Genomic DNA, 136010 nt, shown 5'->3' on the forward strand with positions numbered 1-136010 from the left:
CACTTATTCAGCAAATAGCAGAACAGAGGAACAATGAAAGAGAAATGGGCTTCCGTCATGTTTGGAAGAAGAGAAGCCTTAGGATTTGGGTAACAGCCTGTACTCTGAAGACTGAATTCTACCTGGCTAATATTATTCACTTGTTTACAAAACAGAAATGTCTAAGCCTTTATTTAGTTGGTATATTAGTTTCCTATTGCTGCTGAAACAAATTACCACAAATTTATTGGCTTAAAATGTATTATATTACAGTTCTGGAGGTAAGAACTTCAAAATCAACTTCACTGGGCTAACATCAAGGTGGTGGCGGGCCTGTGTTCCTTCTGGAAGGCCTAGGGGAGAATCCATTTCCTTGCTTTTTCCAGCTATTGGCTGCCTGCGTTCCTTGGTTTGTGGCCCCTTCCTCCATCTTCAAGCCAGCAGCATAGCATCTTCCGATCTCTCTCTGACTATGACTAGTGCTTTCACCATCACATTTTCTTCTCTCCTTCAGCTTCCAGTGTCACATAGCTTCTGTGACTCTGGTCTTCCTGTTTCCCTTTTACATGAACCCTTGTGATTACATTGGTTCCACCTGGATAATCCAGGCTACTCTCCCCATCTCAAGATCCATAACACATTTTAACCATATCTGCAAAGCACTTTTTGTCGTGTAATGCAGAATACTTACAGATTCCATGGATTAGGACAAGGACATCTTTGGAGGGCCATTACTCAGTCTATGACGGTTGAACACATGGATAATACAGATAGACATTTTGATTTATGAAAAACTCCATACTTATTTTACTGGGGAATATAAAGTCTCCATTAAAAAATCAGAAGGAACGATGTGTAAAAGTTCTGTAGCAGCATAATTAGCCCACAAAAACCTTGTTGAAAAGAGCAATTAGTTCCCGAGGAATCCAATAAAGTGGGAACATACTATCCTCTAAGGGGATATTCATCTGTAGCTAGTCCCAATCTCTACTTTGTTTTTAATTTATAGAGATAGTTGAACTACATTTCCCATATTTTTCTCATCCTTAACGTACCGTGCTCTGCCACTAAAAGCTTCTTTATGGTATGGTTTCATTGAGGGGGACTAATTGATCATATCAATGGATAACAGTAAAACATTTGGAGTTGCAGTTATATAACATGTGGTGAATGACCTTGAAAGTCTTAAAATAAAAATATTATTCTAGTCTCTTTCATATATACACATATATATGTATATATATGCATATATATGTATTATTTTTGATGGCCTGAACATCTAAATGTTGATGTTTGCCAGATATTTTTTAGTTCATTCTTTTTATTAGCCAAGTGCCTCTACGAAGGCAATGCTGTCAGTGAACAGTCCTATAGTGAGACACTCCAAGTCTCACAGTTCAAGGGTGCTGGCTTTTAGGACCAGCTATCACTTGGTCAGGAGGAACAGTATAACTATAGTATGGGGGTTAAATGTGGTTTTGTCGATTTTTAGCTACTGATTTTAAATTTATGTTTAAGAGAATCATTATGTGGACTTCTTGACCTAAAATGTTTGAAAAAAGACATTTATGTAGATCGCAGGGTACACCGGAGCCATCATAAGGAGGCTGCATGGAGCAATGGCATTTTTACAAGCATTTAGAATTATTTACACTTAAAGATTTACAAATGAGAAAATTCACTATTAGAACCAATTCACTATTACAACCAACAATTCAAAATTCACTGATACTCTCTCTAGAATATATATTGAAGATAAATCTTAGTTGTCTTCTACACTTAGAAATAAATATTTTTTTCTCTTTTTTCCTTGCTCTTCTTTTTCTTTCTCTTGTTCCTTTTTATATAATATTCAATCTACATATCTTAATTCAAAGGGTGTCTAAACTAAGAGTTTCAACTTTCTGTGTAATGAAATAATAAGATGGGAACATACTTTATTAATAAGTACAGGTCCTTCTAACATTCTCATAACATCCACCAGAAATATTCTTTCCTGTTTTTCGAAACAAAACAAAACCACACTCGTAGATACAGAGAACAGATGGGTGGTTGCCAGAGGAGAGGGAGTTTGGGGGTAGGTGAAATGGGTGAAGGGGGTCAAGAGGTAAAAACTTCCAATTATCAAATAAATAAGTTGTGGGGATGTAATGTACAGCATGGTGACTATAGTCGATAATATTGTATTGCATATTTGAAAGTTGTTGAGAATGAATCTTAAAAAGTTCTCATCACACACACACATACACAAAAGAAATATTCTTTCCTATCATAAAGATCTAAGTGTTACCTACCACTCTGTCTCACTCTCATTGCTATTGTGGGCCCTCAATCACTTCTGCAAAGTGTCCCCAACTACTCTCTTACCTCTGCTAAAGTGTCCCCAACAGCTGTGGCAGTTTCTAGGAGCTGTTTTTAAAGATCCCTGCATAGTTGATCTGGGCCATATCAGAAATGCAAACTTTTTATTTTTTTCCTCTTCCTCTTCAATGATGTTGCCCATGAAATGGCAGGAGTCTGAGACACTACCTCCCCTGCAACTTCTTCCCTGTAAGTGCTACATGTGGTTGACAGTCTCCTTAAATCATCCCCTGTCCACGGGACACTGCACAGCTTCCCTGCTCAACAGAAGGCAGGTTTCCTTGGTACTCTGTCACAGTGGTTCCTGAGCTGCATTGCCTTGGGATGCCAAAATCTCTCAGAGATTTTGTGGGAAATTTCTTCTTTCTGCTTCCTGCCATAATCCTTCTCTTGCTAGGACTCAGACATGAATCCATATGGTTTGGGCAAAGAGGGGACCATTTATCGGAGACCATCATTCTGAACTCTGTCCTCAAACTTCTCTTTCCCTTCTAGACCTATGTAAAGCATTCAGCACAAAACTTGGCACAGTAAATGTTCAGGAAATATTAGCCATTACTCTCATTTGACAAAAGTCTCTCCTTCTAGTAATTTACATTCCTTAGAGTTCCATAATTAGAATAATTATTCTACATAAGCCTAAATTTACCTTTTGAAGCTTTCTTTCTGTAAATTATTCCTTGCCATGCAGTCATGAAGTTAAACAGTCAGAAGACCCTGCACTGCATCTCTTTGTGGACACTGCTAGATTAATGAAATGTGGAGTCAGCCCCTGAATGCTTTTATGAGTCCCCAGATGCCCCTGGAGTAGGTCAGCCTCTGGCCAACAGCCAGTGAGGAACAGTGGCTGACTAACAATCACGTGACTGAGCTTAGTGCTGGATTTTCCAGCCTCAGTGGAGCTTCGAGATATCTGCAGCCCTGACCAACCAGCTTGGCTGAAACCTCAAAGACTTTGAGCTCCAGGTAGGCTCTCCGGGATTCCTGACCCTCAGAAACTGTGCGAGATAATAAATGTTTTAAGCTGCTATGTTTTGGGGTAATTTGTTAAGCAGCGGTAGGTAATGAATGCACTCCTCACTCTCTTTTACCCTGCCTTTTAGTTCCTCTTCCACTGTCACTATATATCAATGTATTTAATTTGTTTATTTTGGGTTTTGGTGAGAGCAAGTGTTTTTCTCTCTGGGTTGCCTTTGAGTCCTCTGTGCCTGGAAGAGTGTTTGGAATGTAATAGGTAGTCAATAAACATTGAATGAGTAATGAGAGTCTAAAATTCTTGTAAAAGGTGAAACTGTTTCAATTTCATTTATTGTTTTTAAATCAGTATACAATGGTCTAATTTTATAGCCATGTCTGCTTGTAGTAGACACCTTTGTGGAATGTTTGCCTGCTCACTAAAATACCCTTAACTGTAGCAGAGGGTCCCTGTCTATAAGGTACAGTATGACCCCTAGTGCTTGTTACTGATGATTGGACAACTGCTGACAACCAGACACAAGATGAGGCAATCAGAAAGTCTCCCCTGAGTATTTAGAATTAAAAATCAAGAGCCTGAGAAAAAAGATCCTCTGTGTGTGGCTGTCCCTGTGTATCAATTAGGACAGGCTACATTGTAAGAACACCAAAAGTAACAACAGAGGTTTCTTTCTTTCTCCAAAGTATTCGTCACAGGATGGTCAATAGGCTTTATGTAGCAGCAGCTACTGAAGGACACAGGCTCTTGGGACAGACATCATTCAAATGTTGCCATCACCTCACCAGGAAAAAGTGAAGTTTTGGAGCATCTCACACAAGAAATCAACTGCTCAGCTGGAAGTTACACAGCATTCTCCTCACAACTCATTGGCCAGAATTACTCACATCCCCTTGGTCCCTCCCTTCCTCCACTCCCCATCCCTGAACTATAAGGGAAATGTGATCCTAATAAGTGCCTAGAAGGTAGAAAGTAGAAACTATATGAACAGCAAATAATATGGAGATAATAATACAGACTGGCCAAAGGTCTGGAAAGATAGATTTAAAAAAAAATGGAACCCCTTTGGTTAACTTTTCTGGCACAGTCTTATTTAATGAAATCAGAGACACAAATCACTTGAGCAATGCACCATAAATGCATATGCAAGAATTGAAAGAACTGCTGCATTTGAACCACACTCATCGGAATTTTGCACACATTGAGCTGTGCATTAGTAACAAGGGACAACACCTTGAACATACCATGTAATGTCACTGCAATGTAATCATTCACTTATTTTGTGCATTTGTCTATGTTTCCAGACTCTCTGGTCACACGTTAATACTGACTTCATTGGGGTTGCTGTGAGGATTAAAAATGAGTTGATTCATTACAAGCTCTTAGCACAGTGAGTGGCATCTTCTAAACTCATTGCGTTAACTATTATATTTAGGAAGTTAAGTGAAAGCAGGGAAGGTAATAAAGAGGTACCAGTCAACTTCCAACAACTGGTTGGAAGGTGGTGCCTATAAGAGGTACCAGTCAACTTCCAACAACTGGTTGGAAGGTGGTGCCTATCACTGACATGTTGAACGAAAAAGCATCAAGTCTTCTCCTCTATGTGTGGGGGAGATTACTGATTTGCCAGTTTACTAGTCCGCTTCGACCCCTGGCTATAAAACTACTTTGTTTTCTCTATTGCATTTTTGAACAGATATATGCCGCTCACCTATTACGTGCCAGGTGCTGAAGATGCCAACAGTTCGCAAGATGAATATGACCTTTGTCTTCATGGAGTTCGGATGTGGTAAGCTCGAAATACCTCTGGAATCGGCATTTTCAGCATTTTGCTAAAGGGCCGAGTAGCAGAGGCTGGGCATATTAATGCTAATAAACAGGGCAACTGAGAACCAACTTGCCTGTGAATGTGGGGAAAGGAAGGGAAGAGATGCAACCAGTAACGTATGAAGGGAAACATGGGCATGGGGGAGAACTGGAGAAAGGGAAGCTGAAGTGTATCAAGGATGACTAAAATAAAAGGCGGATGAAATTCATATGAAAGGGAAGAGAAAGTTTCAGCGTAGCGACAGCTTCCCAGCGGTCTCGTTGGATCTGGGCCACAGGGCCTAACCCAGGGTGAAGAACCTTCCAAACCCCAACACACCACGTCTGGTAAAGGAACCAGTTCCCGGGAGCGGCGAGCGGCGCGCGGCGCGGCGCGGCGCTGTGACGTCAGAGGGAGGCGGGACTTCCCGTCCCGGTGACGCCTAACCAAGACGGCCACGGTAGAGCCAGCTGCTTTCTAGGCTGACAGGTGAGGACCTGCCTCCCACGCTCGGGGTGACTTTGTAGGAGAAAGGACGGCTGGGCAGGCACGCGGGAGCTGGAACCCTTCATCTCTGTGGCTCCTCGCAGAGCCCGTGCTGTCCTTAGCCTAACGGCTGCGACCGCTCGGGGGTTCGGGGCCACTTTGGCCGGGAGCCCCTTTGGCTGCTTGCCCAGCGGGAACGTACCATTTGTTCTGCTAACTGTAGCCCGCCTGTGGAGAGTCTTATGGCGGGTCCTCTGGGGGGTAAGGTCCAGGACGTTGGGCGACTGGCAGGGCAGAAATGACTAAAAGTGACTAGAGTCTGGGCCGGGGACTCCAAAGGTCTGAGTTCTTGTACCAACCAAGCCTGTAGCCCTGGGCAAGTCACTCTCTTCCCTCCCTGGGTCTCAGTTTCCAACCTTGTCCATTAACGGGCTCTTTTGATTTGGAATCGAGTTTCTCATCAGGATCAACTTCCTCCCCCACGCCTCTCCCAAATTTGTTACACCAGGTATCCTTGAGAACTGACTCTTGCACCAATTTCTGAACTTGACACTCCCCTAGCCAGTTATTTGAGGTTCACTCTAGCTGCTGTAATATTTCTCCGTGGCGCCAAGGTCAAAACGGCGCTTGCTCCCTTGAATTTGGAGTGCAGCATTTTGGAGAAACAATTGCGGGCCTTGTTGCCTCTACTGAGTGCCATGCATCATGGTATTTTTCAGAAATAGTCTGTCTCATTTTTTCTCATGTATAAAATGGGGTACATTAGTAGCCACTTGATAAGATTATTTTATTAACTGAGATAATTCATACAACACTTGGAACAGTGCTTTATGTGTAATAAGCACTTAGTAAACATCAACTCTTAAAGAATGACCCGTACACTGACTTTCACAGCTCTCTTGAAGTTTTTTGCAGCAGACACCTAGTGCTCATGCTGCTTTTCATCCACACATAGGCCTTACTGTAAACTGTCACCCTTGGTTTTTTTTTATTTTTCTACACGAGACAGGTTGCATAATTCCTTTAAGATGCATCCAAGTTGTTGAGTGTGTCAATAGTTTGTTCCTTTTTATCGCTGAGTAGTATTCTATGGTATGGTTGTACCACAGTTGGTTTTACCATTCGCTTGTTGAAGGACATTTGCGTAGTATCCACTTATGGGCTGTTACAAATAGAACTGCTGTGAATCTTTGCTTGAAGGTTTTTCTGTGAATATGTTTTCATTTCTCTAGGAAAAATGCCCAATAGTACAATTATTGTGTCATAGGGTGTGCATTTAGTTAATTCATGTGATCATATGTTTTTTCTTTAGCATCTTGATATGGTGGACTCACTGATTGATTTTTGAATGTTGAGTATACATGGAATAGATCCCACATAATTCTTCTTATACATTGCTAGATTCTATTTGTTAATATTTTGTTAAGGTATAGATATGAGAGGTATTGGTGTGTAGTTGTGTTTTGGGGGTTTATTTGGTTTGTTTCTTTGTTTGTTTTTTGGCCACACCGCATGGCTTGTGAGATCTTAGTTCCCCGACCAGGGACCAGGGATTGAACCAGGCACAGGCAGTGAAAGTGCCAAGTCCTAACCACTGGACTGCCAGGAAATTCCCATGTAGTTTTCTTTTTTTGTACTGTCTTTGTCCAGTTTTGGTATCAGGGCAATAGTATTCTGTAGGGTCTTTAGTGATAACCCCTGTTTCATTCCTGATGTTAGTGATTTGCATCTTCTCTCTTTTTCAGTGGTGGTTTATTGATTTTATTGATCTTTCTCAAAGAACTAGCACTTTAATTTTTCTGTTTTCAATTTTATTGATTTTTGCTCCATCATTTTCTTCTGCTTGCTTTAGGTTTAATCTGCTATTCTTTTTTCTACTTTCTTGATTATTAATTTGAGACCTTTTCTTGTTTCTAATGCTAGCATATAGTGCTATAAATTTCCCTCTCAGCATTGCTTTTGTTGCATCTCACAAATTTTGGTGTATTGTCTTTTCATTTTCATTGAGTTCTGTGTATTCTTAAAATTTCCTTTGCAACTTCCTGTTTGACCCATGGATTATTTAGAAGTGTGCTCTTTGGTTTCCAAGTATTTGGAGATTTACCTGTTGTCTTTTCTGTTACTGATTTCTAGTTTTATTCCATAATGGTCAGAAACATAAGCTGTATGATTTTAATTCTTTTAAATTTACGTTTGTTTTATGGCTCATGATGAGGTGTATCTTGGTGAATGTTCCATGGGCACTTGAATGTGTATTCTGCTGTTGTTGGATGTCAATTGCATGTCAATTATATCCTGTTGGTTGATGGTATTGTTAGGCTCTTCCATATATTATTGATTGTCTGTCTAGTAGATGTTTCCATTGCTAAAACTTTCCAACTATAATTGTGGAATTTTCTGTTTCTCCATTTAGCTCTATTGGTATTTGATTTTTGTATTTTGAATGTCTGTTGTTCAGTGCATATATATTTAGGATGTCTTCTTGGTGGATTAATCTTATCATTATGAAATGTCCTTGTTCAGTAATTTTCTTTGCTTTAAAGTCTACTTTATCTGCTGGTTGCATAGCCATTGTTGCTTTTGTAAAATAATAATATTAGCGTGATATATCTTTTCCCATTCTTTTATTTGCAACCTACCAATGTCATTATGTTTGAAGTGAGTTTCTTTTAGGCAACATATAGTTAGGTCATGTTTCTTTTTAAATCCATTCTACCAGTCTCTGCCTTTTAACCAGTATAATTAGACAATTTGTATTTAAAATAATCATTGATATGTTAAGGCTTAATTCAGGCATTTTATTATTTATTGTTGTTGTTGGTTTCCTCTGTTATCATTTTTCTGTTTCTCTTTTCTTGCCTCCTTGTAGGTTACTTAAATGCTTTTTAGAATTTTATTTGACTTATTTACATTCTTGAGTATAGCTCTTAGTATACTTCTTTTTTTCATGGTTGCCCTAGGTATGACAGTATATATACATAACATCACACAGCCTACTTTCGTATTGACATTTTACTGCCTTAAGTGAAGTGTAGAAAACTCACTTACATTTACATCTTTTTACCCTTTTCATTTTTTAAATATAATTATCAGATTTCCTCTACATACACTGAATACCACATTAAACTTTTGCTTGAACCATGAAATATTATTGAAGAAGCTAATGACGAGAAACATAATCCATTATATTTACCACTGCTTTTACCTATTCCATTGTTCTTTTTTATCTGAAGTTAAACCTTATTCACTTATTCCTTTCTGTTTGGAGAACTTCCTTTAAGAGATCTTACTTGAGAGGTAGATACGTTAGTGACAAATTCCTTTAGTTTTTCTTCATTTGAGAATATCTTTATTTCTCCTTCATTCTTGATGGACAGTAAGGATAGTTTTTTCTGGTAAGGAATTTGAGGTTGAGAGTTACTTTCCTTCCGCACTTGAAAAACGTTCGCCACTTCTTCCTAGCCTCCTTGGTTTCTGATGAGAAATCTGCTGACAGTCAAATTATTGTTCGCCTGTAGGTAATATGTCATTTCTCTCTGGCTGCTTTTTAGATTTTTTTCTTTGTTTTTAGTTTTCTGAAGTTTGACTATGATATGCTTTGTATTGTATTTCTTTGGTTTTATCCTATTTGGGGTTAACTCAGCTTCTTGAATCTGTAGGTTTTATGTGTTTTGCCAAATTAAAGAGGTTTTTTATAACATTTTCAGCCCCATACTCTTTCTTCTATTTCCCTGGGAATCTGGTTATACAAACGTTGGGCCATTTGTTATTTTCCTACCAGTCCCTGAGATCCTGCTCATTTTTTTAAAAGTCTGTTTTTGTCTTGTTTAGATTTAGTAAATTCTATTGATGTGTCTACAAGTTCACTGATCCTGTTCTGTCAATTTAACTCTACTAGTGAACCCATCCACCAAGTTTTTAGAAATGTATTATATTTTTCAATTCTATAATTACATTTGGTTCTTACTTTTATAAAGTATTTTATTGTTTAAGGATAATTACTTTGAATATCCCTGTAATTTCTGAGCAAAATTAATGATAGCTGTGGATTATTTGTGCATATAAACTAATCATCTTACTCAAGATTTTAATCTTCTCAGCAGAATTATTGCTTTAATTAGCAGAAGAAAAGTGAACACATGTAATTTTTCTCTCCTTGTTTCAGTTAATTTCTTATCAGAAACCTAATAAAAGGGAAATGGGGAAGGAAATGAAGAAGGAAATTTAGGCCCTGGTAAATGGCAAATTGTAGTATCCCACTAGCAGGTGGAGTGGGAATTTTGGAATTCTAGAAAAAAGAAACCAAGAAGGAAAAATGAAATGAAAAATTTACATTTGCTTACTAAAACTTTTAAAGGAGTTTTGTGATATAGTTCCAGATTCAGAAAGCTCCCTCCTTTCCCCCTTTTTCCCTTGAATAACATTGACGATTTTAAGTACAACAGGTAACTTTCACTGGCCATACTTGAGATTTAGGTAATGTTGATTCTTGGTTTTATTTGTTCGATTTCTACCCTTACCAAATAATTAAAAATTAATCATGGACCCAATTGCCAGATTCATTGACATTATAGCACTGTGATTAAGAACGTATTTCCCAGTAAGTATGAAAATTTAATATATGAAAAGGTGGGGAAAAGATGGTTTTTAAAAATTAAATAGGATTAGCACAAGTAGCTCTCTATTGTAAGAAAAAGAAAATTGAATTCTTATATAGATGGCTTAAAAGTTAAAATGTAAAAACTAGAATAATAAAAATTACAATAAACATCTAGGAAGCTATATGTTAAATATAGGAGTCCAGAAAAGGGTTAGTATCAGCAATATACGAAGTTGTCTCACAAACCAATAAGAAAATGATAACCCACTTAGAAGTCAGGCAAAGGATATGAATAGACAATTCACAGAAAAGGAAGTCCAGAAGGCCAGCAAACATGAAACGATATTCAAGTATACTAGAAGTGAGAGCAATACAAATTAAAGAGTGAGATATTTTATACCCAAAGACTACAAGAATTAAAAGTAATGGTACCGCTTACTGATGATAGGATTGTAGTGTTTCCATTCCCCTCATCTTTAGCATCAGAATCCAAGTCATCTTTGTCACTTTCCCTTCCCTGGATTCCCTTACAGAATTATTACCAAGACTTCAGTCTCTCATTCACTCCTTTCCCACTCTTGCCCTTATTTCTTGCTTAGGTTATTTTGATAGCTTCCAAACTCTAGTGAAATCTTGTGTTTTCTCTGTCTTTCACAATCTTCTTAGTAATATAATTTGAAAGCGTCTGCAGAACTAAAATCTTTGTTTAACCTATTTTGACAGATTGTGTTTTCCAAAGTTGGCCACAACAATAACTCCCATACCACATACTATTCATATGATATGATACTTCCCTTATTTAGAGAGGTCCATTTTGCTCCCCTTGCATATAGGTGAGCTTGTGGCTAACATGCAAGTAATGCTGTGTGACTTCTGAGACTAGGTCTTAAAAGGTGATGCAGTTTCAGTCTGTTCCTCTTGAGACAATTGCTCTTGGAACCCAGTTCTCATGCTCTGAACAAGCCCAAAATAGTCCATGTGGAGAGACCATACAGAGTGGACATGTATAGATATTCCTGGCCAGCAACCTATCTGAAAGCAGCATCAGTCATCAGACTTGTGAATAAAGATACTTCCAGAGGACTCTCACTTCCAGAGGACTCTCACTTCCAGAAGACTCTTGCCCCCAGTGAACATATCACACCCACCAGTGACCACAGGAGAAGCAAATAATAATAAAGATAAATAAAAGAAATAATAAAATTAAAAACCATAGTACAGCCCTCGTTGAGAGCAGTGGGAGAGGAGGGGCTGCCCTGAGTGTGGTCCTTGCCTGGATTTTGACACAGCAACTTTCTGTAGTGAGCACTTTGTATGAATTGTGGACTTCCTTTTCTCAAGTTGTGGGTATTTATTCTGTAATCTGTCTAGAGCACACATTGAAATCCAACTTCTAATAAACATAATGGTGCAATCCCCCCCGCCGCCCACAGTAAAAAGTCTCCTCAGCTAAGGCCCCAGATATTACAGATTAGAGATAGGCTATTCTTGCTATGCCCTTTCTTAATTCCTGACCCACAGAATCCATGAGTATAATAAAATGGTTGTTTTAAGCCACCAAGTTTTGGAATAATGCAGCAGGCATAACTAGAACACCCATATAATGTATATAATCTTGGTGTTTGTGACTAATGACAGCTATCTTTCTTCCTATCCAATCTATATATATTTATTTCTCTTCTGTGTCTTATTACATTGGTAGAGACCTCAAGTACACTGTAGAATAGAAGTGTTGACAGCAGACTTCCTTGTCTTGATGTCAAACTCAGAGGTACCTTTAGTATTTCACCCTTAGTAAAATATCTACTGTAGGTTTTGTTGTTGTTGTTTTTGCTGTAGGTTTTTTATAGATTCTTAGATTCTGTAAAAGATAATCCCTCTATTTCTTCTTTTTTAAGAGTTTTTCGTGGCTGTATTTTATTTTATCAAGTGTATTTTCTGTTGGTTGAGATGATTATATATCTTTCTCCTTTATTCTACTAATGTGTTACATTGATTACATTTTGAATGTTTAAACAACCTTGCATTTCTGATCTATACACAATTTGGTTGTCGTGTGTACCCTTTATGTATCACTGAATTTGGTCTCCTAATATTTTGAATAGAGTTTTTGCATCTATGTTTCTGAGAGAGGTTGTCCCATATGTTTCCTTTCTTATAATGCCCTTGTCAGGTATTATACCAAGGGTTTACTGGCCTCATAAAATGAGTTGATAAATGGGCACTCTTTTTCTGTTCTCTGGCCAACTCTGTAAGATTGGTATTATTTCTTCCTTAAATGTTGACTCTCATCTGGACTAGGAGTTATGAATTCAATGTCTGCTGGATATAGGACTATAAAGATGTTTCTAGCCTTTTTGTGTTTGTTTCAGAATTTGCCCACATCAAATTTATTGGCATAAAGTTCCTCATAATATTCTTTTATTATCTTTTTAATGTCCATAAAATCTGGAGTGATATCTTCTCTTCACTTCTTATATTGGTTATTTGTGCCCTTTTCCTTAATGTGTCTTCTCAGGGATTTGTTTATTTATTTATAGGTCTTTTCAAAGAGCAAACTTTTGGCTTTGTTAATCTTTTCAAATGTAAACTTTCTTTTCCTATCCCATTAATTTCTATTTTTTGTTATTTTACTTTTTCTATTTTATTTATTTGGATTCATTTAGTTTTTCTAACTCCCTAAGATAGATAGTTAGATCCTTGATTTCCAGCCTTTTTTTCCTACTAGTTTAGAAAATATTTTAGAAAGTATTTTAAGACTTTAAATTTTCTTGCATTCATGCCTTTGTCTGTATCCTATACATTTTGATATATCATATTTCATTATTTGTTTCATTATTCTATGCTAAATTGCATTGTGATTTCTTCTTTCCCTCATCAGTTATTTAGAAGTATATTGCTTAATTTCCAAAAATTGGCAGATTTTCTTATTATTTTTGTTATTTATTTTTGGCTTAATTCCACTGTGGTTAGAGAACATCCTCTATATTATTTCAGTTCTTTGAAATTTGTTGAGTCTTGCTGTATGGCCAAGTATGTGGTCAGTTTTGGTAAATGTTCCATGTACACTTGAAAAGGATATGCATTTTGCACTTATTTGGTGTAGAGTTCTATATATGTCAGTTATGTTGATTATGTTAACATAAATATTAATTATGTCAATCAAAATTTATATATTTTTGTTGATTTTTTTCTGTGCTCATTCTATCATTCTAAGAGGTGTGTTAGAATCTTTCACTATGCTTGTGGATTTGTCTATTTCTCTTTTTACTTATGTCCCCATACAATGTTGTTACAATATTATTGACCATATTTCTTATGCTGCATATTACATCCCTGTGACTTATTTATTATATAACCGGAGGTTTGTACCTCTTAATCCCCTTCACCTATTTCACCCACCTTCCTACCCACTTCAGGATCAAACTTAATTTTAATGTTTTTTTTTTTTTTTTTTTTTTGCGGTACGCGGTCCTCTCACTGTTGTGGCCTCTCCCGTTGCGGAGCACAGGCTCCGGACGCGCAGGCTCAGTGGCCATGGCTCACGGGCCCAGCCGCTCCGCGGCATGTGGGATCTTCCCAGACCGGGGCACGAACCCGTGTCGCCTGCATTGGCAGGCGGACTCTCAACCACTGCGCCACCAGGGAAGCCCTAATGTACATTTTAAACTAAAAAAGCCTCTCTAATTTAAAACAACTCCTAGACTCACTTCTATTATATACCAAACATTTAATATACTACAGAGATCACCAGCGTGTCAAAGTTTGCTACCAGCCTAATTAAAAAAAAAAAAACTTGGAATAAAGCTTCCGCTGCCAATTTTGTATGTATTTGTACTTCTTATATTGTGTTTTGATAACAATTACAAATTTTGTATCTCTTCCCTGGGCCTTTAAAAATTTAATGCTCACTTGTCTAGTCACTAAATACTTTACAAGTAGGTTTAGTACTATGCCCAGGAATACCACTAATTAATTGCCAAAGTGCAGTACATGCAGAGTGTACGCTCTGCTTTGTGTAACTGTGGGACAATAACACGGGTCACAATTTATATTTGATAATAATATATATAAAATTTTTGTCATTTGAAGAAGTTTCAGCAGCTTCTTATCTGCCTTATATACATGATAAATAATACAAGTTATTTATAGATTTTGTTTGTGCTTTAACTTTGAAAGAAAAGTATCTTACTATCTCTTTTTCAAATGTAATGTAGTTTCATTGAAGACTACCTGGACATTGCAACGAGTTCTTTAAAAAATTTTTTTATCATGTGCAGTTCTTACATGATGGATAAAGTAGAATTCTGAGTAGCCAAAATAAAATGCAGACATTACTTGGATGCTAAAGCTGAGTGAGGGACTCATTTATAGTGGTCAAATGCTGCTTTTCAGTTTTGTGTATAGGTTTGTATAAGATTTAATTGGAAAAAAAATCTTTTCTAAAAGAAGTTAGAAACCCATTAATATAAGCAGATGAACACCTATGCTTAGCTGAGTAAGGATTGCCTAAGTTGTACAGATTATATCTACACTGTACACATGGTTTTTATCCAGGCTAAGTCTTGCTGCTTATCAAAACTGATCATTAAAATTGCTTGTAGGTGGCAGCTGAAGGCGGGGCCATCAGCCTTTAATAATATATATTAGAACACATTGTCCTGTCTTAACCTGCCTCCTGTTGGCAGCATTGAATTACCTTGGGTTCTTAGGTAAGGAAGAAAGTAAAGCTTTTCTTTACTTTTTTTATTTGGCTGTGTGAGATTCAGAAACATAAGAATGAAGTAAAATAAAAAGATGCTTTACAAATACATACATTAACTCAGTGTTTCTCAGCTGTATTTTACTTGAAGTGTTTTAGAGTTGTTGCTTTTTTGTTTTCTAATTTTCATAGACTGTTTAAGTTTCATATCTACTTGCATTCTCATTAACTTTGTGGCTAATCAAACTCCTAAGATGTCATTTACTTTGAAGTTAAGTATTTATGAGTTGAATACAGTTAATAACTTCGGATTCTCTTGTGGTGCAGATCTTAAATTTAGCCAGTGTTCTCTCTGTCAGTGCTCTAATTTAATACTGTGTATAACAGTTAAATCTAATATTGTTTCTAACACTTTACAAATGTCATAAGACCTTTATAAATATACTGTATTTTGTGATAGTTTCAAAGATTGGGCTACAGTGACATTTATAAATGAACTAAAAATCAATCCACAAGAAAAGGTGAGATGATACTTTTATTTATTTAGTCAGTCAGTATATTTTTAATATAATTTTGAAAGGAGTCCCCACTTTTTAAGTGAAAAGTTTTCATTCCAGATATTTTTCCAGCCTTGGCACTGTTGACCTTTTGGGCTAGTGATTCTTTGTTGTGGGCGCTGTCCTGTGCAGTGTAGGATGCTTAGCCGCATCCCTGGCCTCTACTCACTAGATGCTGGTAGTAATACCTCCCCTGATACCAAGTTGTGACATTGAAAACTATTTTTATTTATTGCCATATGTCTTCGGGGAGCAAAATTGTCTCTGGTTGGAAGTCACTGCTCTAGAGAGACCTCACAGCCTGAGCACGGGGGTGAGGGGACAAGTGCTCCAGAAATCTTCTGAGAGGGTACATTGAAACCAGGGCAGAAATCCTTCTTCCTGCAGGGTCTCTCTTTCAGCACACTCTTCAAGGTTAACATCATATCAGTTGGCAGAGGAAAAATATTTAAAAGACCCAGATCCATTTTTCCAGAGAAGGCAATGAAGGATGAATTTGGAGGCAATAAATTGATAAGTTGCACAAGGGGGAAAGCATTCCAGAAGCAGTGGCAGAGTAAAACCATTAGCAAAGGTATAGGAGCAGAAAAGCATGAAGACACTGAGGAAATGCAGGGACAAGATAGACCAGAGGACAAGCTTGGCATAAAGTGGAAAGAGGAGAAAAAGCTTTAGGGGTACTTATAATCTAGACTCTAGAGGGCTCTGAATGAAAGGAGGATAGCTGAAGAGGAGGATAGAAAGAACAATGAAAGTTTGGGACATGGTCGTATTGATAGACACAGGGAAGGCAGAGGAGGAGGGGTAATATAAATAATTTGGGACTGCATTTTTGCACATATATTGATTATTCAGAAAATTGTTCATGATGTTATCTCATATTCTGTTTTCTTCCACCTATCCATTTCATAATTTAATGGTATAATGCTTTAATAATGTATAAAAATATACTTACAGAATTTGGGATGAGAGGATTAATAGAGGAGAAAACTCAGAGCTCATCAAGGAGTTCACTGTCCCTCTTTACAGTTCTATCTGAGAGAGTACAAGGGCAGCCATAGCCTCTGTATTTTTTCACCAGGTGAAGGTAGGGGGACTTCTCTCACTGGTAGAGCATATAGCTATATAAGAATTCCAGCAGAGGGAAAGTGGAAGTTAGCCATGGATATTGTCAATTTAGACTGGAGAGGAGAGTGGTGGGAGTTTTGTTTTGATTCACACTCCTCTATAGTCTTTAATTTCACCAAAGACATGCCCCTCTTTCTCTCTTCTCTTGTGGTTTAATTTTTTTTTCAATCCTGTAATCTAGAATAGCTGAATAGTCATATATCTCTCATATCTCTTTGTGACATTTCCTTCTAGGTATATTGAATTTTGTCTTTTTTATTCTCGAATATTGTCTTTGGCTCAAAGTTTTATATTTTAGTGACTCTTCATATTGTTCTTCTTGCCTTATTTAGAAATGGACTCAGAAATCAAGGAAGAAATTCCTGTGCACGAGGAATTCATTCTATGTTGTGGAATTGAAACCCAGGTTCTAAAGTGTGGGCCCTGGACTGACCTCACTAGCGATCAAATTGCCAACAGGCCTAAGCTGCTTATTTTCATTATTCCTGGTAAGTTTAAAAATCTGGATGAGAAGACTGTACACAGATACTTGTAACTATTTCTGATTTTAAGAGAATTTGATAAATATAAAAATCCTTATAGAAGGAAATACACTCAAACCATTGATAACAACCACCCTTGATACTTTAGTGGCTGGACGTTTTCTTTGTTATCTATGCACTAATAGTATATATATTATATACATTTTTTAAATCACAATGTATACCATAAGTAGTTTTATAATCTGCTTTTTAAAATTTCTTAACAATATTTAGAATAATTAGAACTTTATCAAATAATATTTTTTGATAGTTTTTAAAATAATTTTTACTGTCTCATTTCAAGATGATTATAAGATTATGGTAGAACATTTATTTATTCTGGGATTTGTCAACTGGGTCATTTGTGATTTATGCTGGATCAGTATCAATAGAATGTTAGGGGAAGATGCTTGATTGTAGGTATTCGAAGCAGTTTTTAAAAATATGAGCTTGAAAAGTATGTGTGTGTGTGTGTATATATATATATATATATATATGTATATATATCAGCCTAAAGGTTGAAAATGAAACTGTTAATATGTATCATATTATATCATCTCATGTACACAGCTAGGCCTATGGGGTATTATGGTTTCTTTTCTTGTACATTTTTGTTTGTTTTCCCTGGATTAATGGTTGTCCCTTTTATTTGCTTAGTTTTCTATGTTTCAATTGGTAATTTATCCTAAAATTATTCTCCAGAAGTGAAAAAAACTTCTCATTTTTTGAGTAATAGGGTTTCTGTTTTGTTTTGTTTTGTTTTGGGGGGGCTGTCCCTCCCAGAACTCTGTGTTCTTCGGCTCCAGTCCAGACTGGTTGCTCTCTAGGCTTCTTACACAGGCCATCCTGGGGACTCCTTTCGCTTTTCTCCTGGTTGGATTCCTTGTTTCCTGGATCCCGTATTTTTTTTTTTTCTGGGTTTATTCCCTTGTTTTTGGTGGAGCATACCTTCTAGGAGCTTCCTGAGAAGAGGTGAATGGGAAGTGATCTTTCACAGTTCTAGCATGTCAGAAAATGTCTTAGAGTTCTAGGTTGGAGATCGTGGTTTCCTTAGAATTTAGAGGGCATGTTCATTGTTTTCCAGGGTTCAGACTGTTTTTGAGAAGTCTTGATATTATTCTGATTTTTTATCTTTTGTATGTGAAGCTCCCCCCCTCCCCCAGCAAAAAAATATTTTAGATCTTTTCTTTGTTCTAAGATTCTGAAATTTTATAGTCAGGCACCTTGGTATGGCTGTTTTTCATACATTGGATTTTGGTGGACCTTTTTAAGCCAGAAACTTCACTTCAGTTCTCAGAGCTCTGTGTTCTTTCTTTTTTATAGTCTTCTGTTTCGTGTGTTTTGTGGGTGCATTATCTTTTTTTTTTGGCTTCCTGCATTGTTAGAGTTTTTGCTGCATTCCTTTTTCTGTTTCTATTAGTGTTTGTTTTTCCTCAAATGTTTGATAATCCTTGACTACCCTTTCATTTTGAAGAGGAAGATGTAAAAAATTTATTGGAAGCTTGTATTCAGGGGTGGGGCTTGTCCACAGGTATGCCTAGGGTGACCAGCCATCCTAGTCTGAGGGGTGTTCCAGGACACATGACTTTCGGTACTAAAACCATGACAACAGATAGGCAAAACGGAGTGGTTGGTTACCTTAGGTAATCCTCACCTTAAGGTGATTGGGTAGGGACCCAGCATTTCATTGGAGGATTTCCAGCTTTCAGTATCTGTAGCTGTTTCTTGGATTGTTCAGTTTTCCAGGAAGGAATCTTCCAAGTATCCTGTTTGAGGAATGGAAGCCTGTCTGCTAATGTTCAGAGCTGAACAAGGGAGAGGAGGTTGGAGTTTCAGTGTTTCTTCTCAGTATAGTGCTTTCTCAGTATAGTGCTTTTGTTCTCAACTGGGCTAAGACTTCTGATCCAGAATCTCTTTGGTTTAACCTGTTCTGAAAATAAACTTCCAGTGTTCTGCCATGATGTAACAGTGTTTTTGGAAAGCAGCCTGTCAGCATCTATTAAAATTAAAAATACAGGGACTTCCCTGGTGGCACAGTGGTTAAGAATCCACCTGCCAGTGCAGGGGACACAGGTTCGATCCTTGGTCCAGGAAGATCCCACATGCCGCAGAGCAACTAAGCCTGTGTGCCACAGCCACTGAGCCCGCATTCCACAACTACTGAAGCCCACGCGCCTAGAGCCTGTGCTCTGCAACAAGAGAAGCCACCACAATGAGAAACCCGTGCACCGCAATGAAGAGTAGCCCCCGCTCACCACAGCTAGAGAAAGCCCATGCGCAGCAACGAAGACCCAATGCAGCCAAAAATAAATAAATAAATTTATTTTTTTAAAGAAAACATATGCTCTGCCAATAGTGAGGGAGAGTTTGAAATTCTAGGCATGATAAGTGCTATTAGATGAAGCCGAGATTTGGAGGCAATGGTAGAGTGTGGGATTGAGAAAATAATTAGAAACATCTTGGACTGGAGAAGGAATATCTTTCTGAGGCTAGAATGGAGGTGACGTTGGTTACTGAAATGGAGAAGTGTGAAGGTGTGTCAGAGGAAATAAAGTAGTTCCTGCCTCCTGACCTCTGTTTTCTCTGTTAGTTAAGAGTTGAGGTGATCTGTGGAGAGTAAGGATGGCAGAGGGTGGATTGGGGCCTTAAGGAAATTGGTCAGCATTGAAAATAGCAGATATGCAGGATGAAAGGAATTATTGACCAAAAACAAGTAGATAGATTTTGAGCAGGGCTGTGATCAAATAGCAGGTATATTGGGAGTGAAGTCTAAAAGGGTCAAAGATTGAGCTGGAGAAGCGCTATCAGAGTTAGGATGCTTTGGATGTAAACCATTTCTGGGTAATGAAAAGACATAGGCCTGTCATTGTTAAAGTTGTTGTCAGGATCAGCAGCATCACCTACGAACTTGTTACAAATGCAAGTTTTGGGACCCTATCCCAGATCTTGTGAACCAGAAACTCTGGGGGTGGGGCATCTGGGTTTTAAGAAGCCCTCTAGTGGATTTTGATATGCACACCACTGATCCAGGCTGTGGCTACTGGAATTCGTTGCTTAAATTGGATATAGGTGAAGTTCTTTGAATTTGATGGAGATAATGAATTATGGGACAAAGGTGTTGGCTCAGTCAGGCCTCCCAGATTTTGAAATCACCTAACTTATGGAATGGCAAGTGAAACTGACATTTAAGGGTCAAGGTTTTCAGGGAATGTGTGAGAATGACTAGAAAGTTGATAGATGGAAGCAGATGGCTTCAATCTTAGAGGAGGAGAGCTTGTTAACAGTAGGATGAACTATAAGTGGAGCAAACAGCCCACTCTATACTTCCCCAGTCAGAGGTGTTTTCACTCACTCATTGGTATTAGGTGCTAGGAGTGGTGTGTTGCAAAAGCCTTTGCTCTCATTGAGGTATATGAAGTGTTAGAGAATAGTGAGGTCTCTTCTGCAGGGCCTTGAAAGGAAGAGAGTCTATCATAGCGGAGAGCCAAGTTTAAGATATGATGAAGAGATAGAAGGAGCATTCATTGAAGACACTGAGGAGAAAGGGAAGTTTAAAACACTTGTTTTTTGTTTTTGTTTTTGTTTTTTTTTGCAGTACGCGGGCCTCTCTCTGTTGTGGCCTCTCCCGTTGTGGAGTAAAGGCTCTGGACGCGCAGGCTCAGCGGCCATGGCTCATGGGCCCAGCCACTCCGTGGCATGTGGGATCTTCCCGGACCGGGGCATGAACCCGCGTCCCCTGCATCGGCAGGCAGACTCTCAACCACTGCGCCACCAGGGAAGCCCCAACACTTGTTTTTTAATAGTGTCATTGTTTTATAGTGGCTTTGACATTTTCAGATCATTTTGTTTCCTGGTGTTCTTTTATGTTTGCCCTTCTATTCTCCTTGCTGCCCTTGGCCCGTTTCTGTGGGCTTTGTGCAAGCTGTAGGCTCTTGCTGCTCTTTAGTTTGTGGAATTCAAAATTGTATTTTATTTGGGGAGCTAGTACTTCTATATTGTGGGGAAAATTAGGATGACAGTATTTCAAAGATTGTTAAACCACTATAGACCTCATGTTTAGTCCATCTCTGATAGACTGACGTAAAATTTTATTTTAAATCACTTTTTCTTTTTAACGTCTTTATTGGAGTATAATTACTTTACAATGGTGTGTTAGTTTCTGCTTTATAACAAAGTGAATCAGTTATACATATACATATGTTCCCATATCTCCTCCCTCTTGTGTCTCCCTCCCTCCCACCCTCCCTATCCCACCCCTCTAGGTGGTCACAAAGCACCAAGCTGATCTCCCTATGTTATGCAGCTGCTTCCAACTAGCTATCTGTTTTACATTTGGTAGTATATATAAGTCCATGCCACTCTCTCACTTCGTCCCAGCTTACCCTTCTCCCTCCCCATGTCCTCAAGTCCATTCTCTACATCTGTTTCTTTATTCCTGTCCTGTCCCTAGGTTCTTCATAAACTTTTTTTTTTTAGATTGCATATATATGTGATAGCATGCAGTATTTTTCTTTTTCTGACTTCACTCTGTATGACAGATTCTAGGTCCATCCACTTCACTACAAATAACTCAATTTTGTTTCTTTTTATGGCTGAGTAATATTCTGTTGTTTATATGTGCCACATTTTCTTTATCCATTCATCTGTTGATGGACACTTAGGTTGCTTCCATGTCCTGGCTATTGTAAATAGAGCTGCAGTGAACATTGTGGTACATGACTCTTTTTGAATTATGGTTTTCTCAGGGTATATGCCCAGTAGTGGGATTGCTGGGTCACATGATAGTTCTATTTTTAGTTTTTTTAAGGAAGCTCCATATTGTTCTCCATAGTGGCTGTATCAATTTACGTTCCCACCAACAGTGCAAGAGGGTTCCTTTTTCTCCACACCCTCTCCAGCATTTATTGTTTGTAGATTTTTTTTAACATCTTTATTGGAGTATAATTGCTTTACAATGGTATGTTAGTTTCTGCTTTATAACATAGTGAATCAGCTATACATTTACATATACTCCCATATCTCCTCCCTCTTGCATCTCCCTCCCACCCTCCCTATCCCACCCCTCTAGGTGGTCACAAAGCACCAATCTGATCTCCCTGTGTTACACGGCTGCTCCCCACTAGCTATCTATTGTACATTTGGTAGTATATATAAGTCCATGACACCCTCTCACTTCGTCCCGGCTTACTCTTCTCCCTCCCCATGTCCTCAAGTCCATTCTCTACATCTGCGTCTTTATTCCTGTCCTGCCCGTAGGTTCTTCATAACCATTTTTTTTTTAAGATTCCATATATATGTTAGCATACGGTATTTGTTTTTCTCTTTCTGACTTACTTCACTCTGTATGACAGACTCTAGGTCCATCCACCTCACTACAAATAACTCAATTTCGTTTCTTTTTATGGCTGAGTAATATTCCATTGTATATATGTGCCACATCTTCTTTCCATTCATCTGTCGATGGATGCTTAGGTTGCTTCCATGTCCTGGCTATTGTAAATAGAGCTGTAATGAACATTGTGGTACATGACTCTTTGAACTATGGTTTTCTCAGGGTATATGCCCAGTAGTGGGATTGCTGGGTCATATGGTAGTTCTATTTTTAGTTTTCTAAGGAACCTCCATACTGTTCTCCATAGTGGCTGTATCAATTTATATTCCCACCAACAGTGCAGGAGGGTTCCCTTTTCTCCACACCCTCTCCAGCATTTATTGTTTGTAGATTTTTTGATGATGGCCATTCTGACCAGTGTGACGTGATTCCTCACTGTAGTTTTGATTTTTATTTCTCTAATGATTAGTGATGTTGAGCATCCTTTCATGTGTTTGTTGGCTATCTGTGTATCTTCTTTGGAGAAATATCTATTTAGGTCTTCTGCCCATTTTTGGATTGGGTTGTTTGTTTTTTTGATATTGAACTGCATGAGCTGCTTGTAAATCACTTTGCTTATACACATAGCAAAATTAGTTCATCACTTTTAAGTTAGTAATGATAATGAGGAATTATTTATTGGAAGCCACAGATTGAGGAGGTTTTAATTTAGTTTCATCTTTTCCAATGAACTTTTATTGTAGAATTTCTGCTAATAGCATCCTTGGACTTCCTTTAAGTAGTGAAATAAGCAAAGGGAGGCAGTATGAGAACTCACTATAGAACATATTGAATCATTATAATTCTCAAGTGGTCATATGGGGTTAATGGAATCATGTGGCATGTCTTGTATTGTGAGTACAGTGATTGGAGATGGAGCAGACAAGGCTCCATGGAGAAGCCCAAAGTTCTGTCCACATGACAACCTTCTCTAGATGCCATGCCACATTAACTTGATATATGGAGGTTTTGTCCCATACAAGATTAACTAGAAGGCATAAGTCTACAATTGCAATGTTAAGTAGTTAAGGGTTTACTGGCAGTCAGGGTCTAGAGATGATCACCACAGCCTCTGTTATACATTGCTTAGGCATTTCACTATGTGTATGTTCAACCCTGTGTTTATAACACCTTTTGATATCCTTTGATAAAATGTATAACTTGCATTTCTGTATTGGAATGCTTTTGAACATCTTTACACCTGGAGGTAGATATATATATACATACATATATATCTGATTTTAGTTGTATAAACAAGACCCTTTTAATTTTCTCTGTGATCTCCTAACCAGGAAGTTTAGTTCATGGTTCATGTTGGATCTCCATGTTAGTGGCCAATGTGGACTTTCTTCAGGAGCCAAGCCCTTTATTACTTGAGGGCCTTTGCACCTATTCTTCCATCCTAGTATTCTTCTCCCTCAAATCTTTACATGGTGGATTTCTTCTCATCTTTTGAGTTATAGCTAAATGCCACCTCCTCAGACATTTTTCTCAGGCCATCCTAATCTTGTCCCTTCTCTATCATATGATCCTGTTTATCTCCTTCATAGAAATTATCACAGTCTTGAACTATCTTATTTACCTACTTAGTTATGTGTATATATTCTCCTACTAGAATATAAATTACAAAAAAATAACTAAAAGAATACAGTAAGTCCCCTACATACGAACGAGTTCTGTTCTGAGAGCACGTTCATTAAGTCCAATTTGTTTTTAAGTCCAACAAAGTTAGCCTAGATACCCAACTAACACAGTTGGCTATATGGTACTAAACTGTAATAGGTTTATAATACTTTTCACACAAATAATACATAAAAAACAAACACACAAAAAAGAAAACAGTTTTAATCTTACAGTACAATACCTTGAAAAATACAGTAATACAGTACAACAGCTGGCATACAGGGACACGTTCGCATCTTTGAAAGTTCGCAACTTGGAGGTTCATGTGTAGGGGACTTACTGTATACAAAAGAAGCTATATTACTGAATGGAATAAATGGACATGGAGTAGTTGGCATTATCATTTACTTCATGGTGATAAAATAGTAAATCAGAAAGTTTAAGGGGATTTGCTTAAGATCTTACAGTCATTAAGGGAAAGAACTCAGACTTAAACCCGGAGATAGAGAGAAAAAGTTGTTTTTTAGCAGTTCCATTATCTAGTACTCATTCATTCTGGTTTTATGTATCCTGTCATTGCAACCATTGTGTCTAAATCATGTAGTTGTTATCTTTGGATTCTCCTTAAAGTTAAACCAGTTTAACACTCTCTACATCCTAAACGTACAGAATGCTACATGTTAAATCTATTCAACTTAAAAAATTAAAAATTAAAAATGTAATAATAATTATAGTAATAATAGCAATGATAGTAGTAATGATAGTAATAATAATAATGGCTGTCCACTCATTATCCTTGGTGATAATGTCAGCTACTTTATAGCGCTGTTGTAAGATTAACTAAAACAAGGTATGCAGAAGATCCTAGACTAGGTAATTTTATGTTCTTTTTAAAATTCAGTATTATTTACTTTTTATGTTCTTTCAGTCTTCAGATATTTATTGAGCACTTATCATTTGTATGATAACACTGGTAACACCTTTGGCAAGTTATTTAACCTCCCTACCTCAGTTTCCTCACCCATAAAATGGATATAATAATAGTACTACCTCATGTGAGGACTGAATGAGTTAATATATGTAAAACACTTAAATACTGCCTGGCATGTAATAGGTTATAGTACTTAAAAGTGTTATTATTTTCTAGTCCTATGAAGAAAACTTATAAATCTTTACTGAGAGACATAAAATATTTGAGTATGAGACATGACATATTCCTAAAAGGTTATACTCAGTAATGTGGAAAATATCAAATATTTCTAAACTTATGTATAAATGAGATAAAATTTCAATCAGAATTCCAAAGAAATTTTTAAAAATTGAAACTGTTGAAAATAATTCTAAGGGCCTACCAGTTACTGAAACATTAAAAAACAAACAAACAAACAAAAAACCACAATGTAGTAATCAAGACAATATGATGCTGGCAGAGAAGAAAAGGAAAAAATAAGTGGAATTATTTGGAATCAGAATTAGCAAACAAATGTAAGAATTCAGTATTGGATCAGAGGACATTTCAAATCCATGCAGAAAGAATGGGTAATATAATAGATGCTCTTGGGACACTTGGCTATTCACTTGAAAAGAAGCTGGATTACTGCTTTGTACTTTACACTCAAGAATATTCCAACCATACTGAAGATTTAAATATAAAACATGAAACAGTGTCATCACATCCACCATTGATGTTACAGTAACTCTGTGCTGATACACACCCTGTTTCCCTTCTTTCTCCTCTAACTTAATGAGCTGACCAAAGAACACATTACTGTATTTGAGGAAGTCTTCACCTATTTAACAAAGATGACACTAGCACCATCACAAAAAGGAATTTGGAACTTGAGTCACTAGGTCAGACTGCAACAGAAGCAAAGTAACAATAGGGGTGATAAGGCCTTCATATATTACCATCATGGCTAGACACTGATGACAAGTTTGAAGAGCTAACATTTATACAGCAAGCAGTGTATTGAGCAATGTTTAAGTATTTTACATATATTAGTTCACTTAGTTCTCACATGAGGTAGTATGATTATTATCCTCATTTTATGGACAAGGAAACCAAAGCCTGAGAGGTTAAATAACTTGCCAAAGGTCACACAGTTGGTAAGTGGCAAGGTAAGAAAACCATCCCAGGCGGTCTGGCTCCAGAGTCTATGCCCTTAACCACTTTGCTACATTGCTTATCTAGGAAACTAAAAGATATAGACAATGAAGAAGAAATCAGTAAAATTTGACAAGGATGGCAGAGGTTACATCAGTACAGCAAAACCCTGTCATGTAATTGCAAAGAGGAGAAAACCTAGCAGCATGAAGAAATAGATAAATTGATTGGAGAAATAGATATTGAATGAAATGGACTAGTATTTATGAAGGTGTTGTACAGATGATGATTGTAAGATGAAAACACCATTTCACTCTTTTCCCCCAAAGATGTGTCAGATTGACTATTTTTAAAAAAGATCACTTATTCATTCTGTCTCTGTATAGCAAACCCACCTCAAAAATACCTTCTGTACATACACAAGAAAAATCTACATGTATTAGTTGGTGGTCTTTTCCCCCAAAGATCAAACTATACATCTCTACAATATAAGTACTTGTGATAAATGACCAGAAAACAGTTAGTAGATTCCGTAAAGTTGTCTTTGTGAACGATTCTGACACTGATTGGTTTTTGTGCAGCTTGGTAACTGATCATAGTCAAATCTTGAAGGGGCTGACAGGCAGTATTAATGATTTTAGACAATGTGAAACGACTGGAAGGTGTTTAAGTAGGGTACTGCTCTGATTCAATTTGAGGTTTGGAGATATCTCTCTGGGTACCCTGAAGAATGGATTCCCAGGGGACAAGAGTAGATAGAAGACCTGTTAGGAGGCTGTTGTAGGAAACCCAGTGGGAAGTGATAACACTAATGGAGAGAATTGGACAAAGTTGAGATGTATTTTGGAAGCAGAGTTGACAGGACTTATTGATGAATTGGATGTGAAGAACAGGAAGGAACCAAGAATGACTCCTGCTGTTAGGACTTGAGTATTTGATTTATGATTGGTGCTTCCACTTATTAAGATGAGGAACATGGAGGAAGAATTTATTTGAAGCAGTTGGAGAACAAAGCAGGAGCAGAAATTTTCTAAATGATAATTCCCAGACTTAAGGTATAAAGCATATTAAAATTGAGTTGTATGGGTAAATGTTACTACGTTTGTATAGTAACATTTAGGGAAGTATAAGGAGAAATAGATCTTTCTTTTTCAGTCAGCACATTGTCTTATGTGAGTTTATTGCTTTGGTTAATCTAAAAGTCTGCTTCTTTTCTTAGGTAACCCAGGTTTTTCTGCCTTTTATGTGCCTTTTGCAAAGGCTTTGTATTCTTCAACAAAAAGACGCTTTCCAGTTTGGGTTATCAGTCATGCTGGGCATGCCTTGGCCCCCAAAGACAAGAAGATTCTTACAACCTCAGATGGTATGTGTTTGTTAACATCTGCTTTCCTTTACAGTGAGTGGGTGTTCATATTTCTAGAAAGCCTGCTAAGGTTAAGAGTTATACCAGTGGAAACCTCCACTTGTGGCATTGGGCCCATGATGCCACATTCTGGTAATTTTAGGATTTGGGGGGTCATTTTAATCATTCTGCAGGTAATTTTCTTTAAAAGTTTGGGCAGATCAAGCAGTTTGTCTAGGACTTGCCATCTGTATTTACCTACTAGTAACCAACTATATGTTTATCGATCATGTACTATAGTTCCAGAGTTGTATTAAGAGGAACAGTGAAGTAGTATAAGACGACGTGCTCCTTAGCCACGGTTCCTACTCTAAAGAAGCTCTCATTCTCATCTTTAGAGAGTGATTAAGTGATAAACTCTGGCCTGCTGATTATGTGGATACTTAAGGAGTAAACAAAGGAGAGAGTAAAAGAGTTTTAACAGCTGAGTAGAATTTGGAATTGAGGGGTGGAGGTGGGTGCCTTCTGTATAATAGGCAGAAGGATTAGCATAGCAGGAAGAGAGATTCAGTAGGTACTTGAGTGCTAGGCAGGGTCAGATTGGGAGGAACCTTGAAAGCTGAAGGGAGAACTAGGACTTTACATGGTAAATTTCTGGAAGCCTTTAAATGGAGGAAGTAGTACCACAGAGTTGCAAATTACCTGCTTCTAATTCATGAGTATTCTAGCATGTTCACTCTTCTAAAAAAAAAGTGAGATGAGAAGAAAAAAGAAAAACATAATTTCTGTGTGGGCATTCCCTAAGGGTTCCACTTTGTTAATCTGAGGTGGGAGAGAGGTGGCTATGGCTTCATTGCCTAGTTTGCCCCTGGTTCTGGTATGCCTCTCCTATGATATGAGCATCTTCTTGTACTTATTGAGCATCTAATGATAGGGAAAACCATGTGTGGGGAGGGAGGGAGAAAGAGGTAGGTGATATGGGAACTTTCTGGACTAATCTGTTCAAATTTTCTGCAACTCTAAAACCATTCTAAAAAATAAAATCTGTTAATAAAAAAATACTGGAGGGCTTCCCTGGTGGCGCAGTGGTTGAGAGTCCGCCTGCCGATGCAGGGGACACGAGTTTGTGCCCCGGTCCGGGAAGATCTCGCATGCCATGGAGCGGCTAGGCCCATGAGCCATGGCCGCTGAGCCTGCGCGTCCAGAGCCTGGTGTCCGCTACGGGAGAGGCCACAACAGTGAGAGGCCCGTGTACCACACACACACAAAAAAATACTGGAGGTTTTTAATAATTTTAATATTTACATTATACTTTTTATCATTGTATTAGTTCAGACTCCCATAATGAAACCCATAAACTAGGTAACTTAAATAGCAGGAATTTATTTTCTCATAGTCTGCAGACTATAAGTCCAAGATTAGAGTTTCATCATAATTGTGCTCTGATGAGAACCCTCTCCCTGGCTTTGAGGTGGCTGCCTTCTCTTTTAGTCCTCACATGACAGAGAGAGAGAGGGAGAGAGAGAGGGAGAGGGAGGGAGCATGACAGAGCGAGAAGGAGTGCAAGCCAGCAAACTCTCTGGTGTCTCTTCTTATAAGGGCACTAATCCCTTCATGAGGGCCCCACCCTCATGACCTCCTCTAACCCTAATTACCTGCCAAAGTCCCCATCTCCAAATAACATCACAGTGGGGGCAGGGGGGTTGTTCAACGTAAGAATTTTAGGGGACACAAATATTCAGTCCATATAATCATGAATGGGAATGTTATGTATTAACATTTTAAATCTGATCACAGGTATAGGTCAGCATATACATATGACATTGTACCTGAGCAATAGTAGAACATACAAATTATCTCTTAAAACATTTTTGCTAAATATTTGTTCAACTTTTGTTAGCTTACCTTTGGTCCATCCTCAGAAGTATTACCTTACGGTTGTTAGAAGCAGGCCCTTTGAAGCCTCGATCCTGTTGAGTAGCAAAGGAAAAGTTTCTGTTCTAAGTGGCAGCTCCTTCCACATTCATGAACATCTGCAGGCAAGCTAAATTGTAATAATTTTTTTATTTGAAGAAGTGAGTGACAGTTAAGAGGTGATTCCTATTTTTATCCATGTCCTATTTTTGGCAGTTAACTGATACATATGGTCAGGACACAATGTAGTTATTACAGAATTTAAGAAATGAAATCACCCTGTCCATACAGAGTAGATAGATACTCTTTGGTTCTGTAGTTAGCATGGGATTTGTTTCTCTTTTCTTTTCCCTCCTGAAGCCATAGCTCAAACTATTCATGTGTCATCTCACTGTGAACATCACAACTCCCTGGCTCTTGATCTCTTAATTCTCACATATTGTGGTATATATCAGCTTCCTGAAATGTTAGTTCTGGTTCCAGAATCCTGTGTTAATTTTAGATTGACTTTAACATCAGATGCCAACTCTTGAGAATGGAATTTAAGCTTTCTTTTTTCCTAATTCCATTTACTCAATTTAATCTTTTTTGAGTGCCTGCTGTGAACCTGCCTCTTTGCTAGCACTTAACGGAAAAATACCTCTGTGCTTAAAGCAAATCTGTTGCACTTACATTGTTTATTATTAGGTTATCTCACCACCCAGACTTCCTGTGTCTTTCTTTTTAAGGCATCACATGTAAGATTACCTTTGTCTTGGCTAATCTCCTCCTCTCTGTTAAAACAGTTTCCACTCTCAGTGATCAGGCCCTTGATAAGCAGGATCATCCAGACTTTGTTTCAGCTCTTTAGTTGCTCAGATTTCTTCTACTACCACTTTCACCTACTTTATCTTTTTTATTTCCCTAATTATCTTCTATTTAGAATTATAAATTTACAGATTAAGTGCAATCCCTATATAAATCCCTACAAAAATTACAGCTGCAATTTTTCACAGAAATAGAAAAAAAGTCCTAAAGTTTGTATGGAGCCACAAAAGATACCAAATAGCCAAAATAATCTTGAGGAAGAAGATTGAAGTTAAGGTTCAAAGGTGAAGTTATCACACTTCCTGATTTCAAACTATATTACAAAGCTAGTAATCAAAACTGTATGGTAGTGGCATAAAAACAGACCAGTGGATCAGAATAGAGAGCCCAGAAATAAACCCACAAATATAGGGTCAGCTAATCTTTGACAAGGGCACCAAGAATACACAATGCGGAAAGGATAGTATCTTCAATAAATGGTATTGGGAAAACTGGATATCCACACACAAAAGAATGAAATTGAACCCTTATCTTACACCATACACAAAAATTAACTCAAAATGGATTAAATACTTAAATTTAAGACCTGAAACCATTAAACTCCTGGAAGAAAAGATAGGAGAAAAACTCCTTGACATTGGTCTTGGCAGTGATTTTTTTGGATATGACACCAAAAGCACAAGTAACAAAGGCAAAAATAAACAGTTGGGACTGTATCAAACTAAAAAGCGTCTGTACAGCAAAGGAAACAGGCAACCAAATGAAAAGGCAGCCTATAAAATGGGAGAAAATATTTGCAAACCATATATCTGATAAGGAGAATTTCCAAAATATATAAGGAACTAATACAACTCAATAGCAAAAACACTTAATAGCCTGATTTATAAAATGGGCAGATTTTTCCAGAGAAGACATACAGATAGCCAACTGGTATATGGAAAATGCTCAACGTCATCAGTCATCAAGGAAATGCAAATCAAGACCACGATGATGTTATCACCTCACACCTGTTAGGATGGCTATTCTCAAAAAAGACAGAAGTTAACAAGTCTTGGAGAAAAGGTCACTTGAGCAGTTATTTAGGTTACCCAAAGCTTTCTGAAAGGGAAAGCCTTCATGGGTGGGGGTGGCCTAGTTCCTTATCTGGTTGTTTTGCTAGTAGCTGGGTCATTACAGCTGGCAGTATGTTTATTCAAAGTGGATGTCTCATCAATCAAAAGCTTACTGTCAGGCACTTAACACTCAGTATGTGAGGTGATGAATGTGTTACTCAGCCTGACTGTGGTAGTCATTTCACAGTGTATATGTATATTAAGTCATCACCTTGTACACCTTTAAAAACAATCGTGTTGTACAACCTAAATATATACAGATTTTCTTTGGAGTCATACTTCAGTAAAGCTGGAAAGAAAAAGGAAAATAATTTTTGAAGCTGGACCATGGGTACATGGGGGTCTGTTATACTATTCTCTGGACTTTTGTGTATGTATCAAAATTTCCACTATTAAAAAAAGGTTTTAAAGAAAGAAAAAGAATTATAGGATCTTAGAGCTAAAAGTATCTACCATATGATCCAGCAATTACGCACCTGGGTATATAACCAAAGAAAGTGAAAACACTAATTAGAAAAGAGATATGCATCCCAGTGTTCATAGCAGCACTGTTTACAATAGCCAAGGTAATGGAAGCAACCTAAGTGTCCTTCAGCAGGTGAATGGATAAAGAAGATGTGATGTGTGTGTGTATACGCACACACACAGTGTTTTACTCGTCCATAAAAAGAATGAAATGTTGCCATTTGCAGCAACATGAATGGACCTGGAGTGTATTATGCTTAGTGAAATAAGTCAGACAGAGAAAGACAGGTACTGTATGTTATCACTTATATGTGGAATCCAGAAAGTAAAATGAATGAATATAACAAAACAGAGAAAGACAAGTACTGTATGTTATCACTTATATGTGGAATCCAGAAAGTAAAATGAATGAATATAACAAAACAGAAACAGACTCATAGATATAGAAAACAAACTAGTGCTTACCAGTGGGAAGTGGAATGGGGGAGGGGCAACACAGAGGCAGAGGATTAAGAGGTACAAACCACTGTATATAAAATAAATAAGATACAGGAATATACTGTACAGCATGAGGAATGTAGCCAATATTTTATAATACTTTTAAATGGAGTATAATCTATTATATAAATGTTGAATCACTATGTTGTACACCTGAAACTAATATAATTTTGTAAATCAAGTATATTTTAATTTTAAAAATCAACCTAAAAAACAAAAGTATTTACATTAAATTCCATCTTGAACCCTTATTTTTCAAGGAAGGAAAGTAAGGCCCAAAAGGGCTAAATGACCTTGTGCTGGTGAGTGGTAGGACGCGGACAGGAAGCCAGCACTTGTGATCCTGAGGTCAGTGCTCTAGTCCTGTGGTAGGTTATCTCAGGTGGCTGGTGCAAAGTGCTAGTGATTAGCCCTTCCACGGTCACAGATTGTACCTGGTCTGTCACCCTTTTCCTGCTATGACTTGTAAAGGGGACAGGATAAATGGAGTGTAGATGAAACTATGTAACTCATGGCAAAATCTTGCCTAAATACCTCAAAGTGCCTCTTTTTATAGTGTCTTTTTCTATCTGTTTACGTGTATGTGTGTTCCTCTGTGAATGCAATTTACTTTCGAGCCTTTTACACTTCTCTTAAAGACTAGGGTATGCTTTGAAAGGCAAGCAACTATTGATTACCTAGCAGTGAGAGATTTTGTGAAGTGAAACCGAATATACAGATTTTATTGCCTTGATTAAAAACATCTATTTCAACAACTGTCACAGAAATGTGGCTGAATGTGAATCAAATGTATAGTATATACTTGCTTTACCTTGAAATAGTTTAAAAGGTACATATTTATTATTTCTTCATATATACCCAAAGAAATTTGGGGGTTTTAATACCACAGTTTTTCCTCTGTCAGGAAATTTGTACGTCTGCTTAGAATGTGCTTTGGCTATCTTATGTGGTATTGGAAAACAGAGGTGTTAAAAGAATTCTTAGAAAACAGGCTTGTTTAACTTGCTAAATCTCGAAAAGCTACCAGTTTTGCTGGCCTGTTATCTTAACTCTGGCAAGAGAAGAGATAACCAAGGACAGGAGAAGCTAGGAAGTAGTGGAAATACCGCATAGTACTCATGAAGGATAATACCTCTCCTTTCATGGTGTTCAAACTTAGTGATGATTAGCTAAAATGTCTTATTCCTATATTCTTACCTCAGTGAGAAAGGTCATCATAATAGAAGCTATATATTGAATTACCTAATGAAAGCAACATCCAACTCAGTTATCACAGTAAGCCCTTAAGTCGTACTTGAAGACAAAACAAACGTTGAGCAGAACATGAGTAGCAACTTTGAACGTTGAAAATAGACTCAAAGAGCAACCCTACATCAGGGGTTCTCAAACTTTGGCCGGCATCAGAATCACCTGGAGGATTTATTGAAACACAAATTACTGGATGCTACCTCCTGAGTTGTTGATTCACTACAAGTGGGGTAGGACCTGAGAATTTGCATTTCTAACAAGTTCTTAAGTAATACTGATGCTGCTGGTCCTGGTACCACATTTTCAGAAGCCCTGCCATAGATCTTCGCCAGTAAACACTGGTAGGGAAAACCAGCAGAAATTATCTATTGTGTCTGAATTTCTGAGAAATGTATTTAATTCTTGTTTTAAATTGACATATTATTTATAACTTTATTTTGAGTATGCTTATTGCTTAGGCTGCTTGTGTGCTGTTGAGTTAATGACTTAGTAATTAGAGCCTGGGTCCTTTGCTGCTAATGAGAACAGTGCCATCTAGAGGCATTAGCCCAAAGGGCCACCACAGGGCCATAGGAAGCTGTGGTTTCTAGAGGGGGGTGAAAGGGCAACTCATCCATCATCAAGGATTTATCGACAACCTACTAGATTATTATGTGTGGTGCTACAGAGGTATACAAAGAAATGAAAATGCTGCCTTTTAGTGACTTTGCATCTGTGTTGTGAGTATCCCAAAAGTTCTGTAAAGGGCACATGGGGCTCTGAGCTTCACTAGTCCCCCCGATTGAACCAGAACAGTTCTGCCTTCATCTGTTTTACAAATTGAAGATTATGTTTATAAACGCATGCTACAGTAGACTGAAATGGATAGGCAGGACAGATATATTATTCATCATCCAAGATTATTGTTCTAAAGTACAGGTTTTCTGACATGCAAAATATGGTGTGAAAAATACATAATCATTGAGAGAAAAGACATAAGCTATAACCACACATCAAATGTTGAAAGTACGTTTTGCTTCATATTAGCACATGTTAAAATCATGAACAGTTGGAAATAATATTCTAGTTGCACCACATTATCACAATCATAAATTGGGTATAATTGGGAGAACAGATGTTCACCAGTGTCAGAAGGAGGTGACTCAGGAAAAAAAAAGTGTGAAAAGAAAATTTGAGGAATTAGAAGTATAAACTCTTTCTGGCTTTGATTTACTATGGAGTCAGCTTACTTGATGGCAGATTCATTATCAACTATTTTGTCATTTGTTCCAAACGTGTAACAGAAAAGCTAGAAATCATAGTGGTTTAGTTTCAACTGGTAAAACATTACCTAAAAAAGTTACGTAGTCTTTCAACTAATGATGAATTTGCGTCATGTTTATCCCGAGAATCATTAAACCACTCCCATTCTAGTACCCAAAACTGAAAGAAAGAGAAAAAACAGTAGGGCTTTCTCTTTCCAGGACTCTGGCAGAAGAACATGGAGGCTACAGGGAACGACAAGATTCTCCTGAGGCAGGGACAGTTAGTCAAGTCTCAGGGCTCTCAGTCACTAGAAATAAACAAGTAAGTCTCTCAGTAGGTGGGAAGAAGCAGAAAACCAAAGGGTAGAGCAAGAAGAAGAGTTAAGAATCGAGCAAACTGTTAGATTCTCAGGGAAGACAGAAATAAGAAGCAGACCAGAGGAGGGAGAAAAGCATTGTAGCTGATGTCCTATAACACAGACCGGATCGTTGTCCCTCCCTTTGAGATCCTTGGGCATCTTCTCACTGCTCACACAGTGGAGTCCAGATCCCTTAGTGATGTTCAGGGTCCTGCTTGATCTAGTCTCAACCTTCCTTTCTAACCTTATTTGTTCCATCTCTCTTATAACCACAAACAGGCACAGTACTCATCGCAGTGTCCAAAATTACACCTCACACTTTTATGCCTTTATGTTCTAGTATCATGAATTTAGAGTAAATTTCATTTCTCTTTTTTAGTTATGTATATGTAATGCTAAACAATACATGATATTGTTTTGTGTGTTTTTCAAAGCTTGACCTAAAGAGTAAACTGTATATTCATCTTTCTCAAAGCATTCTTTAAAATATGAAGTGCTATTTTTAGCCTTTTAATCTCCACGTGTAAGTTGTTTAATTAAAGTTATTATTAAGGTATAGCTTTGGAGTAATGATGGGAGCAGGATGGAAGACTTCACTAGTTGAGAAAATTCTGGTGTAAGATTTAGAGAGTTTCTGTGTGCAGACTCAGTCCTAGCAGAAGGCTCATGTAGCACTAATCTTTGGTCTTGTTAGCTCTGTGGTCGTTGGCGACTTGTAAATACTGTTTGTGTGAAAATATATAGTAAAACTTATGCATTTATATTCAGTGTGTATCTAGATAAACATATATGTGGATGTGTTGTTAAAATGTGTTGTTAACTTTAGACCATTGTGATAGTATTCAAATGTGTAGTTAAGATTACACAGTTATAGTAATGTGCATGTAGTGAATAGTATTTTCCAGGTATCTCTCTTGGTTTATTTGGAGAAAGGCATAGTACTTTTTATGAATTCAAAGGGGCATTACCTTTCTATTTTGACCCAATAAAACCCTCTTATTTTCTCAAGGAGATGCTTGAGCTATACTTACTTCAGTGTTTTATAATAATGTTTTTATCTACTTCTGTTTCCTCTTATTAGACTGTGAGCTCCTTGAAGACAAGGGAGTATATTGTATTTATATCTGAGTTTTCAATATTATCATGGGCCAATTAGTCACTGTTTTCTGTCAGAGTGGTCAATTTACTTCATGAGAAATGGAAGAAAATAATAGTTATCAGATTTACCTGTCTCCTGAAGCTATAAGGGATGCATGATATTTTGATCCAGAATTGACAGAATTTTAATAACTGGATCAATCAGTTTGAACAACTAGATGAAAAGTAAATGCGAAGTACTGATATTACTTAATTCCCCAAAGAACTACTTAGGAACAGATTATACATACCTTTTGAAATAAACTCCAGAATCAGTAAATGATCTATGAAGTGAATTCCATTGAGATGGGTCTAAGAAACAGGCTCGGGTTCTGAAAGGCAATTGTCAGTACTATATTCAGGACCATATATTGGTAAAGAATTGGTGAATTGGATTGCCATCTATCAATTCAGGCAGTTTTCAGTTTAGAAACAGTTTACTTTCCAAATATACTTAGTTGATCGTAACTTGGAGTACATTTTCCCTATAAAAAGAACGGTATAAATCATTTCCATATTATCACTCTGATTTTGATACAATTGAATGTGAATTTTTTACAATATTTTTATGGAGAGTAAATAAATGATTCCTAGAATTTTTTTCAGAGTATATTAAAATCATAATAGGAGAGAAAGTATAGAGTATACAGTCCAGTATATAGATATTCTTTTAGCTTTTAGTTTTTGCTAGTAAAATAATATCCAGAGTGCACATTGAAATTTTCTATCATAGATTATTTATTTATAGAAAGTACTTTCCCCATTAATCTCATTACTTCAGAAAACACTAAGTAGTGTGTTTATCTTGGAAATCTACTGAGCAATTCCCAGAGGTAAAGCCAGACTTACTTCTGAAATATTCACTTCGATAATGATTTGAATTATAATGGTCATTAAAGTTCATCTGAAATATGTTTTCGGGCCTTATTTCTAGAATCAATGAAGTTTCTAAATGTTTATTGTATTTAGCTCATTTTCTTTCTCTTTGCTCTAACCATATAAATGTGTATTTGAGGGAGGCCTTAAATGACAGGAATTGAAATGATAGCAGTCATAAGTTTCATTTCTCGAATAGTTTATGCCAGACACTTCCTATGTGCTTTAAAGTGTTACGCAAGCAACATTCCTCAGAGGCTAGAATTACTATCTCTGTTTTATATATGAGGAGACTGAAGCCAGAGGTTAAAGTATTTGCACGGAGTCACATAGTAAGGTGCTTAGCTGGGAGTTAGAACCAGGTTTATCTTGTCTCCAACGCCCTTGATCTTTGTACTATACCATACCGTCCCAATGAAAGGAAGACTTCAACATTTTCAAAAGCTGTATATTTTGAAAAATAAAGAACTTGGGTTGCAAATATTATAGGTATTTGGGGTATCAGAACAATACGATCACTCCTGGGTAGAGTGATCAGAGAAGATATATGACAGTAGTGGAATATGAACAACTCAAACTTAAATAGAATATTAAATAAATAAAAGCTTGGATTTGGAGCCATCGGAGGCCCTACGAAAATCAAATTTCCAGATTCTGTCTCTTCCCAATTCTGTTTTATGGGGAACTTCCTTGTTAAATAGAGAATGAATTCTAGGCTGACCTGGGAAGAAGGGTTAAAGCAGAACATGTCTCACCTGGGAAATCTCCTGTTTCAGTAGTACCAGTGAAACGGGGAACTAAGCCTCATTAATTCAATAAAAAGCACTTCAATAACTGTATGCCAGGCATTGGAGAAAGAGATAGGCAAGACAGGAAGTACAGAAGTAAATTAGGAGTAGTGTGGTGAGATAAATATGGGATGTGGTGGAAACTGAAAGGAAGGCCACTTTACTCCTCATCTACTGAATCATAAAAAGGCTTCTCAGAGGAGGTAACACTTGTTGAGAGTTTGAAGGATAAAGAGGAGTTAGCCAGATTAACAAGGGGGAGCTGAGCACTGAAGGAAGAAAAACCAGCATGTACAGATAAAACTGAAGAGCAGTTCTTCCTAATGAGTTTTGGGTACCTTTGTTATAGTTTGCGTCAGTACCTTGAAGGCAATTGACTACCTTGTGATATCTTGAAATATTACACCCTGTCATTGGGGTTGTATATATGTTCATAGGGAAAGCCTATTGAAGTTTCCTCTGCTCATAGAATATTGGAGCTGGCAGCATCCTCAGATTGTCTAGTCATTTCATATTTTCATTCAACAATAATATTTACTGAGTGCTAGTCACAGAGGACACAGAAATGAAAGATGGACCTTGCCTTCAAGGAGCTCGCAGTCTCAGGGAGGAAACAGACAGTTATACAAATATGATAAAGTGCTATAATAAGAAGTGAATACTAGTTAAACACAAAGGAATGCTCATTCATTTTTCTTGAAGATTAGCTAGATAAAGTTTTGAGTAGGTCTTGAAGAATCTTAAAGACGTTCATTTGTGAAAGGAAGAAAGGATATTTCAGGTCAGGACTGTGCTGGTTAAAAGGAACAGTTTAAAACATTTCTACTTATGCCTTTCAGTCTTGACTTCTTTAAACAAAGATTATCTAAAATAATGAAGCAGTGTCATGGATTTTCTTGGTTATATATTAATCATGTAACCTAGCCTAACCAGTGGTTCTCAATGTGTGGTCCTGGGACCAGCAATATCAGCATCTTCTGGAGGCTTAGAAGTGTAAATTTTCGGGCTCCAGCCCAGACCCACTGGATCAGAGACTCTGATGGTGAGGCCTAGCAATGAGTGTTTCACCAAGCCTTACAGAGAATTCTGATGCATACTCAAGTTTGAGAACCAGTGGCCTAAACTGTAGTAGTTGATGGAATAGTTGAGAGTTCATGGGCTTTGAGGACAGACACCTGGGTTTGAATCTCACCTGTCGCACTTAACAGGTATGTAACTGCCAATCTGTCACCTAACGTCCGTGAGCTTTGGGATTTTCATCTATAAAATGAAGATAGGAATACTTCCTTTCCAGGGTTGTTGTGAAGATATAATTTAAATAAAGTGCCAACACTGTGGCTTGCACATGGTAGGCTTTCAATAAATGATAGCAACTGCTATTATTATTGGTTTGTTTTTTTTTAGATATTTTCCCCAGTGAAGTGATTGCTTTCACTTATTGAATGAAAACATAACTTACATTTTTTATTTTAGATCCAAATGCTCAAGAAATTAAGGACATCTATGGACTCCGTGGTCAAGTAGAACACAAGCTAGCTTTCCTGAGAACTCATGTGCCAAAGGAAATGAAACTTGTGGTCATTGGCCATTCCATAGGCTGCTATTTCTCCCTTCAGGTTCTGAAGCATGCCCCTGAGCTCCCAGTAAGTACGCCTCAGGAGGGGACTGTCAGTGCTCGATTGTGCACTCGCACAAATCCTCTCAGATTTCCTTTGCTTTTTTGTCTCGTATTGAATTGATAAATAAAACACAGAGAGGGATACTTGTTAGCTGCCTTTATCCTTATCTCTATATTACTGTGGGCCTGTGTGAGTGTATGTTCATACATTTCCCATAATGTTTCAAAAAATAACGCTGAAGGAGGTGGGAATTTTCTGAATAAATGCCTCTTCTTTTTAAATTGAAGTATAGTTAATTTACAGTATTTTATTTGAACAAATGCTTTTTAATCTAGGGTTATCTGGAGTTCTTAAATTACATACAACTTGCTGTCTTTGGTAAAGGAATATTTCTTTTTTTATATTTATTTATTTATATTTTGGCTGTATTGGGTCTTAGTTGCAGCACGCAGGCTCTTCGTTGCGGTGTGCAGGCTTCTCTCTAGTTGTGGCATGTGGGCTTATTTGCTCCGCAGCATGTGGGCTCTTAGCTCCCTGATTAGGGATCAAACCAGCGTCCCCTGCATTGCAAGATAGATTCTCAACCACTGGGCCAGCAGAGAAGTCCCTGTAAAGGAATATTTAAAAGCATTCACCAACTAGGGCTGAGGCAATAATCTTGTCTAGGGAGAGTATTATGCAAATATTCATGCCTCCTCTCAAAAGGAAGAAAAATTATTATTATCACCATTGTTGATAGGCAAACAGTTATTCTTAAGGAACATTAAATCTTTATTTAGTCATAAGTCTGAATCCTTATCTGTTCTATAGCTTGGCAGCCTTTTTGAGACACTCATTTATTCATTCATTCATTCATTCACAAATACTTACTGGGTGCCACTATGTGCCAGATATTAAGTGAGACACTGGAGATATAAAGACCTATTTAAGGGGCTTCCCTGGTGGTGCAGTGGTTGAGAGTCCGCCTGCCGATGCAGGAGACACGGGTTCGTGCTCCGGTCCGGGAAGATTCCACATACCACGGAGCGGCTGGGCCCGTGAGCCATGGCCGCTGAGCCTGCGCGTCTGGAGCCTGTGCTCTGCAATGGGAGAGGCCACAGCAGTGAGAGGCCCGCGTACCGCAAAAAAAAAAAAGACCTATTTAAAGTGCCAGGAAAGCTAGTGAACTATACAACACTTCAAAACAAAACAAAACCTCATACTTTCACTGACATATACCATTGAAATGACCCATTAAATGAATGTGATTCACAGCATAAATTATTTCTTCATTCAACAAACTTATATTAAGCACTTGCCATGTATCAGGCCTTGTGCTGTGTTTTGAAGACATCCCAGTGAATAAAATAGTCTTTGAGGTAAGAGAGCCTGAAGTCTAAGGGAGGACACAGACTAACCCATAGATGTGATACCTACTTCTTATGTAAATAGAGGGTGTGTGAGATCATGAAGGAGTGCTATTTAACCTGGTAATCTGAATACAAGATAGGAAGTGATTACTTCCTGGAATCTCCCTATCCTGGGATATTGACTTTTCTCACTCCATGTGGTAAAATATCTTCAGTGGAGTCTTGGAGCTCACAAGGAATTTGCTTCTTTCCCCTCCAGCTTGACACACTTACTTCTTACTTATAATTGATTGCCTTTGGGAAAAGTACAACTATAGCGTCCTTGGGTGTGCTTTTTAATACCAAATGGAGGCTGTTAATTTCTTACATTGGGTATCAGAAAGTATATTTTTCATTTCTAAGTGTGAATTCAATAAATTCTAGATTGCATTCCATTCACTATATTATTGCTTCTTCTCTGGTTTTTTCCCCCTAGATAAGGCATCTTAATAAGAAAACGGGCTTTCCTTTTAGCATTTTTTTTTTGTTTTTAGCATTTTGCATGGCTTCTAATCTGTTGTGCCTCTAAAGCTCCTCTGGTACCACGTTATGAGGTTACTGTTTTCATAGTGTCCAGTCTTAGCCCTTAGCGGTTCTCTTTGCACAGTTGCCACAAGTCCTCACTCTAGAAACAAGACACCTACGTTCAGATACTTGCTGTCATACTTTGTCTTGGTGACCTTGGGCAAGTTATTGAGTCTCTGTACCTTTGTTTCCTCATCTGTAAAAGGGGGATAGTAATATGTTCTTCAGAGGATTTTTGTGAGGAATTATATAAAGAATTAAGAATGGTGCCTAGAACTTAAAAGTTCCATATAAGTATTAGCTATTATTATTATAATGGAAATGACTCAGTAATTAGGTTAACTACTGTGTTAGTAATCTACAGCTGTGTAACAAGTTACCTCAAAACTTAACAGCAGACGCAAGAGGGAAGACATATGGGAACATATGTTTATGTATGACTGATTCACTTTGTTATAAAGCAGAAACTAACACACCATTGTAAAGCAATTATACCCCAATAAAGATGTTAAAAAAAGAAAAAAAAAAAGAAAAGAAAAAACTTAACAGCATAAAACAATACACATTTATTCTCTCACAGTTTCTGTGGACCTGGGACTGGTCACAACTTAGCTAGGTTCTGTGGTTCAGGGTATCTCACAAGACCGTAATCAAAGTGTCTTTCAGGGCTGTGGTCTCACGTGAAGATCTGAATTGAGGAGGATCTGCCTCAATTCACTCCCTCAAGGGTTGTTGGACGGAGGAGGGCCTTGGTTCATCACTGGCAGTTGGGTGGAGGCCACCCTCAGTTCCTTAGAATGTGGGCCTTTCTAACTCACCCCATGAGAGCAAGTCTGGGAGGAGAGCCAGAGAAAGAGTCTGCTGGCAAGATGGAAGTCACAGACTGTAACCCAATTACAGAAATGATATCTCATTACTTTTACAGTATTCTCTTTGTTAGAAACAAATCACTGGCTCCAGCCCAAACTAAAGGGGAGGGGATTAGACTAGAGCATGAATATTAGAAGGTGAGGATCACTGAGGGCCATGTCAGAGGCTGCCTACCCCACCACTACTACAGTTAGGACTTCACTTGTGTGATGTACCATCAAGCATGTAGATATATAGGTATATATCAATATATAAGTTAAAATACTGAATTTATTTCCTGGTGTAGGAAGTAACTTGGTCCTGTCAAATAAAATGTTGCAAACTGATATGACATATAATTTTTGGCTATTAGTTGTTCCAGGTGTTTTAAAAAGAGTACTTGCATGTTTGAAATAATAATAACATTATTATTTGTGATGGTTAATTTTACATGTCAAGTTGATTGGGCTAAGGGATACTCAGATAGCTGGTAAAACATTTCTAAGTGTGTCTGTGAGTACTTTTCTGGAGGAAATTAGCGTTTGAATTGGACTGAGTAAAAAAGATCTGCCCTCACCATTGTGGGCGGGCATCATCCAATCTGTTGACGGTCCAAATAGAACAAAAAGTCCCAGGAAGGGCAAATTCTTTCTCTCTTCTTGAGCTGAGTCAGCCATCTTTTCATGCCCTCTGCCAGTGGAGTTCCAGGTTCTCAAGCCTTCGGCATCATCTGTTCCCCTGGTTCTCAGGCCTTCGAACTCGGACTGAATTATACAACTGGCTTTCCTGGTTCCCATCTTGCAGATGGCATGTTGTGTGGGACTTGTTGGCCTCTATAATTGTGTGAGCCAATTCCTATAGTAAGTGTCCTTTTATCTATATCCGTATATATAGTCTGTTTCTCTTGAGAACCCTGACAAATACACTACTCTAAACACAGGGAAGAAAGCAACCATTTGAGTCCTTCAGTTTGTCAACCTAATCAGAGGTCTTTCCTTTTGGTTTTCGTTTCTTTGCTCCACATCCATTGTGCATGTAATGTGTAATTTCTCTTATGCATACTTGAAAACAGTTGTCCAACACATTTGTTTTGAACCCATCTCTCTTTTTTGGCTCGCGTTCACAGCGTCTGTTGGGAAAGAAGTACAATGCATCTTAAGGTTAATGTAGCTTCTTATAGCTTCCTCAGCTCTATAACTTTCTAATTAAGGCAGGAATAGTGGTGAAAAGGAAAAAGGCAGATGAAACATGAGCTTAACCTAGTCTAATTGTGAAGACATAAGTCATACTGTGATTATAGAGTTTTCAGAGAGACATGAGAAAGTGTGTTTTCTTAAAAAGGGTGTACTCTAGAAAATAACGCATATGATAAATTGTCCACAAAGGTTACCCGGGGAGGAGGGTGAACATCTGTATGATTTTTTTATTATTCAAAAGCTTTATCTGGTTTCAGTTAACTACATTATTGAAGTCCACGCCGCCCGCCCCCCGCCGCCCGGCTTAAACACCTGGCCCAGTTAATATTGGTGGTGTGACCCCCTGCTGAAGTGTTGAAATTTCAGTGTCTCTGGGCTACTCTAAGATGGCACAGTGCCTGCATGCCTGAAGTTAGCATGACATACTCCATTTAAGATGCATTTGACAATCAAATAAGTTTGTATTAGCCAGAGTGTTGCAATCCCTAATCATTTTGCCAAAAATAAGTTAGCTGTTATGTTTTACAACATATGAAGTGTGATAATAAGAAACTTGTGTTTCCATCTCTCTGTTATTTTTACTGGAATATTTGATTCCTATAAGATTTTAAGGACATATGTGTAGTTTAGTAGCTGGTTTATTTGGTTTTATTTTGGTTTAATTCTTTATAATATTTTTGTAACTAATTATAGGAAACTTTGGTCTTAAAATTATTTTAAGAGACTTACTGCGTATTTTAGACATAATGTCTGACCTATTTTTTCATATTCTGAAGAAAATAATTGACTCTTAAAAATCTGGTATTAAAAATTTTGTTTGTTTCTTTAAGCAAATTTGGTATATAGAATTATAGAAAGTCTTCATATATTTTGACAGTAGTGTCCAGAATAAAGAACTTAAAAAAGAAACTTAAGAAAATAGATAATCGGAAGATTGTTAAATAGTACTGTCATGACTTAAAATAATAAACACAATTTCAGATTCATAGGATTTTTAGAGACAGTCTAGTCCCATCTTTAATTTTATAGGTAGAAACTGAGAGAAAAGTGCCTTGCCAGGATCCAGCCAAGGCTCTGTCTTAATCTAGGGGTGGGGTATGGTTATGTTAGCTGTGGATATAAAGACAGTCTACAAAGATATCTGATGGTCTTCTCAACCTTTGGATGATGGCAGAGACTCTAGATAGTATGGCGTGTTCCTGGAGTGTTCACAGCTAGCTCCACATGACTCATTACATTGCAGCTCAGGGAGTAGGAGACTCCATGAATACTGTTCTAGCAGTTGGGGGCAGATGGGGTGACATGGGAATAAAAAAGTAATCATCTTACCCCCACTATCTAGAATCTTCTTTCCTTCAACATCAATCCTCTATATGTTTAAAATGTGCCATCTGATTTTGCCAATAAATTGCATAAAGTTCAAGGTTGCGCGTTGAAACCCTCAATTCTTTTTTTTTTTTTAAATAAATTTATTTACTTTAGGCTGCATTGGGTCTTCGTTGCTGCGTGCGGGCCGTCTCTAGTTGTGGCGAGTGGGGGCCACTCTTCGTTGTGGTGCACGGGCTTCTCACCACGGTGGCTTCTTCCGTTGCGGAGCACGGGCTTCAGTAGTTGTGAAAGCCCTCAGTTCCTAACTGAGCACTGCACTAAGTCATGAAGTGAAATTCAAGTGACTTAACTATTATTTTCCTCTAAGAATTTATATGGCATTTAATGATAATACTTCCTCCCCTTCCAGGGGTATCAGATCCTTCAAAACTTAATTTTTTATATTATTTGGACTTCCTTCGGGAAGATGCACAATAACATAGACCTTCCTTTGTCTGTCTGGTTGGCAAAAATATCTTCTCCCTAAATGAAATTTCCAGATTACTTAAACTGACTCCTTTAAGCCCCAGACTATTTTATCCAGTTGGGTAAAAATTTGTCTAAAATATATTTTTTACTTATCTGCCTTCTTCGACAATGTAGGTTGATTATGGAAGAATTTTTCCCTAATGATTCAAGGACATCATTTTGATACTGTTACTATACTACGGTAAAATACAATTAAAGGGATTTTGCCTATGTCCTGAAATTTCTTAGGTGATAGTGCTTCGTTAAAAAGAATTCTCGGGCTTCCCTGGTGGCGCAGTGGTTGGGAGTCCGCCTGCCGATGCGGGGGACGCGGGTTCGTGCCCCGGTCCGGGAGGATCCCACATGCCGCGGAGCGGCTGGGCCCGTGAGCCATGGCCGCTGAGCCTGCGAGTCCGGAGCCTGTGCTCCGCAGCGGGAGAGGCCGCAACGGTGAGAGGCCCGCGTACAGCAAAAAAAAAAAAAAAAAAAAAAAGAATTCTCATGTCTGTTTATTTTATAGTTTTTCCATCTCCTCTCCTAGTGTTAGGTGACATTTCTCTTCCCTACTTACACCTTGTTGCTACTAATTTGCTGCAGATAGAGAAAACAGATAACCGTGTTAGAATTTTGTCTCAAGTAAGAATGAACACGTCTTAAATGAAGATACGAGAGTAAAATTACAAAATTTAGTAAATGGATTTTGTTATTGTTCAGAGCAATAAAAAAAAAATTTTCTTTTGTTTCTTTTGGGATCCCCAGTGGTGTTGTACATACTCAGAATTTTAGAGACTCAAAACACACCATAAGTACAGCTGAGAAGCTTGAAAAACTTTACCAAAAGAGTCAAAATAGTATGTTAGATCATGTATGTGTTGAGTCAGGAGTACATCTCATCTAAATTAGGAAAAAAATAGATTCAGATATTCTGGAAGTAATGAGATCATTGAGCCTGTGGTGTACTTACACTATTCTGATGAACCTGCGTTTCTGCAAAGTTAGACATGCTTGTGAGAAACATTTATATGACGTCACTAAGTTGTGTTCAACAATCAAGATAATCTGGAGGTGAGGGAAGAATAGGAGATAATTCATTTGTCAGGGTAACTGTTGTCAGAGTCCTGTCCCTAGATTAATTGATAAGAAGCCAAAGGCAAAATGAGGAAGTACCATGAGGCTCTGAGTGTTTTAAAAAGAGAGATGGCTTCTAACTGGGAAGATCAAAAAAAGCATCATTAAAGAGCTGGTATTTGAACAGAGGAAGGATGAGTCAGTATTTAGAAGTATTTATAAGCAGAATTTGATGGGGTTTTTTTGGGGGGTGGGGGTTGCTATGCCTTCTAAGCAGTAGGAAATGTATGAAGAGAGGAGAAATGGGCTTTACCACTGGGCACATGAAGAGAGCAGTGGGTGGTCGGATTTCGATGCAGCACAGTGTGTGTGAAGGGAGCAGTGGGATAGCAGAACCTAGGCTGATAGAGTGGAAAGGCAAGAGAGTTTGCACTCTGTTTTCTGGACAGCAAGGGGCCACTGAAGGATCTGTGATAATAATAGTCATTCATTGGGTAAATTAATGTCTCATTGAAAAGGAAAATAAGGGCTTCCCTGGTGGCGCAGTGGTTGAGAGTCCGCCTGCCGATGCCGGGGACACGGGTTCGTGCCCCGGTCCGGGAAGGTCCCACGTGCCGCGGAGCAGCTGGGCCCATGAGCCATGGCCGCTGAGCCTGCGCATCCGGAGCCTGTGCTCCGCAACAGGAGAGGCCACAACAGTGAGAGGCCCGCGTACCGCAAAAAAAAAAAAAAAAAAAGGGAAATAAAATGGAGAGAGAGTATAGAGTAAAAAGTGAACAACCAAGTGATAGGCAAGTTTGCTAGTCCAAATGAGAAATAATGAAGACAGTATATGGGATTTGCCCAGGGAAATTGTTAAGAGAGAAAAGAAACAGGTCATAGATGTATATTAGGGGAGTGACTTTATTTGGTGGAAAGGAGGATGAAGAAGAGGAAGCAGAGAAAAAGGCAAAAGGTATAATAATTTTCCATGCTGTTGGCTGCACTCTATTGGTGGGTCCTGAATTCACTTCAGTGGGTTGCAACCAGTGGATTAGTCAAGATGCGGTAGACGGTGCCATGGTAACACAGTGTCTGTGGCTTTTAACGACAAAGATTTGTTTATCGCTCATGATATAAGTCCTTTAAGGGTAGGCTGCCCTTGTGTAGTTCTCTCCATGCACTCTTATTCCAGAATCCAGATTGATGGAATAGCTTCTATCTGGAATATTCCAGTCTCGTGGCAGAGAATAAAAAGGAAGTAGTGAACTACATGCAGCATTTTAAAACCTCTGCCTGGAAGAAGTGACATTTGTCACTCCTCATACTGCACTGGACACAGCAAGTCACATAACCAGGTCTGCCAACAGTTATTGGTGATCGGAAGCCCATTAATGGCCTGGAAGAGAACATTTTTAGTGAAATAATGGGAGAAGGAGCTTGCAGGAAGTTAGGTGATCCAGGAATTGGCCAGTGAAGGGGAGAAGACAAGAAGATAACTTAAGGAAGAAGCTGGTTAAGGGAACATCTTTTCCCTGTAAGTGGGAGAGAATTTAGCATACGCTGGGGGGAATAACCCATGCAGAGAGAGAGATGCTGAAAATGAAAAAGAAATAGAAATGTTTATCGGAGCAGATTTCCTTCTCTTTGTCCTTTAAGCCTGCACACTTGAAAACCAGGAAAATTGGATTTTTCTTAATCTTCACATCCTTGCAAAGGTGTTTTGGTGCCTTATACTTGGTTCTTCATTTGAGCCCAGAAACCTGAAACAGTTAAAAGTTGAGGTTAGTGTCATTACTAACAGTTATACATGCATCTGAAATTTATAAAACATGTTCATATGTAACAAGGTTATTTAACAACCTAATTTTTTCCCATTTTACAGATGAAACCGAAGTTCCAAGTAGTTATGTGTCTTATCCATATGTCAGTTAGCTAAGTAAATGGCAGAACTAGGACTCTCTATTCTGTTCTCTAACTTTTCCAACATCAGCCTTCAGGTGAGTTAGTTACGAAGGTTACGATTATAAATAATTAGAGCAAGTTACTTCGACAAACCATCAAAACCTATTTAACCTAAACTTAAGGTTTCTACTGTTATTTCTTTAAGAACTGAGGTCTTTGGATACACAAGGAGGGTTTTAGCAGTTATGAGTGAATGCTTTCGGGGGAGGTCAGAGAGAATTGGGAGAAACGAGAACATGTCTTGAGTGTCTGGAGCATGGAAGATCAAGGGAGCTGGTAGTGAGGTATGGACCAAGGGCAGAAATTAAACTCCAAAGACAGTGAATCAGAATCCTAGAATTGAGCTGGGGCAGAAGGAAGATTAGAATGTGAAGGGAACTGGAAGATTCTGCAAACACAGTGCACAATAGTCTACAGTTGTGTCTGCATAACCCATTAGTGAACCCCAGTGTGTGAAAACCACAGGGGTCAGGCAGTTGACAACTACTCTGGTTTGTGAAAGACTCTTCATTTCAGAAAACAACAAATCCCCTATTCTGAGGAAAGTTTGTACTGAATATGATGAAATGCTATTTTTCTAATCACTTATGCATTTATTTATATATATGTTATCTGTTTATGTGTACACACAAACACATTATCCTTTCTGAATTACCCACAGACTACCTTATTGAAAACTAGACACATGGAAAGTTTCAACTTTTCAACTTCAGCCATTTTTTAGTTATCTGCATATTAAAGAAAGATCCTGAAATTGCTTTGAAAGTGGAAAAATTGTGTGGGCTTTTTCATTTTTCATAACTCAAAAACTATTTAATATATTTTTCTCAAACTTTGCAAAAAAAAAAAAATCACCTTTGGGCTGAAACCAAGCATGGAAAATTTCACCACAAAGGGCTAATTTTTTGGAAAGCTGCAAGAAAATGAAAACAGTGGTTTATAATAGAACGTTCTTCATGCATGTTAATACTTAGTACTTTATCTAATGCATTTCATCTGAGAATTTCTGAACACTTTTCAGATTTAAATATTGAGCCATTTTAATATATGTGTATCCGTAATAGACTGTTAGATATGGAAAATTCCCCCCATGCTCTCAAAGGTTCAGTATATATTGGGAGTTAGTGAGATGTGTTTAAAGGGACAGGTAGGACAAATGATGTGAAGTGGCTACTAGCCAGAGAAAGCCTTACATTAACTGCCTAAACGTATTTTATCACCACCTCTTCCTCGCCCAGGAGTAGTTGTGAGTAGAGTATACTTGATGACATAAGGTATTTGATTCATATATCTGAGCCAGTAGTTCTCAAACCAGTATCAGCATCACCTGGGATCCTGTTAGAAACACAAATTATTGGACCCCACCCAGACTTAAGAATCAAACTCTAGGGCTGAGACTCACCAGTCAGTGTTTTAGCAAGTACTCTAGGTGATTCTGATGCATGCTCTAGTTTGAGAACTAGAACTTTTTCCAAAAGCTTGGAACGTAGAATATTCTGAGATGTTATGGACAATTAAATCTGTCCTCGGTCTTTCCATACATGTCATCTCTGTCTTCTCATATCATTCCTTGGAAGCAGGAGGAATACTTATCAAGTTCTCTAAAAGAAAGATCTTCTTTTCTGTGTTTCATGTATTCTAGCTCTTTGCACCTATGACCTTACCACAAGCACAGTGAGCCCCCTTGAGTAAAGATGTTGATATAGGGAAACAGCACTACCAAGACGTATTTTCTCATTTCCATAATTCAAGCCTGGGATGGGACCATATATTTCATTCTCATTTCTTTGAAGTCTTAAGATCCAAGATTTAAGCAACAAGGTAGCAGAGGTCTGTCAGTGGAAGCTGATTTAAGCCCTGCTCTTTTATGGGCAAGTTCTTAATCTTAAGTTTCGTTAAGGGCCCTCTGCATTCCAGCAAACTCCAGTGTCAGTATTTTTGTGTTTAGGCACTGAAGTAGTTGTGTATGTAGCATTGTAACAAATTTTAAGAATATTCTCCTGATGACAGAAGTGGACTTCTGGCTGATCACTGGTGCCCCAGCTTGTAAGGGTGAAGCTTAGGTATAGCCTGGGAGAGGTGTTTAAGCAGTTTAAGGTTTATGTCTTCAAGTAAATTACAGCCCTCATAATATTTCACCCTTAAAAACTTCATTGTGCATCTTTTAAAAAGGACTTTTTCTTATATAACTACCATGTCATTATCACACCTAGCAAAATTAATGGTAATTCTTTAATATTGTCTAATACAGTTCATATTCAGATTTTCTTAGTCCCCAGAATGTCTTTTTACAATTGGTTTGTGAGATCTTTCTTTAAATTAGAGGCTTTTCTTTCCAATTATAAAAGTTAATATATTTGTAAATTTCAGGAAGGTAGGAAAAGCAGTAAAAAAAAGTAAATGTGCCTTTGAGGATTGCTGTAGTATCCAGAGAGACATAACATACTTACCACGAATTGCTTTTATAAAACAACAAGTAGCCTATTAAAACAGAATGTGAAATTGTTTAAAGAAGTACCAATGGGTCTGAGAATAATTTGTTACAAAGAAATTTGATGTAAGAGTTCATGATTTTAAAAGTAATTAATTTGCTCCTTGAGTTTTCATGCTTAGACCAGAGAGGATAATGCAATACCCCTTTCAATTTTGTTTTTATTTAATAAGAAAAAAAGGAAAATGTGGGATGTTTTTGCACTATTATTTATTAGGGTGTATTTAAGATACTTAATTCCCTTATAGATATTTAGCATAATTAAAGGTTAAATTATTATTAACTATTTTACTATAATTATTATTTATTATATTACTATAATTATAATTTAAGGACCTTATTCTTTCAACAGCTCTTGAAGGGGGTTATTCTTTTCCCATTTTATGCATGAGGAAACTGAGACTTAGAAGGACAGAAGTAACTTGTTCAACTAGACAGCTAATAAGGGACTGTGCTGGGATTTGAATCCACATTTGTTTGGCTCCAAAGTCCATGTTCTTAGCCACTAGGCTAAAAGTTAATTTCTTATTATAAAGAATTTGTGGACATCAGTAAAAAGAACAGCAGCTTCTCAGATAAAGATGCAAAGGACATGAACAGATAATTCACTGAAGAAGAGCTAGATAATAAAGTCTATCAAAAAATGTGTACTTAGCACAATGTATGACACAGTGCTTAATAAACTAGTGTCTGGTAGTAGTTAATAATGTCTGCCTATTAACTGAAAAAGTTCAGTGTTGTATGTGTATACTTCTTTATGCATTTTTAGGAAGTCTGAACAGGTGAATACCAGGTGGCTTACAGTGGTTATCTCTGGGGGTTAGAGGTAAGGGTATATGTAGGAGGTGGAGACTCTACATTGTTTCTACTCTTTTACAATGACCATGTGTTACCAGAAAAAAAAAAGTTCCTATAGAAAGTGTTCATAGCCTTTGAACCTACTGATTCTCTTTTTTTTTTTTGCGGTACGCGGGCCTCTCACTGTTGTGGCCTCTCCCGTTGCGGAGCACAGGCTCCGGACACTCAGGCCCAGCAGCCATGGCTCATGGGCCCAGCCACTCCACGGTGGGATCCTCCCGGACCAGGGCACGAACCCGTGTCCCCTGCATCGGCAGGCGGACTCTCAACCACTGCGCCACCAGGGAAGCCCTGAACCTACTAATTCTTTTCTTTGGAATCTATATTAAGAAACTAATCTCAAAAATAAAGAACACATTTGTGTACAAACATTATTTATTGTATCAAATAATTGTAAACATCCTAATGTCCAACTCTAAAGGAAAGTTTGAATATGGAATTTGCAACTATTAAAATTATATTTTCAAAAGACATTGTAATACGTGAAAGTTAATTGTAGAATATTAAGGATGTTAAAATATAAAGAGAATATAGAGTACAACTATATGTCAAAGAAAACATACATTTAAAAGCTTGAAAATAAAATGACCAAAATGAATACAGTGGTTATATTTGAGTGGTGAGTTTTGGAGTTATTTTTTTCTATTTATTTTTTGTCCTTAAAATTTCTTTTTTTTTTTTTTTTTAAATTTCTTTTAATGGCATATATTTTTATAATGATTTAATGGTTATGTATTTTCTTTCCTTTTTTAAAAAGCAGTTTGATTTTATGACTTCATAACAGAAAGTTGGTTCAGGAGAGATAAAGTTTTCAGTAACTTGTTACACAGCAAGAGACAACAATCACAAGGGGAAAGTAAAAGGGTAATGTAATGTCAGCTTCACGGTTTCTCTGCAGGAAAACCCACCCCTGAGACCAGCAGTGGCCCTTGGTCTGTAGCAGCATCTTTGGCAGTAGCAGCCATCCTAGCCTTTTAACTCATCCTTCTCTACTCAATTAGCGAGGCTTTTCCCCTTCCTTGCAATTCTTTATAAACCCTGCCTTCCCCCACTTCACAAAATAATTTGGGTTGTCGTTAGGTATATATTTTGATGGCCTGCCTCACGATTGTTATTTGAATGTGATAACAAAACCACAGGTTGGGGCTTCCCTGGTGGCGCAGGGATTGAGAGTCCGCCTGCTGATGCGGGGGACACAGGTTCATGACCCGGTCTGGGAAGATCCCACATGCCGCGGAGCGGCTGGGCCCGTGAGCCATGGCTGCTGAGCCTGCGCGTCCGGAGCCTGTGCTCCGCAACGGGAGAGGCCACAACAGTGAGAGGCCCGCGTACCGAAAAAAAAAAAACAACAATAAAACAAACAAAAAAAACCCACAGGTTGGGATTAGCATCATCATTCATCCTACTGCTAGGGTGAAGCAGACCTTATTCAGATCTCATTGGACTACAAGTTTCATAGTGGCTAGGACTTCAAGAGGGTCTGGGGTGTGAGTGAGTGAGTGGCCCATGCTAAGGCAGAGATGTTGTATTTGTGAATACCCTGGCAGTTGGATGGATACAGGTCTGAAAACTATAGCTTGTGCCTTGCTACATTTAGACCTTGTTCAGCCAATGAACTGGATGTTCACAGAAGAGCAGATTCTCAGAGCCTCAGTGGACGGAGCATAGCTGTCAGAAAAGGGATAACATAGAAGAAAGTAGAAACAGATGAGCAGAATTCTGTGAAATTGTTTTTTTGTGGCTATTGTTGATTCCAGCCAGAAGATTCTTTTCAGGCCTATCAGTTTGTGGAGATGAGAACTATGAATATGATCTTTAAGGAAGGAAAAGACTCTCTAACACGGTTACCCTGTGTGCATGAGGCTGTTCTACCCTCCCTTCTTGCTAGTATGGAAAATCTGTGAACAATATGCAATGTAGGCCACAAAAAATTCCCTGAAGTGGAAAAAGCCTAGCAGGCACTAAATGAAAGATGCTTCACAAGAATGAAATGTGGTTGCTTTGAGACCTTACATTCCGAGCCAGTTCAGAGCCATTGTATTTGGTTGGGAAGAAGCCAGATTATCAGGTATCAGGGAGGTATATTGACAAACGGATAAAGACTGAAGCCAGCATCATTTCTGACAACCTGTTCCTAGGAAACCAGACAATAAATCACTTCCCATTATCAGTCATACAGAGACCAGAGGAAACATGCATGAATGAAGTCTGTAGACAGTCCAGAAACTCCATTTCAACAATTTTATCTCCTCACCAGTATAGTTGTGGGAACTTCTGTATAAGCCAAACTGAGTGTTAGAGATTCAGGCTTTTCCTCTTTCTGAACGTACTACCTTCAGAAAAATGCTGAGGAGTTTCTTGTTCCTATTGCAGAGGAGAAAGGTTCTAGGACTTCAGTAATATTACACAAATGTTGATTGAAAGTGATTCAGAAGTGATTTCATAAAATCTTAGGGACGATTCTGATTATCTGGGTGCCAGGGGAGCTCTCCTCAAGGTCCTCTGAGGGAGATGGCCTCAACTTGTACCCTTCGGTCGTAGTCCCTACACCTGCCCTGTACATACCTAGTACTCCTCCTAAATATTATTATTTCTTGTCGTCCACTTCCTTTCTGTTTTTCCTACCACCACCTAACAGATGGCGTCTGTCCACCTTTTCAAGTCATCTCAGTGCAAACTTCTGTGTGAGCTCTTTCCTGATTCTTCCCAGTTTTTACTGTCCTTCCCTTATAACCCTTTTTCTCAAAATTCTGCCTTGTATTACAGGCATTGCATATTTATTTGATTCTCCCTATTAGATCGCTGAGCTTTTTTTTTTTGCGGTACGCGGGCCTCTCACTGTTGTGGCCTCTCCCGTTGCGGAGCACAGGCTCTGGACTCACAGGCTCAGCGGCCATGGCTCACGGGCCCAGCCACTCCGCGGCATGTGGGATCTTCCCGGACCGGGGCACGAACCCGTGTCCCCTGCATCGGCAGGTGGACTCTCAACCACTGCGCCACCAGGGAAGCCCTGAGCTTTTCTTTTTTAAAATTAAGGTGTAACTTTCACACAATAACTCTTTTTTCTCTCCCTGCTTCAATCTGGTTATTCTGTCCTATTTTCCAGTTCACTAACCCTCACTTCAGCTATGTATAAACTCCTTTTAAACCCATCTGTTGAATTCTCAATTTCATTCATTCTATTTTTTGCTTATAGAATTTCCATTTTATTATTATTATAGTTAACCATTTCCTAAAATTCTACATCTCATCATTTAATTTCTTTTTTTTAATTAATTTATTTATTTTTGGCTGTGTTGCATCTTCGTTGCTGTGCATGGGCTTTCTCTAGTTGCAGTGAGCGGGGGCTACTCTGCTGTGGTGCGTGGGCTTCTCACTGCAGTGGCTTCTCTTGTTGCGGAGCACGGGCTCTAGGCGCACAGGCTTCAGTAGTTCTGGCACGCGGGCTCAGTAGTTCTGGCTTGCGGGCTCTAGAGCTCAGGCTTAGTAGCTGTGGCGCACAGGCTAAGCTGCTCCACGACATGTGGGATCCTCCTGGAGCAGGGCTCGAACCTGTGTCCTCTGCATTGCAGGCAGACTCTTAACCACTGCGCCACCAGGGAAGCCCTTGTCATTTAATTTCTTGATCGTATTAATCACTGTTATTTTGAAGTTCATGTCTGACTTTATTCTCCTTTGTACTGTCAACAATTTTTTTGAAGTACAATTTTACTCTTAAAAAATAAAATTCAGAGGTGACATATTTGAAATAAAAATAAATGAAAATCATAACTGATAATTCTAGTGTCTAAGCCTCTTGTAGTTACATTTCTTTTCTGCTTTTTCCTTCTTTGTTTTTTGGTCATGTTGCCTTGTCCCTCAGTATGTTTGTATATTAGTCAGGGTTCTCCAGAGAAACAGAACCAATAGGATGTGTGTATACATAGAAAGTGACTAACTATAAGGAATTGGTAACACAGTTATGGAGGCTGACAAAGGCAAGATCTGTAGTCAGTAAACTGGAGACCCAGGAGAGTCGATGGTGTAAGTTCTAGTCCAAAAGCAGGCCAACTCGAGACCCAGGAAGAGTCAGTATTTCCGTTGGAGTCCAAAGGCAGGGAAAAAAAAACGGTGTTCCAGCTCAAAGGCAGTCAGCAGAAGGAATTCTCTCTTACTCAACCTTTCTGTTTTATTCAGACCTTCAACTGATTGGATGAGGTGCACTAACACTGGGGAGGACAATCTTCTTTACTAGGTCTACTGATTCAATGTTAATCTCATCCAAAACATCCTCTCAGACGCACCCAGAATAACTTTTGACCAAATATCTGCTAATCCCATGGCCCAGTCAAGTTGACAACGAAAATAAACCATCACTGCTTGGTAAGGTTCTTTTTAAATTGAATACCTGACATTATATACGAAAAATTATTAAGACAATGTGAGGCTTCTGTCTTCCTCCAGAGAGGGTTTACCTTTGCTTTTGACTAGCAGTTATAGTGAGGATCCATCACTTTAATGTGATAAGGAATTGGACTGAATCAAAACTATCTTTGTGAGGCCTGGTTCATCACTGCTTCTAAGGGATAACCCTTTAGTAGTTCCCACAGGGAGCCCAGGTGCCTTCTCTTTAATGGGCACCAAACGCCCGAGTTTTGACCCTTGAGCCACAGAAGATTTTCAGAAACTGTTCAGCTTCTTGGCCTTATAGCCATTGCTTGCAAATTGGTAAATAACTGAGAAGAACTGTTTCAGCACACCTCTCAAAGTTTCCTTTTTCTCTAGAATTTTGGCCCTTCAAATCTCCTCTGCCTTTGATGCTTCCAAAGAGACTTTAAAAAAATGCTTTTTCCAGCTTTTCTAATTGTTCTTGGCAGGCAGATGGCTCTGCAGTAGGCTAGCCTGCCACGCCCACTCCCCATGGCCACCGTTACCACTGCTGCCTAGCTTCCAGTTCTTCAGGCTTTGCCCTGAGAAGTATTCCATTTCGCGTTTTTTGTTCTTTATGTGCCCTGTTTTTTCTCTGGACAGTTTTGGAATCTTCACTTTATCTCCATTATATTTTGTGGTGATACTCCTTGGACTGTTTATCCTTTTTAATCTGGAAACTGGCATCCTTACGTACTGAAAACTTTTCTCGTATTTTTTTCTACTTGTTTCCTGATTATTCATGTGTTAAACCTCCAGAAAAGATTCTCTTGATTTATTTCATTTTCCGTTGTTCATCTTTCTCTTCTCCTTTAAAGTTCTATACGATGAGAAATGGATATTTTCCCCAGCCTTATCTTGGAATTCATCTAATTAAACTTTTTATTTCAAGCCTTCATACAAACAGTTTCTAAGATAATTTCTTGTTCCTTGTTCCGTTTTTGTACAGTCCTTTTTATTCATGGGTATTTCTCTCTCCCTCTCTGTCTCTGAGGAAAGCAAATTTTGGGCGTTTTGCTGTATTCTTGCGCTGTCTCTATTCATTCTGAATTTTCTTTTTCACGTTTTGCTTATGTTGATCTAGAATAGAAGGTTTCTCAGATGTCTAACATTCCTTTTTATCTATTCACATTTAAGGAATGAAGCATTGGAAATCCTAGGAGGTTTGTGTGGGGGAGTGGGCCTTGTCAGCTAGGCAGCTTCACCGCAGGGTCATGGGACAGGGGTCCTGACTTTCTTTTTTGGTGTTGTTTCCCAGTGTCACTATTAGTATGTTTTTTCTCTAGAGCCATTCAGTTTCTCCCCCTAAAATCTTCAGATCTTCTGCCTGAGAGCAGCATCATCTAAGTGAACCATAAGAGGCTGGTGTTTGCTTGTGAGAGTGTCAGCATTCATGTTGGGCTTTCACTTAATCCTCCTTTCCATTGATGGCCCTTTTCCCCAGCCATTCCCTATGCCTTCAACTTCTGTACACGATAAACCTCCATTCCCGAGGTGCAGCTCCGGAGGAGGAGCTGCTTGGGGGTACTGGATGAGGCAGTCAACATGGAGACCCTGCCCCTTAGCCTGGCTTTCATTTATTCAGTTTGCTGTGTCCTTGCACTGTCACTGAGCACCTGGTATGGACTTGAAGGCACCCATGATCAAAACAGGAAAAAAGCCCTGACCTTTCAGAGGTCATAGTCTGCTAAGGGGAGATGGTAATAAACATAAAAATTAATACGTTCAAAGGTGAGACTGCCTTGATAAAAAGTGGAGCAAGGTGCGGGGATTAGAAGTGCCGTGGCTGGGGGATAGAGGGCAGTGGTGGACTGGACTTTATTTTTTAATACTTTATGTGGAAAGAATTTAAAACTTACAGAAGAGTTGCAAGAATAAGAATAGTACATAGAACACCATATACACTTGATCCCAATTGGCTGTTGTTAATATTTTACCTCATCTTACCTGTTATTTGCTCTCCGTCTTCTGCCCCCTACTGCTCTCTCTGTCTCTCTCATGCATATATATGAGGGGGGTAGGGAGAGTAAGTGTGCGTGTGTGTGTACACATACATATAAATAATATATATGTGTGTGTGTGTGTATATATATGTGTATATATAAATGTATATATATATAATATTTCTTTCTGAACTACTTGAGAGTAAGTTAAATATATCATGGTCCTTTGAGCTGAATGAATGTTTTTAGTTGGTGGCTAAAATTTGAACTGGTAACAGAGTATATGATTCCCATTTTCATCATACAGTATTTTCAGATACCATGGGACATTTTTAGTTGATAAATTAGTGACTGTCATATTTGTATGCCAAGTGTAGCATAACAGTTGGCAGAGATGTTTAAAGGCTCTCGGGAATGCAGGCCAATCCTGTTAGGGAAGGTAGGGCCTCCCCAGGGGCATTTGGCCACTCTCTGAGCTCTGTAGAAGCCGAGGCCTCAGAATCCCAGCGAGGCAGAGGTAAGACTCAGGAGCGAGTGCGGTGTTCGGCTAAGCCTAGGAGTTATCATAGCAGCGCCAGGAGGGTTGCTACCCTCAGGGAGCTGGTGCGTCTGGGTGACAGTGGGAGAGGAAGCACCCCCTTCAGAGACCTGTGAGGGAAAAGATATGTTAAGATATGTACATCTCTGATACATCTTTATTTTTTCCTGAATTGAAAGGAGGACAGATTCTTACCTGTTTCATTATCATAGCTGGTATTAGGGTTTATGGACTTTCTTCAATTATTTGGGCCTAACTTTTTGTTGTGAGTTAACTACTTTTTTCCCCAAGTTTTAATCTGTATCTCACGGGTCTTAGCTTCCCTAACTGTTGGATTTGCCTGCTGTCAGATAAAATGGGACATACTTTGCCGTACTTTGTGCCTTGCTTTTGACTTCTGAGAAGCTAGGAGTGTTTACTGGGACAACTTCTGTGGCAGAAACTCCTCATTATCTGGTGCTTTGGCCTGCACCCAGTGTGTGTCTCTGCCATGGGCCCTTTCATTGTCTCACTCTCCCTAGTCTGAAGCCCTGTGATGGATAACTTTGCCTGGTCTTCGTACAGGTATGAAAGTGGTATTTTAGTGTGTGGAACTGAAGCATATACATTTCACAGTGTCTTTCAGCAAAGTTAAACAGGGAAGAATCTTTTTTACTGATTTCCCTGGATAACCCTGAGGTCTGTCATCAGCACTTTGCTTATATGTAGATATTCAGTGAATGTTTGTCAAACAGTTTCTCTTTCCATGGCCCTTTTCAAAGGTTCCTAGGTGCCAACTTAAAAAAATTGCAGAACATGAGAGTTGTGAGTTAAGTTTTATTGGGGGCAAAATGAGGACTATAGTCCGGGAAACAGCATCTCAGATAGCTCTGAGAAACTGCTCCAAAGAGGTAGGGGGGAAGGTCAGTATACATGTGATTTTGGTGAAGGGGGAGTACATGCAATCAGGCACATATTTTTTGCAGAAGGTTTCTGCTAGTCTCGTGAAGGTTACTGCTAGTCACAAGGAGCAGACGTCACCATGAAGGATTTTAGTGCTTTTCTAGATTTGAGGAGATACAAGAATTGGGCTCATAAAATCAGCTCCTGAAAATACCTAACTATCTGCAGACCTGTCCTGCCAGTTTTTCCCAGAGCACAGAGTGCCTCATTTCTGCTCTCCACCCTGAACTCCTTTCAGGGGGTGTTGGAAGTCAGCAGCTACGGCAGCACATGATTTAATCCATGTAGAGGTAGATGGCAAGTGCCAATTTGTAGCTGACATACACCACGATGAATAAGAGGTTTCTCGTGCCCATTTTATATGTTTCTATGGTACTCTTTATTTCCCTTAGCATGGTACCTATCGTGCGTTACTGTAGATACCTCTCCCATTCGACTCTAAGTTCTCTAAAAGCAGAGGCTCTTTCACCATTTCGTCTCCAGCACTCACCACAGCATCTGGTGTATCGTAGGTGCCAATATATCTTTAATGAATGAACAAATGAACAAACTAACAAACAATCAGTAAACCCAATGAACGACTCTTCCCTCTCAAGTGGCTTAACCTTTAAAGACTGGAGTTTCTACCTTAGAAAAGTCCCAACCCCATTGTCAAATAATTCATGTTTCTTGCTTCCTGACTCACACAGAGCATTCCAGCTCCAAGTCTAAGGAATTGCCAGGTAACAGTTTCTTGATCAGCAAAGCTATTCCTTCAGATTCTGTGTAGCTTTGCCATTATTAACCAAGAGAAAGCTGATGTTGCCGAAGGCCATAGTAGCTACATGAGAATATCAGCGCTGTAGACGTGAGGATGGGTTTGTTATTGCCACCATTTGTTGAATTCTGAGGCTGCCTGGAAAACACTGGTCGATGCGGAATAACAGCTGCTCTGCAGTAGATTGCTGCACTCCAGAGCAGCTGAGCTTCCTTAATTTTCTGTTGGAGTTCTTAGTGATTCTGAATCTGAAAGACTCAAAAGGAAGTAGATTACAAGAGATTTTAAGCTGAGGAGAGCATTTTGCTTTCAAAATAAAATAAATCTGAAGTGTATAAAATGACAGAAGCTTGAGAAGAATGGGTTATAGGAAGATTTTGAAGCTATGTTTCAAATATTTAACTGTAATCATATGCAAATACCTCTGCAAATATGCAGCGTTCCTTGTAATTAACAACCCTGACATGTAGATTAAATGCATGAAATGGCTTTTTTTTTTTTACATTCAGGTAATTAAAGTGTAGAAAAACCTCTGCCCCAGAAGATCTGAGTATAATTCACATGAATGGGAAATGGTAAAAGTGGTCAGTTTCATGAATGCCATCTATCTTAAGCAAAACATATTGAAGTGGCATAATTTTTTTTCAGTATCAATTTTGAAGGATCTTCCTTCTTAGGATTTAACGTTATTTCTGAAGATGAATGATTTGAAACACTTATAAATATTGAAATATTGGCCTATCTCTAACAATAATGGTAGCAGTTGTTTAAACCACAGGGAATTATGTCACCAAACAATAATTATTACGAAATTCTTTTGTTTGCAAGTATGTCACCAAACAATAATAATTATTAAGAAATTCTTTTGTCTGCAAGTATACCGTGTAATTAATGGTTAATGGCATGGGCTCTGAAGTTACCCTCCTCGGGTCCATACTTCGTCTTTATCACTTAGTAGCTAAAGCTCACTTTTCTCATCTATAGAATGAAGACATTTACTTGATGAAGTGGTTATGCATATTAAGTGAGATTATGTATATAAAGTACATCAGCCTAGTTCCTAGAAGATAGTAAGCTATCATTACTACTGTTATTCCAAGCAGTTCCCTACTGTGGGGCATATTCCTGTCTTACTAATGTATGAAATTGTTAAGACAGAATAGAAGATCTCAAAAAGCAAGCTCTTGATCATTAAAATAGAATGGAATTTGCAGTTTATAAACTGAATACATATGATTCAATAAGCTGAATAGTCTCATCCTAAAGAGAGGAAAACATGGCCTTTTGGGGAGAAGAGATAAACTAAACTAGGATTATTCCTAGGTCTGCGTTTTGACTACCAACAGCTTTATCTTTGAAGGCTGCCTGGTTTATATTGCATGTTCTCTGACATGTCTTAACAATGTTGGCAGTCATACGAAAGGAAAAACTATGTGCTGTGTTTTCTTGTTTTCAGCTTGTTATAGTAGGGAAGTATCCTGCCATTACTGCAGCAGGTGGGCTCAGCTGATAAGCAAATAGGGAAAGTAGCAGTGATGCCATTCTTTCAAAGATGTTGAAGTACTGTTTATCATGGCTTCATTTAGTCATAACATATAGGCATAATTGCTGCACCCCAGAAAAGTAAGCTATCTGAACAGTATAAGTGTATTGAAGATATTTTTTAGATTTTACTCTGTTTAAAAATAAAATGCCTATTTAATGAAACAGGTTGTACAAAAACCACACCTGAACATCATACTCCTTACTTTATGGCTATACTTCAGATTGTTTCCTAACTTCCTTTCTGGAAAATGATTAATAATAATAATAAATTCAGGAAAAATAAACATCAAAATACTGTCTCCAATTCCCCAAACGTACCCTGTATAAAAAGTCCCACTGTGTATATTTGCTTTCCCATACTAGTCAAGAAAACATGGTTGTACTTCATTATCAAAAGTGACTCAGATTTCAAATGAGAATGTGAAATATATAAAAATGTTTCCTTAGAGTAGAATGAATTGGCCAGCCTAGAAGTTCTTTCTTTAATGAGACAGTAACATAAGAAAACGTTTTGTCATGTACACAGACTTGGAAACTTTTTCTGCACAGCTGTGTTATAAAATTGGGTATACTTCCTTGATCTCAGTGATTTTTTTGCCAGTAGGTGTCTATATGAATAAAAGAAATTTTTATTACTGTTCTTTAACCTATCATATTTGGACTATAAATTTCACTGAAATTATTGTTATGGTATCTAGGAAAAGTATAAGTTTCACCCAATAGGTAATAACTGTTGCTCTCCAAAGGCAAGAGAGGAAAACCAGTTTCATCAACTATTAGTTGTGATAAACAATCTTTGGTTTTCTTGTATTATTGAGAGGCAATGATGCCTTCAGAGTACACATTAGAACTTCCTTATTGTTTCAGTACATTCCCATGATTTCAGAGTGCACTTCAATTCTCAATTTATTATTGATATAGATCAACCAAATGTAACCCTGTAGTTCCTCGTGTATTTTTAGAGTTTTTCCTTGCATGCAGTTTTGTTTAACACAGGTCACAGTAATGGATCGTTTATACAAAGTAACGGATTGTTTCCTCTTTCTGCCAACTGATTTGATCAGCCTGAAGTTCCTTAGATACTGTGGGTTACATAACTAGTATGGAATCTGTATGGTACATTTTTTAGTATGACAGTAACTGTATTAACCATTTAATCCTTTAGGACATTTTAATAAACACAAGGAAGCCCGTTATTTTGAAGTGAATAAACTTGAAACTAAAATGAGCAATGAGTTACCATACCGGACTCAATTACCAGACTTCTTGGAAAACAGACTATTTTCATTAGTTGATTGTTCTGGTTAACTGTGGATTGGCCAGGAAAAAAAAAGACAAAAAAACAAAACGTTTTCTTTCGAACTTTCCCCTTTTAAGTGTTTGTAATGTGTTTTAGCATATTCTCCTGCTTTTATAAGCAGAGTACAATAGAACATAATTTAGTTTTACTTTCCTGAAGAATTTGTAACACCTAAGAGTCCTAGTTATGAATATTTTCTCTTATCGTCTCTGGTGCCATTATAAATGCAGAAGGTTTGAGAGTTGAATAGTTAAATTCTAGTCAGTGGAGACTGCATTATTCAGTGACATCTAATTTTCCAGGTATCACTTATAGGATATAGTTGAAGAACCTGAAAATAAGCAAAATTACCTTTGCCCTTTCAGAATAAAAAGTTCAGAGAACATATGAGCCCCAAGGCTTAGAATGTCTTCTTTGAAGCTTGCTAATTCCCTTTTATTCATAATTCCAACTATTTGGTTTCCAAGAAGAAACAGAATTTGGACACCCTCATTGTCAGCACATGCGAATCTGCCTACTGTTCATTATAGCGTAGTATTCCATTAAGTGGATATATCATAATTTATGTAACCAGTCCTAATTATGGACATTCATCTCCAGTCTTTTGCTCTTCTAAATAATTCTGTTTTCCAGTTTTCCCAACTGCATTTATTGAACAGCTCTTTTTTTTTTTCTCCACTGATAACCTTTATCATAAACTTAATTCTCATATATATTCAGGTCTGTTTCTAGACTCTTTTTTTTTCTGTTGAGCTGTGTGATCCTTTTCTGATCATACAGTTTTAACTACTGTAGCTTAATAATATGTGTAATGTTTAGTAGAGCTAATCTCCCCTCTTTCTCTTCTTTTTCAGAATTTCTAGGTTTAGTGCCTTTCATTTTCCAGATGAACATTAATATAATTTGTCAAATTTCAAAATAAAGATCATTTTTTAGTATTTTAATTGGTATTGAATGAACTGAATTGATTAACTTTGTGGGAGAATTTATATCTCTTTTGCAATGGAAGAACAAATGTCCCTTTGGATTTTAAAGTTTTCTTTATATAAGTGTAGTACATTTCTTTTTACAGTGGTATTTAGCTATTATTTTTATACATGAGATTTTGTTAATGTTTAAAACATAAGCTGAAAATAATGTTTAAAACATAAGCTGAAAATAATGGTAATTTTACCTTCCCAATATTTCTTACTTTTTTAAAAATCTTGTCAAATTTCATTGATATAGTACTTCTAGGACAGTATTAACAATACAATAACCAGAGTAATCCTATTAAGATGGAAGTCAAACATATCACCCCTGTTTTCAAAACCCTTCAAAGGCTTTTCAGTTACTCAGAGTGAAAACCAGAGGCCTATTGGACAGTCCATTGTCTGCTGCCCCTGTGATCACAGCTGCCGCAGCCTGAGCTGCTGTCCTCTAACATACTCGGCTCCAACTGTACTTCTTGCTTTTTACTCAAACACCAAATTAGGTTCTGTTTTATGGCCTTTGCACTTGCTCCTCCCTCTCCCAGAAAAACTCTTTTCCCAAATATCATCAGCCCACTCCATAACTGCCTTGCACAAATGTCACCTTTCACTGAAGCCTTCTGTAAACACCCTATTTAGAGCTACACCACCACTTCCAGCAACTCCTGGTCTTTTTTCATTATCTTATTTCTTTCCTACCCCACCATAGGACTTGAGATTTACTAGTATTATACATCTCTTAATTACTTATTATTATTTTATTTTTATAATTATTCATTCCTTAGATTGTCATATAATTATTTTTAAATTATTAATCATTTTATTATTTATTTATTAATTATTTAATCATTGTGACTTACTAACATACACATTTTATTCATTGTTATATCATTTACTCAATTCTTTATTTAGTATTTACTGTCACTTATGTTTTTATTACTTATATCTTTCTCATGCGAAACATGGTAAGAAAGAAGAAAAAATGGGGTAAGGAGATACAAAAACTAGAAAACACAAAATAAGATTTTAGATTTAACTCCAAAATATTGGTATTTTTTAAGTGAAAATGTAGTAAATGTATTAGTCATGTTAGTTAAAAGACATAGACTGTCAGATTAGATAGAGATAATAATCCAACTATCTTCTAAATATAAGGCTATAGAAAGGTAGACAGTAGAAGGGTGGGAAGGGTATATCTTGCAAATTCTAACCAAAAGAAAGCTGGTATAGCTATGTTAACATTAAACAAAATAAGCCCTAAGGGAAAAACATTACTAGAGATGAAGAGAGTTCCTTCATAATTATAAAAGGTTTACTCTATCAGGTACTAATAGTCAATAACAGAATAAAAGAGGTAATATCACTACTGGTGGTCCAGAGATTGAAGTATAATAGCAGGATATTATAAATAACTTCATGTCAATAAATTTAGAAGTTTAAATGAAATGGATAAATCCCTAGAAAAAGATAACATCAAAACAGATTCTCAAGGAGAAATAGAAAGCCTGAATGGTCCTAAGCCTTTAAAGAAATTGAATCAATCAATAGTCAAATCTTTCTAAAAATAAAACTCTAGAGATTTCCCTTGGTGGTCCAGTGGTTAGGACTCGGCGCTGTCACTGCTGTGGCTTGGGTTCAATCCCTGGTCAGGGAACTAAGACCCCATAAGCTGTGTGGTGTGGCAAAATCAAAACAAAACAAAACAAACAAACTTTAGGCTTCACTGGTGAGTTCTATCAAATATTCAGAGAATAAATCATTCTATTATATTACAAAATCCTCTGAATAATGGGAAAGGAAACCATAGTCTCCAACTCTGTTTTCTCAAACTAACAAAACCTACATGCAAACCTGGAATAAATAATATAAGAAAAGCAAATTATAGGCCAGGCTTACTTATCAACATGCAAAAGTCCTACACAAAATATTAGGAAACCAAATATAGTAATATAGTAACATGAGAAGGATGTATCATGACCCAGGTGGGTCTATCCCAAAAATAGAAAGTTAGTTTCACATTAGAAAATCAATTGATAGTTTACCACATTAATAAATGAAAGGAGAAAAATCATACGATCATTTCAATAGGGACAGAAAAGGTATTTTATAAAACTCAGTATCCATATATGGGTTTTATCCATTTAAAACTCATATCCGTATCCAATGCAGAGAGCCAAAAATACTCAAGGCATTTTTGAAGAACAAGAAAATGGGGTTTAAGTTACTCTACCAAATACCAAAATATAAAGCTTTAGTAAATAAGATGTGTGCTCGTGGCACAGAGTTAGAAGAGTAGGCCAGTAGGACAGATTATAGAACCCTGGAAAGGACCTGTTCACATATACACAGGATTTACAACAGAAATGTCACTGCAGAAGGGCAGTCTTTGCAGTTAATAGTGCTGGAACAGTTGAGTTTCCATATGGAAAAAAATGAAATTAGACCCATATTTCACACCACACATAAAAATCAGTTTCAGGTAGATTATGAACCAAAAAGTGAAAGACTAAGCCGTCGAGCTTTTAGAGATATTATTGAAGAACATTGGCTGCCAAGGAGCCTGCAGTGACTGTGAACTGCGGCCAACCTGGCTTTCTTACCGTATCGTGTTCCTATAGCTCCAGGTGGGAGTGACAAAGGAGAGCCCAGCTGAGGCTGAGAACTCAGTTTCTTCATCATTGTCTTTGCTGCCACTGCAGCTGCTAACAAGAAACCTGCTCTTCAGCATCGAGGGAGAACTCTTCCTGTGGGGGGGGGAAGGGAGCTCCTTCTTACCCCTTCAGCTGGGAGGCCTCAGCAGGGCAGTGAGAAACCCTGCCTCTCTCAATACCAAAGATTGCTTTATACAAATCCACCCCTGTTTGAAATCTCTCAAGACTTAAGTCCAATAGAACATTGGTAGCACTTACAGGAGTTAAAGGACTCGTGATATTAGAATTACGTCAAGAGATAGAGGAAGAAATCTGAATTTGAAGGTATAAAAGTCAGTGGTTAATTGTAGTACCACCCCAGTTGCTAAAAGATTTTTATTGTTTCTACCCTTCAGAGTCTTAAAGCGTGCTGTTTGGTATCCAAGTGAAATGCCAGATCCCTGGATTAAACTGCTAACATTAGATGATATGATAAAATTTACTTTCTATGTGAGCTCCAGACACCCACCAAAGGGATCATACTTTCGAAAACAGAAGAAGAAAGGCTAATAATTAATGCCATATTGTTTAAGAGTTCTTGCTGATCCACATCATTAGTACTTGGTATTGTTAGATTTCTTATTTTTTGCCAGTCTGAAGGGTATATTCCATATCTCCAAGAGAGACAGCAGCCCTATTTGACTGTGAGCCATTGGGAGCAGTCCTGAAGAATATCTTTGGACAGAAAAGGCAAAGATGAAGCAGTAGCATACCCACTGTATATGGAATACGAGAATACAGAGACCTGTTCAAGAACCCTGGAGACATCAGGAAGCGATCAGGTTCTTTACTTATGCTTCCCAAGACTGAAGGTAACTACAGTTAGGATGCTCACGCTACATACTCTGCTTATCCTGTGTCCTCAACACCATAGGCATCACTGATGAATCAGGAATGCTGTGTCCCTGTGTTATGCTAGAAGGGGAAGAAGAAGGTGACCAAGTATCAAATGTCCCTGGATCCCGAAGCTGATTTCATTTCTCCTGTGTTTGTGTTCAAATGCATTGAGTTAGGGACTTCCCTGGTGGTGCAGTGGTTAAGAATCCACCTGCCAATGCAGGGGACGTGGGTTCGATCCCTGGTCCGGGAAGATCCCATGTGCCACGGAGCAACTAAGCCCGTGCATCAAAACTACTGAGCCTGCACTCTAGAGCCCATGAGCCACAAGTACTGAAGCCTGCGTGCTCTAGGGCCTGCCTGCCACAACTACTGAGCCCCCATGCTGCAACTAGTGAAGCCCACGTGCCTAGAGCCCGTGCTTCGCAACAAGAGAAGCCACCACAATGAGAAGCCCACGCACTACAACAAAGAGTAACCCCCCTCACTGCAACTAGAGAAAGCCCGTGCGCAGCAACGAAGACCCAACGCAGCCAAAAATAAAATAAAAGTAAAAAAAAACCAAGACAAATGCATTGAGTTAGAGTTCACACTGAAATTGGCATCCAGGGAGAATGATTCCTTTAACTGACTTTTCTTGTCCAGTCAGACTTCCCAGAGATCCTGTAACCTTTGTGTGAATCTTTATATATAACCTTTGTATAAACCCATTGTAATGCAGGCAGCTGGCTCTGACTGGAAGATTCTGGATCATCCCTGACATTCTGGAGCCCACAGATCTGCATCACAAGTGCCCATGAATGCCCCATAAAGGCCCCAAAGGCCTTTATTAAGCACAGTCCATGCAGCATCTCCTCTGCTTTGTGCTTGAGAAGATGCCAAGGTGGCAGAAACTCCCACCTTCTGGGTGAAACTCAGCGTTCACTCAAAAAGCACATTATGAGCGCTTTGTCGTGTGTTGTTACTGACCCAGCATTTTAAAATCATCTGAAAAGGCTGTGCCTCCCTGCTCCCAGAGAACACCAAGGCCACGGGGAACAGTACCCTACTTATGTGACAGAGGAGGAGATCTAGTAGAGATCAAATTACTGTGACCAAAAATAAACAACTAAAATATCTCATATATTGTTGAGAGAAAAGGAAAGGTCTGCAGGAAATGGCTAAGCACTTAGCTGATAGATACGACCAAGGAAGAACAAGAAGATACCATGATTAGAAAGAAGAGTCCTCCACAGTTTTCACCCTCAAATCCCTGTTCTCTATTAGTGAGACAGACATGAAGGCACAATGACAGGTGTTACCTGATCAACTTTAACATTTGGTCAGTGCCATCAAATAGGTTACTATGAAAAAGGACTGTCAACAGTGGAAGGTAAAAAAGAGACTGAGTCCACAAAACCCCACCTTTACTGTCGGGGCCTACCAGGAAAAGTGCATCAAGTTCATCCAGGAGGAAGAATGTAAATACATAAGGGAAGTGGCAAATCACTGATGCCTGAAATCAAAGGAACAGACTCACAGCTGAAGTTAAACACAGCCCAAGGCTTAAATCCACATTGTAGAACAGATAAGAGGTAGCATGAAAAAATATCTTCTAGAATTTCTTAAACCACAGACAAAGAACAATAACTGTAAGAGAAAAGACTTAAATTCAACTGCATCAAACTTAAGAACTTATCTCCATTAAGAAAAAAAAAGAGGGGACTTCCGGGAAGATGGCGGAAGAGTAAGACGTGGAGATCACGTTCCTCCCCACAGATACACCAGAAATACATCTACGCATGGAACAACTCCTACAGAGCATCTACTGAACGCTGGCAGAAGACCTCAGACCTCCCAAAAGGCAAGAAACCCCCCACGTACCTGGGTAGGGCAAAAGAAAAAACTAAACAGAGACAAAGGGATAGGGACGGGTCCTGCACCAGCGGGAGAGAGCTGTGAAGGAGGAAAAGTGTCCACACACTAGGAAGCCCCTTCGCGGGTGGAGGCTTTGGGAGGCGGAGTGGGGGAGCTTGGGAGCCGCGGAGGAGAGCACAGCAACAGGGGTGCGGAGGGCAAAGCGGACAGATTCCAGCGCAGAGGATCGGGCCGACCGGAACTCGCCAGCCGAGAGGCTTGTCTGCTCGCCCGCCGGGGCGGGCGGGACTGGGAGCTGAGGCTCCGGCTTTTGTCGGAGCGCCGGGAGAGGACTGAGGTTGGCGGCGTGAACACAGCCTGCAGGGCGTTAGTGCACCGCGGCTGGCCGGGAGAGAGTCCGGGGAGAAGTCTGGAACTGCCGAAGAGGCAAGAGACTTTTACGTCCCTCTTTGTTTCCTGGTGCACGAGGAGAGGGGATTAAGAACGCTGCTTGAGAGAGCTCCAGGGACGGGCGCGAGCCGCGGCTAAAAGTGCGGAGCCCAGAGACAGACATGAGACGCTAGGGCCGCTGCTGCCGCCACCGGGAGGCCTGTGTGCGAACACAGGTCACTAGCCACACGCCCTTCCGGGGAGCCTGTGCAGCCCGCCACTGCCAGGGTCCCGGGATCCAGGGACAACTCCCCCAGGAGAACGCACAGGCGCGCCTCAGGCTGCAACTTCTCGCCGGCCTCTGCCGCCGCAGGCCCGCCCCACACTCCGTGCCCCTCCCTACCCCCGGGCCTGAGTGACCCAGAGCCTCCGAATCAGCGGCTCCTTTAACCCCGTCCTGTCTGAGCAAAGAACAGACGCCCTCCGGCGACCTACACGCACAGGCGGGGCTAAATCCAAAGCTGAGCCCCTGGGAGCTGTGAGAACAAAGAAGAGAAAGGGAAATCTCTCCCAGCAGCATCAGAAGCAGCGGATTGAAGCTCCACAATCAACTTGATGTACCCTGCATCTGTGGAATACCTGAATAGACAACCAATCATCCCAAATTAAGGAGCCCTGTGGATGAAAGGCTCTTGGTGCTGCAGCCAGGAGTCAGTGCTGTGCCTCTGAGGTGGGAGAGCCAACTTCAGGACACTGATCCACAAGAGACCTCCCAGCTGCACATAATATCAAACAGCAAAAATTTCCGAGAGATCTCCATCTCAACGCCAGCACCCAGCTTCACTCAACGACCAGCAAGCTACAGTGCTGGACATCCTATGCCAAACAACTAGCAAGACAGGAACACAACCCCACCCATTAGCAGAGAGGCGGCCCAAAATCATAATAAGTCTACAGACACCCCAAAACACACCACCAGACGTGGACCTGCCCACCAGAAAGACAAGATCTAGCCTCATCCACCAGAACACAGGCACTAGTACCCTCCACCAGGAAGCCTACACAACCCACTGAACCAACCTTAGCCACTGGGGACAGACACAAAAAACAACAGGAACTACGAACCTTCAGCCTGCAAAAAAGGAGACCCCAAACACAGTAAGATAAGCAAAATGAAAAGACAGAAAAACACACCGCAGATGAAGGAGCAAGATAAAAACCCATCAGACCTAACAAATGAAGAGGAAATAGGCAGTCTACCTGAAAAAGAATTCAAAATAATGATAGTAAGGTTGATCCGAAATCTTGGAGATAGAATGGACAATAGAATGGACAAAATGCAAGAATCAGTTAACAAGGACCTAGAAGAACTAAAGATGAAACAAGCAACGATGAACAACACAATAAATGAAATTAAAAGTACTCTAGATGGGATCAATAAGAGAATAACTGAGGCAGAAGAACGGATAAGTGACCTGGAAGATAAAATAGTGGAAATAACTACTGCAGAGCAGAATAAAGAAAAAAGAATGAAAAGAACTGAGGACAGTCTCAGAGACCTCTGGGACAACATTAAACGTACCAACATTCGAATTATAGGGGTTCCAGAAGAAGAAGAGAAAAAGAAAGGGACTGAGAAAATATTTGAAGAGATTATAGTTGAAAACTTCCCTAATATGGGAAAGGAAATAGTTAATCAAGTCCAGGAAGCACAGAGAGTCCCATACAGGATAAATCCAAGGAGAAATACGCCAAGACACATATTAATCAAACTGTCAAAAATTAAATACAAAGAAAACATATTAAAAGCAGCAAGGGAAAAACAACAAATAACACACAAGGGAATCCCCATAAGGTTAACAGCTGATCTTTCAGCAGAAACTCTGCAAGCCAGAAGGGAGTGGCAGGACATATTGAAAGTGTTGAAGGAGAAAAACCTGCAACCAAGATTACTCTACCCAGCAAGGATCTCATTCAGATTTGATGGAGAAATTAAAACCTTTAGAGACAAGCAAAAGCTGAGAGAGTTCAGCACCACCAAACCAGCTCTACAACAACTGCTAAAGGAACTTCTCTAGGCAAGAAACACAAAAGAAGGAAAAGACCTACAATAACAAACCCAAAACAATTAAGAAAATGGGAATGGGAACACACATATCGATAATTACCTTAAATGTAAATGGACTAAATGCTCCCACCAAAAGACACAGATTGGCTGAATGGATACAAAAACAAGACCCATATATTTGCTGTCTACAAGAGACCCGTATGCTAACACATATATATGGAATTTAAGAAAAAAAAAATGTCATGAAAAACCTAGGGGTGAAACAGGAATAAGGACACAGACTTACTAGAGAATGGACTTGAGGCTATGGGGAGGGGGAAGGGTAAACGGTGACAAAGCAATAAAGAGGCATGGACATGTATACACTACCAAACATAAGGTAGATAGCTAGTGGGAAGCAGCCGCATAGCACAGGGAGATCAGCTCGGTGCTGTGTGACCGCCTGGAGGGGTGGGATAGGGAGGGTGGGAGGGAGGGTGACGCAAGCGGGAAGAGATATGGGAACATATGTATATATATAACTGATTCATTTTGTTGTGAAGCTGAAACTAACATACCATTGTAAAGCAATTATGCTCCAATAAAGATGTTTAAAAAAAAAAAACAAAAAAAAAAAAACAAAAAAAAAAAAGAAAAAAAAAGAATAAGGGTTGAACAGGCAAGCCAAGAACTTCAACATGACAAAGGACTGGTATCTAAAATAAAAAGCAACTTCTACAAATCAATAAAAAATAAGACAGTCTAATAGAAAAATGTGAGACTTAAATAAGACATTTGCAAAGGATATATAGAAAATGTCCAAAAAGCATATAAAAGCCTTATCAGTCATCAGAGAAACACAAGTTACAGCCACAATGAAATACCTCTAAACACCAGGTTAGTCAATTATAATTACAAAGTTTGCCAGTACCAAATGTGAGGAAATGTAACAATATGAACCCTCATGTATGTTTTATATGCTTTTCTGTATGTAAATTGGTATAAGTACTTTGAAAAACTATTGGGGAAATTGGGATTGACATATATACACTAATATGTATAAAATGGATAACTAATAAGAACCTGCTGTATAAGATAATAGATAAAATAAAATTCAAAAAAAAATTGGAACTACCTATTAAAGCTGCACGTGTGCAACCATATGACCCCATATTTCTACTTCGAGGTGATATAGTCAACAGAAATACACGCACACATGCACAAGAGACGTGTGTAAAAATATAACAGCATATTTGTAATAACAACACAAATATCTGTCAGTAAAATAAATTGTGTTATGTTCTTACAGTGGAAAACTGTATAGCAAAGATAGTGAGCTATTGCTACATGTATCAGCATGGTTAGATGTTATAAACAATGTTGAGTGAAGCAAGTAAAATACAAAAACATACTGCATGATTACGTTTACATAAAGTTCATTAACAGACAAAAATTAACTATGATATTAAGGGATAGGTATTAGTCTGCTCGAACTGCCATAACAAAATGCCATAGACTGGGTGGCTTAAACAACTGACATGTATTTTCTCACAGTTCTGGAGATTGGAAGTCCAAGATCAGCATGCCAGCATGGTCAGTTTCCAGTGAAACTTCTTCCTGGCTTGTAGATGGCCACCTTCTGTCTGTGTGTTCGCCAGACCTCTTCTCTGTGTGTTCTTGGGATGAGAGTAAGCTCTCAGGTGTCTGTCCTTATAAGGATACTAATACTATCCATTAGGGCCCCACTCTTATGACCTTATATAACCGGAATTACCTCTCTCTACATGCAGTCACCTTGGGAGTTAGGGCTTCGTCATATCAATTTGGGCGTGACACAGTTCAGTCTATAGCAGCATGATAAGCATTAATATAAAGCAAAATAAGGAAGTGATTATAGTATTAAGGAATGATAAGTATTGATATAAAGAAAAGTAAGAAAATCAGTATAGAGATTACCTAAGATGTGAGCAGAGGAAGGGGTTGTGATGGGAAGATGCCATGCTGGCAATGTCTTCTTTCTTGACCCACACAGCTGTTCATTTTATAAATTATTTGTTAAATTGAACATTTATGTTTCATATGCTTTTCTGTATGTTATACTTAACAATTTAAAAGGTTTTTTTTAAAATAAAAAAAGTTTTTTAAAGTAAAAAAAAAAGGTTTTTTTTAAAGTCCATTCTCATTTCCTGTTCTGCAATCTGCTAACATTGATGAGCTGTTCCATTTATGTTATCCTATTATTAATGTGGATTATACTTAACTATTTTGACTTTTCTGATCCCCATATAAATTATTTTTATATATTAATTTTTTAATATTAATATGGTAAATAATGGTAAATTTTAAATGTTTTAGCGATGCTCTTTTCGTCTGGTGTATTATTAAAATATATTTCATGATATTCTGATGAATTGAGTTGAAATGATATTTTTGTCCTTAAACATTTTCCCACATAGGTAGAAATTCCCAGCTTCCTTTGTCCCTGGCCTACACTTTATTGAGGTTGAATCAGTTGCTAAAAATATATTTGGTCCTATGAAAGATTATCTTTGGCTGGTAAGATTAAGGAATAGAGGAGCTTTTCAAAAGTGAACTATCTCCAAATATAATCAATAAAAGAAATTCTGACTAGAAATGGAGTCTTTTATGTAGCTTTATTCTCTTTTGGCATCATTAGTCAGTCAAGTTGGTATAACTACTGAAATGGTACATTCATTTCTACTTTCAGCAATCCTTCAAAGGGATTGTGAGTTGCTGTCACAATCAATAACTTATCTAGGAATCTGATTTCCTCCTCACCCTGAAAATTAACCCCAGCAACTTAAGGGACATCCTTATATCCTACCCAGGTTGTTTGAGGGCTGAGAAGGCAGTGGATGGTACTTCTTCTCAGTCTGAATAGATTGTTAGCCATATTATAAAACCCAGTCCTTTGTAGATACTATATAGAAGAAACAATAAAGCAATGACTTATCCCTTAAGAAAACTTCTCATCAAAGTGTGTTTTTTTTTTTTTTTATTGTAGGTAATTCGCTCTTTTCTGCTCTTTCCAACAATTGAGCGAATGTCCGAGTCACCCAGAGGCAAGCTTGCCACTCCACTTTTGTGCTGGTTTCGATATGCTTTCTATGTTCCTGGCTACTTACTACTTAAACCGTGGCCTGAGAAAATCAAATCCTTGGTGATCAGAATGCTCCTTCGAAGGATGAACCTACAGAGCGAATTTTCGTTTCTGAATATGTTGGAACCGTTCTGCCTCAGTAAGCACATTTTAAAATGTATATGTTTATTCTTGTATCAGAAAGTGTTAAGAGAATAATCTCAGACAGTGGATGAGTATCAAGCAAGGAATTATTTGTTGTATTTTTCTCCCAAAAGTTTAAAACTAGAAATAAAAAGAAAATAGTGGGGGGTATTCTAAATGACAGAAAAGCCTCATCAAGCTTTAATTTTAAACCTTATCCTTCTGATTCTCCACTCTAGCTACAGGATGATGAGAAAGAATTCTTCTGTATCGAGTATATATGGAGTCCTTACAGGAATCCAGGGTGTGCCCTGTTAAGCTCAGTGTGTGAACTTTGCAAAAATCAGCCCAAAGAAATCAGGCCTAATATTCCCATAGAGTGAACAGGCTATGATTTTACTTTGCTCTTTAAAAGTTTTTGGAGAAGTTTGAGTTATAAAACTAGTAATAAATAATAGTCATGGTAATGTAACACTGGATGCGTTACTGATTATGGTTTCTGAATGTGCCAGGGAATGTTTTTGCTACTTTACTTCTTGGCTTCAAATGCTGTTTTTAAATGTAATTTATCTGTTTAGTTAATACTAATTTATATATTTACAAATGATTTTAATAATAAAATATGCTACTTTCTTAATCCATAAAATGGGATAATAATATCCCATACCTCAAAAAATTATTATAGGATTAAATGTGATAATATATGCAAAGTGTCTATCTAGTATTTTATTTATAATAAGTCTCCAATGAATGATATAACAACAGTTGCAGCAGCAGCGGCTAATAGCTGCTGTTCTAAGCTTTAACCTGTAGTCCTCAGAAGAACTAATAAGGTTTACGTATTATTATTGTCCCCATTTTACAGATAAAGATACTGAGGTTCAGAGAAGTTACGTGATTTGCCCGAAGTCACACAACTAGTGGGTAGTGTTCGAACTCCAGCAATATGCCACTGTGTTAAACTTCCTTTTACCATAGCTGCTGCTATTATTGTCTCTTTGCTCCTTTCAGTCATAAAAGCAGGACTTCTAAGTAAAGTTTACCATGCTCACCTACGTCGAGTGCCATGAGATCATGTGCATAGTGAATCCAGAAGCAAGTCACAGCCCTGCCTTTAGAATTGTGCAGCTACAGATTGTATGGCAGGTGTTTTTCTAAATATGTAGCAAGAAGCAGTCATCACAGATACAAAGTTCAATATATTTTCTGTATTTGTGGATTTTAATGCTCTCCCCAACTCTCATTCTTTGTTATAGGCTTAGCATAGTAGCAGCAGAAGATGAGATAGGGAGTAGGGAAGCAAGGCTCAGGACAGTCATAAAAATCACGAAACGTTGAAGTTGGAGACGTCCCTTGAAGACCTTCTGGTCCAGCCCCTTATTTTTCCCTCATAGAAGAGAAAGAAATGGCCTAGTAAGTGAAAATGGCACTGACTACAAGTCAGTAACCCTCAACTCTCATTTTGGTTTTGCCTCAGACTCCCTCTGCGGCCTCAATTTAGTCCCTTCCCCTCTCTGGTTCTCAGTCATTGATCAAATCAAGAGTTAGACTGGACACATTTGGAAATTGAGATCAAATGGAAATCACTTGAAATTCTGGCAAACATATATAAAACTACTCCACGTATACTTCAATAAGTCATTACAGTTTACAAGGTTTTTTTTTTCCCCTTCTTTAATCTTTTTCTTTTTACCCTTAGAAAGGATTTTAAAAAAGCATTCTCTAGTTAAGGAATCCATTTTCCTCCAAGGACTTCTGCTTCCAGGAAGATGAAATAGATGTATTCGTCTCCCTGTTTCTCCTACTAAGTGCTAAAAATCCTGCATATTATATGTAAAACAAATATAAGACTCTGAAAGGTGGAGAAGAAAGCAGACTATGTAGGGACTTTGGGACCCACAGAGCAACACAGTGGTAAGTTCCCTGGGTTTTCTTTTTACCACATGTATCCTAGACTTGGAGCCAGTGACCCAGAAATACCAATGGGTGTGGATTTTTAAAAAGCCCTGAAAAAAGCCTGCACTCTATAGCCAGAGGACCAGGAAAATGACAGCCTTTCTAAAAGAAACTTTTGGATAATGACTGCCCTAATCTAGCCATGCACCATAGTAAAAACCGTGGCCTTATCCCTACCCAAATCAGCAAAGGCCAAGTGGGAGGCCTGGACTTTACCCCACACCCAACAGTAATGAGGCACACCTCTCCTTCCTCACTAGCGTGGTGTCCAGAAGAGGCTGGTTGGAGAAGCAGGACTTTCACCACTGCCCAGCAGTAATGAGGCCACTACCACCACCACTCCTAGGAGATCAGTGGGGATCATATGGGAAAAGCAGTAAGGCAATTCTGCCTCTCCTGGCTGGGATGGTAATAATGGAAGCCTAGTGGGGAGTCAGAATTCCTACCCATGCCCAGCAATAATGAGGAGCCCCTCCACCCCTTGGTTGTCAATAGAAACCAAATGGAGAACCTGGATTTCTGCCTCACCTGGCAGTAGTGAGGTGGCACTTCTCCTTCCCCACTTCCCTTGCTGAAGAAGTGTCAGGGAAAAAAACCCAAAAAAACCCCACCTAAAATAGAAAGTTTAAATAAGATTAGGAGTATCATAATATCCCATTGTCCTTGTTTTAGTTAAAAATCACTTGTCATACCAAAAACCCAGAAAATCTCAATTTGAATGGAAGAAGATAATAAATGCCAATACCAAATGACAGAGATATTAGAATTTTCTGACAAAGATTTTAAAGCAGTCATTATAAAATACTTCAATGAGCAATTAATAAACATGTTGGAAAAAATGAAAAAAAAAAGTCTCAGGAAAGAGAAGATTTAAAGAAAAACTGAATGGAAAATTTAGAACTGAAAAATATAATAGCCAAATTAAAAACTCAGTGTTTGAGCTCAACAATAAAATGGAGCAGACAGAGGGAAGAACCAGGGAACATAAAGATATAACAATAAAAATAGGAACTTCCCAAATTTGGTAAAAGACATAAACCTACAAAATTCAAGAAGCTAGATGAACTCCAAATAAGTAAACCCAAAGAAATCCACACCAAGACACATAAACATTTGAAAACGAAAATAAGGAAAATATCTTGAAAGCAGCCAGAGAGAAATGATACATATTTATAGAGGAAAATCTATTTGAGTGACAACTACTTTCTCTTCAGAATCTATAGAGGCCAAAAGAAATGGCATATATTTCAAGTGTAAATAGAACAGAACCATCAATACAGAATTCTATATCCAGCAAAAATGTGCTTCAGGAAGGAAGAGAAAATTAAGACACTCTCCAATGAAGGGAAACTAAAGGAATTTGTAACTATCAGACCTATCCTAAAAGAATACCTATAGGAAGTTCTCTAAACTGAAAATAAATGATCAAAGAAGGAATCTTGAAACGTTTAGAAAGGAAAGAACAGAAAGAAAAAATGTGGGTAATTACATTTTTCCTTCTCCTCTTGAGATTTCTAAATTATGTTTAACAGTTGAAGCAAAAATTATAACATTGATATGATCTAAGTGTATACAGAAGTATTTAAGGCAATTATATTATAAATAGGGGAGGGTAAAATAACATAAAGGGAAGTAATATACTTCTGTACTTCACTTGAACTGGTAAAATGTCAACACCAGTAAACTGTATTAAGTTACATATCTAATGTAATACCTAGAATGACCACTTTAAAATCTATAAAAATAGACATACTCCAAAACACTATAGGTAAATCAAAATAGAATTCTAAAACATTTATTAAAAAATATAGGAAGGCCAGAGAAAGAACACAGAGAAATAGAAAACAGACAACCATCAGAAAACAGATAATAAAATGGCATACAGGCTCTAACATACCAATAATTACATTAAATGTAAATGGTCAAAATATACCAATTAAAAGATAAAGATTGACAAAGTGGATTAAAAAACAGAACCTAAGTATATACTGTCTTTAGAAAACTTGGTTAAAATATAATCGTATAGGTAGACTGAAAGTAAAAGAATGGGAAAAGATACATCATGCAAACATTAATCAAAAGGAACTAGTAATGACTATATTAATATCAGATAAAGTGAACTTCATAGCAAAGAAAATTACCAAGAACATAGAGTGACAATACATAATAATAACAATGAAAGGTTCAATTTACCAAGGAGTCATAGCAATTCTAAATGTGTATGCATGAAACAAGTGAGCGGCAAAATATATGAAGCAAAAACTGATAGAACTGAAAGGAGTAATGGACAAATGCACAATTATAGGTGGACGCTTAAACACCCCTCTCTCAACAATCAGCCAAATGATAGAACAGAAAAAATTAGCAAGGATATACATAAATTAGCAACAGTATCAACCAACAGGATTTAATAGACATTTATAGAACACTCCACCCAAAACATCTGGGTTTCTGATAGGCATTAGATAGGGAAATATTTTCTAAACCCAAATCAGCACATGGGATATAAGAAAGTTTTATTTGTTTTTCTATATATATTTAGTGACTATGTAACACATCACATATGACATATGACATGTTTAATGTTTTTTCATTAAAATGGGTACTTATATAAAGATTATTTTTCTACAACAGAATTGTAAACACCCTCTTGAAGAAGTAGGCTCCATAGGCTGCACTTGAGAGAAGGGAATCTTCCTTTCAGCTGCAGTGATTGACCTCTTACTGAGTCTTCCTGGAGCTGCAAGTGCAGGCATCAAGGAGCAAGACAGTTTGGGCATAGGACACAGTCCCCTCCCTGACTCAAGGCAACCAGAGCCTTCCAGCTGCATTGTTGCTTGGGGAACCCTGGGATTTCTTTCTCATAGTAGAGTTATACTGTGTGCAAAATAGACTTTTAGACCAGACTAAACACTCAGCCACATTGCTTTATCTCTGTTCCAAACAACCAACTTGCAAACAAACTTTTGGAGCACAGCCCTTATGTTTCTGACATCCTTTCCTTCTCTGATTTTCTCTTCTCTTCCTTCTGGATCTGCCTTTCTGATATCCAAGTAACTAGTACTTCAGTAGTCTCTTTTGTTTCCCCATTACCCACCCTGTCTGTATAACCTTGGGTAAAGAGAAAGGAGGCAAGAATTACCTGTCTTCTTGCTGCTTTGTGTTCTTGGTTTATTCTCTGCATGGGAACTTAGTTCAGTCTCCTAGTAGTGACCATAGGCTAACCCTTAAGCAAGCATTGCAATCATCCTAGCCGGCCTCTTTATACCTCTCCCCTTTGGGTCCCGTGTCGCCCCTGCCTTCTCTTGCAACAGCTACCACAGAACCTGCCTTTACCCAGGCTTGCCCTGGCCATGCCTCTAGTGATTCCTGTTCCCTTGCTTGTGACAAATGCAAGAAGGCCCCTGCGGAGAGGGACTGATACTCATCAGATAAGACCCTGGCCCTTGCGGATGATTAGTGCGCTCCTCCCGAGCTTATATCCCATGAATGGTGAAGGGTAATCGATACTCAAACCAGTCACTTGAGTTGGTGACATGATTTTCATGTTACACAAAGAGAGGGGTCATTAGGGGAAAGGAATACCAGGTCTGAGATCATTTTCAGTGGTCAAATCTATGCCGTCCGGACCTTCCTCCTCCAGACCTGCTTCTCTGTGGCTTGACTGTCATCCAGACAATGACCTTTAGCGTACCAGTTTGACTTTTAGGAGGACTTGGGGTGTTTTGACATTATGTAATGTCTGTGCTTCAGCAGAAATCTTATGGAAACAAATGGAGGAAGTTTGCCAGTCCAAGTAGTGGATAATAAATCCTGACCTATCTGGATAGAAACTGATTTTCTGTATCCTTTAGTTTATACACATATTTTTTTATTGTAGTAAGGTCTGAAAAATTCAAGGAACCAAATTATTCAAGTATTTCAAATGCTGTTGTCCTTTTGGCAGAAATGGTGCTTCTTAGAGGCTGAGATGCTATGTGTTAGCCTTCTTCAGCAGACTGAGTGAAACATCCTTTCCTATCCAGCATTCAGGATAGAGGAGCCCTAATTCAATTAGGGTACTTCATAAACTTTACCACAGTGTTCATTAGATCAATTGATATAACTAGATTGTTTTGAATGTTATTTTTAAAGAAAATATGTGGTTTTTTTCTTTAATTTTAAATCTGGAATATTTGCTACTACACATTTTCTTTAGAATAGATGTTCTTCTGTTTCATGAGAAATAAATTTTTGAGGGAGACAGCTGAATTGGATTTTCTGATCAAAGCTAAAAGCAAATATATTTTAGCTTAGCAGTATCACAGGTCAAGATAATTAATGTTAAAAAATATTCTAGGGTCTTTTTGTTAGGCCAAATTGATGTTTTAATTCCTTTCAGTTACCTAACTAGAAAAACATAGTGCAGACAAAGGGCATTCCTGGTAGATTACGTTACTTCTGTTGCATACATTCTTGTAAAAGACACTTTCATAATCTTTCCTTTCCTTAATCAAATATGGAAATAACTTTTAAAAACATATACAGTGATATGAAATGAACAGAACTATTCAATGAACTGACACATAAGCTTCACTAAAAAATCACAAATTTCTTCTCAGCATATTTTTGACTTAATCCCAGAATAATATTTTGAATAAGACAAAACCAGACTGCCATGTTACCTATTCTCTCATTTATGTGTGTAGCTTAGGAAAATCCATTTATAAAAGCCAACTTCAGCTTTAGTTATTCATGGAAGTTTAGCCTAAAATTCAGCAATGAAGGAAAAGATTTTGTGTGTGTGTGGTCAGTATCAGGATTTAGGGCAAAAGGTGATTAGATACAGTACTAGAATATCATCTCTGGTTTAGAAGTAAATGACTCAGTGAAGGTTTTATTATTTTTTTCTATAGAAATTTATATATATCTTTAAATTATCTGCCACTCTAAAAGTTGTATTATTTTTTAAAAAATCATACACCTTGGGTTGTGTGTTTCACTTTGGTGAACTCAATATCACATAGATAAGACTATCTGTTTGCAGACTAAATCAATGGTTATAATAACGGAGGTCTTGGCTTATGGAGGAACATGTGAATAGTAAACATTACTCCAAATTACGCAGAAATTTTAGAATGGGAGAATTACTTTTTTAGATCTGGTTTTTACATTGTTAAAAGCCACAATTGGCACAAATAGAAACTGTAGAAAACGATCGGGGAAAAAAATAAAGACCTACCGAAGAACTGGCCCTTGTAAGACTTCATCTGGGTTTCTGAGCATGTGTAATCCTGCTTAACTTCTGACAAACTCTCCTGGTTTATGCTTCTTGATTGCCTAGCCTGAACTTTGCCTGAGCAGCTCTGGACAGAACTCTGCTGGAGCGTGGGATACTCACATCTCCAGGACTATCCAGTTTCACAGTCTGTCCTCGGCCCCAAGAATTTTGCTACCATGCAGCCCTGCTTGGCTCGCACCTAACTCCTCTACATTTGGTAACATCTTGCCAGCCTCAGGACCAGTTAGAAGATGTGCTAGGAGGGGCTATCCTTGGAACGGCTTTTTTGCAGTCAGCTCCTACCTCTTCCCTCCTATAGGGAGGATCTAGTATGTATAGATAAAGATTGATGCCACCCTCCTCCCCTACTCAAGTACCAGAATCTGATAGGAAGTTGACAACAACATCAACCCCTGTTAACCAAAAACACCCAGAAAATCGAGAGACCCCATTTTTATTTGCTTTTATTAGCTAAGACTGAATTTGGCTACAGATAACAGAAAACTAAATTACAGTGGCCTAAACAGATAGGGATCTATTGATATTTTTCTCATGCACCAAGAAATATAAAGGGGAGAGTCCAGAGATGAATAGTATCTCAACAGTGCCATCAACGATGTGCGTTCTTTCTGGATTTCCACTCTGTCCTCAGCACATTTATCCTCATGCTCGTCATCTCGTGATCACATGATGACTTCTACTCTAGGCCTCATGCCTGACATTCAGATGGAATTAAGGAAGATGGGGCAAAAGCAGAGGCTTATTCCTGATGAGGCTTTGGCTTATGTAGGAAGAGAAGTCCTCCCCCAGGAACCTTGCCTCTCCATTGCCTCTAGTAGCCAACACTAGGCCATATCCCTAGCTATAAGGGATGTGGAAAAGCCATATGTTTTGACTTTCCCATGTCTCTAGGCAAGGAAATGAGGGGGTTTGTATTGGCTTTTGGGTAGGTACTAGTATTTACTACATCCCTACTTCAAGATGGTCTTGGACCTACCTACCTACCCATCTTCCATGGACCTACCAAACACCTAGCTAGTAACTCCATCCATACTAGTTAACTAGTAACCTAGACAGTTAACTCCATCCTCTTCACCATAACTAAAGTCCACCACATCCATGCCCCCTCCAGAATGTCTTTGGGCTTCTCAAGCCCTGACAAGACCACCTCAGACTGGGGTCTGCAGTTTATTTATGGGAGACCCTCTTGGAAGCACGTCTAGATGCACCTATCCACAGGAGAGCCTGTCTTGGTTCCCGTGATTATTAGTAGTACCCTTATTATTTTAAAGAGAATTTAAATGAAAACTTTTTGCTGTTTACCTCTATTTGTGTGCTTCCTAGTGGCTTCTGTCCTCAGCCACCCTCCCATCATGGAGGTAAATATACCAAACCCTTTTTCTAATCCAGCAAATCTTGTAAGGAGCATTTTTTTAAGAGACTGGTTTTTTTCTTCTAAACCTTATGGCATACTTTGGACATACAGAACCTAACAGCCATTTTAAAGAATATTAAAGTGACTAGAAATAATATCTTGGTCAGAACAGACCAGGAGTAACAATAACATTTTACACTGCAGTGTACACACCCATGTATGGGAGATTTCCTACCTCCAAATTTCACCTGCCCTAATTAAACTGTGCCCAGTTCAAGTAATTCCCTTTGCTTCAGCACCATCAATCCTCCCTCCCCAATATAAAGGCAAAACTGAACAAACTGGGGCATTCTACTGTGAAACTGTGCTAATGGCATTGGATCACATGCCACCAAAACAGCAGGGCAACTTGGCTTCCAACCCCCAAGTTCTACTTCAGAAAACTGTTCGTACATCTCCCCCAGACCTCCTATTGTATCATTCATTGTGGTTTTTCTTCCCTCTGCATTTTCCCTCACTGCTATGGCCAGTGCTTTATGTGGCCTAGTCTGGGGCCAGTCTCAACAGAAGCTCTTAGATTGCCACTCTTGCCTGCAATGATTTGTCCCAGTTTTATACGAGTATCTGCCAGCTTGGCTTACCATGTCAGTGTTCTGGCCTCTCTTGTGATGTCAGCTCTTGCACCACTTCAAGGAAGGCAGCAGGTATTTCCTCCTGACCTGTTTCCCTCCTACGCCCGCAAATAAGGAAAACACTGGCCGAGTCCCTTCCCATTTATTTTATTTAACAGCCCTTAACTCACAGCTGCCATGAACCAAGCACTTGCATAATCACTGGAGAGAACAATAAATGAAATATAGCTGCTGCTATATTTATATATATATATATATTTATATAGCATGGTAGGGGAGATAAATGTGAAGAATTTTAACATATCACACTTACGACTGTTATAAATACAGATACAGGTCAGGAATGGTACCAAGAAAAGGAGAAATTAGTTCTATCTAGATAAGTAAGGGAGAAGACAAATGAATTTGGACTTGAAGATCAGTTGGGAATTTTCCAGACAGACAAAATGGCATCAAGATAGGTGATTGAGTTAAACAGAAGGCAGCCTTCTATTGTAGATTATGTGTACTTGGAGAATTTAGTGGTACCATTTAGCCTGGGAGATGAATGTCTTATTGGTCTTCCAACTTTAGCCCTCACTCATTTCGTTCCTCAGCCACTCCACTGGGAGTTGATGTCCTGTAGTGATCTTTAAACGCTAAGCAGATTTCAGAAGATGATGGTAGCAAGTAAAATAGAACATTAGACTCAGTGAGGTTTTTATTACACCTGTATTTAGATTTTTAAGGAAATAAAAGTAAATAAGTACCATTCTTCTAAACCATTCTCTTCCCTTCGTGTTTTGTTTCCATTACTCCTGCTACTAGATATTTCCTTCACTGTGGTGCTTGAAACTGAATTCTGCTAGGTTTCCAGGAATGCTGTTGATAGTCATTGCCAGGAGAAATGTGTTTTCCCCTTAGGAAATTACACTTCTATTTAGTATTATTGTTTTTGGCCACTGTGCTGTGTTATGAGCTTTTTTTTTTTTTTTTTTTTTTTTGCGGTACGCGGGCCTCTCACTGTTGTGGCCTCTCCCGTTGTGGAACACAGGCTCCGGACGCACAGGCTCAGCGGCCATGGCTCACGGGCCCAGCCGTTGCGCGGCATGTGGGATCTTCCCGGACCGGGGCACGAACCCGTGTCCCCGGCATCGGCAGGCGGACTCTCAACCACTGTGCCACCAGGGAAGCCCTATGAGCATTTTTGAGGAAAGAAAAAGATAATTGCTTCCTTGGAGCAATTACTGGAAATGAAACTGGTATTCTACTTTCTAAAAACAACAAAAAAGTACACTTAGATGGGAAACTACCAGGAAAAACAAGAATAAGAATAAAGGTGAGGTGAGGTACATTCCCTGATGAAAAATTTACTTTTAGAAATGTAAGATTCCTTACAAGTTTTTTGAATGTTTATATTTTTTCCAATTCAAGAATAACACTACAGAAAAGTGCTTAAGATGTAAATGTTTACCTCCATGAATTATCAGAAAGCAAGCTCCCATATAACTCCCTCCCAGCTCAAGGATCACCATTGCCTGGATCTCAGAAGCCTCTTTTATACCCCTGCATATCCCACAATCCACTTCTGAGCTCATTCAGGTTGTTGGCAGAATCCAGTTCATGTGGCTTTTTGACTGCAGTCCCCATTTTCCTGCTGGCTGTCAGCCAGGGGTCCCTCTCAGCTCCTGGAGGTCAGTCACTTTCAGGTCCTTTTCACATGAGCTCCATTTTCAAACCAACAGTGGTGCATTTAATCCTTCTAGTGCCTTGAATCTGTGACTTCTTCTGCCACTAGCCAGAGAGAACTCAAATTTTGAAGGACTCGTGTGATCAGGGTAGGTCCACTGGGATAATCTCCCTTAAAGTCGTCTCAACTTTATAACATAACCTAGTCATGGGAGTAATATGTCATCATACTCACAGGTTTCACCCACACTCAGAAGGGAGGGATTGTAAAGGGCAAGGAGTATTTGTGTCATCTGGGAATTCTGCCTACCACAGACCACCTGTTTTCTGCTGCTCTGAAATGCTACCTTTGTCAAAAATTAAATATCTATATATGTGTAGTCATTTGTGGAAGAATTTATTTAAAATCAATATTATTTCTTCCTTAAATGTTTGGTAGAGTGGACCAATGAATTCATCTTGCCCTCGAGTTTTCTTTGTGCAGAGGCTTTAAATTACAAATTTAATTTCTTTAATAGATATAAGACGATTGAGGTTATCTATTTATTGTTAAGTAAGCTTCAAATTTGTGTCTTTGGGCAGACTGGCTGTTTCATCTAAGTTATTGAATTTCATGACATAAAGTTGTCCACAAAATTACTTGATTATCCTTTTGATGTCTGTATTATCTGAAGGGTTGTCATTTCTCTTTCCTGATACTGGTAATGTTTTATGTCTTCTCACATTTTTTTCCTGATCAGTCTGCCTAAAGATTTATCAGTTATTGAACTTAATTTTAGTTCCATTTAGTTTCTCAATTGTTTTTCTGGTCTCTATTTCATTAATTCCTGCTGTGAACTTTATTATTTACTTTATTCTGCCTACTGACTGGAGTCAGACCAAATATCTTTCATATCAATATACGTGAGTATGTTAAGTCCCTTTATTTAAGAGAGAGAGACTTTAAATTTTGTTTTTAAAGAAATCTACTTATGATTTCAAGAGACATAACATATGACAAAAGATTAAAAATAAAAGACAAATAGGCAGATGATGCCAAAAAGAAAGCAAAGTAACAATAATAACACCAATCAAAGTAGAATTCAAGGCACAAAGAATCAAATGAAAATTTGTGTAGCAGTACCAGAAAATCACATCAATTCATGTTATCTCTGGCGTTCTTCCTTTTTCTCAGTTATTTGACATCTCGAAAATGAGGGTCACTCTGCTCATTCCACAGTCAGTATAATAGAACTAACCCTCATAAGCAACTCCTAAAGATCACTTAAACCTGTTTTAAAATAAACAGTCTTTTTAGTTGTGTCCTTTTTAAAAAATTATCGAGATGGTTTCATGTTCATAACTATGTGTGGTTTCCCTGGTATACATGATTTATCTGTCAAAATTTGTGATTCTAATCCTTAAATCATAAAAATGCCTTGATCAGGTATGATTACACACATCTGCTGTGGTATCTGACATTAGGCCATCATCCTACTAACGTTGCTATTGAGAAAGCCAGGTGAGGGTGAGAGAGGTTCTTCCACAGGGCATGCTCTTGTTTCCAGAGACAGTGCCTGTTGCTGACTCACATGCCTCTCTTGGCCTCACTAATATCTCACATCACATAGCATTTGGCAAAAGAAAAGAGTAAAACAGGAATATACTACAATTAATTTGACGTTTGTGTTTGTTCTATATATTTTAACTGTTTGCCTTTTTTTTTTTTTTTTTAATGTAGTTAATGCTGCCTACCTTGGGAGCCAAGAAATGATGGAGGTGGTGAAGAGAGACAATGAAACCATAAAGGAACATTTATCTAAGGTAATCACTTTAGTGCTACAAGGAGGTAAGTAGATGGGCAGCAATACTTACTGAGGATGAAAGGCTAGAGTTGGTTAGACTCTGTAAGCCCTCGTGGGTTTGTAAATTTCAGATCAAGTTCTACTTCTAGTTAACATTAAGGCAGTCCTTGAAAGTTGCATAGAAAGTAAGTAAAGCTGACTACATAGTTACTTAAATATGTTTTGCCACCTGTTTTTGTTGGGTTTATTTTTAGGATCGATACTTCTCTCTAGAGCTTTGTACTGAAAAGACTCTCAATAATATTTATGGAAGAAATGAGTTATATTAAAATGTAAGTGAAACATTGGAAAAGAACTAACATGCCTAATGACCTGATGATCCAGTGAGCCCGTCTCTCTTATTCTCCAATGCATTAGAGTAGGAATGCCCAGCTGACACCAAGGCGAGTTTTCTATACAAGCAGGTGCAGAAAGGCAACAATTGAAATATTTAGCATTTTTGAGTTGCTGCTGTAAGTGCTAGAATCTTAACACAGGCGTATTTGGAAGCACAGTTTCTGAAACTGTGAGGGGCCATGGTTTAGAATATGTCTAAGCACCCTAGAATTAAGGTGGCCCTGGTACTCCCATGGCATCATCTGTCTGTCTGTCCATACAGCTGTCTGTCTGTACAGCTGAATAGGATAGAGCTGTACCATCTAACACGGTAACCACTAGCCACATGTGGTTATTTGTGGCTACTCTGAATTGAGATGTGCCATGAGTGTAAAACACACATTGAATTTCAGAAACTTAGTACCGAAAAAATAAGTAAAATAGTTCATTAATATTTTTATATTGATTACCTGTTGAAATGATAATATTTTAGATACGTGGGGGTAAATAACATATATTATTAAAAGAAATTTCATTCGTTCCTTTATACTTTTTAAAATGCAGTTAGTAGAAGTTTTTAAATTACCAGTGTGCCTTTGTATTTCTGTTGGACTGTGCTAATATAGAGCTTTGCAGTCCAGTGCTGAACCGTGACATCTGCTGGATGCAATGAAACGAGCCCCACTGAGTGACCAACTCTTACAGGGCCCAGGAACCTACAATCTGCAAGTAAAATCTTAGATATCCTGCTGGGTTTAGAATCTCTTCATAAACTTTGAGACATTTGACTTAAACTTGCCTATAGTGTTAATTCATATTTCTATAACCTCCCAATACAATTATCTTAAAGCAAGAAATATATATGTTCTTAAAACAATATTTTTAGAATATCGATCTATCGTAGCTTCACCCAGAGAGGACTTTTGAAAGTGCCAGTCTGTGTTTGTCTTACGGCCATAGTGGTCATCATATTTCTAAAATAGCAGTTGGCCAGAGATTGAAATTTTGAAGACAGAGGAAACCCTCATTACCTGAATGGGGGAGGTTGGGGCCTCATAAGGACCCTCTTTCCAGGGCTTTCAACTGTTTCCACTCATTGACGTATGTGAAAATGCAAGAAAAACAGTATTTTATTTTTTAGTTAAATTATAAGTGAATTTGTTTCAAAGCTGTGCTTAAGTTCTCAAGGCTGGAAGTTCATAAAAACAACTCAGTTCCCAGTTAATAATAAGACTGGCAGATGCTCATTTCCAAAATTCACACTTGCTGAATGACTAGACCCGTCATGTGTCAAAGCCTGTCTTACCACCTGTGGAAGCCAGCTGCTGTAAAGTACTCATCATTCCTGGATTCTGGTTGTATGTTGTTCTCAGAAGGAGGTCAAAGGAAGGTGCTAACTTATTCCTGTCCTAAGTTAAATCCATATGCAAGTGTAATCATTCCCAGATAGAGGGCTGCTCATGGTAACTGTGTCAGGACAGTACTTTACTGACACTTTTGTGGGAGAAATATGGGGGTATAATGGTAGATGGCAGGCATTTCAAGGTTAATATTAACACACGGTCACAGGACTAAACTTTTCCAACTACAGGGAATGGTTTTATTTTGTTTTTAAGATAACATGACACGTACTTGTGGAGTTTGGGAAAGCAAGGCATTGTTTAGTTTAATGATGCACAACTACCTGCGATTAATTGAATGTCCTTTCTACCAGCTAAGTTTGAACTCTCCACTAGAATAATACAATTCCAATTCCTAAGTGAAACGAGGTATAGAAAGACAAGAAGTTTATTGCAATTTTTTTGTTTCTGTAATGAAAAAAAATGGAAACATGCTGTAATTTAATATTGGTAAAAGTTGAATCAACGTATGTCTCAGTCTGCTTGAGAAAGTAAGGAAACTTAAAAGGGCACATAGTTCTAGCAAAATAGTGGGCATTTTCCCCTGCATTCCAAACAACCCTCATAATTAGTCAGACTTGAAAATCAGTTCCCAAGACTAGACATATCCCTACTTTAAATATTCTAGTCAAGGATACTCTGTCTCATTTCTGCCCAAATACAAGCATTCAGAAACCTCGTGCCTCTCCAGGACTGTCCATTGTAAAGATGTTTTGAGCCACACATTTCGTTGCAAGAATCGTTAAATATATCTATTATTCAACTTTTAAAACAGTTCTGGAAAATGTATCTTTGTGCCATCCAGTCAGGAAGCCACAGGAGATTTAGTCTAAAAACAGTCATTCTGCTACCACATGTGGATGGCTTTTGGATTCCTTCTCCTCCTCTAAAAAACTATTATATCATAATCAGCAGACTTTGGTTCTAAGTTCAAATTTTTTACCACTGAATTTCCACATGAAGAGAACTTTTTATCTTCTTGAGGGAAATGTGCCTTTTTAACTCTGAAAAATCTCCGGAGCTGATTGTCTCCCTTCCTTCTTTCCAAGGTCTAGAGACTTCACAGTGTCAGACACTGCTGCAGCACTACATAAGGTTATTTCCCTTTCTTGAAGCAAATATGTCAGACTCAGTTGTTTCCAAAAGAATATAGTAGGGCCTGTGGCATCATAGGTTGTGTTCTTTCTTCACCTGACTAAATTCTACCTGTCCTTTAAGACTTGGCTCCATTGTCATCTTTTTTTTTTTCTTGTGCGGTACGCGGGCCTCTCACTGTTGTGGCCTCTCCCGTTGCGGAGCACAGGCTCCGGACGCGCAGGCTCAGCGGCCATGGCTCACGGGCCCAGCCGCTCCGCGGCACGTGGGATCCTCCCGGACCGGGGCACGAACTCATGTCCCCTGTACCGGCAGGTGGACTCTCAACCACTGCGCCACCAGGGAAGCCCTCCATTGTCGTCTTTAAGAGGGCTTCCCCAGCCCCTGGTTTTGGTTAGAAGTCCCTCGCCTCGGCTCCCATGGCTCCACATGTAAAGTTATCATATTGCATTTATCACACAGTATTTAAACAGTCGGTTTTCCCCTCTCACCCACCTTGAAGGTTTTTCTCATCTTGGTATCCCTGTGGCATAACACCATGCATGATACCTGGTGAACCATCAATAGATGTGTACTAGATGAACGGACAGGGACGCTGTTACAGATTCTAAGCCTTTTTGTGCCGTGGATCTCTCCAGCTGTGTCGTGTGTGGACTCCTTCTCAGAATAATTTTTTTAAGCGCATGAAATAAATACATGAGATTACCAAAAAAAAATTATATTGAAGTATAGTTATCAAAATATATTAAAAGCAAATTTGTGATATATAATTTATGCATCTTTAACAAACTAAATAATGAGATATAATAGTAGTCAGAATTACTATTGTAAATATGTAGTGATATGCATAAACTTTGTTACTTAAAACAATTTTACTGTAATTTGAAATTTTCAGTAATTTTATAGATGACAAAAGATAGGTATTTCTAATATTCTGTGGTTTGTTGCCTGTGTTCATAATTGAAGGAAATACTAAATTATTGTTAGAGGTTAGCAAAAAAAATGATATATTCTTTTTCCCATCCAAGTTTACATTACTCCGCTCCCCTCAACTGCCACTGCATCTACCCATGAAACTGCGTGGACCTGTAGATCCCAGGTGAAGAAGTTGTTTTGAGGCACTAGAAAAGGTTAGGGAGTATGGTACTGTGGTTTGGTCACTGGCCTGAGAACAAGAAGCCATGATATGCTACACTAAAGAGACTATTTTGAGTTGTTAGGGAACCATTGAAGGATTTAAGGAAGGGGGTAATAATCAGGGTGATACTCAGAATGTTTGACAACCATATGACATAACCACTGACCCATCAGAACATATGCCGTCTGTGAACAGCCAGTTCAGAGGTGCCAGTTCATATCAGTTAGTCCTAGGAATGTGGCTAGATTAACCAATGAGAGGGATTATTTGGGGGGAAATGTGTATCAGAATGTTGGAAAAGAATGAAATTTGAAGTGGGAAAACTGTTTAGAAGACTTTTACAAGAACTAAGGCAGTGGAATTGGGGATAAAGAAGGGGTAGAATTTGGAAAGATTTAGGAAGTAGAATCAAAGACACTTAGTACCCATAGGATATGAGAGAATGGAGATGGAGTCTAAGGTTAGTTCTCTGTATTTGGATTTTGTAACAAGATAGGGAATATGGGAGAAGAAGCGCCAGCACGCTGTGGGAGCTGGTTGAGAAAGCAGTTCATTTTGGTACTTTTGTTTGAGATACCTGTGGGACATCCGGGGGACACGTGTCTGGCAGGTAGCTGGATATATGGGTGTGAAGCCTAGAAGAGGAATCTGGGCTGAATTTTGATTTGGGAATGATGAGGATATATTTGGAGTCATGAGCATGGAAATAGTAACCCAAGGAAGTATGTAGTATGAGGAGAGAATACATCTAAAGGTTGACCCTTGGGGAACACATTTAAAGGTTGGGAGGAAGGAGAGGAACTAATGAATAAGACGGAAATGGAGGGGGGGAGGGACGGGAATGAGAACCAGGATGGAATAAAGCAGAGTAAGAGAATCAACTGTGCATTTTCACCACGCCGGTCCCAGTCCTTCCGGGAGCCGCTGGGGTATGCTGTGCGTTATGAGGCACCTGGTGTGTCTGAGGCAAATAGGAGGTCAGCATTCCCATTCTGTCATTGTTCTCAGCTATAAGGGGATATAGTCTCATTCAAAGAAAAGTGAATTAGTGTTTGGTTTAGAAACTTGAAGTTTTCATTTAAAACTCACTTAGGAGGGAAATTCTAAACTGCCGTGACCATCCTTGGCCTAGGCTTATGGAAACAGCTGGTGTGTGCTACTGCCAGACCAAATCTGAACATCACTATCAGTCAACAGGGGTCTGCAATTGTTCCCAGCGAGAGCACATGAGACGCTGCTTTCTGATGAAGGTAGGCAGCGGTGGAAGGACTTCCTGCAAAGTGGTGCTGCCCCTGCCCCCAGAGGGCCAGCCTGGGGCCAACAGTGTGGTTGGGAAAGGGGCAGCGTGTCCTCAGGAACAGGGACCCCTCTGCTACGGCTCTCCCCATCCTGCTTAGCCCGCCTGAGCCCAGAGGCGCATGTTGCCTTTGGGAACAAACAAACCTTGCACAGTTGTTTGCAGATCTGGGCATGCAAATCCTTCGGACATGCACACGTCCCGCTTAGTGGAGCATAGGATGTGCTCTCTGGACCAGCTAACCAAGACGGCCTTTCCGCCAACCTCGGTCTGAAACTGATGGTGTTAGTTCTGCCTGTTTAATTTGAAGCCTGTTCAGAATATCATAATCATCCTGGAAATAGATAGGTTTGTTTGTATCTCAATCATTTTGACCTTGAGAGCTTCATTTTAGGCACTCATTTGTGGCAGCATACCCTTGAGTTTTCTAGTGGAGCGTGATCGGGGAGCAGAATCTTCAGAGGTACAGCATGAGCTTCAAACTCCAGCTCCACCATTTGCTTACTTATGTGACCCTGGTTAATTTACTTGACCTCACTGTGTCTCCTTTCTTCATCAATAAAATGGTTTAATAATACTATCTATTCTCACGCAGTTGTTCCAAAACTATAATGCTATATGCAATTCATATAAAGACCTTGCAAGAGTGTCTGGCCATGTACTAAGCATTCAATAAAAGTTTATTATTACAAAGTTAGTTATATCCTAGATATGCCTCTGAGTACTTTAAAAAGACTTTGGCTATCTTTTCCTCCCCCTGCGCACCCCTTCAGATATTTTCATTCTTTAATGAAAGATTTTGGTAATATTAAATATGTAGCCAAGTGACCCTGGAATGCCCCAATCCCATTCTGGCCACTGCTTCCCATAAAATGCCTAAGGGAGATGTTGTATAGGAACAGCAGTGAAGGAAGACACAGTAGTACTTAAACTTTACCAGGACTTGGGCCCAGTACAGAGAATTCAGATGAGCTGGAATTGGCCATTTCTCTAAGTTAGTTAAGCAAGACCCTTCCCAGCACGTCTGCCAGTTTCCTGAGGCATATAACCAGGGAGAAACAGAAGCACAGGAGGATAAATTTGCTCCCAGTGCCTCATACTCTGCTGCCTCACCAGAGGAAGATAGATGCCTTGGGTCAGCTTCTCACTCCAGACCCAGGTAAGAAAGAGACGAAGCTAGTTACTCTGGAAGGAGCAGTGACTTACATTTGGGAATGAACAGGTTCTGGCCCTTTACACTTGGATCGTGCAGAAAGAAGAGAGCCCCACTTTGCAGGGCTTTTGATGCATGACTATTCCAGTTACTGGAGAGTAGCCCAGTCCCTAACCCGCTTGGACTTCCTACTCCTTTCGCACCCAATTCCCACTGCTCCCCTAGATGCCTTCAGGGGGAGCAGGGCTTGGTGCTTGTGAAGGATTGTGTGTTCACCTCTGTCCTCAGCCACTTTTTTTAATTTTTAGGGATTTTAGTTCCCTTTTTTAAAAAATAAATTTATTTTATTTTTGGCTGCCTTGGGTCTTCGTTGCTGCACGCAGGCTTTCTCTAGTTGCGGTGAGCGGGGACTACTCTTCCTTGCGGTGCACAGGCTTCTCATTGCAGTGGCTTCTCTTTTTGCGGAGCACAGGCTCTAGGTGCGCAGGCTTCATTAGTTGTGGCTCACGGGCTCTGGAGCGCAGGCTCAGTAGTTGTGGCACACAGGCTTAGTTGCTCTGCAGCATGTGGGATCTTCCTGGACCAGGGATCGAACCCGTGTCCCCTGCATTGGCAGGTGGATTCTTAACCACTGCACCACCAGGGAAGCCCTGATTCTCATTTTTTTAAGAATGGAAATTGAGCCAGTTCTAGATAAAAGAAAGAAAGGAAACAAGGTAAATCGGAAAATGAATTTTCTGAACTATCTCCCTTTCTTCAGCAGTTGTTCAAGTTCTTAAAAATGGTTGCTCAGAAAGGCTGCAGTGAACTGTTAAAGCTTTGTGACTGCTACCTCTCTGTTCCTGAGAGGGCTGGGATTTTCAAATAACTGAAAGGAGATGCTTATGTTACAGAATAGGTTTCCTTTAAGGTTGCAGGGTCGAGGCTTAAGTGTCTGACTTCGCGGGGAGAATAGAAGCAGCAGCCTGTTGCTCCTGTCCAGCAATTCCTATGATGCCTGTAGTCCTAGTCAGCTACTGAATAGAAAGAAGTAATTCAGATAGAGATTTTTTTTCCAGTTTTATTGAGATAGAATTGACACATAACATTGTATTAGTTTAAAGTGTACAACATAATGATTTAATACATGTATATATTGCCCAGTGATTATCACAAGTTTAATGAACATCTATCACCTCACTTAATTACAGTTTTTTTTCTTGTGATGAGAACTTTTAATGTCTACTCTCTTAACGACTTTCAAATATTACAGTATAGTGTTAACTATAGTCACCATGCTGTATATTACATCCCCAGAACTTACTTATCTTATAACTGGAAGTTTATACCTTTTGACCACCTTCACCCGTTTCCTCCACCCCCTACCCCCTGCCACTAGTAACCACCAGTCTGTTTCTGTGAATTCGGTTTTTTGTTTTAGATTCCACATGTAAGTGAGATCATACAATATTTGTCTTTATTTGTTTGACTTTACTTAGCATAAAATACCTTCAGAGTCCATTCATGTTGTCGCAAATGGCAGGATTTCCTTCTTTTTTTATAGCTGAATAATATTTATTATCACCAGATAGAGACTTCTGTGTATGGCTTTTTTCATGTTTAATATTTTAAGATGTTGTTATATCATTGGAAGTGATTTTTGTTAGTTATTAGCTAAATCAAATATATAAACTTGTACCATAATGTAGTTTCTAATATGTCTTTTGTTCTTAAAATAAATCCTCTATTAGTAATGCACAAAAGCCAGCAACTCAGTGAATACGAAAACAAAGCTTTGTTGCATCAATCAGGGCAGAAGTCAGGTTTTCCTGCTTCTGGCTCCTACAGTACTTTGTTCGTACCTCTCTCTGCCTGTTGTGTTTAAGGGCCAGCTTGTACATGCCTGAGTTCTTCGCTACTCTGGAGCTTCTCCAGGGCAGAGCTGTCTTACTTCTGAATTTCAACCACTTAGCCATTGCCAGATGGGAGACAGGTTTAGAGTCATTTTGGGTGGAAATGCTGGGAATCTGCAGTTTCAGGAGCAAAAAGTTAAGAAAAAAAAAAGCCATTGGAAAAGACAACTGTGGCTGCTCTATGGGGGCAAGCTGCAGCAATTTGCAGGGACATTTTAACAGGGACATGTATCCTTAGGGGCAACTGAAGAGTTAAAGGAAAATATATCTGTGAGCACAGAGACTATCTGTGATAACTATGGTTATCACAGTAACCATAATTCCACCTTACTATAGAAGGTACACAGAGAAAAGCAAAATCCTGGGCAATTAAAACCTAGAATTGAGAAAATTAAATGTTGTGTTTAATAGAGAAACGATTACTTAACATAACAATTTGGAAATAGAATAATTTTCATCTCAATAATGTATACTCTTTATCAACTCTCATGCATATCAAAGCAAGTGCCAAGGAGAAATAAGCTATAGGAAATAATTTATTTTCTTGTAAACATTTGATTTAAACATCCTTCTGATAGCCTGAGATTCTTGGTTAACAATTCCAGTATTTCCATCACCCCTGTGGCATGCAGCACCCCAGAACTGTATACATCAACTTTGTGCATGTCGGTGATTGTCACCTGCAGGTAGTTTTCATAACCAGTTTAAGACCTCTCAGTCTTCAGGTTTGTGTTTTCATACCATGGTTCAGTTTATTCTTAATTGTAAATAGTAGTAAAAGGTACTGATTAGGAATGCCATCTCTGGATTTATAACTCGGTTTTTCACTGGGTTATATTCACTAATTGTTTCAACTTAAGCAAGTTAGTCTCTCTAAGCCTAAGTTTTCTTTTCTGTAAAACAGGAATAAAATACCTTCCTCAGAATATTATTATAAGGACTCAGTGAACACAAAACTTAGCATAGAGCCTGGCAAATCATTCTCAGTTTTCATCAGGTCATCGTTATTTGTTGCGAATCATTTTTACATATCGACATAGTAGTAGTGTACACTCTTCACCACTACGCTTTGGTGTCCGATTATTTCTTTCTTTATACTTCACCTGTCCTTCCCCCTCCCCCACCACTACCACCACACACCCCATACTTTTCCAGTTTCCTGTTTCAGGTTACAGGTGCAGAGTCCTCTGTTCGGATCTATTGCCTGTGACTTATAATCTGTAGGGATCAGGAAGTATCTTGAGCCAGTGTATTATGTAAAGGCAATAGAAATAACCACGTGTTTGACTTGTAAGCCAAGATTTTCTTACAGAGCCCTTCTTCTGAAGAAGAACTTAAATAAACAATACAAAACAAAACAAAAAGACCTTACCCCACTATCACTTAGAAATGTAACCAAATACAGCCCCCTCAAAATGATTACAGTGTGGAGGATTGAGAGGTGAAATCAGATGAACATATGGGAAACCTATGATCCTCACTGTTATGCCGTCTTGAACACTGACATCACTTTGTGTTGAGGTTCCTAGCATATGCCTTGGGCAGCGCATGCCCCATAACTACCTGGACAGGACTTGTCTCTTGATACCTGAAGGTAGGGGTGGGTTCCTGTAATCCATATTTATTACTCCTGCTCAACTGTCTGATACCTTCATGCATGAGGGGAGGAATGGCGCTTCCCCAGTGCTCAGGCTTATCAAGCTGGATTTCTCAGTGGAGATGGTTCCAGTTGTAATCGCCTCACTGAAAAGGAAACGCTCCATAGAAATCGTCTTTGAAGAGTTAGGCGGAAAGTAACAGCAGGTGCCATAGTGATGCTTTCCTCCTTGTCAAAGCAACTTCATTGGGGGAGGTCTTTCCTGCCTTGCTTTCCTTCTAGGTGACCCTTTTGTGTTAGGGTTTTTCATAAGACCTCACCACCGTAGCTTGTACTGGTGTGAGGACTCCCACAGTACCCTTCTCAGTGTCCTAGTGTCTTCGGGCAAGGGTGCAGTGGAGCAGAGGAACAGGCCTGATGGACACGAGCCCAAGTCTGAATTTTGCATTTCTAGATTTCTCAACACTGTTTCATACTCTGAGGAAGTGTTGAACAGCTGTGCATAATGACTGTTCCAGATGCTATTTCCTAGATATAATTTAAAGGATTCTTGGTGCTAAGAGTAGGGAGTGGTTTAGAGAGAATCTAAAGTTATTAGCCCTATTGGTAGATCATTAATGCCTGCAGACAGCTTGTACTCCCAGCAGTATTACAAGGGGAAGCTGGCAGGGTGGTTGCTGAGGAATTCTGAGAAATTTATTTTTTCCACAACTGGCCAGAATAGTCACCCACTGGTTGTGAGGTTGCAGCATTTTAGAGCTACAGAGAGACCGGCACCAGGAAGAAGGAACCAGGCAACTGCCAGGCTCTCCTGTTCTCCAGGAATCAAGAGGAACTTCATACACTGCTGAGAGCCCTAGCAAGATGAAGTGTGGCTTGGGACCTTTGGCATGCCCAGAAATGGTTGTAGTGACAAAAACAGGAGAGTAGGAAGAGGAAATTCAGTGAGAAATCTGTGAGCCACAGATCCTTTGCAGCTTTCAAAACCAAAGCCCAGGTGAAAGCCAGAAAAATCCCTATGAAGTGTTTTGGAATAAGTCTACAACTCAAAGTTTATTTGTCAGTAATTGACTCTCTGGAGTACTACATTAAATATTCTCCTCTTTAAAGTGTTTTTTAATTAACCATCTCTTTAAATGTTGGTTACATCATAACATTACTGTAATAAAAGTTGGTATTTTTACAAGAGTGATCTCACCTGTCCGTATTCAGATAATGGATTTAATGATACAAGTAGAAAATTATCCAGTGGGCAATAACACGTATTTCCCATATCCTCCTCCCGCCTCTGCTTGATCCCCTCCAATCTCTTCGTCACTGCAGCTGGAGTAAGTTTCCTACCATACAGACTTAATCACGTCACTTCATTGTGTGAAGTCTTTTGTTAGCTCCTGTGGACTTCAGAACAAGGTACCACCTCCTTAGTGGGGCACAGAGGCTGTTCATGATTTCATCTCTCTCCACCAGCTCTCCAGACTTATCTCCGATATTCCAGCCATTTTTTAAAAATTTATTTATTTATTTATTTTTGGCTGTGTTGGGTCTTCGTTGCTGTGCGCAGGCTTTCTCTAGTTGCGGCGAGTGAGGGCTACTCTTGGTTGTGGTGCGTGGGCTTCTCATTGCAGTGGCTTCTCTTGTTGTGGAGCATGGGCTCTAGGCATGCAGGCTTCAGTAGTTATGGCGTGTGGGCTCAGTAGTTGTGGCGCACGGGATTAGTTGCTCCACAGCATGTGGGATCTTCCCAGACCAGGGCTCGAACCTGTGTCCCCTGCATTGGCAGGCGGATTCTTAAGCACTGCACCACCAGGGAAACCCAGCCATTTTAAATTACTTCCAATTCCCAAGCGTGCCATGCTCCTTCATACTTTTTATTTGCTTGGTATACTCCCCACAGTGTGCTCCCCCAACTTGAAAACTCAACTTGGACATCAGTGCTCTAGGGAACCTTTCCTGCCCACTGGTTCCCACCCGATGCCCTTATCTGGGCTAAATATCTTGTGGACGTGGTGCCTCCAGTCCCTCCCTCCCCCAGAGACTGTCTTATTATCTGTTTTCCAGGTTCCTAATACAGAGTAGATGCTCAGTAAGTATTTGCTGAATAGATTAATGATTAAGTGTTTGAATGAGTGAACAAATTTGGTGTGTTATGGAAACTACAAGAGACTGTAACTAGCCACTTATGGCATAACTCTTTGTTTTCAGTGATAACAGATGTCAGAGGGGCCTTAAAATTTCGTTTTGGGGGGTTTTTGGTAGAAATTACCAGTATGTACCCTTCTGAATAGGATTTCACTTTTGTTGCGTTTTTTTTTTTTGTCAGAAATACAGAAGTAAAACATAGTTTTTCAGTGAAGAACAGCAGCTTAGAGCTAGACGTAGAGATAAAGATGTGTGTGTGTATACGCTTATAAATGTATATGTGTATATACACATAAATACACATACATACACATATATACATATTTATATATACATAGGTGGTGTATACATGCTTATGTGCCCGTACATATGTACACATATGTGTGCATATGTACACATTTGTATGTGTATATACATATATGTGTATGCATGAACATGTGTGTGTGTGTGTGTATCAGAGATTGGTACAGATCAATAGTCAGTAAGCGTCTTAGTGATGCCTCAAAGGAAGATCTGTCTCCATCCAGCCTGCTTGCTTTCACCTGAAGTAGGATTGTAACACCTTCCCACTGAATCAGCACACTCTCCTACTACCTGGAGCCTATTCCTAGAAATGTCATAGACACTCAGAGTTCTGATAACATTTCATCTGCTACATTAAGAAGCAGAGTCCATCTGATTCATCTTTGCATACATCCAACAAACATGTCCCATATGCCTACATGTGGCTGTATGAAAACTATTAAGTGCATAATGAATGGTTACTAGTTACTCAGTGATTATGTCTCAATAACTCTTCCTTGCCCTCATCGGCCATCTCTCCAGTGTCCATCTCAACCTCAACATACACAACTTTGCTGGCGAGTCCTTTTAGTGGATCATGGGTGATGTATCACACCAGGCTCTCCCTGCATGAGTTCCTTTCCATCAGATGCCAAGGTTCGCTCCCATAAACCATGAAAGCTCACTGCCTTGAGAGCCACTCTCCGGAGGGAGCCTTGGGACTCGCTTATAGGGCCAGGTGCAGGGGCTGTTTTCAAAGCATTACAGGTTGCTGGTGTCGTATCCGTGTTGGGAGGGGAAGTGTTTTCTAATAAATTTTTTTGTCTTGTCTTCTAGCTTACATTTTACTATGGTACTATAGATGGTTGGTGTCCAAAAGAGTACTATGAAGACATGAAGAAAGATTTTCCAGAAGGAGATATTCGACTCTGTGAGAAAAAAATACCTCATGATTTTATCCTCTATTTTTACCAGGAAATGGCAGATATGGTAGCTGACTGGCTAAAGGATGATCTGTCCAAAATATAAATACTGACACAAGGAGCAAGCACTGACAGCTAGTACATAAAGGCAGTAGGTGTACTTAGTAGTAAGTAGTATACTTAGTAGGTAAATGTTTAATTTGAATGTTGGATATTAGAAGAGAAAAACAGTGAGACCCTCTTGGCTTAAAAACTATCAGTTCCCAGCTCCCCATGCTACAGACTGAAATAAACACAGTTGATCAATATTCCATAGGATTAACAACACATTTTCCAAGACTCAGGGAACACAGTGATCTAAACAAAGTCTCTTATGTTTGCACGAGATGCCCAGTGGCACCATACAGTTTATTTTGGTAGGCAAGATCCTTTCAGACAAAAGGAAATCTAAATTTAGTTGATTTTAATTGAGTTACAATGTAGAATAGGCTCCCCTAGAGAAAATTATGAAAGACCTACTAGAAAATGTAAGAGACCGCTGAATGTTAAGTGTGTAGTCGGATATGTGAAGCATGTGAGATCATGAGAAGGATACACTCAAGTCCCGCTGACTGCAGAGATGGTTGATGATAGATAGAAACATTCCATTTTCTCCTAGAGGAAATCCCTCACGGTGTCCCATTCCTTAAGGACAATGGGATGTTGTCCTTCTTCTCAAACCCTAAAGCCCCCTGATGAAAGATTCACCTCTGATATGTGCCAGCCCAGTGGTGAGCACTGTGTGAGTTATGACCCTTTGGCGTGGCTGCCATGTCAGAGCAAATGACTTCTCAGAGGGGAGGAGCCACGCTCCAGGCAAGCAGTGCTCTTGGCCCCGGAAAGGAGCCGGTAGATGCCTAAGCCTCTGGCGCAAGGCTGCATACAGAGTCCTTATTGGCAACTGTGTAGGGAAGCCTTCTAGAAATCTGATGTTAGGAGCTCGGTCTCATGGCTTGAAGTGCCTTGCATACAGGAGATGCTCAGTAGTACTAAGCAAGTACTGGGTACGTCATGCTGCTGGAATGAAGAGTAACACGCCCAGCTTTCCTTTTAGCGTGACCTTACAACATCGCTTCCTATTTCAGGAGTCCACATGTATGAAATTATGTCTGATAAACCAAAGGTTACCAGAGCTTAAAAAATGATAAGAAGTAAAATGATAAAGTAAATTTCCTGTTTATCATCTAAGCACCAAATGAATTTTCAAAATAAGTGTTTTACCCCCACTTTCTGACCTTGCCTGGCCTGATCTCTGTGTGTTGGGGGAGGAGGGGTACAATCCTAGCATCCTCCTGAGTTAGACTCGGGTCAGAGTCTCTCTGTTAAGCTGAAAAGCCACTTTCTCAGTGCTTCTTGTAGAGAAGGAAGAATCAGATTTCAGGAGATTGAAGTTCATTTTATTTCATTAGGAATTAAGCAAAAATGTTTCCGTGCATATGTATTAGGTGATAGGGTATGTGAACTCTGGAGGTCTTACTGTCTGTGTGATTTTAGACAACTTCATCTAATTTCTCCATGCCTCAATGTCCTCATTTATAAGATAGGATTAATAATAATATGTACCTCATATTGTTGAAGTATTCAATGGGATGATTAAATAAAAGCCTTTAGCACAATGCCTGACCAAGAGTATCTTCTCAATAAAGACTGGCTATATTAATAATAATTATTATTAAACATCATCATAATAAAAAATAAAAGACTAAAGTTGGTAAGCAGTGGATGAAATCCATTTTCCAGAAGCATTTCTGCCTGTATATCCCGGTCAGCCACTTGAATGGCCCTTGTCAAAGATTTAATAACTTCATCTGGGGTTATCTAGGGCTGATTGAAAGGCCTAAACTGGAAATCATGACCAGTTGTTCTCAGTCTGCTCTGGACCATGGGGGAGAATCTCCAGAGGCAGCCCCTGTGGCTTTTTGTGGCCAGGTGTCCAAGGCAGCAGCCCTTTCACCATTGGCCTCTCCACTCAACCCTTGGAGAGCCAGTGACCTCCAAAGGCTTGATTTTTCGTTATCCTACATTATATTAAAATTAAATTTAATTCCAGACGTGAGGAGACACAACAACTTAATATAATACCTGATTCTGGATTAGATGTTTTTGTTATTAAAAAAAGCTGTTGGGACAGTTTGCAAAACTTCATTGAATGGGATCTGAAGATTAGCTGGGAATAAGAGACCAATGTTAATTTTCTGATTTCACTGGTTGTATTGTGGACAAGTAGGAAAATGTCCTTATTTGTACTGAAGACACACAAGTGCCAGGGAACCATGGGGCATTATGTCAATTTACTCTCAAATGGTTCAGAGAAAAAAAAAGTTCTTTGTTCTTGCAACATTTTTGTAAGTTTGAGATGATTTTGAAATATATACGAATAATTATTTTTTAAAAAAATACACTCTCCTTCTGCATCTGTCTCTTATTGCTTCTTTTACAGAAAGTGAATTACTTCTTCTAGGAAGTAAATGAAGACTGGGGTTCAAATCCTGAATCTGTCATTTGTCAGGTTTGTGATGTTCAGAGGCTTAACCTCCCCGAGCCCTCTCCTTCGCTCCCCCACTGGCCCTCATCTACAGAAGTACTTGCGTTAGCTTTTGGACTTCGGAAGGGTTTTTGTTTGTCTTTAATGGGGTCAAACGAGGTCTTGCATATAGTATTTAGCACCCTGCCTGGTAGATGCTCTATTAAATGGTACCTAAAGGAGAAGGATAGCAAACTTGTCTTCTACACTCTCTTCTCTTTGGTGCAATGGAGGACTCCTCGATGTCCCAGCTTCTGCAGTGTTTCACCCAGCCTGAAATTTGATTCTAATCGTCTCAGCGTTTCTGGTTCATATTGGTGAAGGAGGAGGCCACTCGCTCACCCGACACAGCTTTCTGACCCCAGGCCATTGCAGGCCTCCCACACACAGCCCAGGACACCCAAACATCCCCTCGAGGAGCTTACAGTCCTTTGAAAAGATGTAGGAAGCAAAGTGTTTCTTAAATAACACGAGGCATCATCTTTGTTCCTGGCCCCCTCTTGCCAGAGAGAAGAGATGTCCTTGGGCTTCTCCTTTCCTTGCTGGGTGGGGCTTAAGGAGCAGGCAGTGCCTGGGCCTGAGTGTGCTCTGTGAACTAGTACATCTGTGAGGACTTAAGGCTGAAGCTGTCCTGTAGGAGTGCCGAGGACAGGAAAGATTTCCGTTCCCAAGGGGCTGAGATTCCTGCCTCTGTGCCCTGGAGGTGTAGGTGAGTGATCACAGTGGCCCACGTGGGGAGCCAATGGGGGACATGGGTCTGTCCTCTCCAGCAGGTTGAAGGCATCTCCAGAGCAAAACGGTGAGGGCCGGGGAAGGTTCCGGGTTGCCACAGTTCTGTAAAGAGAAAACTGCTGGAGGGAGGGTGTGGCAGGGCTGCTCCTGGTGCCAGGAGGACAGGTGGAACTTGGGTAGGTTTGGAAGAGAAGAGAACAAGTCCAGAGAAAGAGCGTGCTGCTCACCCTGCACTTTCACAGCGTCTCATTCAGGCCTCACAGTCGTGTGTTACCACGAGGGTGCCAAGCAGGTGACGTGCTCAAGACCTCACAGCTACTGAGTGACAGCGGGGCTCTGCCCCAGCGACACGGCTTCACCCCTTCCCACGCACCGTGCTGCCTCCTGAAGGGGACAGCGGGCAGGCGGCCAGAGGAGTGGAGGCTTGGGGAAGGGGTCACGCGAGGGCCGGCGAAGGCCAGGTTGTCAGGGGAAGGGAAGAGGAGAGCGTTGGGAACAACTGAGTAGCGTCAGAAGAACAGAGGATACAACAGATGCGGCTTTGGGGTGCGGGGTGCGTATCAGGCAGCGGCCTGTGCGGGTCAGAGCGGGGGCTGAGTCCCGCGTTCAGGTCTAGGCAGCTTTGCTACGGCCACCGGGTGCTCCAGACGCACTTACTTCCCTCTGTTCCTCCAAACTTGTGCTGTGCCCTGAACCTTTGGGATCAACCGCTCCAGCTTTGAGAGTGCCCGTGCCTCGACCCCTCCCCAAAATACAATCGCTTCTGCCCCACAGAGTGGCCTCTCTCTCTCTCTCTCCCCCACTCCTCTCTCTCTGTCTCTCTCTCTGTCTCTGTCTCTCTGTCCTCTCTGTCTGTCTCTCTGTCTCTGTCTCTGTCCTCTCTCTCTTTCTCTCTGTCTCTCTGTCCTCTCTGTCTCTCTCTGTCTCTGTCTCTCTGTCCTCTCTCTCTGTCTCTCTGTCCTCTCTGTCTCTCTGTCCTCTCTCTCTGTGTGTCTCTCTCTCTGTCTCTCTCTGTCCTCCCTCTCTCTGTTTCTGTTTCTCTGTCTCTCCGTCTCTCTCTCTGTCCTCTCTCTCTCTCTCTGTCCTCTCTGTGTGTGTGTCTCTCTCTGTCTCTCTCTGTTTCTCTGTCTCTCTGTCCTCTCTGTCTCTGTCCTCTCTGTGTCTCTCTCTCTCTCTGTCTCTCTCTGTTTCTCTGTGTCTCTGTCTCTCTCTGTCTCTCTGTGTCCTCTGTCTGTCTCTCTCTTTCTCTGTCTCTCTGTCTTCTCTGTCTGTCTCTCTGTCTCTGTCCTTTCTCTCTCTCTGTCTCTGTCTCTGTCCTCTCTCTCTCTGTGTCTCTCTCTCTCTGTCTCTGTCCTCTCTCTGTTTCTCTGTCTCTCTCTCTGTCTCTGTCTCTCTCTCTCTCTGTCCTCTCTGTATGTGTGTGTGTCTCTCTCTCTGTCTCTCTCTGTTTCTCTATCTCTATGTCTCTCTCTCTCTGTCCTCTCTCTCTGTGTGTGTCTCTCTCTGTCTCTCTCTGTTTCTCTGTCTCTCTCTCTCTGTCCCTCTGTCCTCTCTGTCTCTCTCCTCTCTCTCTGTCTCTCTCTGTCTCTGTCTCTCTCTCTGTCTCTCTGTCTCTGTCCTCTCTCTCTGTCTCTCTCTGTCTCTGTCCTCTCTGTCTCTCTGTCTCTCTGTCCTCTCTGTCTCTGTCCTCTCTGTGTCTCTCTCTGTCTCTCTCTGTCCTCTCTCTGTCTCTCTCTCTGTCCTCTGTGTCTCTCTGTCTCTCTCTGTCCTCTCTGTCTCTGTCTCTCTGTCCTCTGTCTCTCTCTCTCTCTGTTTCTGTCCTCTGTCTCTCTGTTTCTCTGTCTCTGTCTCTGTCCTCTGTCTCTCTGTCTCTGTCTCTCTCTGTCTCTCTGTTTCTCTGTCTCTTTCTGTCTCTCTGTCTGTCTCTCTCTGTCTCTCTGTCTGTCTGTCTCTATCTCTCCCCCTCCCTCCCTCCGTCTGAACCCTCACAGTCCCCTGGTCATGTCTTTATTGAAGTACTTGCCATTATTTCAGGAATTAGATTTTTATCCTCCCTGCCCCACTATCAACACTCCTTCCTGCCCTTAAAAAGAGAGTCCTAGGAGATGGGACTTGTATCTTAGTCACCTCTCTGTTCTCAGGGCTTATAGAATAGGGCTGTCACACAGAATAGTCAATAAATATTGTTTCCTAAATTAATAAAAGTTCCTGCCATAGGCAGCAACATAGCATAGGTTGCCTAATAGGCAACGTCTTCAGAAATACAGTTCCCTCAGTCAGACCAGCAGCGAATCACGTCGCTGGGACTCCTTGTCCCTCAAAACTGAATATGTAACTGGCTGTATGACATGGACTTGCTATTCTATCCCTTAAGCATTTCCTCAGCCTTGCTCTGCACAGTTGGGTCAGACAGATTCCAGGACAGAGACTGTTCACTATCTGGCACTAGCAAGGCCACGGCACGTCGCGGCCCATTCTTCAGCCCGTCCGGCTGCAACTGTTACTTCCATTCTTCTATGATTAGAAAACCTCTGGAGTTTGGGTATTAGCAACTACCAAGTATGCGGTTATTACTTGTTGAGCCCTAACCCTGTGTAACACCCCAAGTGGGAATTACAGCAACAATACACGAGAGCCCGCTCCGGGACAGCAGAGCGTTTTCATTTTGTATCGCATTCCTCAGACACTCTGGCAGAGGGGCTGTGCTGACCTCCCCACACTGGGACAGACTTCCTTGCTGGGTGAGTCTATGGGAAAATTCCTCTTCCTGGGGATGGGAATGTGACCCTGTGACTGGGCGTCCATGACAGCCAGGAGTGCGGTGCACCTGCAGGGCCTCCCTCCCTCACAGAGGAACCAGGATCCCACCTCTGCAAACCCACTCTCGTCGGGCTTTGCAGAACATCTGGGCTTCCTCCCGCTGGCCGCGGCTGCAGGGCCACGCACCTGCATGCGATTAGGGCTCAGCAGACGCCCCCAGCCTCACGGTCGGTGGCTGCACACTGGTGACACATCACAACGGATGAGTTTCTCCCCAGATCACTGTTCCTTCTGAGCAGAAGAGCTTCCCAGGGATACAGGAGCACAAGGCATCCACAACCAGGTCAGGCAGCTCTGCCCTCAGCAGGGCAGCGGTTGGTGGCATCGTTGCTTTGACCTGCCTTGGAGTGAGCAAAGAACGGGCATTCCAGGGCACACCAGGGCCGGGGGAGCGGAGAAGTCAATCTTCGCCTCCTTTTAGCATCAGTCTGTGCAGGGCGTATAGACCGTCTCGCATCAGTGTTCGGGAAATAGGATAAAATTTTAAGTGCCACCCCTGACTTTCCTTTCTCCTTGTAACTAGCCCTTCTCAACTGAAAGTGTACTCCTCCAACCACAGAATTCCAGGGTAGGTCAAGTGGAGAGTGAAAAATAAGAAAATGAAGAACCGACCAAGGATCGTTAAAGCAAAGCAATGTAAGACTGTACGCTTTTCAATGGCAGAGTCATAAAGCTTTTATGTTTACAGCAACCTGCCAAGGGAGTTAGTTACAAGGTGCATTTTTATTCCAAAGAAAGAGACTCCTTTATTTGGTAGTAATGAAAGTAAGAAGCAAAAAGGAGCAGACTTTCTTGATTTACCTTTCACCAGAGCAGGACACATGACCAAGGGGACAGGCATTAACACCCTGCAGGAACACTGGATTACAGCGGACGTGTGCTGCCATCGCTCTGCAAAAAGGTGTGTCACACTGGCCCGATCCATATCCCAGAGGAGGTGATCCTGGTAACAAGTCATTAGTGAGGGCAAGTCCTTGTCATCGTCCCACAACTGCTGTTCCATCACTTATCCTCTCCCAGAAATACTTGGGAACGGATGAAATAGCTTTCTCCTTCAACCATAGGAAACAGGTGTGAGAGCCAGGGCAGCAGTGCAAGGCCGTGTGGTCGGTCCTCTCTTGCCTGGTCTAGGAGAGATGCTGAAGGAGCCAAGACAGCATCACACAGCACAGATCTTTGTACTTGTCCAGAAGAATACTGAGCAAAGGTATCCTGCCAAATTCACTGTAGGACTTTGTTGGTTTCCCTAGAATATGTAATTGGCCTCGCCGAGGACGCTGCTGCAGTTGGGCTTCTGCCACTGGAATTCAAAGGCACAACTGTGCAGCCTCCAGAGTGGGAGTGCCCAGGCTTTCTAGATCCTGCAGCAGCTCGATATGTCTGAAAACAGAAAACCTTTCCACTCACACTGCGCTTGGAATGGCAACGATCACTCATGACAAACGCCGGCGCTCGTTTTCCAAAGAGAAAATGTTTTCCACTGCATTTTGGCCTCTTCTCCCCCGAACCCAAGCTGGATTCTTCTACCTTCCCATGCAGTGTCTTCATACGGTATGGGGCTGCACAGAGTCCTATGCAGTGTCACACCAGTCACAAAGACCCAGGAAGCAGCAGCCCCATGCCTGGGGCCCCCGTCCTCCTGGACTTAGAGCCTGAGGTGTTTCAAGGGGGAGTGGTTACCTTAAAGACTCATGGGCCCGGAACCCCTGTTTCAATGCAGTCACTCCTAATGCCTCAGTGGCTGGCTGGCTGTTATTAACATGGGAAGGCCGGATCTCAAAAAGTAGTTCTTTAAAGACCAGTCAGGAGCAGTTTTATCAATAAAATATTTAATCAACTTATCTGTACAAAATATTAAAATGGTTAATGAAGAGTACACAAGCATGTTTAACAAATATATATTGCTATATCATTGTCAAGAAAAATAGAGACGGTTGTTTTACAGTTCATTTACATTTCATTATGTACATCTATTTAAATTTGAGAATACATATACACAGTGGATTTGTACCTGCCCTCGAAGAGTTCCCTGCTGGCCGGCCTGGGCACGGGGGCAGCGTTCACGACGTCAGCTTGCACTGCCCAAGTGGCCAAGCAGGGCAGCAGGGAGCTGGCCCGATCTCCAGCGCCCAAGCCTCAGAGTTCTGCCCTGGCCGAACCAGAGCTGGAAAACAGGTGACAAAGGAGATTCCAGCTTGTGTTAAATGAGTTTAAAAACCTCTCCCCCTTTCCCACCTTACTCCCAAGCCAAGCTGAGAAACACTAAGTGTCACTGCAAAATGAAAAGGACTTCTCCCCCCCAATAATTAATTTTGTCTTCAGCTGCTGAGGGAATGGTGTGTCATTGAACTGTGATGGCATCACCGTCACTTCGAGTTTTGCCCATTTCCTTAAAATCACAGTATTGGAGTTTGGAGTGTGTGTGTTTGTCAAGGGGCAGGGTGCCCATCACGTCAGATGCCACTGTCCACCCAGGGCCCGCTTAAACAGCACCGCAGGTAAGCTGGTGCAGGACTTCTGCAGAAGCCTTCATGGTGAGAAGAACTGCTTTCATATATTAAAAAAAAAATTCTATCCAAACTTTTCAGAATCCCCTATTGTCATCTGCTAAAGGGCAAGTAAAAATTGTAAAAAAAAAAAAAAAAAAAAAAAAATCCTTGTAAAAAATCATTAACTTTTCATTTGGGGTGAAATATTTGCAGCTAAAAGACCTAAAGTGACTCGATTATGATTCTTTGTCGTAAAGAACATAAAAGCTGTTCGCACTACAGCATAAAGTGAAACACCAAAAACAAAACAATTACTCTAAGGATGCTCGTATTCAATCCATGATTGATCCAGGTGGAGCGTGACCGAGAAGTTCCCCTTTCCAGAGCCTCTGTTCCTGGCTTGGAACTTGAGTACTTCCCAGCCAGAAAACACATTTTATCACGAGCTTGCTTTCTCCCTGAACTGTATCATCACTTTCTAAACAGAATGCTGAATGGCTGACTTTGCTCTGACTCTGAAAGGTCCTGACCCGGAAATATAAGTTGCAAAGAAATAAGCCCGACTCGTGCGTGCACCCCTTCCTCAAGCCAGCCTGCTCACCTCAAGCCAAGCTGCTGTTGCCCTGAGCCACGGGGATACGTGCATCTTTTTCTGCCCTTGGCAGCCTTCAGTCACTCAGAGATAAACATGCAGACAAGGAAAGGCCTTTGACACACCTTGTCAGTGCTATTCAGACCCACTGACCCCACTGAAAAATCTGGGTGAGGGCCGCTCAGGGGTGAGAGGTCTGAGAGAAAGCAAGCTAATCAGAAAGAATGTACAACAGGCACACGTTGTGTGCAGCTGCACTGAACCACCAGCTAGAGGCTGCCCTTCCGCATCCTGCGGCCCAGGGAACGTGCTCAAGGGAGGTTCAGCCTGGGTGCTCCCGACGGGTTTGTGTTTACCTCTAATTCAGCAGGACTCCTGTGAATAAGCCTGGCAGGGTGGGGTCTGGTCCCGGTCAGCCACGAGCACACCTCAGCCCCAGAAGGCTCAGCTGAGGTTCTAGATTCTGGAAGTGTCTGAGCCAAGTGTCTGAGCAGAGTCCAGGCTGGGAGCAGACACCTCGCCCCGCCTCTAGATGCAATAACCGCTGGTCAGGTGGAACAGCACAGAGACGAAAAGAAGTGGCTGCAAAGGAGACAGCCGCTGGCCCGCCCCCGCCCGGCCAGATCTCCAATCACAGCGCCACCACACTCCTGCTTGCCTGCATCTTAAAAGACAGTGAAAAAGAAATGCAAAAGCTACACTGTGCCACCAGGCCTAAAGGTGCCTGGGACTTGACCATCAGAAGCTTCTCCGTGTTTTTTTAGACAATTTATTTCACATCTCATTACTGACTTAGAAAGAAGATAAAAATTTCTGCACTGCCCTAAACTAGCAGGAGGAAGTTCATCAGGAAAAAAAGAGTGAAAACTGTTTCATACACCAGCAGGCTAAGCTGCCCTGCTTACAGACTTACCTGCCTGCTGAAACACCTCTCAGGAAGCGTCTGCGAACACTGCAGCCCTCTTACGTTGGAGGCGGTGTGCGTGTGAGAGAAGCCAGTCCTTTCTTCTGCCAGCACGGCACACACAGTATATACTAGAATGTACTAGAAGGGGCCTGCAGGCCCGCTCCCGGAAGGTCTGCACAGGCAAAAAAGCGGACCACCACTCACCGCTTGCGCTGCTCTGGGGATGCATTTGTACTTTTCAACAACTGTAAGCATGACTTGAAATGCAAACTAATTTTTCAACGACCTCACACCCTTCGCTTCCACCCTGGGAGGCCTGGATGGCTCTCCTGTAGCCGCTGCTGCTGCCATGAAGCCCCAACGCGAACACTGCCTATGGCTAAGCCCCAGGCCCGGGGCACCCAGGATGCAGGCAGTTGCGGGGCGGGTGGGAAGAGGCTGAGCTCCGGGTGCACAAACGGCCCGAGCAGACAGCAGCCCTGAATGAGTGACCAGCCCGTGCCGCAAAGGTGAAATCCTCGATCACCCCTGCTGACTGACTAGGCTGACTTCCACCCCTCTCCCTGCAGTTGCATCCAGGCAGGTGGCTCTCTGCAAGGCTGCGATGGTGGCCCTCCTGGAAAGAACAGGCTTCTCTCGCCTAACGCCTCTTTGCAAGTTAACTGTTCGTGCAGTTTTCAGCTCTGGGCACAGATTAAAGTCCAGCACAACACAAAGGGAGGAAGAAGCCTGCTCCAGTAAAGGCCCGGAAGGCTCCAGGTACCGAAGGCCGAGCTATCTGAAAAATCAGAAGTAACACCTTTTTGCCCCCTCCTTTCTAGTGTTCCTTAGTGTTTAACTCTGCCACCATTTTCCAGGGCCTAGAAAAGAAGAGAAAGAGTAGCTCTCTGGTACCTGGCCCTGGGTGGCAGCCCCGGCAGCTGGGTCAGACACGGGCATGGCAGGGAGGTAGCTGAGGGGCGGGTGGGGGCCTGGCGGAGCAGTTCATCCTCAGACGGGCTGGCTTGCCTCATCCAGGGACTCTGGGACAGTCCGGCTCGCCAACAAGGCACAGCCTCTTCTCTCCTCTGCTCCTACAGAGGCACCAGCAGCGTGGGCGCCTGCCCAAGAGTGCGGCTCTACCCACCCCGTGTGAGTCCAGGCAGAACTCAAGCAGCGCTGGCAGCGCCCCTCAGCTGGGACACACGTGAGAAAGGTCGTGACTTTGGTGAGCTGAGCCCTAACCAACCCGCCCCCCCCAAGATCGTGGCCTCCCCCGCGCCTGCCTTGCCCCAGGGGGAAATCAAAGCACCATCCAGGAAGCACCAGCAAAGGCTAAGAGTGTAATGAACACACACACACGCGCGCACACACACACACACACACACACACACACAGGCAAAAGCTGCAGCACTTGTGAGAGCGGCTCTGGGACTGGCTCTGAGGGAACCTTCTCCAGAAAGTCACATCTGCTCTGCCTTTGAATGACGTCAGTGGGCTCTGGGGACAAAGGAGAATCCCAGAACCATGGGACCTGAGCGCTCCTCATTTTATAGGAGCAGAAGTTGAAGCTCTGAGCAGGGCGGTGGCTTCTGCAGAGATGCCTTGTGGAGCGGGCTTCCTGCGGTGGCTGTGCCGGGTGGGGCAGTTCAGTCCTGGGCGTGAGGAGGCCATGGTGGGCTCGGCCGCCAGCGCCACCCACAGCCCCTCAGAGGGGTCTAGCTGCCTCCCATTCCCACTGTCCTCTAGCTGTTAGGTTCACTCAGCCGCTGACTCCTCCCTGCCCAGGCCAGGCCCTCTCTGAGAGGACGATGCCGGCCCCTGGCCCCTTCTAACTGCTGCCTTCCAGAGCCTCCCAGCCCACCCGGCATCCCTCAGAGGCCCTCTGGCCCACAGCCCACTGAGCCAGCCCTGCTTTCTGGACCTGCAGGAGGTTCTGTGTCCTGAGAATCGTTTGTGGCCCAGAGATGGCTGCAGTGCTTTCTCTTCCTCTCACTGGATTTTCTGGAGAGCACATTCAAGAGGGGAAGAGTCTGACTCTGTGCACGAGCTGCTCTTGAAAAGCATTCAGTTCCTCTCCCTGCTTTAAGAAGGTCCGTCTACAGTCCAGAGCTATTTTCTGCTTTGAGTTTGAATGAAGTTGAGATCAGGATAAGTGACTTGTAGGGTTTGAATTACACTGGGATCACATCCACAAGGTGCTCGGTACTCCCTTGAGCACTGGTAGAAGCGAGGTTTCTACTCCGGCCAACACCTCCGAGAGCTGTCAAGGGGGAAGTCATCGCACTGGGGTGACTCGCCAATCACACAATCCACTCCTCCTCTCCCTCCCGTGCCATGTTAGCAGTAAAATGCCAGGACAGGAGGGCGAAGGGGAGCGTGTACACGATGAATGGCACAGCTCAAGCCCGCTTCCCCAAGCTAAGCTGACAAAGCCTGCCACCCTCTCCGGAGGACCCAGCCCCCTGACTGGAAAGCCAGAATTCAGCCAGACAAGCATTGCGGCATCGGTGGGCACTGCCACCTGCCAGGGCAAGGGTCGCCCTTGGTGCAGAAGTCTGGCTTCAAGCAGCAGTGACCAGACTGCCTGGGTGTTTGACACACCTGGCACCAACCCCCTGAGGGCCCCAGCTGGCCTGCCCTGTGCTCCCCAGCCAGGGATGCAACCCTCCCTCTCTAGCAGGAAGAGTAGTTTGAATGATCTCAACTAGCAGTACAAGATTCTCCCCCAGCAAAATGGAAAATGTGATTTACTCTGAGAGGAATACGTTGGTGACCACAGGTGAGATGGGGAGAGCCACCTTCGCTCGCAGTCCTGACACACTCCGTCCCTGATTGTCAACAGCCAGCTCTCTCACCCATGGGGATGGGAGATTCCAGCTGGGTGATTCGGCCCTGCCCCCTGGTGTCTAGAAGACAGACAGACGGTACACGGCACTACCAACTGTGCGGGCGGAACACGCTTCTCCACATCTTGACAAAGCTACTCAAACCACAGCTCTGCAGCAAAAACCTGTCTGCCTCCACACGTGATGGCCCTTTTGCTGTCTTTTTTACAAAGTGCAGCACACCATCCCCTCCATTCACCTGCTTTTAACTCTGAGACGCCAGAAGCCTGAGATGGGCCACAGTGGTCCCTGGTGGTTACATGCAGCTCTGGAGGAGATCTAGGAGGCATTCCTTTTATGTGATAACACACTGAGGGCATAAGGGGCCATCGAAGGAACCGTCACTGACCAAGGACAGTGTTCCCCATCCAGGGGTGCTGCCTGGACGCAAGATGCAGGGAGATGCCCCCCTTCCGCCGTCATTTACAACGCCCCTTGGGAGAAGCAAGTCAACAGAGGAAACAGAAAATGAACATTTTTTTTCCCGCCATAAAAAGCTCAGGCTAAATCAAGACATTTCTTCCTCCAGATTGTTTTTCCTAGTCACTAAAAAAGCATCAAATGTTTGCTTTTGTCCAAAGATATTATATAGCCTAGAATTTCTCCAAAATAATATTTAGCTATAGCTTTTCAGCTCCCTTTCTAAAACTTCTAATACCACATCTTTTAATACTTTAGTGCCATTTAAAAAATTCTTCATTAAGACAGGTATCAGAGCAATCACCATGCAATTATTATTGAAATCATAGTTTAGAAAAGGAGAGTGCGGCTTCCCTGGCAAAATTCGTAAATGTTTGCCCAGTCATTGAAATCGGATGGAAGCCACTTTGGGATTGTGTTATTTGTTCGTTTTAACCTGAAGAGACTGTTGCATTTTCAGGTTATGTATAGGTACTCACATAGCCACAGCATATAAATTCACATTATAAGTGTGCTTTCTCCTCCTTTGGGGGAACTTTAAAGGACAAAAAGGACTCAGGTGGGACCTTAAATAAATTAGCTGTATCTAAATCTTTCAACTTTCTCTTTCTCTCTTAAGAGTGTAATCACTGAGAATTAAAATTTGTATAAATTGTCTTGGACCTTAGCATCCAAGATAAGAAGGGCAAGATGAATGCCTCTTGGGGACCCTAAAGGAGAAAGCCCAGCACAGCCATAAACGGGAGGACCCAGGAGGGCTGCAGGGTTTCTCAAGGAAGCCCTCGGAGCCCCAAACAGGTGGAATCCAACTGGTTTTTCTTCCCTCTCCCAACCATTTACACAGGCCACAGAGGACTCCCAGGCAGAAATGAACCAAACAGGACCACAAAGTCTGGCATGTTCGACCTCCCTTTTACATGGACAGACACTCCCACCATCAGCAAGAATCCTGGGAGCAAAATACAGAGACTGGGGGATAGGCTTCCACCTCCGGCCCCCATACTGCCACACTTCTAAAGGGGCCACAGCAGCCGAGCTGCAGATGCCCGTCCACGGAGCAAGTAGGGGAGGGGCCGACCTGCCTCCTGCTCTGAACCACTGGATTGTGGGGAGTTGAAATCTCACAAAAGCACTTTTGTGTGGCTTCGCTTCCCGTTACTATCGCACTGCCAAAAACCACAGCAACAATACAGTGAAAGCACGTCAAAGCCGACACAGCCTTGATAGCTGAGCACAAGCACGTGTTGGCCACTCGAGGGCACCATTTGGAGGGGGCTGTGCCTACCCGGCAGACAAGCCCCAGTCCTCTGCAGGAGTCCGCCCTAGGACACCTCCGGGCCTCTTTCAAACCCTAGGAGCCTCCTCCCAGCTCCTTAGGAAAACCTCCTGGCAGGTCTCTAGGGAAAGCCATAGCGCCCCCTTTCCCCATCCCCAGACATTGCACTAGCTTCCTCCTGCGCGCCCCCAAGGCACTGCGGACACCGCGGTCTACCCAGCTTAGGAGCTGCAGAAACTGACAGATGCCGCGCACCCCCGAACCGATGACATGTCAGGTCAGACTGGCGCTTTAAAACCTCTCCCCCATCTCACCTCCCCGCTCCGAAAACTTTCTTTCCATTTTCTAGATCATTCCCAATTGGAATTTGTATTTTTTAAAAAAGGTGGTGCTGACCGTTGCAGAGATCTGGGAAGCTCCACAATGCAGTCTTTCCGACAAATGTTCCTTTTCAGAACTGGGAGAATGTTAGATTTTGAAAGTTCGAGGAAAAAGATAACGCTTTTGCAGCGGTTCCTCCCCAGAATAAATGGCCCCGATGCAACGCAAGCCTTCGGAAAGGGCATTACAGCCCTTCCGTCGGTCTCAGGTGCAACACCGGGAACTCTGCCCCCCAGCGGGCCGTGCCCCACACTCAGCCGGAAACAAAAAGGGGTGAAATGAGACTCAAGTATCCCTTTAGCTCCCCTATGCTGAAGCCCCCAATTCCCTAACCCGTTTCTACCCGATTTGGTGCCGGTTACTGTAACAACAATGCAAAGCCATCCTCCCCCCAAAAGGGGGCGGTGGGCGCAATGGTGATCTGTTTGCAAAATACACATGACTGTGACATTCGGTAGCGTCAAGGTCATCTCTTCCCAGGGCTTTCGGATGCTTCCACCGTAAACGTGCGCATGAGGGACGAAGTGTGTGGGTGTGAGTGTTGGTGTGTGAACGTGCGCTCTTCCTCCTCCGTGCGGCCGCCGGGCCAGACTCCGACACGCAGCCACGCTAGGTGACAGGCTCGGCCCGAAGCTGCTCTCAGCGGGGAGTCCTTGGTGGCGCGGCTGCCCCCTCCCTGGCCCGGCCTGGCCCGCATGCTACCTGCAGCCGCACGCCTCCACCACCATGTCCTCGTATTGCTTGTAGACCACGTTGTTGGCGGCGTCGATGTAGAGGATACTGATGGGGCTGAGGCGCGCGGGCACGCAGCAGGAGGCCGGCGCTGCATCCGGCGCCATGGAGTTGAGCAGTGTCTGAATGATGGCGTGGTTGGTGGGCTCAAGGTGCGAGCGCAGCGGGAAGTCGCAAACGCCCTCGCAGTGGTACGCTTCGTAGTCCAGCGGCGCGATGATCCAGTCGTCCCAGCCCAGCTCCTTGAAGTCCACGTGCAGGGGCTTGCGGCTACAGCGGCTCCGGCCCCTGCGCCCGTGGCTCCGGCCCTCGCCCCCGCCGCTGCCCTGCGCTGCCCGAGTCCCGGCTAACGCCGTCCGCCGCCGCCTGCGGCCGCCGATGACCGCCGTCGGCAACCCCATGCCAGGTCCCTGATCCGGCGGCGGCTCCGCTACCAGTGCGGCCCCGAGCGCGCGGGCCTGGGCGCGGATCTCTCGGAACAGGCTCTCCTTCTTCTGCGTGCGGGAGGAGACGACCAGCAGCGCGCGCTCCTCCGCCGCCGCCGCTCCGCCTCCGCCCCGCGAGTCGAAGCCCAGCAGCCGCAGTGCCAGTGGGACCGGCGCGGGACCCGCCACTCCGCGCAGCAAGAGGCAGAACGCGCGGGTGGCGCGCGGCTCCCGGCGGTGGCGCCGCAAGGCGTCCGCCACGTCGAACACCTCCCAGCGCGCGGTGTCCAGGGGCTCGGCGGCCCGGGAATGCAGCAAGCGCGGCGCGCGCGCGGCGCTGGGGCACGTGGACAGCAGCAGCAACGGGGGAATCGCGCTGCCGGGGCCCCGCTCCGGAGACTCGCGGCGCAGCACACGCAGCTCCGCGCCCACCACCTCGTCGGCGTCGGGAAGGCTGGACACGTCGAACAGGAAGTTCAGGCCGGTCTCCGCTGCCGATTCGTCTGCCGGGGACGGGCAGAGACAGAGAAAGAGCGGTGTGAGAGCGAAGCCGGCACGCCTGGCCGCGGGGCCTCCTAACTGCAAATAGCAACTACCCTGGACGTGAGAACAAGGCTCGCTGGAGCCGGCGCCTGACCGGGCGTCTCGGCTCCAGCCGGAAAGCCGCCAGCCTGGTCCGGAAGAAAGGGAGCCTTAGGTTCAGATTATCTGGATCTGGGTTTTCGTTCATCGAGCCAAACGATTTCCGACAACCCACGGACATCAACTGAACGCACCCCCTCACCCGAGACCAAGACTTAAGGCCACTACAGTCCACTGCCTGCCCCAGAGCCATGGGTTTTCGAAGACGAGGTCGGAGGCCAGATTTTCAGCCGCTGGCAGAAAGAAGGCCCGGTGGGCGCATCAGAGGTCGTGTGCCTCTTCAAGACCTGGAGGCCAGGCCGGCCGCGGTAAGGGGACTGCTGGTTATGGCCCTGCTTAGCCGCCAAGAGAGCCTCGGAGTCCCGGTTGCGCGAAAACGGAAAATTCTTGTCCCCTGTAAACTGCTTCTGCTACCTCTCTTCCCCAGCCCAGCCTGGACATTCCAGCCGGCCACGATCTCCCATGCAGGCGGGGGCTCGTCTAGAAGGGGAACGCGCCCTCAGGGCTGCAGAAACCCTTTAGTGCCTCCAGCCTCCTCGCTTTGCTGAAGGGGAACTGAGGCCCAGATTAGGGGCCCGGCTCAGCCCCTGGTCGCGATGGGGAACTCCAGGCTCAGCTTCTCCCAGTGTTTCTGCCACCTCCGACGGAGGGGAAAGGCGGCAAAGGAGCGCAAGCAACCTTCTGGGAAGGGTTTGAGGCAGCCGGGACTGCCTTGCTGCAGTGAGGGCAGCGAACCGAGTGAGGTCTCCCCACCAGTACCCTCTGGTTCCCTCGCAGACTTATTCTTTCCCTCCGTTATGACTCAACTCGGGCTTTGGGATTTTACTTCTGGTTGTGGGCACTTTTTTCTTTTGGGGCTCAGAAAGGAAAAAAGAGTTGAAATTCCACCAAGCAGCAGATAAGGAGCTCCCTTTGAAGAAGGTCATATGGTTTCGTTTTGCCCCAAACGCGAAGAGACTGTGCACACTCCCCCCACTATTGGAGATTTGCTCACCAACCACAGATGCCATGCCATCGACTCCTAGGGTCTGAAGTCTGGGTGCTGCGGTGACCTCAGGCAGCCCTGCTCCAAGCTGAGGCTCAGGGTGGAGAGGGAAGCAGGAGAGGCACTGGGCAAGTGCTCCCCACCCCTCCCCCGTGCTTTCTCCCAAGGGCTTGCTCGCTGCCACACTTTCTCTGAGCTTCTGCAGCCCCTCTCAGCTTTGAGATGCTGCCACTGCATCCTCTCCCTCCAGAGAGAGGAAGGAGAGGCGGCCTTACTAGCCTTGCCAACCAAGCAGAGCTCCCCAGGAAAGGATTTAGCTCAGGCTGAGACCACCGAAGGCCTAACTCGACCTAAGAAAGAACATCTGGTGCCTCTACAAGCTTAGGGCCCTGCACATCTCACCTCTCCCACAGCTGGGAGCCCACTCTGCAGAATCAGGACTGGGGCCTTCCCTGGCTCTGTACACCAGGACCTGGGCTCCCTATGAGTACCCTAGCAGCCCATCCAGGATGCATGCCAGGCCCTCGGAGAATGCTTGAAAGTTCCCACCAGATTATAAGGCCATTTGGGCCCAGGATGCCCCTGTATCCCAAATAAAGCAGTCTGTGTAGACGTTATGTGTATGTTGGAGGGGGCGAGAGATTTGATCTCTGCCCTGCCTCTACCTGCTTTCCCAGGCTAGGGTCGGGCATATACAACCCCCAGTGGCTCCCAGGCAGGACCTGGATTGCAGCAGCACTTAACTTTCCGGCCCTATTTGCCTTTCTTTCCTTTCTGCCTTCCATTCTGGGTCTCTGGCTGGATAGAGTTAAGGCCGAAATTACTTGCATTTCCTCCTGAAATTAGTTAAATTTTCCATATCTGTCTGTTTTAATGGCTTCAATAGAGATTAATAAAATCCAGATGACACTCACCGACCACCACAGTCTCACCTAAGTCCTACCTTTGGAGGGCTCAGGGCGGAGTAAGGTGGGGTACTTGGTCCCAGAGAAGCCTGCATTCCTGCAGCGTCGCTGGCCCTCCTCTCCTCTCTACACAACCGGAGTCCTTCACCTCTGGCTCCCCCAGGGGCCTAGCACAAGGCAGGCACCCATAGCTACACACCTCTACCCAGACGCAGCCTGCTTAGAAGGGCCCTCTCCATACCTGGTGATGCCACCAGCCTCTCCAGAACCATTTACTTTAGTCTGATGCCTGCTGTGTCCCGCATTCCCCTCATTTCCCCCAGTTTGTACGGCCCCCCGCAAGACTGGGAACTGCAGAGCAACGAAGCAGCCGCCGCCACCACCACTGCGCAGTCCCTCTGGGCCGGACCCCCTCCTTGCTTCTCCGGATCTCCAAAACAGCCTGCCTCCTCGAGGGGACCCGCCGGCCGGCAGGGCCCGGGCAGCCCGGCAGAGGGACGGGCTCAGCCCTCCGGGGCCGGGCCCCGCAAGCTGCCGCGGCTCTAGCCACAGTCCAGGCGCTGCGGGTTCGGGTGCGTGGGCCTCGGCGAACTTTCTAACACCTGAGGCTGGGATGTGCGGGGACCAAGGCCCCCCGAATGGAATGGTGCCGGGACAAGGCTCCGGCGGTGACCTCAGCCTAGGACCCGACAGGATGGACTAGCGCAGTGGAGGTGTGAGTACCTTGGGTCGCCTGGTCTGCGAAGCCGGTGATTGTGTCCGCGCGGCTGTGGCGGCCAGAACCCGAGGTGGAGGCGGCGACTGCCCCGGCCGGAGCCCTCCCGGCCAGGCTCCGGTAAAGCGACATCATGAATTGGTGCGGCACCACCGAGCCGTTCCTGAAGCCGGAGCCCGCGGCGCGGCGCGCGGCGCGGGGCCCGAGAGCCGCGGCGGCCGGGGCAGCGGAGGCGCCCGCAGTCGCGGCGAGGGTCCTCCCGCCGCCGCCGCCGCCCCCCGGACTCCCGGTCGGCCCTGCCCCCGCCGCTCGCAGCACGGCGGCCGCTTCGAGCCCGTCGCGGGGGCGGCAAGCGCTCAGCAGCCAGAGGCACAGCGCGGCGGCCGCGCTCAGGTCCATGGGCTCCGAGGGCCAGGCGGGCGGGCGGCGCGGGCTCCGTGGCTTCGGGAAGTCCCCCGGCGCCTTTTGAACATAGTGTTTAATAATGGGGGAAGTGTGCGCAGCAAGCTGCGGCCCCCCCTCCTCTCCCACCCCACCCCCGCCCAACGCCCGGAGCAGCGCCCCCTGCTGAACACTCGAGCGGCAGCGCCGCGCCCCCTACTCCGGCCTAACGCTGAGCCCAGGGCCGGAGCCTCCTCCCCCAGCCGAAGCGCTTCGCCCCCACTCTCGCTAGGCGAGTGTCACCGGCCGGAGGCTCCCGCGACAAACCGGGGCGCCGCCTCGCTCTCCCAGGGCAAAGTGACCCCCTCCGCCCTCGCTGCGCCCGGGCCAAATGCGCCCTCGGGAGTCAGAGGCTCCGAGATATCGCGCGTACCCGCCCAGCGTCTTCCCTACTCCCCTGCGGAGAAGCACCCGCCCCCCGCCCGCTCCTGTACTGCAGGGGCCCGAGACGCCAGAAGTGCGGCCGCGGAGGGGCTCGGCCTCGCCTGTCAGTGCCACGATCCCGTGGCCACCGCGCACAGAGAGGCCACCAGGGCGCGCAGGGTTGACACAAAAGCGCGTTTTTGATCACCGGTTCTGCGGTTCCCCACCCTGGCACAGCTTCCTAAGATCGGAGCGGGAGGCCGGAGCCGGGGAGGAGACCCGTAGGGAAGAGAGGGCTAGCGGCTGGAAGGGCAGGCCGGAAGGACAGCGGGACAAGGACCGACGGTCGAAAATCAAAGGTTTGGGCGCTGAACACGCGCTTAGACGGGAGCCAGGATCTTAAAGGAGCTCAGGAACTACGAAGGCAGCCCGAGGGTGATGAGGGGACTCCCGCGCGGGAGCGGCTCCCCGAGTTCGTCTGTGCATCGAAAGTGAGGACCTTCCGCCCGCCTCCCAGGGGCCCGGCTAACAGAAACGGGCTACCGGGTATGTTGGGGCGCGGGCAGAGCCGGGAGGGCGGGCGGTGAAGAGCCTCGGGGTGGCGCCTCCGTACTTCCTTCCTGGGCCTCGGTTCTCCCGCAGGGCGGGGGATGGATGGAGGGGGCGCCCGGGACCGCAGTCGCGCGGGCAGCTTGGCACTTGGGTCCGCAGCCCGCAGGGGTAGGTCCCCGGGAGGCCACATCTCAGGGAGACGCGCCAGGGAGGGTGGTCGTCGGCGGGTGTCGGCTTAGCTCCACCAGCAGCCCGGACATCCCTCGAATGCGGGAAAGCCCAGCGGATGGACAATCCGCTGTTGCGCGGATGGCGGGCTGCAGCCGGACGGCTGGAGCCGGACGTATCCCCGTAGCAGGGCAGGCGCGTCCTTTTATTTTAAAATTATATTTGCTACCGAACTGGAAATCTAGGCGGGGGTAGTGCGTCACAGTTACTTTGAGTGGGCGATCAGCGGCAGCCCGACGCCACCGGACCCAAAGCCGCGTGAGTCCCTCTCTCGCCCGGCTGCCCCGCACTCTGACCCACGGAAGACGCCCGGCCCGGGGAGCTCCTGGGCCGACTGCGGCCCCAGGCTTCTGAGCTCCCCAACACCCGCTGCTTCGTCCCAAGCGAGCTCCTCAGTCGTCGCCCTGCCGACCACCGCGGAGATGCAGCGCCCGCTCAGCTGGGGACTTTGGGCCACACACCTCTCGGGGTCGTATGGGAGCAGGAGAGGCCTGGCAAAAGGTCGTAACTCTCGGACCCCAGGCGGATCAGGGGGGCGGAGGAAAAAGGCCCGAGGTTCGCGTGGGAATGTCTGGGCAGGAAGGGTGGTGGGAGGCTGGGATGACCGGGGCTGCATTAACCCACCTTGCCTTTGGGACCGAGGGCAGAGAGCCCCGACAAGGTCGTGGTCACGGGTCCCCCTCTCTGCGTGGTCCCGGTACAGAGCGGCCCTGCACGAACCCACGCAGGCTGTCTGGCAGAGCCGCCCCCTAGAGACACTGGTCAGTCAAAATAGTGGCCGCCCAGCCACTGGTCTCTCCGCTCATGCCGGTGCTGCGTCCCTGCTGTCTTTCTTGGCCTCCTTTCCTCCTTCAGCCACGCACAGTCTTCGGAAGTTTTGCACGTCATCTCGTCTGTGATTTGCACAAACACCCTAGGAGCCCTGAGCTGGGGTCAAGTAGCCCTGGTTCTGGTCATGGCTTTGCTCTTAACAACCAGTCCCTTGCATCATCTGGGCTTCGACTTCTCCAGCTGTGTGAGGGAGAGAGTGGAAGGGTCCCGGCCCAGGCTTGGTACAGCAGGTGCCAAATAAACGTTTGTTAATTACATGATCCCTCCACCTTGAGGTCACCTTGGGACTTAGGAATTAGGGTTGGGGGCCATGTGCTCTTGCTGTCCCTGTGGGAGCAGGCCATTAAGCTTCTTTGAGACTGAATTTCCTCTTCTATAAAATGGGGAGATTCTCACTTCAGGAAGGTGGTGTGTGTCCAGGATAACAGGCTGGCACAGAGGAGGCTCAGTCGCCCTGCATCTGTTAGTCTGTTCTGGGTCCCCAGGGAGATGATGGCCAAGAGAGAAGTAGCTTGTAGGCACCGGAAGGCTCTGGAGGAGACTGCTGGGGGGAGGGGTGTGGGGTGCTGCTGCTCGAGCCAACACCCAGCAGCTGCGTGTGCTTGAGCCAGGCCTTAGCTGCTGTCACCTGTGTTTCTTGGTCCGTAAAATGAGGCAATAATGCATTCATTCATTGTTTATCCATCCCTCTATTCGTTCCTTCTTTCCAGTAAATACCGTGAGCAGCCTTCCATGTGTTGTGGATTCAGCAACGCACAGGGCAAACGCATGGAGCTTTTGTAAGGGCAGAAGAGACAGGCAACACGTAGATCCGTAAATGCACGAGAATGTACAGTGCACTGTTAGGTGGTTCAAAGTAAAGTGATGGGAAGGGGGGATGGAGGGCCTTTTTGACCAGCCACACTGAAGGGGAGGGAGGAAGGGACACTTGGGCCATGTCTGGCTCCCTTTCCTTCCTCTCAAATAATGATGATAACTGTCAATAATGGTCACTGTTAACCAAATAATGATGGTTCTTCTCCAAGTGCCAGGGGCCCTGGCAACTGCTTAACGTAACTAATGTCACTTCATTCTCACCACTGCTGTGTCCTGTGAGGTAGGTATTATTATTCCCATTTTATTGACAAAGAAAGTTGAGTCGCAAAGAAATTTAACCCCTTTCCCAGGTCACCTAGTGAGTGGCAGAGCCTGCAGTCAGCAACGCTTGGCTGGGCAAAGGGTTACCTCTGGCTGCCCAGAGGGGAGGTGAGATTGTGGGGGGCTGGACCTGCAACACTCTCCCTAACTCCAGTGGAGAGGCAGAGGGTCCTGGCTTTCCTTGCAAGCTCTTTGGGAAATTCTTGGCAGAAAAAGAACTCTCAGGTCCAGGTGAGGATTATGAAAGCATCGTCTTAGGGACTCCTTCCTGCCTCTGGCGTCAGCTGGGAGCTCACAACACCCGCCACTGAACACACTCTGTCATCACCGACACCAAGGCCTGCCGTGACTGGAAAAGCCACAGAGCTCAGAGTAGGACGGGCTAGTAGGATCACGTGGTCCAATGGCTAAGTTTACATGATGTGACATGATGGCCTAGCGAGTCAGGCCCACAGTGAGGGCTTGACTTGACCAGGACTCTGGATGCCCTGTCCAGAGCTTCCCTGGGACCCATGACTGAGCATCAGTCTGGAGTGCAGGCAGCACCCTCCCTGAGCACAGAGGAACTTGAGACCAGGAGTTCCCAGCCCTCTAGCCCTGACTCTGTGAAGCTGAAGCCTTCTGGTGAGCAGGTGGCCTTTTGGGGCCACAGTGTCAGGCTGGCCCAGGCTTGCTTGGGGCTTCCTCCTGGGGGACACGAGGAGCCTTTGGTAGGTGGGCCAGGCAGGAGGGAGCTAGTGTTCCCAGCCTGAAGACCCAGAAGTTGTATCCTACCTGCTGCAAAGTGCATTTTGAAGGTGGATTCCTATTGCTCTGTGTTGCCCCAGTCACTGTGCAGCTGGGAATGAGGCTCAGGGTCCGGTGCAGGAAGTTTAGAGAAGGCTGGGAGAAAACTGGGGCTGGAGTTCCAACTTCCGTTCTTTATCAGTCTGAAGACCACCCCCCCCCCCAGTCTCCCAAGAGCACCAGACTTCAGCTGTTAGCTCCTCAGAGAGGGGAGATGAGACTGGCTCCAACAGGGGGAGGAGGGGAAAAGCAGCCTGGTTGGGGGCGGGGTGTTTCTTGACTGGGGTGGGCAGGAGCTGTCCCCACATTCTCAACCCCAGATCCTTCCCTCAGAGAGCACTTTGCCGCTCATCCGTCCTTTGCAGAAGCTGTTTGCTTTCTCTGACCACCAGGTTTCTGACTCAGGTCCTAGAATCCAAGGATCTGAAGGAATATTTTGGATTATTTGGACCTACTTTTCACGTTATGCCTGATTCATCACAAACTGCTACCCAGGCTGTGCTTGCATACCTGAAGAGATGGGAACTCCCGCCCAATCCCAGGCAGCCTTCTGATAGCTCTGAAGGTGGGGAAGTCTGCACATGAGACCCGTGAGAGCCACCACACCTCTCAAAGGCACCTCTGCTGATGGAAGTTCACACGCCACCTGGGAACATGAGCTGGCACACTGGCTTGATGCCACTTAGGAAGCTAGTCTTGGATTCTCCCAGCTTGAACCACTGGAAACTGGAACCCCCCCACCCCCGCTGCAGCCTGCTCAGTCTAGACAGTGCCTCCTGCCACACCAGGCACGAGGCCCCACGTCTGATGACAAGAGCATCAGAAGTTTCCTTAGAGATGCCCTGCTCTGCACCTTGCAGTGCCCACGTAGGGCATCCAAGCCTCCAAGGAGGGAAAGGGATCAGTACCCTGTCATTTGGCATCACAGCCACCAGGGATGATGGGGCCCCTCTGTGATCCTGTGCCTCTGCTCTCTGTGCAGCTCAGAAGGTCTCTTCCCAGCTCTGCCCTGGGTACCCTGGAGGTGAGGAAGAGGATGGATGAGGGCTCAGCCTCCACCCTGTCCTTTGTTAGGGGTTCTGGGTCCCTGCAGCCCAGCACTATTGTGGAAGGTAAAACAGATGCCCCCTGGCTATCTGGCTAACCTGGCTAACCATGTTGATGGTTCCCGAGAGTCAGAGGCCAGAATTCAAATCTGGCCTCTATCCTTGGACCGCAAGTCCCTTGGCCCTTCCTGGCTTTCGATCCCCAAAGGCACAGTGAGGTTGACAATCAAATGTCCACCGAGGGTCCACCTGTGAGAGGTGGAGAGCATGAGAGGATGGGACCCAGTGCCAGGGACCTAGCCAGGAACCTGCCCGCAGTGTGGACCTACCATGGCTGTTGTGATTCAGAGCTGGAGAGGGTTAGAGGTGAGGAGGCACGGTTAGCCTGCGGCTCTGCCCCAAGAAGGTGTCCCTGGGAGGGCGGGGGAGGGAAGATGGTGACAACAGACTTCAGCGGGAGCCACCTACCAGCACATCTGGTGCTGCTGTTCTCCATCCAGCCAGACGTGGGCTGCAGCCATCTCCCGCAGAAAGACCAGGGATGCGGCTGTGGGTATGGGGAGCTCCCATCAGGGCTCTGGCTCAGTCCCATCTGATGTCCGGGTCTGGGCTTCCTCAGGCTCAGAAGCATTTCCCATGCTCAGTGGAGGGCTGCCTCGCCCCAGGTTACCCAGGGCAACAGCTCTGGCATCCACACCAGGGTTGGCTGCAGCCTGGCCCCCGGCCACTGGCTTGGCCTACCTTTGAGTGGGGAGGGGAAGGGACCGAGAAGAAGGGAGTGAGATAGCTTCTTTTCCAGAAGTTTCACGGGGGACCTCTCAGAGCCCTTCCTTGGGTATGGGACAAATGGCAGCAGGCTGGCGGATACTGCCATCTGCTGGTCACTGGGTATAACAGCATCACAGTGTGGCTGAACTCCCTCCTGCTCGGATTTACAGACCAGGCCAGTCTGGGAGAAGACTCAGGAACCCCTGCACCCGCACCCTGCAGTTGAACCAGCTTACCTGGAGCTCTAAGGTATCCTGGGAGTTGAGGGGACAAGGATGACACACCTCCGCTGAGGTCAGGAAAGAAACTAGAATATGGGGTCATGATAAAGACCTGGCTTCCAATCTACCTTTGCAGTGCACCAGGTTTGTGACCTTGATTAAGTTAATTAACCAGTCAACCTCCATCTTTAAATGGAGACAGGGATTCCTACCTGTCAGGTGTGCCTAAGAATAAAGGAAACAAAGTAGGTAAAGTCCTTACCATAGTGCCTGGCTCAATAAATTGTGGCTTTTACAGTTTTCTAATTAAGTAAGCCCTGGTTTAACCAGTTGGAAGGCTAATTTAACCTGTCCATCCAGTCTCCTCTGTACGGCCACTGTCTTTGAGGCATTTCCCCTCTATGAGTATCACTAGTCTGAAGTTGTGTCTCCATTAGATTTTTCTTGGAGACCTTTGTGGACACATAAGATTAAAACAAAACAAACTACTTTTGGAATAAAAACTGGCAATTCTTAGAATGTGCAGTGATTCGGAATGCCCAGTCCTCCAATCTTGGTCAGATAGGAGCCCAGGGTTTCTGTTCTAGACACACAATGAGTAGGGAACCAAACTGTCCTCTTTGCCTGGGAAGATAGGTGCTAACAGATGTCAGGAGCAGAGTTGGAGGACCCAGAAGTTGTGTCCCCCAGTCCAGGATGTGAGACTTTGCAGACGCCCCAGAGGATGAGGACATTGGGACCAAAATGTCTCATGGTTCCCACAGCAGAGTGTCGGGCAGGAGCATGACGGGGCTGAGCCAGGGACTTGGTGTCACCAAGTTGGGTGGCCTGTCTCAGGTCTTCTGACCCACATGGCAAAGGCATCTGTGAGCTCCTCAGGGGGCTAGTCTCTGAGGCTGCCCTGCAAAGGGTGAGGCTACCTGCAAAACTGGGGACTTGGCCTTAAGCCACAGCAACCCCCGTGTGCTTCCCACGTGCCTAGGTAGCTGGTCCACCTCTAAGTAATACCTTAATTTAGGGCAGAGCCCCAGCTGGGTTCTGTCCTCCCAGACATTTTTTCCTGGCTTGGATAAAGAGTTGGAGAACTCTGATCAAAGTGCTTATCCTGCCTGCTGGGGGCACAAATCTGAAAGAGTTGGAAAAACATAGGGTGACAAAATCAAAATCCCAAAAGCCGCCAGCAAATCATTGCAAATTAAAAGAATAGTGGGGATGCCATTTTCCTTTACTTCTCGGGTCAGTAAAACTGAAGGATGTAAAATCCATTATCGGTGAGAGGAGAAACAAGTGGGCATTCTACGTACCCTTGGTGGGAATATAAGTCCAGAGAGATTTTTCCAAGAGCGCTGTGACAGCAGCAATATTTTAAAGAAGGAAATCCTTTGATTCAGCACTTTCAGTTGTAGAAATTTAATTTGTTACAGGTATACTCACACAAGTGAAGACAAACATACAAGGATTTTTAAAATTGAGGTAATAGTGAAAACTGGAAATGACCAAAATGGCATTGAATAGGGTAATGACAAAATAAAGTGTGATACACCCTCACGTGGATTGGTTTTCCCCTATTACAAGAATGAGCTAGATTGCGGGCATCTTTCTGTGCGACAGAAAGATGCCCGCAATATTGAATGCTGTAATACAAGGAGGGCAGAGTAGAGAGAGCAAGGAGCAGACTCTCAGCTACCCACGCAAATGGTCCAGCCACCCTGGTGGACGTGTCTCTGTCCAGGTGCCACTGTGTCTGTCACTGTCCTTCCACCCACGCTCTGTATCCCAGCCCTCTTACCTCCTCAGGGATCTCTCTCACTTCTTTCTGCTCTAAAAATAGATTCACATTTTTACATCATGAAACAATTAATCCTCCTTGGAGAGCTTCATTATCAGATTTCAATATAAACGAATTCCCATGTAGCGCTTGAAGTGGAACTGACAGATCAGGACAACAGGATAGGGAGTCCGGAAGCAAATCACGATGTTTGTAAATATTTATAATACAATAATGGTGACAATTCCAATGGAGGAAAGGATGATGTACTCAATAAAACTTACTAATGAATGATACTGGGTAATGATACTGACTAAGTATTTTGAGAAAAAAGAAAATGACCCTTGTCTCTTGACATAAACCAAAATTAATTCCTAGTGAATCAAGGAATTGATTGGAGAAAACATATTTGGAGGAAATATGTGAATATTTATACAGTCTGGGGTAAGGAACACTTTTCTAAGTATAATTTCATTGTAAAAACAACCACCAAGAGAAATGTCCACGGTTGGAACTACATAAAAATCTTAAAACCTGCATGTAAAAAAACTCTAAAAACAGAATGGACCTTGACCAACTGACCCAACTCAACATCACCAATCATGGGGACGTTGACATCACGTGTCACCTGATGGGGTCACCAGCATAGTGCTCCTGCCAGATGGTAACCTGCATCGAACCATGAAATTAATTAGACACATCCCAACCCAGGAGCATCCTGACCATTGGTGTGGGCCCCTCAAAGATGGCAGTGTCATAGATGACGGAAAAGCCCAGGAACTGTTAGAATCAAAGAGACTAAAGGAACATGACAATTAAATACAATGCACAGCCCTCCATCCAATTCTTGATGGGCAGCGGAGGGAGGGGAAAGCGGTTGTGAACAAAAGACACTATTGGGACAACTGAGCAAATTGGAATATGATTGTATGATAGGTAATAGTATAGTGTCAATGTCAAATTTCCTGCCTATGGCATTGTGGTTATAAAGGAGAATGTTCAGGTTCTAAGAAATTACACGCTGAAGTATTTATCAGTAGAATGAGGCGTCATGATGTCTACAGCCAACTCTTAAATGTTTCAGGAAAAACACAGAGACAGAGAGAGAGAGAAAGGATGAAGCAAACGTGGCAATGTTAACAATTCTGCAGTGCATCTGAGACATGCTGCCCACTCCCCTCTCCACGACTGAAGTGCTCATCCCACTCTCCCTGCTGCTGAGAGTACTGGCAGGTCTCTGCGCAGTCCTTCCTGGGGCTCATCTTGGCTGAAGAGAGCTGCCTTATCCAAGGTCGGGCCCCTCCTGGGACGGCCCACATCCGAGACTGGTCGATGTCCGATGTCCGGAGTATAAAGGTCGGAGTATAAAGGTCCGTCCCCTCGTCTCAGCCCAGCTCCCCCTGCAATAGACTGGGGCCTCTGCTGTGTTTGCATCACACTCAGCTCCCTCCACCCAGCCCCCTACCTCCACTACGTCCAGGTGACCTTCCTGCTGGTTCCATTTCAGATAGAACCCAAGTTAGGTGAAGGGTGTACAGATGTAGTATGAACCCTTCCACTTTGCTGTGAATCTGAAACTTTTTCAAAATAAACACTTGGGGGAAAATATTAAAAAATAAATAAGGGATAATATCACAAAGTGTTAGTACCTTTAATATATAAAGCATCCTTACAAATCAACAAGAATAAGAGCTTTTTTAAATGTGCAAAGGAAATAAACAGGAGAGTTAGAAACATTCTAAGACCAATCAACTGGTGAAAACGTATTTAACCTCACTAGTAATCAAATAAATGTACTTCTAAAACAAGAGCTATCATTTTTCACTTAACAAAGTCGAGAGGATTTAAGAAAATGAATCCAGGGCTGGAAAGGGTTTGGGAGGCACACTTCATCCAGCCTTTCTGGGACAGTTTGGTGGTAGATGTCAAAGCCATGGAATAAATTTTGCGACCCTGTGTGCCCAAGTCCTCAGCCTTCTGCGGTCCTCTTTCCCATAATATCCAAACAAAAAGGCTGGATTTGCTGTGACCAGGCAGTGGGATTCCTGAGGATTCCCTGCAGCCTGTGCTTCCACAGTCACCTTTCAATCCATGCTCCTCCCTAACTGCTGCTGACTTGTCACTTTTTGGAACTGTGGTGCTGTGAGCTCTGCATCCCACGCCTGGTGCCATTTCCTTCCCTTATTACAAAGATCATTTCCCCAAGACTGGTGTGCATGGTGGCTGGTGAGGGTTTGGGTTACAGAGCAGAACGTGCCTTCTCCACGTGGCTGGGGGCCCCCCATTCATCTCTCCCAGAGCTCAGGTAGATAACTCCCCCCAAATTTCTTTTATTTCATAACACAAAGATATTAAACTCTGGGTCTCATTTCTCTTCTTCCAATCTCCCGAGACCCTCCCTCCCTCAACAAAGTACACAGAGACTCACCAAAGTGTTTTCTGACATTCTAGCACTTTCCCTCCAAACTTCCCCCTCATGTATTTGGCTCAAACATCAGCCAGCATTTCAAAGCTCACCCAGCCATCTCCCACCACCCACACATCACCTTTCCATCGTAGCTTAAGGACTGGCCAAGTAAGTTATGGTACATTTGCACACAATATTCTAAGTAATCATTTAAAATGATGGTTTGGGAGGAAATTTAACATGGAAAGATGTTTACAGGGTAGTAAATGAAAAAGCAATTTACAAAACAGTATAGCCGGTAAGATTATGTATCATTTAAAAGAAAAGCTAGGGACTTCCCTGGTGGTGCAGTGGTTACGAATCCGCCTGCCAATGCAGGGGACACGGGTTCGATCCCTGGTCTGGGAAGATCCCACATGCCGCGAAGCAACAAAGCCCATGCACCACAACTACTGAGCCTACGCGCTAGAGGCCGTGAGCCACAACTGCGGAGCCCTCACGCCACAACTACTGAAGCCCATGCACCTAGAGCCTGTGCTCTGCAACAAGAGAAGCCACCACAATGAGAAGTCTGCGCACTGCAACGAAGACCCAATGTAGCCAAAAAAAAGCTAATTTCTTATACATAGGAATAGAAAAAATGTCAGGAAGGCAAGAACAACAAAAACATTAATAATTGTTACGTCTGGTATCAAATGAGAGGTGCTTTTTATTTTATTTTATGTTTTACTATCCATATTTTCTAGTTTTTCAGCAACAAGAATGCATTATCTCTGTATAATAGTTCTAGAAAATCCTAGGCTTCCCTCCTCTGCTTCAGAATTGAGCTTCTGAATGGTGAAGATTGTGCCTTATCTGAGATGCGTTATCCGGTGCTACTGAAACATTGTACTAAAACTATCTGGAGGGACTTCCCTGGTGGTCCAGTGGTTAAGACTCTGCACTCAATGCAGGTGGGCCCCGGTTCCATCCCTAGTCAGGGAACTAGATCACACATACATGCCGCATCTGAACGTCCTGCATGCCACAGCTAAAGACGTGGGGCAGCCACTAAATAAATAAAGATTTAAAAAGAAAAAAAAAACTAGTTGGACTAATGAAATAGATTCCAAAGTCTACTGGGATAATTTGTATTTCTTTTCTCGAGATTTAATGCCAAAACTTTGTCAACTGCCTTAACTATATTGCTATATGTTGTCCCCTTTAATAAACATCTTTGGCTCAGTTGCTTTGTTACTTTAATAAAATATTTTAAGTGATTGTGAAAATAAAACAATATATTAAAAAAAAAAAAAGCTTCTGGAAGAGGGTGCCACATTCACTGTCCTCACCTACTCACCTCCAGTCCCCTCCTGGGCCCTCCCTGACTCTGCTGTCATCTTCCTAGGCAGACATGGCTCATCACACCCCAGTCCCCCTGAAATACTCTTGCCCTTTTGTTTATTCTGTGAGTCCACCCTCTGCTTCAGGATAAATGTAAACTCTTTTGAGTGGTACACGAAAGAGTTTTGTGTGGGCTCGTCTCCCACACACTTCCCTCCCCACACGGGAGGGAACCCCTCCCCACTCGCTTCTCCCCAGCTCCCCAGGCACACGGTGGTTCTCTGAAGACACCCTGGCTTTGCACTGCCACCTAGAACATACTTTACTTCTTCTTTTCCTCCTTCTCAATCATCCCTACCCCATATTGAACAGTTTTTAGGTCAGGCCTCATGTAAGTACTTCATGACTGTACCAATAAGGGATCCATTGCAGAAAACCCTACTTAGAGTGGTTTAAGCACTCACACAAGAAGTCCCAAGAAAGTCTAGGGCTGGTATGGTAGTTCGTGTGCCATCAGGTCCTCAGCCTTCTCCGTCCTCCACGTGTAGAACCCAGTTTCACGTTTGTGTCTCATTGTCACAATATGGCTGCTGTCTCTCCAGCATTGTATCTCCTTTCTAGGCAGAAGATAGGAAAGGTACAAAGAGCTTTCCCCTAGCAAGGTAAAACCTCTGCAGGAACTTTTGTGTGTATGGCCGGAATTATGTCACATGGCACCTTCTAACCGCAAGGGAGGCTGGGAGCATGAGTGCTTCAACTGTCGCGCCTCTATGGTAGTAAAGCAAAGAGGAAGGGGCTGTGAATGGCTTCGGGGTAGCTCATCTACAGTGTCTGAATTTCCTCTCATTTCAGTCACATGTTATCTCATTTAACTCACAGCAGGGCTGTGGATTAAAGATTTCCATCATGCCCATTTCACCAATGAGGAAACCAAGGCTCAAAGAGACACCACCCACTTTTTCATGCCCTGAGTCCGGCACCACCTCCTCCTGGAAGAACCCCTGTATGCCTCAACCCCTGGCTGATTTGGTTATATTATGCCCTTCTCCATGCACCCTGGGCCTGTACTCGTTTGGACATCTCCAACTGTCCTGAGTGGTATGTGAGCCCCGCCAGGGAGGCCTTCTGCATCCCCAGGGCCTGGAGAGGTCACAGGCCCAGAGCTGTGCCCAGGAGCATTTGTTGAGTGACAAATGAGGTGGTGGTCTTGCTAGATTTGGGGTGCTCAGCCCCCTGGAGCACTAGAGCATCACTACAGAGGACAGAGACGAATCAGCAGGTCCCCAGAAGACCCATCCCACCAGAAACCAGGACAACATTGGTGTGTGGCAGGACCAGGGCTCAGATCAGTCTCCCTGTGGGCTGTGGTGTCTCTAACTGACCACACTGCCCTGAGGTCCAGCGACTTCCCTGGGGGACGACTGAGGCCCGGAGCGTTCCTCCCAGGGCAGCGGGGAATGTGGTTTGCGTTACTGTGGCTTCAGCCATGGAAGGGGCTCCTTGAGTCAGGCAGGAAGCAGAACGTATCAGATTTAGATTCCACATTCCACGCATTGTATACAATTACCCGCTGGAGCCACACAGGGGCACGTGGGACGGAAAATGGGGTTGCCTCGGTAGAGGAACGTGTGATGCTGGAGGTGGGAAGGTGAGCAGAACTGCAGGACAATCCAGACTGGGGACAGTGGTGGCACGAATCAGGGTGGGGGCCCCCAGCTGGAGAAGAGGGCACAGGTGAGGGAGAGACTAAGGAGCTTGAACTGGATGAGACGGAATCGAGTGCGTATGGGCGGAAGGAATGAGGCAGAAAATGGGATTGCTCTAGGGGACGGGGTCACTCTTTCAAGGGGAACCAGTGGGATTCTCGGCGGGCACCAGGTGTGCCAAGTCCCCCTGTGGCATGCACTCGGGAACCCTGGTGCCAGGGGTGAGGCTCGTTTGTCTGCAAGTCACAGGTGACCAGCGTGCCACCAGCCCCAGCGGTGACGCAGCGTCCCCTTCTTCGCAGCCCCGACCTGTGCTTGCCCTGGAACACGCGTGCTTCTCTGCACCTTCCTGGGCTGTCCTCTCCTCAGGCTCTGCCTTACTCTCAGCTCCAATAGCTTTGTGACCCCCGCATCAGGGTCTCCAGCCAGGCCTGCCTCCTGGGGGCCAGAGCCACAGTCACCTCAATGTCCCCACACCCTCAAACACCAGCTGTCCAACACACAACTCATCATCCCACCCAGAATGTGTCCCTCCTCCAGGTGCCCTGCCCCAGAGAATGGACCACCGTCCGGCTACACCCAGGAGCCGAACTGAAGCAGCATCTCGACTCCTCCCGCGCATGTGCACTCGATTCTGTCTTGTCCAGTTCCACTTCCTAAGTCTCTGTGTCACCTGTGCCCTGTTCTCCACCTGGGGGGCCCTCACCCCAATTCATGCCACCACTGTCCCCAGTCTGGATTGCTCTGCAGTTCTACTCACCTTCCCAACTCCAGCATCACATGTTCCAAACCGATGTCGGCAGCAGAGCTGGTCGGGCCGCTCTGATGTTCACAGTCCGGCGGTGGCCTCGAGTTGGCCTCAGGGTCAGCGTGAAGCCCTCAGCCTGACGCACATGAGTCTCTACGCCTGTCCTCCCCCTTGAGCTCCCTCCCCAACTTGTTTCCTGAATTCGTTTCTTCTTGTCTCCAGGACTTCATAGATGATGTTCCTTCTACCCCATCCTATTCCTTCTCATCTCTTCAGGTTAACCTTGGACTCTGGCTCCTTTCGAGTGTCCTCTCTGACCCCTATCTCACCCCAAGTCTAAGGGCAAAGAAGCTCGCTGAGGGCAGTGACCGCGCCTCGTTCACTGTACTCTCAGCGCCCAGCACATGGTGTATGGTCCACAAGTGTCTGTGCGGTGGTGACCGCTTGACTGGCTGGCCCTTCCCAAGGGCTGAGCTGCGCCAGACTCCTGGGGTGCCGAGGCTCACACCCTTTCTGCCTGCTTTGAAGTGGGGCATGTCATTTAAACTAGACACGGGGGCCGTCTGCTACCTCAAACTCTGCCCTGCAGACAGACAGACGGGCAGGTGGGCAGGCAGAGCAGACAGCAGACTGGGTGTTCCCGCAGCCCTTTCACTCACTCATCCTTCTGTTCATTATTGCTCATCTTGTCTACAAACAAATTGGAAACGAGCTATTCAAGCATATGAACATATATATCTATTCAAGAGATAAACTTTAGGGCTTCCCTGGTGGCGCAGTGGTTGAGAGTCCGCCTGCCGATGCAGGGGACACGGGTTCATGCCCCGGTCCGGGAGGATCCCACATGCCACGGAGCGGCTGGGCCCATGAGCCATGGCCGCTGAGCCTGGGCGTCCAGAGCCTGTGCTCCGCAACGGGAGAGGCCACAACAGTGAGAGGCCCGCGTACCGCAAAAAAAAAAAAAAAAAAAAAGAGATAACGTGGGGAAAGCGATTCATTTTTCAAAACTTTTCGCTGTAGGATTTCTTCATGAAAATGAGTCAAA

The 136010-nt window shown here is 42.4% G+C and overlaps 2 protein-coding genes and 2 pseudogenes across 3 annotated transcripts; 3 read left to right on the forward strand and 1 right to left on the reverse strand.

The window, feature by feature from the left end:
• Positions 1 to 5537: 5537 nt before the first annotated feature.
• On the forward strand, positions 5538 to 103623 carry LDAH (lipid droplet associated hydrolase). Of its 2 annotated transcripts, XM_030858311.3 has the most exons (7): positions 5538 to 5609; positions 16926 to 17081; positions 27432 to 27575; positions 39476 to 39645; positions 75005 to 75239; positions 87835 to 87917; positions 101104 to 103622. In XM_030858311.3, exons 2-7 carry the CDS (start codon positions 16928 to 16930, stop codon positions 101293 to 101295), a joined length of 978 nt encoding a protein of 325 aa, XP_030714171.1. In that variant the 5' UTR covers positions 5538 to 5609; positions 16926 to 16927; the 3' UTR covers positions 101296 to 103622. The 2 variants fall into 2 exon arrangements, with proteins under 2 accessions (XP_030714171.1, XP_030714172.1); XM_030858312.3 differs by lacking the exon at positions 27432 to 27575 and having other exon boundaries at positions 101104 to 103623.
• LOC132598267 (nuclear pore complex protein Nup88-like) lies at positions 66153 to 67841 on the forward strand (annotated as a pseudogene).
• On the forward strand, positions 67924 to 69198 carry LOC138842928 (nuclear pore complex protein Nup88 pseudogene; annotated as a pseudogene).
• Positions 103624 to 112756: 9133 nt separating the features above from the next.
• On the reverse strand, positions 112757 to 121039 carry GDF7 (growth differentiation factor 7). Its single transcript, XM_030857709.2, has 2 exons — positions 120649 to 121039; positions 112757 to 117896 (listed from the first exon to the last, which is right to left on the reverse strand). The coding sequence occupies exons 1-2, from the start codon at positions 121037 to 121039 to the stop codon at positions 116935 to 116937; spliced, it is 1353 nt and encodes a 450-aa protein (XP_030713569.1). The 3' UTR covers positions 112757 to 116934.
• Positions 121040 to 136010: the final 14971 nt, after the last annotated feature.

The sequence above is a fragment of the Globicephala melas genome, chromosome 12 (genome assembly GCF_963455315.2).
Source record: "Globicephala melas chromosome 12, mGloMel1.2, whole genome shotgun sequence".
Classification (NCBI taxonomy): Eukaryota; Metazoa; Chordata; class Mammalia; order Artiodactyla; family Delphinidae; genus Globicephala; species Globicephala melas.

Coding starts and splice junctions, on each gene's coding strand:
- LDAH (XM_030858311.3), top strand. CDS start 16,928: ATGGACTCAGAAATCAAGGAAGAAATTCCTGTGCACGAGGAATTCATT. Junction 39,646..75,004: donor AGCATGCCCCTGAGCTCCCA/GTAAGTACGCCT, acceptor TTTTTATTGTAG/GTAATTCGCTCTTTTCTGCT. Junction 75,240..87,834: donor GTTGGAACCGTTCTGCCTCA/GTAAGCACATTT, acceptor TTTTTAATGTAG/TTAATGCTGCCTACCTTGGG.
- GDF7 (XM_030857709.2), bottom strand. CDS start 121,039: ATGGACCTGAGCGCGGCCGCCGCGCTGTGCCTCTGGCTGCTGAGCGCT. Junction 117,897..120,648: donor CGCAGACCAGGCGACCCAAG/GTACTCACACCT, acceptor CGTCCCCGGCAG/ACGAATCGGCAGCGGAGACC.